At 48.1% G+C, this 144,179-nt stretch overlaps 3 protein-coding genes and 1 long non-coding RNA gene across 7 annotated transcripts in view; 3 read left to right on the top strand and 1 right to left on the bottom strand.

Annotated features, from left to right (window-relative positions):
• Positions 1-32,360, top strand: part of LOC149351984 (frequenin-1-like) — a 214,672-nt gene extending 182,312 nt beyond the window's left edge. Inside the window, exons 4-8 of the mRNA XM_089581216.1 lie at positions 8,768-8,857; positions 10,241-10,319; positions 12,629-12,717; positions 16,923-16,997; positions 25,973-32,360. Coding sequence (XP_089437342.1) covers positions 8,768-8,857; positions 10,241-10,319; positions 12,629-12,717; positions 16,923-16,997; positions 25,973-26,065 — 426 coding nt within the window. The 3' untranslated portion in view covers positions 26,066-32,360. The remainder of the gene's footprint in view (positions 1-8,767; positions 8,858-10,240; positions 10,320-12,628; positions 12,718-16,922; positions 16,998-25,972) is intronic.
• A 37,882-nt stretch (positions 32,361-70,242) lies between these two features.
• LOC149351981 (uncharacterized) lies at positions 70,243-143,967 on the top strand. 4 transcript variants are annotated; one of them, XM_089581213.1, is made up of 6 exons: positions 70,243-70,526; positions 82,633-82,709; positions 119,142-119,232; positions 130,085-130,183; positions 134,272-134,387; positions 141,463-143,967. In XM_089581213.1, the coding sequence occupies exons 5-6, from the start codon at positions 134,355-134,357 to the stop codon at positions 143,710-143,712; spliced, it is 2,283 nt and encodes a 760-aa protein (XP_089437339.1). In that variant the 5' UTR covers positions 70,243-70,526; positions 82,633-82,709; positions 119,142-119,232; positions 130,085-130,183; positions 134,272-134,354; the 3' UTR covers positions 143,713-143,967. The 4 variants fall into 4 exon arrangements, with proteins under 4 accessions (XP_089437339.1, XP_089437340.1, XP_089437341.1 ...); XM_089581214.1 differs by lacking the exon at positions 119,142-119,232; XM_089581212.1 differs by lacking the exon at positions 70,243-70,526 and having other exon boundaries at positions 73,513-82,709.
• On the top strand, positions 100,014-112,184 carry LOC149351982 (uncharacterized). The gene is made up of 4 exons (XR_016290671.1): positions 100,014-103,146; positions 107,236-107,343; positions 107,577-107,682; positions 107,974-112,184. It is a non-coding gene; the product is annotated as an uncharacterized LOC149351982 (long non-coding RNA).
• On the bottom strand, positions 103,846-105,156 carry LOC149351983 (uncharacterized). Its single transcript, XM_089581211.1, has one exon. The coding sequence runs from the start codon at positions 105,112-105,114 to the stop codon at positions 103,873-103,875; it is 1,242 nt and encodes a 413-aa protein (XP_089437337.1). The 5' UTR covers positions 105,115-105,156; the 3' UTR covers positions 103,846-103,872.
• Positions 143,968-144,179: the final 212 nt, after the last annotated feature.

Genomic DNA, 144,179 nt, shown 5'->3' with positions numbered 1-144,179 from the left:
TGCGACTAGCAGCGCACTGTACACAGGCCTCTAGCATTTCGCCTCCATCGATATGCTACCGCCGTGGCCGGGATCGAACCCGCGTCTTTCTGGTCAGCAGCCGAGTGCCATAACCACGGAGCCACCGTGGCGGCTATGTACGTCTGCGAGTATCTGCAGGCGACCTTGGATAGCTTCTACGTTCTACAAACCCGCAGTAGTTCGCCTATATATGCTATCGCATATAAAACGCAATAAAGCGCACCGAAACTTTAAAGTCGAGTTATGTAACCGGCCCAATACATTACAGTCATGTTATGTACAAAATAATTTATTCATCTGCATGGCTGCTTTAAACAGATGGATCAAATTAACTAAATGCTAAGGGTGACTCTAAAACATTGCTCTAGGCCTGCTCATTTTCTAATGGTTTGGTTTGGTTTATGGGGTTTAACGTCCCAAAGCGACTAAGGCTATGAGAGACGCCGTAGTGAAGGGCTCCGGAAATTTCGACCACCTGGGGTTCTTTAACGTGCACTGACATCGCACAGTACACGAGCCTCTAGAATTTCTCCTCCAAAGAAATTCAACCGGCGCGGCCGGGATCGAACCCGCGTCTTTCGGGTCAGCAGCCGAGCACCATAACCACTGAGCCACCGCCATTTTCTAATGATTCAATGCTCAACCGACACACCTGCTGCTTATGACAGCCATAACTGGCGTCGGATGCAGTTAAAACAAACACGTTGTATTGCAGTCCGAAGCTATTCGTGAGAAGCACGGGGTGTGAAATACCAATGCATATTATCTGCAAATCCGCTTTATAAAAGTTCTGCCTTTAAGGGTATGACGCGATAGTGTAAATGGCTCCTTTCAGCGGTTTCTCTTCACTGACTGTCACTGTTTTTTGCATACATTCACACATTACTCACATCTGCCACAACAGTTTCCGCATTGTTGTCTTTGAATCCTTCCACGCTGCAGTTTACACACATAATGTTACTCTAAGTATTTATCTAATTAGCACGTCTGTTGTTCATGCCACTTATCACCACATTACTAATCTTCAAATGAAGCCAACACCCCACACACATCACTACCCCCCCCCCCTCTCCTCCTCCTTTTGTACCTCTGCCATACCAACGTGCCTATGTTGGCTAGTCGGTAGCGTGCCTGACTGTGGGTTTGAATTCTTTCTATAGTTTACGGATTTTTTTTTCGTAAAGTACAGCCACTTCAGACATGCGCGGACCTTTCATTCACATTGGAAGTCCTCTTCTCAGTTATTTTCATTCCAGACATCCACCATTTCTCATTGTCAGGTGTTTCTAGTGGGCCCAAAGCCCTCGCGCAAGGTCGCAGCGAAAATAACTTTTTTCTTCTTCCGTCCGCGGTGTTGCGGCAACGAAACGCACATCAGCCCGGCATAGTAATAGTGTGTCACGCTACAAAAGCTGAATTCCGACACATTATTCCTTCGTCCGCATAGACACTTCTTGACACTTCTTGCTTACGAAACGGCAACAGAGGCGCGTGAAGTATACTTTTTTTCTTGCCTAGTCGGCCAACTTGACGCTCGCAAGCGCAGACCTCTGTGTATTTTGCCGGTACAGTGAAACACCCTCTGGGCAGAGCGCGATGACGAAAGGGTCAGGTGCCGCCAACCAGCCTATCACCGGGCGCGGCGCCTGAATAAAAACTATTCGCTATTTTTGTAGGATCGAGGGGCTTTAACCCTTACTGCGCTTCCACGCCACTTACCTGCGCTTATAATCGCGAGCTTCAACGTTCTGCCAAAGCCACAGGTGGCGTGCTTCAGCCGAATGGGCAAGTCGAGAGCGCCTAAGGAAGGAATGCTATCAACCATGCCCTCTTCTGTAATCGTACAGCATGTAGTCTCCCGTTCGTCGCGACCCAAGCGGCTGATGAGAGCAGTTCTGAAGCGCGCAGTCGACCAATTTCAGCGCCTCCTGGCCATTGCGGGGTGCCGCTACTCGACGCCCCTGTAGCAGAAACAAGGTTAGATACATGTCGTCTCCGCCACAGCCACCCCATAGCCAGCATCAAGAGTCGTACTTTAGCAATGAGCAGTTCCTTTTTTCCTGACGCAATAAACCATTGGAATGCCCTGCCCAACGACATAGTATCATGCAACGATCGCAAATCATTTCGCGCGAAACTCACCAGTCATTTTCAGAACACGTGAATCATTTGCTGGCCTTTACTTTTTTTTTCTGTATTTTCCCTGAGTTTTTCTTGTATTTTTCTGTGCTTTCTTGGCTTCTCTTGTTTTTTTTTATATAACCACTTGATACTTTTTATCTTTATTTTTAGTGTTTGCAGTTGCAGTGTTTCTTTTATTGTCTATGTTTTCATCATGAGTGCGTCCACACAAAACAATTTGTAACCCCCTCCTTATGTAATGCCCTCGGGCCTTTAAGGACGAAATAAATGAAATGAAAATAAATTAAATGAAATGACCGTCTTAAGCAGGAGAGACCTGAGTGCCAAACTGGTCCGGCACGTCGCGCGGCGCATCGCTTGTGATTAATCGCCCACAGCGAACCCAGAATAGTGCCTTGAAATATGCAACGATGCGTCACCGTGTATTGCTGATATGCTTTGCCGGTATTCAGCAATGCCTGCGCGCTCCGTATGGGGCTCGCACTAGAATGAAAATAACAACAGTTTTATCAGAACATCTTCATGCTACACCCGAGATGGAACAAAGCGCGCCGATATGTAAGGGACGAGGTTACCGCAACGATGCCGATCGCCGGCATGCTCAGTCGAGGCGGACTGGAAATTCGCTGATCGCTGGGTGACAAAGAATATCCCGACGGAAGCGACGTGTTCGAAATAAATTAGTCACCTGCCACATCAGGATTAGAAGAGCCCCAGGCGGCAAAAGTAAATGTCATCGGCTATAGCTGCGTTGGAATCGAGGGCTCCGTAATATTGGCTTCATATGCATGAAGCTACTACTTTCTACGAGAACTTGCGTCCACATAGGGCTTTTTATGAAGTCTCCGTGCATGCAAAGCATCACAGTACGCGTAGTCGGTATTGTGAAGACGCTATCAGCTTCAGGGGTGGAAACTGTGCAAAAAAAAAGTTTTATGTTATTTAGGACCCGCACAAAAACGGAGAGATCTGAAGAGCTCAATGTTTTTTAATACTGATGAGTAATTGTAGAGACGCTGACGGATTGTAGACATTGGTAACGCAGACGAATCTGCAAAGAGTACAGGACGAGTTACAAGTTTAAAGAAGAAGGAAAAAACTTGGCGGATAGCCATGAGAACTGATGCTTGATTTTAGGTTTTATGGGGTTCAACGTGCCAAATCAACAGAGGCGGGGACGCCGTAGTGGAGGGCTCCGGGTAATTTAGATCACCTGGGGTTGTTTAAAGTGCACTGACATCGCACATCACACGGGCCCCTAGCATTTAACCGCCATCGAAATGCGACCGATGCGGCCGGGATCGAACCCGCGTCTTTCGGATCAGCAGCCGAGCACCGTAACCACTGAAGCGCCGCGGCGGCTTTGGCGCGGTTGAGGTTGCCACCGAGAAGTTGCTGTGCCAGTTCCTTTCTTCAAAACAAAACCAATTCCACTTAGCCATCCATCGCTTCCCACCCTTTCTTCGTCTTCCCTCTATCACTTTCCCTTTCTCTACTCCCCTCCTCTGAACGTGGGAAAAAGGTATTTCTTTTTTCTATTTTGCGACCTGCCAACCGAGGCTTCAAATGGCTTTCCAACATGAGGGTTTAATGCCAACGCATCAAAGCAAAATGAAGGCGAAGAATGGCTTCACCACTAACGTCAATAGCTGGGAAAGTTTTCTCTGCCCAGTGTTGAGATTCGTCTTTTCTTGGGTTGGTTGGTTTTTCATGCTGTAGGTGTTAGCAGCGCACACGAAACAAAGACGGACAGAAAAGGGAACGGGAACAGCGCTGTGTTTCGTTCCCTTTTCTGTCCGTCCTTGTTTCGTGTGCGCTGCTAACACCTAAAGTGTTGCGATGTTTTGACTGAAACTGTTGCGAGATGGCGCCACAGAGTTATAAATTCGTCACACGCTGCGTTTGGTGCGGTCAACAAACACTGCCGTTGACAAAACGTTCGAGAGTGGGCCGCAAGGGGTTTGCATGCAGAAACGAAAGTGGACTCTATGCTACAGTAAACGTCTTGAACGTGGGTCATCATCATCAGCAGCCTCAGTGCGTGAACTGCAAAACACAGGTCTCTCCCATACCTCTCCAGTTAATCCTGTCCTGTCCAGATGCGACCATCCTGTTCCTGCAGTGTTCCTAATCTCATCCACGCACCTGACTTTCTGCCGCCCCCTGCTATGCTTGCCTTCTCTTGGAACCCACTCCATCTCCCGTTATGACCACTGGTTATCTTGTTTTCGGTCATCTTGCCTTATTCTCTGCCCCCGTCCAAATATTCTTATTACTAACTCATGTTTGTTCCCTACCCACTCTGCCCCTTCCTGTCTCCTAACGTTACGCCTTCCATTTTTCTTCCCGTGGCTTGTGGCGCTCACCCTAAATTAAACAAAAAATTTCTCTTTACCCTCAAAGTTCCTCACCACAGGTGATCATTGACAACACACAAAACTATTATTATACCTCTTGAGTAACACTGGCAACCTCTATTTATGACTTCAGAGTACCTGCCAAATGCACCCCACCACAGTCCTTATTCTTCCCTCTCCATGTCCGGCTATGCGGTGATTACCTGTCCTGAGTAAATGTATTTCCTTATGGCTTCCATTGCTTCGCTGCTTATTGTGAACTGTTGTTTCCTTCCCTGACTGGTAAACAATACTTTAGCTATCTTCACATTAATTTCTGGACCCACCATGATGTCAACACGCATGGCTTGCCCCCTTCGAAGAGACCGCTTACCAAAGTGGTCGAGCATTTTCGTCTGCCCCTTCCTGCAACGCGCTGACCACATCAAAATCTTGTGATGTTACACCGTTGCGGCGGGAGCCTGGTCAAAATCCGTGGATTTTATGGTTGGCCACTTCAGCTGCATCGGTGTCGTGTGGTTGCTGCTGTCGCTGAATTGTAAACTTGCTGAAAACTAACACCTAGTCACGTGCTCGTCATTGTACACTTCGTTGGCAAAAATGTTTACTTCATCATGAGCTGAGCTACGCTCGTTGCAGGAAAAAAAAAAAACCCTCTCCCACTGAGCTATAATTATCCAGGTCTTGGACCAGCTTCGGGAGCTATATCCCCGCAAACTGCTTCATTCCTTCTACCCGCCTGACTCTCTGCCGCCCCCTATAGCACTTGTCTTGGAATCCCCACCGTTACCCTAAGGTACCATCAATACATGTTTTCTGGGAGTGCTGCGCAATGCATGTCGCATTGCAGGCATTTAAATTGTGAACATAGACTTAGAGGGGCTCTGAAACATCTAGAGCAGAGAGTAAATAAACTCGCTCAATCACTATATTGTGTTTTCATGAACACCTGAGCCAAATAGTACACATCTACACGCCTCATAGAACCCGCAGTAGCCGGCGAAAGTTGGCGAGCCCTTTCCGGCGACCTTTTGACACTCGCGCCCTCCTCCTTCTCACGCGTCTGCATATATCGGTTAAAGGGCCACTGACCAGGGTCCGGACATTTTTGAAAAACAAGCCCACTGCATAGATGAGGCATCGAAGATAACCTCTGCAAAATACTAGAGCCATGCGCGCCCCGAAAAGCTGCGAAAATTCAAATCAAAGCCCGTTCGTTCTTTCCTTCCTTCAAAAATGGGCCCGGCCCACTACTCTGCACCCCGCTGACGTCAAGGGTGGCTACTTTCGCTAAAGGCACTCCATTGGTGCATCGTTCTGACTGACGGGAGAAGGTTGGGCGTAGCCTTGGCGTCGCGTCGTCTGCACAAGGCTTTCCGCAGCGCCTTCTGTTCTGGCTCATGCCTACAAACCCGCATGAAGGAACAAAAAAAAAAAAAACTGCGGAGGGAGCGTGCGGCGACAGCCTTGAACCCTAGCCATAAAAAGTAAAAAAAAACAGTAAAACTGAGGGAGTTGGCTCGCCCCCCCCCCCCCCCCCCCCCCCCCCCGCCGTGATCCCGTCACGAGACGCTCTGCGTGCGCACTCCCTTCTCAGTTTCTTTTCTTCTATGCGAGCCCCCCAAAACAAGGTTTTAATTAGTAGTGCAGCAGAGCCTTTCCCTCGCTCGCCCTCTTTACCGCTCCGCACACATACCGCTTATCTTTCGTGCATCTTGCGTACGCCTTGACTCCAATGAATGACATATGCTTTGGAGCGGAGAAAAGACACAAACACACAGAACACAAACAGGCATGGAGAAAAGCAAACGGGCGGTTGCCGGGTCCGCGCTTCGCCGTGTGTTTCGAACACAACCGACTTCCGCCCCTCCGCTCGTGAAACGGTGGGGAGGCCTAAAAGAAAATGAAAAGGTGGCTCGTTAACTGGGAATGACAAACAGATGTATGAAAGGATGCGCTCGCTAACAAGTCTAGGTGGTCGAGCCGATCGCGCCTCTCGATCGTTCAGTGTGCGGAGAAAATGCAAAAACCAAGAAAAGAATTCTATTGAAGGCGGGGCCATGACGTCGCCCTGTGACGCACTCCACAGACACCACGCCTCCGGCTTACACCGGAGAAGGAAGGGGTGATTTTGTCTTGCCGAGCCTACTCGACGAGGAGCGGGAGAGAAAAATTTCGAGGAGGGAATGGAAGGAGAGGAGGCTCGCTCAAAGTGAGGTAGAGAGTGTCTGCTGGCCGCGGGTGGGCAGGGGGCCTTTAAGAGATTGCTGTTGGTTCTCCCCTCCTCCTCCGGGGAATTCCCGCGCGCATAGGCAGGCGGCGGTTGGGCCGAGTGGGTAGGGCCGGCGGATAAGCGCTCACCTTTCAGCGTGCGAAAGATGACCATAAGGGAGGGAAAATCGTGAAGACGCCAAAAAGTTCAAGTTTTGACTACAGATAGCCCTTCTTACCCGCTCCCGCTACAAAGAGGATGGTAGATTATTTCTTGACACCTTGCCCCGGACTTCGTGCGGCTCGCAAGCTGCACCTCGGCAGCCGGGATTACCTCCCTAGCCTACCATCAGGCACAAGGTCCTGGACACATGGACCCGAACCCGGGGCCTGGTTGGCATTTATGACCGTTACAGGTCTGCATATGCGCATCTAACCTAATTATGCTGAACGACGTATTTGAAAAACAAAAGTACAGATTCTATGAAACTGTACCAGCTTCTATGAAACTGGTTAAAAAGTTGTTCCTGGAGCATATTCATGAAGCGGCGTCCTTTAACGTCTCAGGGATACCGCGACTTTAGTGAGAGCCCCCTTCAGAGCCCCTCTATATAAGTGAGCTAAAAAATTGGCACCTTAAACCTGGAGGATTGCGACAGCAACGAGGAGAGAGAGAGAGGCGATGGAGAGCGCACGGCAGCGGCGGCGGCCCCGACACGCTAGGTATGCGCCGCTACTGCGCATGCACAACAGGCGAGCGCGGCGGCAGCACCTCTGAGTCAACCGCGTAGCAACGGCGGCGGCACGTCAGCTGTGTGCCGTGTGACATCACTGCTCCTCGCGCATGCGCAGTATGGCCTTTCCTCGGCTCCGCGAAATGGCTCGGCGACCAGCGTAGTGTTGCTTTTGCTACAAAATTTATGCACGTTACTTCTTTGTGGCACAGCACCAATATTCGGGATTTCCGCCGTTATCTCAACGGAAACGCAGTACGACCTCAGAACTTAAGGACGTTGAATGACAATGGAATGCAACTCGTTAGTCACTGAGTTGCTGCTTTGGATGCCACCGCCATCTACGGAGGCAGAATTTTCTCACCATAAATTGCTATATTTTCGCGCTTAACATTGTCACAACAACCTGCCAAGCACGACTCGAGAGGCATACTATATTAACCCACGCTTCCCATTCATGACTTTAAACGGTGAAGTTAAATAAACATGAAATATTTAGTTATTTCAGATGAAACAAAGCTAAAACGATCCCTTCTTCGTTCTCGTGCACGTCCAGCGAAGCGCGCGGCATCTCATCCAGGCTCGTTCGCAAAAGTATATGACCGAGTAAACGAACGCCATTATGACGAATATGCCTTCCAGCGAATAACGTCCAGCGTGGCTGCCTTCGCCGCTCTCCGGAGTACAGAAGACCTAATTTTCCTCCACCGTCAGCATTAGGTTGGAAACGGCGCACAAACGAGAGGACGTTAGAGCGAAAATATTACGAGCGTCGCCATTTAGGGCCGTTATTCCAGCAGACGCGGAGCAGCGGCCCGGGGGTTACGCCTGCCAGCCGGTTGTTCGTAATGGCTAGGGACAGACTCACAGCGGGGCTCTAGAGAGCGTTAACTTTACTTGAAACAGTTTTTTTTTTTTTCGTCTCGTTCTTGGTCCGAAAACGTCGCCTGACAGCGTTCAGTGTGTGCACCGGGCATACCGGACTTTGGCGTGTCCAACCGTCACTCTCTATTGCGCCTTGCGCCGACTGGATTAGGTGTGACGAAACGTGCGCTGGTGCACTTGTTTTCATGTTGACGCGGGGCAGCAGAATAAGCCTCGCGGCTCTCCCATGGTGTTAGTATGCTCACGCATTGCACAAACCGCTGAAGCCCGCGTGTGTTGTAACGAAATACTTGTAAATAGATAAACTCTACGGTAGGAACACGGCTTTAGGCTGTCACTTTTCGCTTATTCCGCCCCTTTCTCTGGCCTGAGAATCTTAGCAACAATGACAACTGTATTCTTTCTCTTTTCTCGCAGGGTTTCCTGAGAATATACAAGCAGTTCTTTCCCCGGGGAGACCCTTCCAAGTTTGCATCACTTGTGTTCAGGGTATTTGACGAAAATAAGGTAATGTCGATCAGTAAGATCGCAGTTATTTGTCTTTATCCCTGCTCCCATTTTCCATCCCGCAGATGTAATTCGTGTTGCATGCGCACTGGAAGCGCTTGTTGCCTACAGTGACCGTCTACGAACATTCGGCGCATGCGTACAGCAGCGCCCAGCTAGCTGTCTTGTACCGTTCGCTCAGGTCTCGCATTAGTGCCAGTGATTCTAAAAACAGAGCTCGCAAAAATGTTTCAACTATCCGCATCTCCTCACTGATATCGTGAGGCGCTGCAGACACTGAGGATGGTGGATCAGGTTTAAGATGGTGCATCAGCCACTATAATCGCCAAAAAGGAAAGTATTCCTGCGTAGGTCTCGCATAATTATCTGCTACTCGCCATTGATGTAGCCTTATCCAAAGTCCATGACGACTTTTTTAGTTTGTTTACATAGCAGAAATTCTGAAATGTGCCACGGCAAGGTGGAGGAGAGCAGCGTAAAAAAAAAAAAGGAAGTAAGGGTTTAACCTCAATAATCCGAGTAGACGTGCGAAAGTACGTGTTTAGCCGGATTGGGTCATGTTTTTTTTTTTTTTTTGCTATGTCGTCGGCACGTCTGGCGGCGATATTAGTTCAATATTCGATAAAGACGACGATGTGCCATAAATGCACAGCGTGATAAATTGAAGGAGAACGGCGGTAGTGACAGCTAAAAGTACTTTTTTCTTCTTTTATTATAGTTTCTTTATTCTACTCATTAAGCTACACGAATTCAGTGGGACAAAGCACACATGAGAACTGGGCAAACCGAAATAAGCACGTCATGACTGAACAGAAGTCCGTATATCAAAAAGAGATTTTTCAATTTTCTCTGAGACACTTGGGTTTATAATGTAAAAAGTGGGAAATAATGTACGGGCCGCGAGAGTCGGAAAAAGTGATTTTTGTTTTCATAAAATGCTTACGCATTCCGTCTGAGAGATGAAGTGAACGCTCAAGGACGTGAGTGGAGACGTTACTTTTCAGTTCCTAGCGTCATATGGCTGGGCTGTGAGGAAATTGCGTGACGCATAAGAAAGCGAGTGCGCGCATCACTCATGTGGATAATTTTAAAAAAAGATGAGAAAGAAAACGATTAAAAAGCAGAGAAACCTAAAAGAAAAGAGAAACCAAAAGCGCTTCGTGGCTCGACTGGAGCAATTAGCGCATCGCACTCTGTTCGCACCGTATACGCATAAGGCGATGCTCATGTTGTGCTCTGGTCCTCTGCACTTTAACGCCCTTAATAGGTGTCCCGCTATGACCAAGCACTTGTCTAACATATCAAATGAGAAGGCCACGCACATGGCTGTCAGGGCCGAACTTTATTAATCGTCCAACCATTGGTTCCTTTCTTTTTTTCTAGGATGGCTCCATAGAGTTCGAAGAGTTCATCCGAGCGCTGTCAGTAACGTCAAGGGGAAACGTCGAAGAAAAGTTATTATGTGAGACACCTGCCTTTTCCTTCCTTCTCATTCTAATGAAATGCGGTTACATTGCCGACAATGACGTCACATATGTGACAGAAATCCTTAACATTGCGTCCCAATTTCTTGGCTACAGGAAATAAACTGAGGCAGCAGTTCGTAAATCAGACCATGTGGTGTAGAAATGCTGTGGTTGTGATGTTAGTATAGGTGTTGATACTTTTGCACTGTGCGTGCTAATAGGCATAGTAATGCAATTTAAGTACAGCTCTGACACCCACGACTGCAGCTGAAATGGCAGATTTTTTTTCAAGCTGTTGTTTCTGCCTATTCGTGTTCCTTAAGAAAGAAAGTGTACACAATCTACGCACGTTGATTATGGCCACTGCTCATGATCGAATGTCGTCAGCTGCACACCGCATATTTATACAAAGTGAATGTACAGGTTTCTGCGAGCCTTTTATTGTTCGAATTTCGCAGCCCGTTACTGTGACGTTTGTGGAGTGCACACCCTTAGTCAGAAGTTCGCGGAATGCAATATTACGATTATACCGAATTATGATTGTGCGAATTACAAACGGCACCAATAAATCTCGTCCAATGCCGCCCCTTCTGCCAAAAAAAATAATTAAAACTGTTCGCTTAAGCCGCGTTCTATTAACGTATGACGGATGTTGTGCATTATTGTTATTCTAGTTGTCTGTAATGTCCAACCTTTAGTGGCCATTAGCAGCATTTTTGCGTTCTTCGAACGTTTAGTTTTTTTTTCTTCCTTCGCTCTAAGACTGCTATTCTTATTCCTCGAGAATGGCGTGGAAAGTTCGCGCCAGAGGTTTTTTTTTTTTTTTTCGAAGTATCTGCAAAATCTGACGACACCAGCCACAAACCTGTTTTCCGAGACTTTTATGGAGAACAAAAATATGAAGCAAGCGTGAAAACGTGCAGTTTTGCTGACATAATTCCAGCCCGCATCCATGCTTCAAAAGAAAGTTTCTAGAACAACAAAACCGAGAAGAGGCCTTTACTGACGTCAGCTTTAGTTCCTCGGCGCGACGAGTACTGACTGACTTGGAGCCCAGATTGCGGCCCCCGTGTAAACAAGTCCCCGAAGCCTTTCACAAAAGCCTCACGCCGAATTAATCTCCTTTGGGGAAAGGGATACTACTGACGCAAGCTGGGGCAATTAATTGGGTCCCTGAGCGGCCTGTGTTTGTCTTTGCGCTTGGGGAAGTTGATTAACGAGGTAGTACCGCAGTGCAAGGGCGCGATATATGCAGATACGAGCAGGTGAAAACTTGAGTCGCGGGCGCGAAACAGCTCAGGCCAATCTGATTTTCCACAGCGCCAGTCTCTATTTTTTGCCGAAGAAAAGAAAGTGAGGCTTTTTCAAAGCCGCTAGATAGCATGTTTAGAGAGCTATGACATTGGCTTGTCTTAATTTGAGTGCGATAAATTTCGCCTGCGAAATGCGAGCAGGATGTAGAGCGTGCTGATCGAGTTTTCGCATCCTGCATGCACCCGATAGCTGCTCATGCTGATGACGCGGCTTATGCCTTGTGGAAGCTACGCGCACTCGCTCATTCACGAGAAACGAACTGAGCCATGCCGGTTGCAACGCGGCCGTCTCACTCAGTTTGAAACGAAACCAAAGAGGAAACGAGTGGCAACGAAAAGGCTTTGAAAGGCACTAACTGAAGCAAAAGGGCGAGAAAATACTTGCAGGTTTATATACTGGGCTAGTAGAAAGGGGCAGGAGGGTGTTTATAAAATATTTTATATTAGAAAGGATGCTATGCGGTGCCGGTCCGTTCACTCAGCATTGAATAAGGGGAAAAGGAGAGCTTAAGGAAGGATTATCAACGGCTCTGCAGTAAAAATTAACCGATATTAACCGATATTAACCGATTTCTGCGTGCTGAAGCTAACGCAGTGGGCCGTAAACGATGCCGTAGAATTGAGGGCTCCAGATATACTCCGACGAATTTCAGTTCTTAAACGCGCCTTGGCGTACGGAACCGCGAACATGAAAATCGCAAACATAAAGCGTCAAGTTCACCGTCTTCAGCATTTTCATTAATTCACCCGATCTTCTCGCTGTCAAAATTCAATGCACCCGCTGTAAGGTGACAAGCAGAAGGCTTTCTGCCCAACACGTCCCATTCTTTTCTTGGAAGACATCGCATGTTCTGAATTATTGTTTTTGTTCCTTTGCTGAAAATACAATCGGTAGCAGTCCACCCTTACAAGTTTATTCAGCTTCACAATTCAGTGCCTTATTCCACTTGTTCTCTTTCTGCTACCAACCTTCTGTTTCTTTTCTTTCACAGGGGCATTCAAGTTGTATGACGTCGATAATGATGGCTTCATCACACGAGAGGAGATGTACAACATTGTAGATGCTATATACGAAATGCTGGTGAGTATATGCCGAAAACTGAGTTTTTTGACGAGGCCCGTGGAAAAGCTTTTGCTGCTCACTGTTCGAATGCTCATAACTTGAATACTCTTTCGTTGACGGTGTCTTGTAGGAACCGATGCCTGTTGACTACCTTTAGTGATTTATGTGGAGACACACTCACTAAACTGCTGCTGTTCGAATGTAGCTGGCATATGGTAGCGCCTAGTTTCGAAGCGATCAAAGTAGTGAACAATACGATAGACAAATTGTGGGAGCCAACCGCGAACCGATCGCCGGCGCGAAAATCATGGTGAATTCATTTCGAGAAGTAAGCAGATTACGGTTTGCACTGGGCAATGCTGACACCGGTCTTGTCGCGAGCACAATACCAAGACCAAAGGAACAACAGCGCGGCTTGGGGCATTTACATCCTATTGAAGCCTCGGGGATCATTGCAGAGCGCAACTAAACATTTTACGCTTACCTATGATTACTTTTTAACAACATGGTCACGCCATCTTTTCTCGTCGCTGTCGTCCACCCTGTTTTTTCTGTGGCTCTCACTCAACTCTTCTTTGGATAATCAGGACTCAGTTTGCGGGAAAGCATGTGCGACGCTATGCTAACGTCGCTGGAATGCAAACCTACGGCAGAGTGAGACTATCAGAGAGGAGGAGTATATAGCTGAAGGTTGCTCTGACATGTGGGGATGTCACGCCTACGGTTATAGAGATTGCTTTTTCAGTGGTGCTGAGACGCACTTGCGAGCGACGAACTAGATATCACCGTCCTGCAGAGCCGGGAGAGCCAATCTGATTTCACAGCTCAAAACTCTACATTTTTGCTTCAATTAGGAGCCACAGGCTCCAAGGCGCTCAGTTAGGCAGAAAACTTCATTCAGAAGAAAGTCTTTATTTTCGCGAAGTAATGATTTTGTTCTTGCAAACTAAAACAAGACAACTAAAACAGCATGAGCACCTACAGTGCTAACGGTTTCGTTCGTTCGACTCAAGTACATCTATTGGATTCTTCCAAAAAGGCGCATACCTTTAGGCATGCAGTCGCTGCCAGAGAAACGCCTTCCTCAGTTTGACTCGGCAGTTCAGCGCAGCTTTTCGCGCCCATTCCTCGAGCGGCGCGCATTCCAAGCGAATAAAGTTTTCTTGGTTCTCAGTCGAAGAGCACCCACTTCGAGGGGAAAAACGCTTTAGGCGACGTGCTTCGGATCCGATTAACGGAAATCGGTCGCGCGGCTCCGCTGGGCGGTGATGAACAGCCTCCTCCGCTGGCGGCGGCTGCCTGGAATGCGGGCCCTCCCTCTCCGCTGCCTCCCATCGCCGTTGCGAGGAAAAAAAAAAAAAATGGAGCGGCGCAGTGTGAAAACGAAGGTCGACCGTGTTTTCCCCGCCCCGCGCATCGAACCGATGGGTCGTCATCAATTCTCGTCTAATCCGGGAGCGGGCGCGTTTCCCGCACAGCTCGGCGCGCGCCTCTCCTAACCGCGCTCTCCTCTCGTTGTTTCCTTTCACCTGTCGCCATGCGTCGCTCGGCTTCCTTAGTTTTCTTTGGAGAGGAAGAGGGAGGTTGAGCTCTGTTGTTTCCTCCGCTTGCTCATTGCCGCTGTCATAGCTCAGTGCATATGTGAGTGTGGGCAGCGGGCGGTGCTACTTTACGTATGCTGTTGATTTGCTTCACCTCAGTACCATTTTGCCTAGTCTGCTTTGGACACCTTTTTTGAAAGTGAAATTAATGTATTAATACATTTTTCTTCTCCCTGGAAATGCGCCATCTGGAACAAAGAAAAAGGGGATGGATTTTAAAGGAAATTAAATGGTTGCTACCCTCCGTAGGCCAGATTTACGCAAGTGAGGTCGCAAGCCGGAGACGCACAGGCGACATCGCAGGGCAGGTCTAAAAGAAGGGCCTATATGTCACCTTAGAAAGTGTCTTCAAAAAGAGCACTTCTTCCCCTTTGTTTAAAATATTGCACGCGTCATTTGTATTCGCTTTTCTATCTTTCTGTATGGCCCACGTACTTACTGCAGAGGAGTGGTCTCGAAGGCACCGTTCTCCGAGTCTCATGATCATCAAAACTTCCGAGACCCCATGAAGGGTAGAGCATTGCCCCTGGCGGTTTGAGCGCTCGGCATCTACTTTGTCCGACAAAAGCGAAGGAGCGGCACTGCTCTAATATGCAGCCCTTGTTAAATATATTTTCTCTTGCAACGTCTCCTCTGCTACTGCTTGCATTTAACGCAAACAAAAACCAAGCTTATTTACTGTGAGTTCATTTCGATTATTATATGCTAATAGCAACCGAGCACACGTAGCAGTGGTTGCCCGGCGTGATATCTTCCTGTCTAGCTTTTTTGTCTTTCCTTGACGGCGTCAATTCCTTTCCCTTGCAGAAAACGAGGCACAATTAACTACGCCATTGTTGCCCGAGTTATAAAAGCGCATTCGCGGCTTAAATTTTTAGTGGTTATGTAAATCTAGCGACCTGCTGAGCTGCCACTTTCCAATTCAGCAGGTTTGAGACAAGTATTAAATACAACATCGAGGCGTGATGAGGTGCCCTTCTGGGGTTAGTCCGTACGTCGGCATGAATGCGTACCAACGATTCATAGCGAAAGCGAGAAGGTTTTGCAATTCATTTGGTCTTTAAACATGTTGGTTACTAAAGGAGTACGTGCCTATTCAAGCGCTGTCCAACTAAAAGGCAAAAAAGAACTGCCGTGACCTTCTCAACAACGGTGTGCTATAATCGGGATAGATTCTGAGGTGAAACAAATAAACAGGAACGCACATTCTACTGTGCACGAAGTGAGCAAATCATGAGTTAAAACTAAGGAAGGGGCTAACGCTGGAGAACGCCCCTTTACTTACTTTGACCGGCTCGTGTGCATTTTCGACTTCACGGAATTTTGATGCCCCAACACCTTTCAGCATGCATCCTTTCTATTTTGCCTTGCCCCTGCCCTCTAATCTTTCATATCTGCTTCTTGTTTGTATATAATTAGTTTTTAACCCAGCGATCTCATTTTGGTGCAAGTCTGTAAGCATTACGCACACCCAGTGCTCTCAAATTGCAGCAGTGCTTTTCTTATTTTCTCATTTCGTGAAAAAAACTCGCGGCTTACCGCTCTACGGAACAAAGTCTTTCGTTTTCGTGATCTATCCGTTTAATGATTTTCTGACAGGCCTATTCCGTGAACTGTTGTGTGTGTGCGGAGCAAACATCGTAAACAGTCGCGTGAAAGTCTATTTCAAAGCGTAAAATAATAATTAAGGTCATTATGCCCCGATATGTGTTTCTTAGAACGTAGTTAAGCGAGCTGTGCTCATCCTCAAAAAGCGGCGTCGCGCACGGGAAATAATATGCCATATATCAATGAAAAGCAAACTTCCTGCTAAAGGAACCTAGAATAATTACAAATACAGTCGTTTCATAATAATTAAAACTCGAAGTGGACGAAATTTTGGTCGCATTAAGCGGCGTTCGAATTAAGGCAAGCCGCTTCGATATATTTGATGTTGACAGGGCAAAGGCACAGTTCAAATAAGCCGGATGATCGAATTATGCGAATTCGATTTAGCCAGAATCCACTGTATTATAATCTCATCGAAAGCGCATCGTTGCTGTCAAAGAAGGCCAGAAAACTGTTTCCTTTAGATCAAAAACGTGGGGAATGCTTCGCGAGAGGCGCGAGCAATTTCCAGGCTGTAATGTCAGACTCCTGTGACGCTGTCACCCTTCCGAAGCTCTAGATCTCCGCCTCAATTTCTCGCTGTCGCAACTCGCTGTCGCTACTGAGCCTCGCAGGATCCTGACAGAAAGGATCCAAAACTGTGGCTTGCGTCAGTCACGACGTGTTCTACGAGTTGTCGGCAAACAGCGGGCAAGCAGGCATTCGCGGCGCTAACAAAAATTTTGTGCTCTAATATCATTAGAGCAGATATGAATGCTTTGTGACAAATAGGAAGTGAATTTTTTGCTGTGGCAGAAGAAAAAAAAAGAGACGCACACAAAAAAGAACGATATCTCCCTGCATATGCTGCTGTCAGCAGGGGAATGAAAATACAGGTCATATTCTTCGACTCTTTACGTAACACTGCGCAGTGAACAAGAGGTTTTTCCTCTTTGGCGCTGTTGGCTGCGCCCCATACAGCGCTCTCTCCACACTGAGGTGAATAACGGACGTCGCTCCCTTTTCACCCCACAGGGTAGCCAAGAAAAAGAAGACGAGGAAGATGACCCAAGGGCCAGAGTGGATCGCATTTTCGAACAACTGGATAAGGTATGATTTGTATCGAAAGAGGGAGAGAGGGGTTTTTTTTTTGTTTTTGAAGATTTCAGTTGTTTTTTTTTTGTCCATGTTTCACGCTTCTTTGCACAGCACATTGGTATTAGCACGTTACATGCCTTGCGAAGAATAAAGACGGGGGGAGGAGTGGGAGGTTGGGGGGCACAAATTAAGTATGATGGAAAGTAATAAAATTGTCATCATGGAGCGCAGAGTTTGGAAATTTTGAATTTTGGATGGTGAAACGAACATGGTGCTAGGCTTCTCAAAGAGGCTATTGTTATGATGGTTTGCAAACAAAATGACCGAAGGTTGTTGCTGCTTCGAAGAGCAGCTCTTAATCTTGTTCATACTTTTCGCAGAGGGATGATGCGCGGCATCAGTTTGGGCTGTTTTCGGAACATTCACACAAGAAAAATTCGGCGGACCTTATTCGAACCTCCTGCCATTAGTTGAAAACTGTTTGAAAAGTTGAGAACATATTCGATTCGTTTAGAATAATTTCGAAAATACAGTATTCGATTCGTTCGAATAGTCGAATAAATTGCAATTCAATTCGCTATTCGAAATTTTCGAATATTCGCACACCCCTAGTAGTGCTTCGGATTTTAAGAACATTTCCTTGACTTCTGCGTAATGTAAACCTTGGCGGGCCACTTAATAAGCTCATTTTTTGAGAAACTGGCTTATCCTCCGCTATCTCGTTTGAACGGTACGTAGACTTGTAACTACCGAGCGAAAAAAAAGAAAAATCTTCGACGACGCATGCACGTTTACACCTTTACGTGTTACAACTTTCTCTTTTACATCTTACACTTTTGCAACTTACATCTCTAATGAGATGGCATTAGAGATTCCACCCCCACCAGCACTTCTTCTCGGTCGCCTAGATTCTGCCTGCACGCCCATGTATGCGGAATTGGTCGTTGTATACCTTATACTACCTGCCCCCCCCCCCCCCCCCCCCCCCCCCCCCGTGGCCGGTTGCCCCCAATCTGGTGGGCAGTTTTGGATGCCCCCGCTAGATTACGTGATCTCTCTCGACCACTTATTACCTTAATTGCCACCTGCCACGGTGGGTAGGTTGAGATAACGTCACAAGGTCACATGATCTCCCTTCACCAATCAGCTAGTTTTTTAACAGCGGAGGGCGGATTTTGTTCCTAACGTGAAACCTAAAGCTATCTCAGTAATACCCCCACTGTCACATGGGTACTCTTGCAAAACGCAAACCCGGAGACACCAGAAAAAACGAGCAAGCATCCCTTTATTTCGCCCGTAGTAACGGCTGAGTTTAGCGTGAGCAAGGCTGGCGAGTCTGAATTACGCAGACGTTTTCAGGAAGCAGCTTGTTAGGCAAGTTGCGAAGCACTGATGTAATGCTCCGCTGTTAAAAATTTGGTCATAAAATGTAGCTTGTACGTACAGTACTTCGAGAAGTCGATAACATTGGCAGGCCTATGATCTGGCGTGGCACGAATAAATTGCGGTTGCTTGGCTAGTATACCATGCACATGGTCAGTGACTGACACGAAAGCTTTTTTTGATGGAGTGGGGACAAGCCATTTGAAACACCTTCCCCTTTTATTTGTAGTTAATGTTTTCTTTAGTTCTGCCTCTGGAATTTTTCGCGGAGTGTTTGAGACCCTCATTTACGTTGTTTTTTGAGCTAGCTGGGTTCGCTTGGAGAGGTTGTCGTGCATTACGCCGCCAGAATAAAGCCCCTCTGTCCGCCGGGTGAATTTATTAATGTTAAGTAGAATTTCAGTTGAGGCAAAAAAACAAAACAAAGCGACATCAAAAGATGCCTCTTTACTCAGTAATTGGTTGTTGCAAGATGGAACCCACTATAAGGACTGTCTCGGGCGAATCTGGCGCGCAACTCATTAACGGAGTGCCAGTAAAGCAACGGCGGCTGTTTCTGCCAGCCATACGCTGTTCTCCTGGGCCCGCATTTTCCTTCCCGTCGGCTGAAGGACACTTGCACGCTTTCTTGTTATCGCATAATTGCGTGGAGCCATAGCAGTGAACGCATGCGTCGAGTGCGTCAAATTAAGTGCGGTGTCGCCATCTAGGAAGTGAGCCCAGGACCGCCACGCGGTGCCACGCTCCAAGGAAACGCACCATGGAGAGTTCGTATCGAGTCGTTTTTGCTACGCAAGTCCTCTGAACCCCTCAGCGAATCCTTTGCTGCATCGCCAAGCAGGTAATCATGCAGACAACGTTTAACCACGTCAGAACTAAGCAGTTTATAAAGAAGTAACTGACGTAAAGACGGAAATGTAGCTGTCCTTTGATGCCCCTGTAACAGCGTATGTTCTCATACGTCGTTTCAAACAAGTGAAACTTCTGTTATAGTCCTTGTAAAGAACAAGTTTCTGACTCACGGAAAAAAAGTAACTGGTCGTCTTACTATCGCTGCTTTTTTTGGCCTTGAACGATAGCTGGCGGTAACGGTAGGCTCTAGCGGTAGGTGCTAGTGGTGTACGAACACACTAAGCTAAAGCTCTGTGATATGCGGGCTTGTGTTCGTATCGCTTTTTGTGCAGCCTTTGTGTTATACCTACGGAGAACCCCACCTTGGGACGCAGAAAAAATCACTTATAAAGTGTAATAGAAATACTTACGCGTTGTGTCTACGTTGTTGTAACTATCAAGGTTGAAGTAAATTTCCCAGAGCAGCATCTCTTTTCACCCTCTTTCTTGGAGTCTTCAGTTCCACAGCAACTAAAGATAAGTGTTCAGGATGGCGGGAGCTATTATACCGTTTTCGAGCAGCGTCTTATAGCCTGCTTTTGGAGTGTGCGTTAGATAGCTGCACATTTCAATATGGAAAAGAAATGTAACCGACTAAATCCAGGTATAAGTCTGCGTAAGTCGTATTGAGGAACAGAGGGCATATTAATCGTGCCCGTCTATAGGATTCGTACCGTTTACGTATGCCAGTCTGTCGATAAATGCTACACCTTTTATTAGTAATAGTACCATTGAAAGTCCAGTTAATATGCCGAGGCGTGTCGTAATTTGCTACAGTGCACGCACTAATGATGAAAAAAGCTACGCAAACAGTTGACGAATGGAAGCTTTCCGGGCAGAACTGAATGGGGCGTACAACGGAGTAAACCAAAAGGAAACACAAAATAAGCATGGATTGAAACTCATGGTCAAATAAGACGGAGAAAGAAAACGATTGCACGAAAATTCTACGGGCAACCATATTAAAATTTCCTTCCTTCCTTCCTTCCTTCCTTCCTTCCTTCCTTCCTTCCTTCCTTCCGTCCTTCCTTTCTTCCTTCCTTCCTTTCTTCCTTCCTTTCTTCCTTCCTTTCTTCCTTTCTTCCTTCCTTCCTTCCTTCATTCCTTCCTTCCTTTCTTCCTTCCTTTCTTCCTTACTTCCTTCCTTCCTCATTTCTTCCTTCCTCATTTCTTCCTTCCTTCCTTTCTTCCTTCCATCCTTCCTTCCTTTCTTCCTTCCTTCCTCATTTCTTCCTTCCTTCCTTCCTTCCTTCTTTTCTTCCTTCCTTCCTCATTTCTTCCTTTCTTCCTTCCTTCCTTTCTTCCTTCCTTCCTTCCTTTCTTCCTTCCTTCCTCATTTCTTCCTATCTTCCTTCCTTCTTCATTTCTTCCTTTCTTCTTTCCTTGCTTCCTTCCTCATTTCTTCCTTCCATCCTTCCTTCCTTCCTTCCTTCCTCATTTCTTCTTTTCTTGCTTCCTTCCTCATTTCTTCCTTCCTTCCTTCCTTCCTTCCTAATTTCTTCCTTTCTTCCTTCCTTCCTTCCTTTCTTCCTTTCTTCTTTCCTTTCTTTTTTCCTTCCTTCCTTTCTTCATTCCTTCCTTTCTTCCTTCCTTCCTTCCTTCCTTCCTTTCTTTCTTTCTTTCTTTCTTCCTTCCTTCCATCCTTCCTTCCTTCCTTCCTCATTTCTTCCTTTCTTCCTTCCTTCCTTCCTTTCTTCCTTCCTCATTTCTTCCTTTTTCCTTCCTTACTTCCTTTCTTCCTTCCTTCCTTTCTTCCTTCCTTACTTTCTTTCTTCCTTCCTTCCTTCCTTTCTTTCTTTCTTCCTTTCTTCCTTCCTTCCTTTCTTCCTTTCTTCCTCATTTCTTCCTATCTTCCTTCCTTCTTCATTTCTTTCTTTCTTCTTTCCTTCCTTCCTTCCTCATTTCTTCCTTCCATCCTTCCTTCCTTCCTTCCTTCCTCATTTCTTCTTTTCTTCCTTCCTTCCTTCCTTCCTCATTTCTTCCTTCCTTCCTTCCTTCCTTCCTTTCTTCCTTCCTTCCTTTCTTCCTAATTTCTTCCTTTCTTCCTTTCTTCCTTTCTTCCTTTCTTCTTTCCTTTCTTTTTTCCTTCCTTCCTTTCTTCCTTCCTTTCTTCATTCCTTCCTTCCTTCCTTCCTTTCTTCCTTCCTTCCTTCCTTTCTTCCTTCCTTACTTTCTTTCTTCCTTCCTTCCTTCCTTCCTTCCTTTCTTTCTTTCTTTCTTCCTTCCTTCCTTTCTTCCTTTCCTCCTTTCTTCCTTCCTTTCTTCCTTCCTTCCTTCCTTTCTTCCTTCCTTCCTTCCTTCCTCATTTCTTCCTATCTTCCTTCCTTCTTCATTTCTTCCTTTCTTCTTTCCTTCCTTCCTTCCTCATTTCTTCCTTCCATCCTTCCTTCCTTCCTTCCTCATTTCTTCTTTTCTTCCTTCCTTCCTTCCTTCCTCATTTCTTCCTTCCTTCCTTCCTTCCTTTCTTCCTTCCTTCCTTCCTTCCTTCCTAATTTCTTCCTTTCTTCCTTCCTTTCTTCCTTTCTTCTTTCCTTTCTTTTTTCCTTCCTTCCTTTCTTCCTTCCTTTCTTCATTCCTTCCTTCCTTCCTTTCTTTCTTTCTTCCTTCCTTCCATCCTTCCTTCCTTCCTTCCTCATTTCTTCCTTTCTTCCTTCCTTTCTTCCTTCCTCATTTCTTCCTTTTTCCTTCCTTCCTCATTTCTTCCTTCCTTCCTTCCTCATTTCTTCCTTTTTCCTTCCTTCCTTCCTTTCTTCCTTCCTTCCTTCCTTTCTTCCTTCCTTTCTTCCTTCCTTACTTTCTTTCTTCCTTCCTTCCTTCCTTCCTTCCTTCCTTCCTTTCTTTCTTTCTTCCTTTCTTCCTTCCTTCCTTCCTCATTTCTTTCTTTATAAGTGCTTGTGTGGTTTGCGTCGTCGGAGATTGTCGTTAGGAGACGCGAACTATACAGCCGTGTGTGTCCGTACTTATAGGACTCACTCGCAACCTATAAAAGCGCGCTATGGGGTACCTTTAGAAATATGTGAAGCCCTCGACAACAACCCCTGTAAATTAGCCGCGCGACAAACGCGTCTGACGAAGACCTGACCCGGGTAGAGGAAAAAGATAGGCATGAAGAAAAAAAAAGAAATTAATATGCACCCACGAAGCTGCACGAAATGAAGCGAGGTCGCTCGCCGTACACAAGGCGGGGCGCTTGCACCATTGTCTCCTAGGTGAAGAGGACATTGGCGACTTTTGCGGAGTCGTATGTGCCTCGTAGCGAGAACGCGCTGTGGAATACGCCGCACTGCGTATCTGAATATCACTACACCTCGGTGGGCAGCGAGACAAGCACGACGTACGTGCTTTGTCTGAGGTCACCATTCAGCACGCGTTAGAAAGCACGTAAAAAAAAACAGTCCCAGGAGCGGCCAATCACAGCAGCGCAGGCATCCACTATCGGCATGAGATGGCCGTTCCGATTGCAGGCCCTCTTTGGATCAGCTCCCGTAGTCGCTGCACGCAATTAGCAGCCGCGCAGCTGACTTGAGCCGGGGCGTTCATTACATTAGGGCATAAACGGCACTCAGACGCAAGGGCGGATACCTGGTTCGCCGGTGCGTGAGTGGTGCCACATTTTGCTTATTGCTCTCGCAGGCAACATTCACCCCCTCCCTCCTTGCCCCCGTCTCCGCTGTGTAATGTATGCGGCCGGTGGAAACAACGTGGCGTCACCGTCGTACACAAAGGAAGAACAAATAAAGGCGGCACGTGCTTTGCCCGCGTCCATTACGCTCCTCCGGCACGGATCGAAAGAGGGCGTGTCCTGTCTGACGTGCACTGCAAATCCGATTACGACTGCACACCGAACGTCCGCGAAAGACGAGGTCCAAGGCGATATAGTGGAGTGCGCTATTTACCTGGAAAATGAAGTTTTTACTTACCGCTGCTGCTGTGCTCTCTCTCTCTCTCTTTATTTTTGTCTTCGCGCGCTAGCGCGAAAACAACGGGGCGAAGCGTTTGATCGGAGCGGGCACCCGTTTCTTGCCGCAGGCTTCACCGCAGCGCGCGCGAATGCGGCACAGTGCGAACCAACGAGCGAGCGCTGGAGCATCGAGAAAGCATGTCAGGCGCAGGTGTACCCGAATGCAGCAAAACAAACAAACAAACAAACAAACAAACAAACGAATAAATAAATAAATAAATAAAACAGGAAAGAAGGAGCATTGTAGTGAGCGGAGCGCGGGGCGTCATTTTCCTTGTTTCTGCCTCCGAATCAGTTCCAGCGCCCGCGGTGTGCGTTCGGTGGTTTCGCAGAGGAATGTGCCTCGTCGCGGGGACGACGAAATAACTGATGAAAGTTTTGAGCCGCGCTACCTTCACAACTGAGAAGGTGGAAAGGTTTTTTTTTTTTGGTGATTAATGCGGTAACGTTAATCCGCTAAATGTTTCGCAGAGCGCACATGAACAGAATTATGTGATACTGGCTGAAGTAGCTTCTACTGCTATTTTTTTTTACTCTAAAAACGCTCCTATGGCCTGCGCAGATGGGATGAACAAGCCGTGTATCTAGGATTTAATGTGGAGTGTGCTACTCCGCAGCGCAGATACTGCGAGATGATTCGCATAACTAATAACCATAAGGAAGTTAGTTATTAATACGTCAATTTTCTCAAGTGATTGTATTACATACTAAGTGTCAGAAAAATAGGCCCTTCCATGACAGTACTTTCCCTCTTGTTCTATTGGTTCCGAGTTGGTTCTGATGTGATTAGATGTTAGCAAAGAATGCTACAACGTATTAAAGCGAATGAATGCATTTCTGAGAGGTAGGCAACTGCAACTTACCAAGTGTCGCCCTCTGATACTGAATGTCCAGTTATGAAAACGCCTCCTTAATAACTCCTCCGCTGCCTGATCATATGACCCGAGGACGGTGAATCAAAGCCCCTTCCTGCCCCTCTGTCCTGCCCTTCCCCGCTCACCAGCTTTGCTGCCTAGCCCAGCCAAGGCTGGTGGCTTAGGGCGCCGCCGGACTGTGCCTCATCCCGGAGACTATGAGAAGCACCGCAAGTTGCCGCAGCCCTGATGAGTTAACCACTATACAGTAACTCTAAACTTAACGTAAACAGCGCGCCACATCGCGGATGACCGATGAACGAGGCGACCGCACTATTCGCAATGGAAAGCGTATGATCTGACAGGCACTGGCAACAGAGGAGGCACTGTTTAGGATAGCCTAGCTTTATTGCATTCCTTAGTGCAGTGGTCAGCTTAGCGTGTTGTGAAAAAATGAAAGTCGAGAAAAAGCTGCTGCCGCTCTTTTTTTTTGGGGGGGGGGGGGAGGGGGGGGGGGTTGGGGAGGGCCATGTAAAGACCATACCAAAATGGTACCCAGAGGACAAAGTCAATCCCAACTGCGTTTCAACTCGAATGTTGAAAGGTAAACGCTATCAACGCACCGCTAGCATCTCACGATGGTCGTGAGAAGATTAAGTTTCTGAGTAACGGCAGTCTCTCGCTGCTGCGCCCTGTGGAAGTTTAAAAAGATTAGTAAATCCTTTTACTAATTTGCAATAAGCTGCAAATGTTTATATTGTGGCTTTCTGGTGTGCGTTCGTCACAGGTGAATGAGAGTCGACGATGGACGCGAAAATACCCGAAAAAAAGTCTGTTCTCGCTGCAGTTTGTGTGCTACTTTAATCACCGTCAAGTGCATAAGCTGAGTAAGCGGTAGGTTACAAAGCGCTTACACATTGGAAGCCACCCCGTATCGGTACATATGCCAGGTCGGCAGTGTGACAGCTAGGTTTTGCAAGCTACGATATTTGCCGCTGGACCACGTTCTGGTGTGCTTACTCCGACTGTGGCACTTCACAGCTCTGAAGAGGGAGGGCTGTTAGTAAAACAGTCAAAAAACACGGATACAGAAAGAACAGAGAAAATGCTCTGTTTCTTGCCTGTTCTCTCCGAGTCTGTGATTTCGTGCCAGCTTATCAAGGTACGGCATGAGCCAACTAGCCCAAGGCCATGCCTTTTTAAACAGCGAGGACGAAAGTTTTTAATCACCCTACAGAGGTATCGAGCTCTGGAGTCGAATTCCAGGAACAATGCCACCACGCAGTGGACACCTACGTGGATGGAAATTTCGTGTTTGAGGTGCGTACGTCCGTTCACTTTAACTGGAAAACACCGTTTGCATTCAGCCTGAGGTTATCTCTCACCTGCTGACGCCGAGCTCTACTTAGCAGCTTTGTTGAACGAGAATGATCTTAACGACACCTGTGTATCTATCGACTCAGAAGTAAGGGCTGTCGATAGCTAGGAGGCTCGACGCACACGTCATCGCTTGCAGACGTGCAAACCGTAGGGCTTTGCTACCGGAAAACAATGTAAAAGCACGCCACAAAATTATACTGCAATCAAAAAGTTTCGTTCATTGACTGCATACACCAAAGAGGAGGTGGCGAGGAGGAAGCCATTAGCCGTCCTCCACTGCGGGCGTGAGCCCGAAGACACCCTGCAACCAACCAGAATTCACGGAGAGGAAGCAGTGCGCCAGTTTTGGTAGCGCGATGCCCACAGCTCAATCCTCTGTCAAGTTTTTGATAAAAAATGCGAGAGTTCCGTATACGAACGGCTGAGAAGTACTCCTAAAAAATTTTGATAATCGTTCATAGTCTCTGCTCTCCTGTCAATAACGCTCCTATTCTCTTTTCTTTTTTTTGCCTGCGCAGAACCAAGACAACAAGCTGTCTTTAGAAGAGTTCAAAGAAGGCTCAAAACACGACCCGAAGATCGTCCAAGCTCTGTCCCTCTACGCACCGTAGTAGGCACCCCCTGGTCCACGCCTTTCACCCCACCCGTACGGTCGGAGAGCCTCGTCAACGACCGAAGCTCCGCGGTGGGCGCTTGCAGCCAGCCCGGCGCTGCCGTTGGACAAGAACGATCCACCGGGGCCGGAACGGGAGCCCTTCCTCCCCGTTCTCTGCGCACACGCGCATTCCACGACCCATCGCCGCGCCCCCACCTTCCTCTCACACGCCAATCACACTCGCAAGCCACTGTGATGCTCTCCCCCACTCGCGTCTCCAACGGGCGCATCGGCGTCCTTTGGAAACTTTTCTTATCAGCCGTCGCTTATCGATCATACGGACGTGTCTCGAGAGACGACGTAGCAGGCAATTCCGGTGCATGTGCGAAAGATGCGACAAGCGCTTGGCTTCTCTATGTAATTTTTCATTCAGCTATCTTCAACACTGCGTCCAAAAAGAGCAGATTTTCATCGGGGTACCTAAATTTTCTCTTTACGGACAAAGCAGCAATACGGGAACGCGCGCAGTTCCCTCTTGTGTGCTTGAAATAAGCCGCGTGTCTCTGTCACCCAGATAAATTCAACGGCAGTTACGGGGGCCCGCATATTGTGTACATGCCGAGCGAGGTTTCAGAGGTCTTGTAGAACGCACGTTGAAAAGAAGTTCTTACAATTTCATATATAGATACATATATATGTAATTTGATGATATGCAGTGAATGCTGCGACTCAAGTACGAATACACCTATAACTTGTATCATTCTAGATTCGCCTGCATCTAGTTTTCATTCCTTGTCAAGCTCGTAAGAAAGGCGTCCTGAGCGAGGTATGAAATCTGCACATCTTCCCCCCATTGCTTTTCGAGTGCTCAGGCTGTCTGTCAAGTTTTAAATTGCTCGTGCCAGCGACTGATTCCTTTCTTTGCAAATGAGATCGAGCGCGGGATCAATATTGAACCTGCGATGCATCTTGCAGAAAAGAAAAAAAAACACGGAAGTTGAAGCTGAGAATCGTATATTTTTTCATTTCTTCAGAAAATTCTTCTCTTCCGGGGGTGCTTCACACTAAGGCCGTCACTTAAATGCCAATGCAGGCTTGTCATATCATTCTGAACACTTTGAAAGAAAACTAATCCATGTTCTTGCGGTCATTTGTTCCTTTGTTTTATTAGAATGGACGAAATGCGGAAAACTAACGCAGGATAGCAGAAAGAAGGAGCTGCATTCTCAAATTCTGATTTCATATCGCGTTTTCAGGCCATTTGGCGGCTCGTTTTATTCCGTCGTAATCTTGGTCGTATCCAAGAACCGGCTAGCAGTGCTCTCATTTTTTAACAGCGCTTCATAATTGCCGTTTTCGCAAGCCATCGAACTTATCTGGCTCAAAAGCTGATAATCTGTGTCAAACTCAAAGCATCACAACTACGCGATACAAGCCGGATTCAGAGCTCAGTTTCTTTTTTCGTGAGTTCATAATTAGGTAGTCATGGTCAGGCTTGCCTCTCGTCATCAAGTTGCAATCGCACCACGTTCGGACGCGAAAATTGGGATTTATTGCTGGCAACATCTAGACTTTTAATTCATAAAAGACTAGGTACTACACGCGTGGTGTACTAACTCTACTCTTGAATTAAGCGTTGGAGTTCAGAGCTCGACTTAAATGTCGATTACATTTCCACATGAGATCCCGAAGGTGTTTCATGTTGGCGAGGTCAGGTCAACACATACAGCAAATCGAATAAAATACATCTTCACTTTTCCAAGTCCAGCTCTTGCTCACAGGCGTGATTTTCCGAAAAAAAAAAAGAGGTTTCATAACAATGCCACCATGTGGCCTAAACTTTTAAAACTCGCTAAAACTTAATGGTACTTAATGAAAGTGCTCTCAGTGTCTGCGTGCTTCTGTTGCTGCGTCTCGCATATTCGCACTTAATGCTTGTAATTATTTCTTATTGGCTTAAACAAAGAAAGTAAGGCAAAAAAACTTGACTCGAACGCAGCATGTTACGCAAGTACTGAAAGAGTACATCGCAAAATTATGCGTTCTCTAGATTTGCGCCCATTTATTTATTATTGTGTCTTATTTCCTGGCACAAGCCACACTGTAAAAGGGCCGCTACTTTCATCTCGGGACAAGTAACTTTGCCTTTCGAAAGTGGAACCACGTCTGTCAGTCGAGAATTGCTCAGCCAAGAAGGCAGTGCTGTCAAAAAATAAATAATAAAGCGGTGAAGAAGCGCATGAAACCTAAACGTTTTGCACACCCCGCGTAGCCGTCTGGCAGTGGCGGTGCGACAATGGCCAGCGCACTGCGGCCCGATCCTTGACTCGCGCCGAATAGAGCACGCCCAGCGGCGCTGCGGGCGTCCTCGCAGGCAGCCAGTTTCCTCTCGAGATCCAGGCTACTTCTCAGCCGGCTGCTTCTTCGTATCTTCATTTTCATGATTCCTTTTCCGCGCAGAGCTGCAGCCACGGCGTCCAGCGCCCCATCCGCGATTTGTTTGCTTGTGCCGCGGGGTCCATTATTTTCTCGCGCTGACCTCAAGGGAAACACCCCAGGAGGATTCTTCTGCGCACTAGCGCCGCCCGAAAACTACACTCCGCAAGTTTTATTCCGCCCCACGAGACGTAGAGACGAAACAAAAACACGAATCGAATCGTCCTCCTTCTTTTCCCTCGATTACTGTTGGACTTGAACTATGGCGCATCTTAAGTTCTTGTTTCTGCCTTTGTTCCCCTCCACTCTTTGTTGTAAGCTTGATTGTCTAAAACAAGCCACCCAGTTAGTTAGGAGCAGAGTACGGAGAAGTCTGACACTAAGTCGCCGACTTTCCTTTGCCTTTGCTTTCCTTTGCTTTCTCTTTGCTATTCCGTTTCGCGCTACGTATACGAACCAAACGAAAAGTAACAGGATGGGGAGAGGGAAGAGGTAAGCCTGACTTCTATTTGTTGAGTCTCACTGGCGAGACAAGCAGTTGTATATATATAAAAAAAAGCTTTTGCGCCAGAATGTTCTGTCTGCTTAGGAGCCGCGAAAAATGATGGCGTTTTTATTGTTGTTGTTGCAAGAATGCTCAGAACTGAAGAACGACTTCATTAGGCACTTCAGGAGCCATTGCCGTTCTCAGTGCCTTTAGATTTCGTGCGATTACCAACTCCTTCTGTATCGTTACAATCGTTGCACAGGTCTTGAACAAAGGGTTGATTATGTGAAAGCCGGCGCTGTTTTGAAAGTGGCTGTATTTGGTTCTATTTACAGCGCTGCGTAAAAGCTTAGTCCCTGTCACATTTCTTGATCGCCCGTTTCGTGATAAAGACGTGGGAAAAATTCATTCCTGCATTCCCGTCGTGGAACCGCCGTGCAGCACAAGCTAGTGGGTGAATGTCGCAACCCCGGTGATTAGCTATAGAATGAAGAGACAACGACAGCGAAAGCGGTTAAACTGCGAACCTTAGCTCAAGGACTTCGCAGCTTCAGTGACAGACTGTGATAAGCGTGAGAAGCCACGCTTAGCTGCGTGCAGTTTTAGCACTTCGTATGAGTGGTACCCCGGAATCAGAAACACCATCCTCAGTAGCTTTATTTCTTGAATTTAGAGTAATTACCTTATTCAAAAATATAAACTTCAAATTATAGTTTACTGCATAGTATACACATAATCATTTTAATTGTTAGACTAGTAAAACTGACAGCAAGGGAATCATACGAATAAGACTGCTCATGTATGTGGGGATAGATGTACAAAGAACAGCCACTAGCGAATGGCGTAAGATTACTGATATCAAACTGACTGACTTTTTTTTTTTTGATGATCATCTGTCATTAATCCGGAAAGTCTAAATTGTCAGTTTGGAGCTTTTGTCTTTGTTTTATTTCTCCCCCTCTTGTGTGCCTTGCTCTGGTGTCTCTTTTAAGCTGCTTGAATATGTAATGACCTGCACAGATAAGGTGATAAGGTTCGTTATTATTCGATGCTGGAATTTTTGTTTCGTAACTTTTGTTCTTTGCGCGAACGGGATCAGTTCGTGCTTGTATATACACCCCTAAACGCAGATAAAAGAGGAGTCACGCAAGCAGCGTAAACGATAAGAGGCACCGTACCTGTTCCGGACGTGCTGTTTTTAGGGCAGAATCAGGTTATTCGGCTATGAGATAAGCAAAACGAACACCTAGCAGACATGAAAACAAAGTAATGAGTGTTCGGTGAACAGCTGGATCAAACCGCAGGTTATCCAAGGTATGCTTTCTTTCTGCGAACTTTCGAAGTTCTGGCGGCTTTGAGCAGACGCGAGAGTAAACTGCAGGGTGGCAACAGTATGACTTACAAACAGGGTTTCAAGGCACTTCGCCGGCTGCAGCGACTGGTTTGCGTCCGCTCAGTGTTTATCGCTTGCAACAATAGCCACAAAGTGCAGCCTCGCAGTGATAATCGACGTGAACATATTCTTCAACACATTTTCCACATTTATGTGCTTTCTTTACGCACACTTTTACATGGTACGCAAACACTTCTCTTGTGTGCCACTTTATTATAGTATGGAAATATAGCCCTAGATACTACTCCGTTCGCTCGGAAAACTTATCTCCTATCCTTGGAATCGCTCTCAAATAATGGCACCACACAAGACGTATCTACGCATGAATATGATATAGTCCACAGTAGCTAGAAGAGCCGATCAAGTGCTTAAAGGTAAATACGACAAGAAATTACATGAACGAAGCCGCCTTGTTCCGAACTGTACTCACATTGAGCGCGACCTATTTTCGTGGCATCCCTGTCTCATCGCGGTGCGGTTTATTTTATTTTTTTCCTGTATGGGAAGTGATGTACTCACAATATCATCGCATTAGAAAGAGCTTGCCCTCTTATTCCCAGAAATCAGTGGTTTCACAGCTGCTTTTCTATGCTGAAACCGTAAACATTTCATCGCTAGTTTGCAGCCTTCGTGAAAAAATGTTTCAGACATGGATAGGCTTGCGTTCACAGAAAAGGAGCGCGACCCTAAGGTTGTGGACCAACATTAACCGTTTTGCTCCCCTTTCTTGTACGACTGACGCACGAAGCGTGCACAGGTATATCTACGATCCGGCGACTAAATGCAGTCCGAGATAGATACCAGCATCCTTGCTCCGTCATCTCACATGTGGTAAAAAAAAAGGAAACAAAAAAAAAACGAGCCTTAGAGAACTCGCAGCACCAGGATTTTTTCTTCAGCCTGCTTCAAGCTTGCAAAATCATGAAAAAGAAAATACAAAATAGTGAACGAAACCTAAACTTCCGTATTACGCGTTACTCCGCTTCACGTGGCTTCGCATTAAAGTATTCGTGTAGTCTTATCTCGCACCGCATTCCACGTTTTCCCGTCCTGTCTCCTCTGCCAGTGTCTCTTTTCTGACGACGCGTGGTATGCGCGCACACAAAATATTCAAAGGTGCACGAACAGTCTCGTCCTCTACACAGCTCACACCCCTTCCCCTTCAGGCCCGCGTCGTTGTTTAAGGAAAGAGGGAGAAAAAAAAAACGCATCGTCATCTGCTTCAGCCGCGCTCACAGCGTCCGAGAGCACTTCCTTCGCGCGAAGCGACCCGGCATGCCCTGAAAAAGCGGCGCTCGTTGCCGCCACGGGTCGCGCCGCCATTATCTCAACACCGCGTCGTGAAACGCTGCTGCCAAACCGTGCCGAAATCCTGCCCAGCCCTGTCGCCCTGAAGGTTTCCTTTCGGAAACGTGGCAACTGTGCTAACGCGGCAAATGATTCTCTGTAGCACGCAAAAAACGCTGCCAAAAGAGAGCCAAAAGTTCGGCTTTTAAAATGGTTGGGCTTGAACAGCGAAACGAGAAGAACGCGAAAAACTGCGCTCAATCAGCGAAAGCGATCTCTCGCTTCAAGAGTGCATCTCACTCGCTCTCTCTTTTGTTAGTTTTTTTTTCTTCAGAATTACCTTCGCCTTCCAAAACCGCAGCCCACTTTGGGCCCACTGTCCGAACGCCCTGCACTCAACTCACACTAAACAGATAGCCGCTGGCGTTACGGGCCAGTATAGGAGAGGGTTGATTCCTCTTGTTTTTCATGTCAGACTAACGAAGGAGTCACAAATCGTCTTCTCTTCTGATTACCCACGAGTTCGATGCGGTAAATTGATCTCTGCGTTATCATTCACAACTCTTTCGACATTTGAAACAAGCTGCGAACAAACGTCGCAGCAACGTATCAACTCAAATCAACCCTACTCACATCTCACATATGCTGTTGTAACGCACTATTTTCTCTCCATCTTGATCCCATTATTTCGTTATCAATACTCTCTCTCTCAAAGGAAAGCTGCAGCTGTCGTGGCAGTGGGGTGTCGCAGGACAGGAAGTGATCGCTTAAAACTCGACCGTTTATTCCTGTCGCACTTTTATTGGCTATTGTCACACTGTTTAACGACTACAAACGCAGGCGGACAAGCGCGCTCTTCCAATTAGTTGAGAATTGTCGATTAGGCGATCGGCGTTTTTGAGTCATGATTAAAAAATTATCACTTCTTAGTAATCGACTTCACAAGATTTGCTTCGTGAAAACACGCGGAATTCGTGCAAGTGGTACGAGTTGTTATTCTTCTCTTCCACATTTACGATCCGATGAAAACTTGGCATTTTCTATCAACCGATTAGATCCAATGTGCTGCTTTGGTTTCCTCTCAAAACTTAATTCTATAGCTCGTACAATGGGAGTGATATAGCTCCGAAATGCGCAAGAGAGACGCCTGATTGAAGCTCTCGCTGCCCGTCAGCGATAGGCTGCCAGTGTTGGAGTGGCCGCGGGGAAAGGAGCTTCGCCCCACGCCTCACGAGGCTGCATTTCTTCCGAGAGTCACTTCTCCGCCACAGACGCGCCTCAGAGGTGCGCAGAGGAACTCTGCCGTCTCCGTCGGGCGCGCGCACGTTCTTCGCACGTCGTTCGCCTCCCCGAAACTTGCACTTCAAGGCTTAGCAAGGCTCATCTCTGGGTTTGTTTTAAGCCGACTTTTGCTCGACATCTGCCGCTACTCCTAACGGGCGTCTCGCATATGGGCATCACGAGACACAATGAAAGCCAACAAAACTTGCTTAATACGCTCGCGTTTACTCTCCGCGACTCTCTATGTAGGTCTCTCTCCCTCCCTCTCTCTGTTCCTCTTTGTTGTTCCCGAATCCCCTTCTGACCATCGCTACTCCGACGAAAGATGGAGAGGCGTAGGAGGAGGAGGTAATTTATGAATGCATCCACCCTAAGCGACAACACTGGTCAACGCATGACGCCAGCCCGTGGTGAGAAGGGAACGGCGGCCCGTTCCACGTTAACCGAATGAGAAAGCGCCACACACCGTACTTACGCCGCCTTCACGCAAACACCTTAGCGCAAAGAGAACGCTCGAGGAACCGCTTTTAAATGCTCGCTACGTTGCGCCGAGTATATCCTCGCAGGCGTCGACTTACCGTAGTGAGCCCTATTTTTCCCGACTAGTGGTCGACTGTCGTAGCGTAGCCAAACTCATTTACATGAGCCGCCGAGGGCATCAAGTTCGCGTCGACTACTCAAGCGTGGGTGCATTCGTTGGTCAGCAAGCCTCCCGTTAAAGGCTTCTGGGTCTTGTCGAGGAATTTCATTTCCACATCGGCCGCGTATCGGACGTGTATCAAATGGGGCTGTCAGGACTTGTCTAAAAATGAACGTGAGGGCGTTTTTCAGGCGCTGCTGGTCAGGATGATTAGCACAGGATTTAAAAAGAAAAACTATACACGCCAATGTGCAACAGCTACTCTTATTCCGTGGGTCTGAACCTTAATATTCATTTTTTTAATTATTTATACAAAGCCTTGGCGCGACAGTACCTCATCACCCATCCGATCCGCGACACTGCGTCAACCGCATCAGCCAGCGACAGTGCGACACTGCATGAGTGCGCGCACTGGCGTACTGACGCCCTCATAACACGGCATCGGTTTCGCCGAACTCCCAAGAAGCATATCTCGACCCGTTCGCTGCTTTCTCTTCCTCCACGTGCTCTCTCTTTCTCTCCCTCAGTTGTGCTCTGCTGTGTTTGTGCTCTCTTGTCGGTTGCTCCTAGAACGTGCCCCAACACCACACTGTTAAGTCGCCGCGTTTTACGCTTCTCGAGTCATGTGTCATTTTGCCACGCCTCCCCTTTCCTCGGTACCATTGCAGCCTCCTCAAAAGACTACTGCTAGTGCTACCACCACCACCACCACCACTATCAGCCCGAGCCGGTCGAAAGCTCTGTCATCTGTTAGTTTAGAGTGTCGTTTCTTGAAAGGTTGTGGTCCAATTTTTTCTCTACAGCGTACGGCGTTCGTCTGGCAGGCAGCCGGTACACGCTGGAGCCACTCATTCTTCTACCGGGCCCATTTGCGCGACTCAGAAGGAGCAGGGGACAGTTCTTGTTATAGTTATAACAAAGCAAATGTTTAAATCCTCTCGCAGTACGTGCTCTAATATTCAAACGTATCTTTGAACAAACAAGGATGAGCTTTTTCTTTTGTTTTCAAAGCTACGCGCAGTCGTAAGTCCTGGATTCTTAGGCATCAATTTTAACTTTAACGCAAATGTAGAATCTTGCAAGCTACTGTTATGGGAGTATTGAGGGCGATGGCACATTCTTCGTATGCGTAGCAAAAACTTTCCTTCAAAGTTTGTCCATCGCTCGCATCGAGTAGTTTAAGACTGTCATAGGAAGCCAAAGGAGAACGTCTTTGACGCTAGCAAAAACGTTAATGGAGAAAAAATTGCAAGACTCTGGAGGAGAGATCTGCTGATATATTGATTGTTACAGTGGAGTCTTACGATGTATGGAAAAAATTCGTTCTTAACAACTTCCCGTTGAAAAATGTGCCTGTCCAGATTGTCTGGGTATGACTGCTTCCGCTTGCTTCTTCGCACGTCGAACCATGCGAGTTAAGGAACACGTTTTAGCCTAAGCGTGCGGTGTGACTTGCTGGTTGCTCCGCACAGGCTCTTTTTCTCCCATTCGTTCTCTTTCTTTCGCCATCGCTTCGAGGTTTCTGAAGCGGCCTTGTATTCAAGCTCAGTATCGCTGAAAAACGTCGATGTTACCGGAGCGTATTGCACCTCGCTTCCGCCAGTCGGACGCCGTGCGCTGGTAATGTATCATTCCAGGCGTGCCGGGTGGACATTCCTCAACTGCCCAAGGGTGCTTCTTACTCTGAGGCGTAGGTGTATTTTCGGTGTTTTGCGCCGCACATTTTAAGTATGTGGAGGAGTGTTGGTGCCAATGATTCCAGTGATTGCTCACAGCTTTCCAGATTTTTTTTTCTTCGTAAAGAATAATATTTAACAGCTAGAGCTATCAACCAAGGCCGCCCGCTCTGGGCCTATACGGTGATCATGGAATGAATTCTAGTCACGATTGCCAGCGACGCTAGAAACGCGCACATTTCAGAAGTATCCGGAGGCCAATAGCATGAACGCATTAGCCCGGGTTTTTTTCCTTCGAACCATCCGTTCCGGACGACCTGCAGTAGCACTTATGCCCTGCGATGTACTGCGTGTACCGTTGAAGCGGAGCTATCTCTGGAACAGATCAGCGGACACTAAGCGGCGCTGTTTCCTTAAAAGTTGACCCCTCGCAATAAACGTCTGGCTGTTGTGATAATAACTGGCGAATAATTTCGACCGTGCACAAGCGTGATATAAAACCTCAGACTCCAAGACGCTTAATTCGACGCAAACGAGGCATGGAGCACACAGTGTCTTTCATAGTGATCGTGACAGGACTAGATTCGTTTAACTTAATGCGAAGAAGAGTTAATTACGAAGCCTGACAAAGGCATTGTCAGTAGCGATAAACAGAGTAACAATAGATTCTATCTTATTGTGAGAAAGGAGAAAAGAAAGCCTTCTTCGTGGTATAATGAAGAAAGGTACCTTTCATAGGATAAGAGATATGCGACGTCGCAGAAGATTTTCTCGGTCTTGAAAAACCTGCCCCAAGAGCCACAAGTTGTTGCACCTAAGCGGAGAAGTATAATAATGGAGCATGATTCATACAAGGGCAACGAACGCCTTAAGCAAGGCATAGTAAGTTTTAATGAAAATGGCGCGTTGAAAACATGTGCCAACATGTCCAGTCTTGATTATCCGGAAGTTGAAAAGTTATTACGTTCGGCAATATACAGGGTGTTTCACCTAAGACTTTCTGCAATTTTTAAAAATAAGCTATTTAAATTAGATGCACGCTTTTTCTTTCATAGCATTGTGAGTGGTGTTGTACATCATAATGCAGCTAAGACGTGCTAACTAGCAGGCTTGTTAACCATTATTTGATAGTTATCTTTTAAACTATTACCGTTGGGTTCCTTAATTATTAAGACGCATGTAGCCCCCCGTAAGTAATGTCCATATCCGTTTTTAAAATTTCGAAAACGCGATTATCCTCGGCGCTGTGGCCCAACAAATTTTGGCTTTCTCGACGAGTTAAGTTCACTGGAGAGGTTGCTTTGCCTGCAAGCTTCTCAAACCGCATGTATTTTGGCGCGATGTAGGCGAAATTTGTTGGGCCACAGCGCCAAGAGTAACCGCGTTTTCGAAATTCTAAAAACTGATATGGGTATTACTTACGGTGGGCTACATGCCTCTCAATAATTAAGGAGCCCAACGGTAATAGTTTAAAAGTTAACTATTAAATATTGGTTAACAAGCCTGCTAGTTAGCACGTCTTAGATGCATTATGATGTACTACGCCTCTGAAAATGCTATGCCAGAAAAAGCGCGCATCTAATTCAAATAGCTTATTTTTAAAAATTGGAGAAAGTCTTAGGTGAAACACCCTGTATAACGCAGTTCTTTCCAAGGATCATTCATTTCCTCTTCTGCCATTGGTCAGCACCGCCTTTCACAGCGCTACCGACGATGTACATTGTCGCTGGCTATCGACCTCAGCTGCCAAAGATAAAGGAGCAAAATAGTGGATCCGAGAAATAATGCTGACACAAAAAACGGCCGCAGCCGCGGCTTCATTTAAGTGGCGAAACGCTTTATGGCGTGCATTTGAGAAAACATGAACGTTTGCGCTCTACGACCGTTGAAAAAAAATTGAGTGTCGAAAGAAAGTCACGATAATCCCAGCCAATGAAATTTTCTTTGCTCCTTCAATAGAGAAGAATTTCCTCGACGCGGTCTCCGAACGGCGGTTTTCCACTCTGCCCTGTGACTGAGGTGCCCTTTCTTCGGCCCAATTTCGTTAAATCTTGAGTCCTGCGCGCAGAGGCACTTTGAGCTGAAAATACAGGTGTCCGCTAGATTAGAAACCCTGAGAATACTTTTACGCTTCAGTAGCAGCTGTTGTGACCCATGCACGAGTGCTTGGCTGCCTTGGCACCAACTCTCTCTTCCTTCGTCTAGCCGCCCTCTTCGTCGTCACTTATATTGCTCTCACCAAAATCTGCCGCGCAAACTTTAAACAACCACAAAAGAGAGAATAAGGCTTCTGCGAGGTGGCAGCCTGAACGTGAGCGAAGGAATGAGCTTGGGCCGCCGCGGTGGCTCAGCGGCTATGGTGCTCGGCTGCTGACCCAAAAGACGCGGGTTCGATCCCGGCCGCGGCGGCTAGAATTTCTTTGGAGGAGAAATTCTAGAGGCCCGTGTACTGTGCGATGTCAGTGCACGTTAAAGAACCCCAGGTGGTCGAAATTTCCGGAGCCCTCCACTACGGCGTCTCTCATAGCCTTAGTCGCTTTGGGACGTTAAAAACCCCATAAACCACAAACCAAACCGAATGAGCTTGGTATCATCCTGACGGCAATAATGGGTCATGTCCAGTTCGGCACGCCCGCATCTGTGTTTCTCTTGTGATTCTGGTGACGACGGTTACAGTGAAGTTTTCGAGAACACAATCATTGTTTACGGACTTTCACAGCCACTGTTGCATATTATATTGCCTGTTTACCCTCCCACGCCCCACAGACCAAACAGCGTTCACACGATACTTGACGACGCTATTTTGAACCTGTTTTGATGTTGATTGCTGTATTCATGGTATGTGTTTTTGTGGGTGTGGTTATCCCCCTCCCAATGAGAACATGTGACAAATTTGAAGCAATGACGGTGGAAAAAAAAAGGAAAGAAGATATTTGTACATATACAGCCTATTTACACCTATACATAATGTAGGCCAGTTATACACTCAAAACTCTATCACACACAAAAAAAATTGAATTCTGTGGTGATAAACCTTTTAAAAGCTGCAGTGTAAGAATGCGCGGAGTGATAAAAGAAAAACTTTATTCGAAGCACTTTTGATTCCTCCTACGCTGTTCATACCTAAGGCGCACATCTAGCCATTGCTGAACGTTTTGTAAAAACAAACCTTGGAAACAAAATAAATGTTACATGTTTCTCTGGGTGCGTGTTTACTTAAACCGGCTACCAGTGCCGCAACAGCAAATGCGGTGCTAAAATCTGAGCATTTTCACCTATATCTACTCACCTCTATTACCTGCTTTCGACGTTACCATCGTGATAGCTGCTACAAGCTACGAGGAGGCTACGCACTGCGCTTGCTGAACACGTGATGATGCAGGCGCTCGATGAAACGTGTAGCCTTATGCTGACAGAGTTTCTTTGCAGAAAATGTGTCCATGGAAGGGTTCTTGTCACTTCTTGAGGGAGTGAAGCCGCCTAATTATGATATTCTACATTTGTGACGCATCGGACGGCTATGGAGAGAGCTGAAGGAAAAGGATTTCGTACGTGTCCTGCTAAGAGGTGAACAAGTGGTAGAGGTAGTGGCATTGCCCCTCCCCCTCCCCTCCGCTTTCTGTCATCTAGTCTACAATCGCGGCCCATTCTAAGGACCAGCTATAACCACATGGGGCGCTTTCGCTCTTTCTCGCTCCGAGTGCAAGCATTTAATGAGGGAAGAGCAACTGGTCGACGTGGACGTAGAATGGATTGAATCGCCCCGGTATTCTTAGCCTGCACCCCAGTAATGTTACTGAGAATGTGCGCTAGCTTAGCTGGAACTTGTGAGGGTGCACAACTTCGATACAACTTCGTCAGCGGGAACCATGCGCATCTCAGCGGGGACACGTGGTTTCATGGCTGCGCGTGACGATCCACTGTAAGAAGACCACAGCGGCGGCGAGGAAGCCGGGGGGGATGTTTTTTTTTTTTTTTTTGTCTGGGACAGGGCGGGCTGAAGCGAAAGCTGCCTGTCTTAGCAGGGAGTCCTGGCGGTCCCTTTCGTAGTTGACTACGGATGAATCGCCGTCGAAGGGAACTGAAGCTTAAGAACCTGCTTCGTCGTTGGCCTGTCTGCAACCATCGAGTTGTACTCAATTCGCACAATGCCGTTTGTGCCACGTAAAGTGAGTAAAGGTTTAGATATACTCGGTGCATTCGTGAGAATAAAAAGTATCTTTACAAAAATGTCACGACATGAAGACATAAAAAAAAAGGCACGTGTGAACATTGCAAGCAACCATACAATTCGACCGTGCCTTGACACGATCTTCGTTTACACTGCAACACGCATAGAGCAAATGCTGTCGTTGTCTTGTGAAGCGCCAGTTTCCGATTCTGTAGCATCCTCGAAATTATTGCCGGTCTGGATGGGGTTGTGGCTGTCAACCCTCTAATCGGATGATGTTATAGTTCCCTTCATCTTTCTATTTCATTACGACTTGAACTCACTGCGCCCATCTTTGAGCACCTTCCCGACTAAGGGCATTAGAAACGAAAGGCTCTAAGTTCTAAGTTCTATCTAAGTTCTCTGTCTTGAATTTGGTGTTCCGGGATGCAATACGCTTTTGCGTCACTCACTCCCCCTCCCCACCGAAAAGAAAGCAAAGAAATAAAGCCTCGAAGGAATGTGGTGGAAGCTGGCAGCTCTGCGGCTTGCATCGGCTCCAGCAGTGTCAGTACGGTATACGTCCTTATTCGCTTTCTTTGAGTTGGCTAGCGTCATCAATACAGCTTTGCCCATGTCCACACTGCAAATCACACCTCCGTCAGACAGTAATATCTGCATGTCCTTCACCAAAGGCGTTTGCGACACTTTCTCACACCTTACAAGATGGTTTATAGTGTGTATAGCACGCGACAGAGATTCTACCAGGAGGTAGGTTCGACAGCAGTTTTTAGTGCGTCAGCGATTATAGTGGCGGTTTGCTGCACTTAGCCTTTGTGTGTTTGTTTTGTTTGTCTGATGCCGGCTTTGTTGCAGCTACCCACCTGCCCACTGGGTTGATGTTGCGTTTATCGGCAACCTAGCCCTAAGAACTTTTTATGTCCTATGTGCATACCAGGTATTTCAGGGAAGCCGACAACTAATTTAAAAAAAAAAAGGGTTGTTACGGTAAAGAAAAGCTTCTGGCAGGCAATACCAGTGCTGGCGGACGTCAGAAAACAGGCGAATCATGTTAACTATTAAAGTGATTAACTAAATTATAATAGTCAACTTTTGAACTATTATCGATAGGCACCGGATGGCAGTAAGAGAATGGTAGCCGTCCGTTAGTAATAGCCATATCAATTTTTACAGTTTCGAAAACGCAGTTATCCTCGCCGCTGTGGCTCAACTAATTTTGTCGACACCGTGCCAAAATACATGCTCTTTAGAAAAGCATGCAGACAAAGTAACCCCTTGAGTGTACCTAACTAGTCGAAATAGCAAAATTTGTCAAGGCACAGCGCCGAAGGTAATCGCGTTTTAGAAATTCTAAAAACTGATGTGGCTATTGCTAACCACCGCCTACAAATCTATAATTGTAGTCAGGTGCCTATCGGTAATGCTTAAAAAGGTAACCATTATAATTTAGTTAATCACTTTAATAGTTAATATGATTCGCCTCTTTTTTGAAGTCCGCTAACACTGGTACTACTGCAAGCGCGACGGTGCAAGTTGCACAGTCAGGCTTTCAGACTGGCTCGCGCGAGCGCCGCAACCACCGTCGACATATCGGCCTGCCGGAGCAATGAGGTCGCCGTGCCTTGCCAACGGGTAATTTCGTTCACTCAAGCCACGGTTGAGAGCAGCACAATGGTGGCGCGCGAATGCACTAGTCACGTGATTTTTTTTTTTTTGTATTTCGCGGGCTCTCTTTGGAGATCATGGTTAAAGAATGCAGCGCGAAAAGACAAGGACAAACGAAGAAGTGGACAGGACTGGACAGCGCCAGTCCTGTCCACTTCTTCGTTTGTCCTTCTTTTCGCGCTGCATTCTTGAACCAGGATCTTTGACCAACAAGCCCAAACAGCCGCTTTATTTCTTTGGAGCTCGGAAAAAGATACACGTGAGGCTTTATTTATCGCAAATAAATGGAATGGGGGTTTCTGAAGGTGCTTTTCAACTTTGCTATTCACGTCTGCTGTCTAAAGTCAATATTTAAGCATTTAAAAAAAAATATCTTTATTGCTAATTAATTAATCGCAAAAACAAAAAAAAAATTGTATATGATGCGCAAGCCGGTTGGTAGATGCATGTAAGTGGTTTCTCTGGCCTACCTCAAATATCTTATTTTTTAACCCTTGGCTAAAGTTAGCCTGGACACCCTGTATATGTGCATCTGGCATATTGCCTACTTGCCACTGCCCCCCGTCTTGCAGGTGGCAGTTCAACTAATGATTGGTTGCGAGAGGTTGCTCGGGAAGAGCAACCTGGGTCTCACACTGCCCCACCGGTGGCAGCACCTGCCATCGCAGGGCAGTGGCGCACCTCTTAACCGCTGAACCACGGCGCCAGGAGTGGTATGAGGACTCCCAGGGATCTATGAATGTAAGGTAGAGAATGACCAATTCTCCATATATGAGTACTAACCCATTATCGCTATCTTAAGAACTTCCATCCGTGAACAGTGGATCCGAGCCCCGGAACCGAAGTGAAAACCGAAGTGCTAGCGCACCTAATTCGCATTTGGCCCAACTACGCAAATCCATATTCAAGTGTTCTTTTTTTATTCTTGTACTATAAACATGCAATAAAGGAAACTTGAAGCTTGAACCGTCATTTTTCATAAATTTTTTCTTTAATGCGGCACCCATTTATTTACGCGGTGGTTATCATCGTTAGGCGAAGAGCCTGCTTGTTGGTGGCGATGAAGCCGTCTTTATTACGACAGTAAGGGCTTATTAGGATCTGCCCTCCGACGGCAGTGCTTTATATAAAGCCCAGTGGATAGGATGTATAACGCACCGCGCATGCCACACTAGTGACGCTTAGCAGGTAATAAAATCACGGTTTCGAGTTGTTGGGAACATGTTTCATCCACGTTAAATATGTGGCATAACTTTCGTCTAACTCTTGCATTCCTCTAAGCTACCTGGCCCACTCCCACACGACGCAAGAGTCTAATTCAACAGAAATGCGCTGGAATTTTTTGAACCTCAAGCCAGAGCATTACAAGTTTTATAGCAGGCGGTGGAAAGCCTCACACGGTGTGTTTGGAGCGAATAAAACATTTTAAGAGGGAAGCTGCAAAAGCGCAAATTTGCTATGGACAGTATTAAGAAGACTTGGTCTGCGCAGATTATTCGTCGTCCTTCCAAATATCTTTGAACCCAGAACTCCGCTTACATTTCTATATTGAGCGCATTGAAGACAGTGCTTTCCAGACTCGTTTTACTACCATGGCTCTGGCTGTCGCGAGATCTGTTTTGGCGTTATTATCACTGGCGCTGCCCTCTTCTGTTACTTATTTCGGAACGCTTGTCTGCGGGCTTTGGCGACGCTCGATCACGGCTTTTTGCGAGATTTCATTCGGGATCTGACCGGTTCCAGACAATGTCAACTTATCCAGCACACTCAGTGGTGTTTTTCATACGACGACCAAAAGAAAGAAGTAACGCGGCCGGAAGCAAGAGATTCGGTACGAGAAAAAAAAAAAACATTAGAACAGGAAACGGCGCTTTACCTCGCGACCTGATAGTGTCACGAGCGGGCGGATTCATTAGTAGCTGGCGACATCTGACAGCCAGAGAGCAGCTGCTGTTTCAGATTCCTAGTCAACCGGGCGCGGGCTTTCGTTCCGTGTTTCTGCCCCGTCATCGCCCGGAGGTCATCTCCTCAAAACAAAAATACGGCACTTTGTTGGTGCTTCGAAAGCAACGAGGAGGCAGGCGCCAAGCTTTTTAACGTTCATGATCATTATCTCCGGGCCCTGTTAAGTCTACTGCAGAACAAAGGCCTCCACTACTGATCTCCAAATAGACCTGTCTTGCCCCAGCCACGGCCACGTTATCGCCAACAAATTTTCGTACCTCACCTGCCGTACCAGACTACGCGACATTGCAAGGGTGGAAGAGCGGGCTAGTTGGTAGTTCATCTTGAGGAAAAACACAGCGCACTCCTAAGACACAGACAAAGAAAGGCAAGACGATACAGCGCTGACTCGGACCGAAGTATCTTCATGATTCTTGTGCCATGATGAAGGGACGGTTCCTGATGGGATAAATGCCCTTCTAGGAGGTTTTCAACCGTCCCTTCATCATGGCACAAGAATCTTGAAGATACTTCGGTCTGAGTCAGCTCTGTATCGTCTTGCCTTTCTTTCTCCGTGTCTTAGGAGTGCGCTGTGTTTTTCCTTAATACGTGACATTGTTCACACAATGGGCGCTCAAAAAACAAACAGTATGGACAAAGGGAAGATTTGAAACGGGCGTGTGCTACTCAGTTTCTTACCTCCAGACAAGTGCTTGGAAAACGAGGCTTCACCAATGAAATCAATGGCAGCGGAAACATTTCGTGTGGCACAAAGGCAAGACCACCTTCCTTGTTCACTGGCAATACGCGCAGGGACGGTTAAGCTAGAAACGCCTTACGGAGACCTTATGACGGTGCGGCTTACTCCAGCTATGGACGTCGGTGCCTAGCGAGCCGCGGCGACCAGCTCCATCCTTGGGAGAGCCAACTTCTGAGCTCGACGTTCATGGCTTAATTTCGTTTCAACTATGAATTTCGGTCCGAAGGCCCGAACTTGCTGGACGTCTTCGGACAGGTATATCTGTCCATGACTATTGTAAGGCTATATATCTGAGGTCTCAAACACCCGGACCACGTAGCTGTGGCATGCAGCCCGCCGGCCCCGAAATTCTCAGCCTATGGTTTGGTTTGGTTTGGTTTATGGGGTTTAACGTCCCAAAGCGACTAAGGCTATGAGAGACGCCGTAGTGGAGGGCTTCGGAAATTTCGACCACCTGGGGTTCTTTAACGTGCACTGACATCGCACAGTACACGGGCCTCTAGAATTTCTCCTCCAAAGAAATTCCAGCCGCCGCGGCCGGGATCGAACCTGCGTCTTTCGGGTCAGCAGCCGAGCACCATAGCCACTGAGCCACCGCGGCGGCTCTCAGCCTATGTTCCGAACGTGTCAGCTTCATGAGTCAGTTTCACCTAAGACTTGCTTTTTAAAATCAACCAAAAGGTTTCGTCTCCAGACGATACTGATTCTCCATGGAAATGAGAAGAGAGAGGGTTCGGACGGATGTCAAGTGCCTTCAAGAGCGCACAAGGAGTGAGGCGCCAGACAACCCTCCCTCTCTTTCATTGCGCACTTTTTTTTTTTGAGCGTAAGGGACGGTGCTATTAACCGTTACGCCCTTTCAATAGCAGTCTCCAACCCAACCTGAAGTGGCGACCGTCTGGAGTTTACACAGAAGGGGCACATGCCGCTTTTTTTTTATCATGAAGAATGGTGGAGTATGATGCGAGGACGACACCTTTTGGTTGGAAAAGGAAAATTGCGGAGAAGCTGACTTAAAGAATTTGCAAATGATCTGTTAAAGATGGCCGTTTTTAGTATTTGTTCACATCCTATCTCTTTCCAGACGTTGACGATCTCACAATAGCCGGTTCCTCACATTCAGCAGCTAGCCATACTTTGGTGTGAAACTTGGAGGGCAGTATTTTCCTATTTTGCTTTTATCCTTGACAGTGGGTCACTAATTGATTTTCTTTTCGTACGACGCGAAAGTATTGAGGTGGTAATAAAATACATGAAATATTCCCTTCCTAGTAGTCGAAGGCTCAGGTGATCTGTTAATTGACTCTTTCCCGCCTCCCAGAGCACTCCAGCAACAATGCAAAAGAAAAAGGTAGCCATAAAGCTGGTGAAATAAGGAATTAAAGAGGAAATCGAACAACGATGGGTAGTTCGAGAGAACACAAGAGGCAGAGAAGGCGCTGCTGTCTCTGGATGAAATCGAAAAAAAAAAAACGGGAACCTTCTGGGACAAAGAGACGGGAAATACAGCTCTGCGTTAAAAAAAAAAAATAAAGCAGTCCAATGATCGATGATGACTGAGGTTCGTAATACCACTAAAAGTGGGCCAATAAAATTCAGGAAACAAATAAGTTCTCTGGGTAAAACGAATCAAAGAAAGCTAGAGCTGATTCAAGATGATGAGGGAAACTGTTTAGAGAGGGGCGACGCTGTTAAATACATTAGATAAGTTATAGCTTAGTCATTTAGGAGCTTCGATAAGGCAATTCCCCCTTAGTGTGCATGCGCAGCACAGAACAGCATAACAGAAAAGAGTTGAGAATTGAACAAGCTTGACTAAAAAAAGCCTGAGGGAAAAATTCCAAACTGCAACACCACCGGGATAAAAGAAATTCCACTCAAGATTATTATTTAATGAACTTGGTCCAAGGAGCAAGGAAACGTGGTTAAAAGGATCGAAAACAGCAATATCAAATAAGCAAATTCCGGACAGCTGGCGACAGAGTAGAACCAATTTCAGCTGTAAAGTGAAGGGAGATAGGATGCACACAAAATCCTTCAGACTGATTGCGATAACATCGGTTATTTACAGTTTGGCAATGAAGGCAGTGAAATTAAACATGGTGACACAGCTGGAAAGTAAGACGATAGTGGAAAAACTTCAGAGCGGGTGCAGAAGCGATAGGCGCTTAGATGACAGCCTACTCGTGCTGACCCAATGTAAAGAAATAGACTAGGGCGGAAAACAGACCTCTGTATTTAGCCTTCCTGGACAAAGCGAGGCGTACGACAACGTAAGTAGCAAGCTCCTGTGGTGAGTACTCAAAGGGGAAGGTATCGGTCACGATATAATATAGTTGCGAAAAGAAATGTACCGAGATAATAAAATGCATTGGAGGAAAAGAGAAGTGCGACAACAGTAGAGGTACATAAGGGACTGAGGCAGGGTTATCCACTGTTGCCGCTGCTCTTCATGATTTATATGATAAATATGGAGAGAAGGTTAGAAGAAAGTAATTTACGTTATAATCTCTCGTACGAATTTAGCGTAGTGGTCGCAGAGCAGAGGCTCCCGGGTTGAATGTATGCGGACGATATTTTACTATCAGCAGATCGCCAGGGAGATTTGCAGACTCTGGTTAATACTTGTGGTAAAGAAGGAGACGTTCTCGGCCTTATTTTTAGCGCCATTAATTCAGGTTGGACGATGCTTAACGATTCCACTGATCGTGGGCTTACGGTAGAAGGACATGAGTTACCCAGTCTGGCAGAAAACAGATATCTCGTGGGATATCGTGTTTAATCTGCCTTCAGACTGTGCCTGCGCCGAAGGGGCACAGCGTGCAAAACATTAACTGGAAAGCTCCATTGCGGAAGAGTGGCTGAACTGAAAGAGTCGCTCGGGAAAGAGCAATACTTTTCGCAAAGGTCAGCCAAAACTGCGGAAGAAATGGTGAGAGCAAGCTTTATTATTGCCCATCTAATTTCAGAATCTTCAAAGCCATCATTCACTGATGGGCTGTTTGTGAAAAACTGCTTGCTTGAAGCCGCAGGCGCCATCGGTCCCTGCATGAAAAGGAATTCGAAAATATAAGCCTTTGACATAATACGGTTGCGGGGAGAATTATCAAGATAGGTCATGACATTGAAAACGCCTTAGTGAACCGTTGTTGGGACTAGGAAGTCTCTTCTCTCGCCAGTGTGCCATTTTCATTCAGGACGTGAACAAAAAACTCAACGCGACAAAACTACTGAGTTTGGCTCGGACAAAAGGTACCACTACAAGAGCGGACATCATTTCGGTGCTTGAATGAGTTGTTCAACGCACCTGTTTACAGTGGGAGCAGTTGGTGTGCGTATGGAAACCGACGACCCGCCACCACTATGATGGGATGCAGAAGCTCTCCTATAGAACGTTTTCGAGCGAAGATTTCAGGGGTCGGTGTCACCGAACAGTTTGCAGCAGTTACAAAAGGTAGAACGAAATCACAAGGCGACCCTACTCCACACGAACAAGCGTTGGTTGAGTCGCACCAAAGTGCTGGAGAGATTTTTTTCACCTCTTAAAGGAAATCGAGAGCTTCTTTAAGGAGAAAAATAAGCCAAACGCTGAGCTGACAGATTAGAAGCGGCTTGATTCGCTTGCGTTTCTCACATACGTATGTGATCACCTGAACATCTTGAAAACAAAAAATAATCAAAATGAGCCAGGACGTTCGTGCATTTGAGGTCAAATTGCAACTCTAGCAGTTCTAGGCAAGAGCGAATAAGTTGGAACACTTTCCAACTCTCAAGTCACTAGGGCATATTGTCCAACAATCTTCCGATGCTTTCGCAGACTTGCTCCGCAGTCGTGATGAATAATTTGAAACGCGGTTTCAAGATATCTGCAGCCTCTCGGAGCAGTTAAAAACTTTCTCCTTACCTTTTGCTGTGCGTGTGGACAATGTTGAACCCGAGTTGCAAAAATGGAGCTTATTGAACCTCAAGCAAGTGCCACATTAGGACAGATGTTTGAAGACGTAGCCTACGTGTCCCAGAGTTTTACACTGTTTCGGATAAGACGGCTTTTCCAACTCTGCGGTACCACGCGACAAGAATCATTTTCATGTTCGGGAGCACATACTTGTGCGAGCACTTATATATTTTGGTCAAAGTGAATAAGTCTGCTCTGCGTTCAAGGACAACAGAAGACTACCTCATAGTGACCACGAGAAACACCTCCCAACAAGATCTAAGCTGAGCTTCGTCAAAGTCTTTGTTCAGACAAGCTTGGTCTGAGGTGAAGGGAAAAAAGGCAATTCACTTTTTCCTCACGTGGCTCCGTCACCCATTATACGTATTGCTCACCAGGATGACAACAGAACACCATGAATCAACATAGGTATACAGTCAATACAAGGTAAACACTGGTCCATAAAGCAATAAAGCACACGACGCCACCGTATACTTATACATCGTTGGAAGAAGATGAAACGAAAAAAAATATAGCTAATAACATACAAAAAAGCAAGTGAAAAGGAAACGCATACTATACAAAGCAAAAGAACGAAAACTGCTTATGGGGGACATAGAGACAGGAGGTAAGTTTTTACATTGCTTTTGAAGTTATGACGCGAACGAGGCTATTCCCGAAGTTCCATAATGCGTGGGTGTTTATTTAATAATTCAGGAATTAAGTAATGAAGTTTCTGTGCGCCGTAGTTGGTTCTCAACAGAGGCGTTTGGAAATTACTATGCTCGAAATCGTACGGTTTGTTGCTGTTCGCATATAAAACATAAAAGTAAACCTCGTCACGGGCAATTTGATTGTAGATATTTAAATATTTTGTTTATCTTCAGTAAATTGTGGTTCAATAAAAATGGATATTGCCACCTAGCATTGCCAGGTGGCGCATAGCTGCTGACGACGAAGAAGTAGGGCTCGCGCCGTGTGGAGTCTGTCGCCGTGGCCTTGTCTGTCTTCGCACTTGTTATTAAAGCCCCCGTCGTCAACAAGTACGTTACAGTCTGGTGGAGGTGCGGGGTAACCGTCAGCCCATGCAAGAGACCCCTCCAGGAAGCCGTCGCGCCAGCCCTGTACCACTTGACACCCCGGTACATCGCTTCAGTCGGAGGCTCCAGGGACTACCTTCGGAGGTAGGACTAGTCGAGAGTGGCGCCATGGAGACAGCCACTCCTCCTCCTCTGCAAACTGCCGCTGCCGCGCCATCCCACTACACCTTGCAGACTCCGCGGATTCCCAAGACGTTCCGTGGGGAACTTTTTGAGGATGTGGAGGACTGGCTCCTTCATTTTGAGCGCGTAGCTGCGTTTAACCAATGGGACGACGCAGCCAAACTCCGGAACGTTTACTTCAGCCTCGAGGATGGCGCTCGCACCTGGTTTGAAAACCGAGAGGACGTTTTAATCACGTGGCATGAGTTCCGTCGTCGGGTGCTGGAGGCCTACACAAGCGTGGATCGTCGTGAACGAGCTGAGCGTGCACTACAAACTCGCATCCAGCTGCCGAACGAAAGTGTCCAGATGTACGTCGAGGACATGACGCACCTCTTCAGAAGAGCTGACCCTGCCATGCCGGAAGAAAAGAAACTCCGGCATTTGATGCGTGGCGTCAAAGAGCAGCTTTTCGCAAGCCTCGTGCGCAGCCCACCATCGACCGTTGCTGCATTCCTTACAGAGGCCACAACGATGGAAAATGTCCTGCAACAACGTTCTGCGACCTACGACCGGCCCGTGCATGCTGCTGCTGTCACCGCATCGTTTGCTACCTCCGGGAGCCACCCTGACGATCTGCGTGAACTGATTCGCACCATCGTGCGTGAAGAGGTCCTGAAATTTTGCAGCCCTTCGCAGCCAGCGCTAGGTTCGATTTCTGCTCTTGTTCGCGAGGAGGTGCAACAGGCGTTCAGGGCTCCTGCTGTCGAAACACCTCATCTACCAGGAGACTGCCACCGCACCACCTATGCTGAAATTGCGAGGCGCCCGGCTGCGGTTCCGCCGCCACCATTTCCGGTAACGCCTCCTGAGCCGCGGTCCTCAGTTCCACCAGTGCAGTATTTCGACGATCGCCGAGCGCCCTTGCGGAAGGCCGATGTCTGGCGCACACCTGATAACCGGCCACTCTGCTTTCACTGCGGAGAACCAGGACATCTCTACCGTAACTGCTCTTATCGGCGCCTCGGTCTGCAGGGCTTTCGAGCCGATTCGCCCAGACCCCGGTTTGGCCATCGGCCCCCTGCCATTGAAGACTTCCTAGCGGGACAGCGAATTTCAGCCTGCACGCCGCATCAGCCGCGCTCATCGTCTCCGAGGCGCTCTTCCCCGAACCCCCACAGCCCCTCGCGAGCAGCACAGGGCCGCTCGATCGCCCAGCCCTCGCCGGGAAAACTGAGACCAGCGACCTTCGGGGGCGAGGTCGCTGGGAGTCGCTGCGCTGAAGACCTCCCGTCGCCGCCGCTACGTTCCGACCGTGAACAGATGGCACCGTCATCCGACCTAGACAGCCCCGTTTCTTTGGACATACCTGTTCTTCTCGACGGTCACAGAGTCAGTGCATTAGTGGACACCGGGGCCGACTATTCAATTATGAGTGATAAATTGGCGACTCTTCTGAAAAAAGTGCTTACTCCATGTTCTGTGGTGCATCTTCGTACAGCCGGTGGTCATCTCGTTACCCCAAAGGGCATTTGCACGGCTCGCGTTCAGATTCACGGATCTACGTTCGTCATCAGTTGTGTAGTTCTGTGCAATTGCTCCCGCGATCTCATTATCGGCATTGACTTTCTGCGGGAGTATGGTGCTGTTATCGACCTCCGGCAACGAATCATCACCTTTTCGACCAGTCAAGCCACCCACCTCGCCGACTCTTGCCACCGCAGTGCCGCCCTTCGTGTTTCTGCTGACAGTGTCACGTTGCCGCCACGGAGCAGTGTTTTGGTTGAAGTCACCTGCAACGACTTACATGACGCAGAAGCAGTCGCCGAGGCTAACTGTTCACTCCTGCTTACTCAAGGCATCTGTGCCGCTCGCAGTCTACTGACGCTTCGTGGTGGCCGGTCTGCGGTCCTGGTCACTAATTTTTGTAATGAAACGACACCTTTTTCAAGGAACCGCTATTGCTTCTGCCGAACCTGTTATCGATACTCCTGTTTGTTTTGCGTCCGCGGCAGCCGGCACTGACGAGCCCTCCCTTGAAAACGTCGACATAAACTGCCACCTGCCTCGGGAACAACGACTGGCTTTGGAGCAGCTGCTGAAGGAATACAAGCCGTGCTTCGCTTCTTGCTCGAAGGTTCGTCAAACACCCATCACGCAGCACCGCATCATCACCTATGACGACGCTCGCCCTATACGACAGCAGCCTTACCGTGTTTCTGCTAAAGAACGGGCAGTTATTCAAACCCAGGTTCAGGAAATGCTTGATGATGGCGTTGTTCAACCTTCCCAAAGCCCGTGGTCTTCGCCTGTCGTCCTCGTTAGGAAGAAGGACGGCACTCTCCGGTTTTGTGTCGACTATCGCAAACTGAACAGTGTGACCAAAAAGGACGTCTACCCGTTGCCGCGCATTGACGATTCGCTGGATAGATTACGGCACGCTAAGTACTTTTCATCTATTGACTTGAAGAGCGGCTATTGGCAAATTGAAGTAGATGAACGGGACCGCGAAAAAAGCGCTTTTGTGACTCCAGATGGCCTCTATGAATTCAAAGTGCTTCCTTTCGGTTTGTGCTCCGCCCCGGCTACGTTTCAAAGGATGATGGACACCGTCCTCACAGGCCTCAAGTGGCAAAGCTGTCTTGTCTACTTGGACGACGTCGTCGTTTTTTCGGAAACGTTTGATCAACATCTCCAGCGCCTGCGGGCTGTCCTCGACGCTCTCCGCTCGGCTGACCTTACCCTGAAGCCCCAGAAGTGTCATTTCGGTTACGAAGAGCTCAAATTTCTGGGCCACGTTGTGAGCGCTGAGGGAGTGCGGCCGGACCTCGAAAAGACTGCCGCCGTCGCGCGGTTTCCCGTTCCAACCGACAAGAAAGCTGTCCAGCGCTTCCTGGGTCTCTGTGCGTACTATCGGCGCTTTATTGCGGACTTTTCCACGATCGCCGAGCCGTTCACGCGTCTCACCAGGAATACCACCTCCTTTGTCTGGACCTCTGAGCAACACACCGATTTCTCTACGCTCCGCCAGCGGCTTCAAACACCTCCCGTTCTTGCGCACTTCGACGAAGATGCCGATACCGAGGTCCACACCGACGCCAGTAACATCGGTCTTGGCGCTGTCCTTGTTCAATACCAAGAGGGCCTTGAGAGGGTTATCGCCTATGCTAGCCGTACTCTCTCCCGCGCCGAGAGCAATTACTCCACGTCTGAAAAAGAATGTCTTGCGGTCGTGTGGGCCACCATGAAGTTTCGCCCTTATCTATACGGCCGCCCATTCAAAGTCGTAACCGATCACCACTGCCTATGCTGGCTGGCAAATTTGCGAGACCCATCTGGACGCCTGGCACGCTGGAGCTTACGGCTCCAGGAATTTGACATCACTATTGTGTACAAGTCCGGCCGCAGACACGAAGACGCCGACACACTGTCGCGTGCACCAGTTGATACTGGCGACGCAGCGCCCGATGACGACAGCGGCTTCCTTGGTACGCTCACCGCCTCCGACCTACTGACCCGGCAGAGGGCGGACTCGGAACTTCGCCCTCTCATTGACGCCCTTGAAGGTAGCGATACGGCTATACCTCGCCACTTCTCTCGACGTCTTGGCTCCTTCTGTTTGCGGCAAGGCCTCTTGTAGAAGAAGAACTCGAGAGGCAACGATAGACCTTACCTTCTGGTCATTCCAGCTGATCTCCGAGCTGACGTTCTTTTCGCCTGCCACGATGAGCCCACATCTGGCCACTTGGGCTTTTCACGTACGCTCGCCAGAGTGCGGAACATGTACTACTGGCCTGGACTTCCTGCTGATGTCAAACGCTACGTTAAAAGCTGCCGAGAATGCCAGCGCCGGAAAACGCCACCACTTAAGCCGGCGGGTTTTCTCAAGCCCGTTACAGCCCCTCGCGCTCCGTTCGACCAGATCGGCATGGACCTCCTCGGCCCTTTCCCTTTGTCGCAGGCCGGCAATAAGTGGATCATAGTTGCTACCGACTATTTGACTCGCTACGCCGAGACCAAGGCGATCCCTCGTGGCACAGCTTCCGAAGTCGCGGAGTTTTTCATGCACAACATCGTCTTGCGACACGGCGCCCTATCGCACGTCATTACAAACAGAGGGACGGCGTTTACAGCGCAGCTAATCGACCACATCTTTCGGCTGAGCTGCACAACGCACCGCAAGAGCACGGCCTACCATCCGCAGAGCAATGGCTTGACCGAACGATTGAACAGGATCCTTTCGGACATGTTGTCCATGTACGTAGATGTCCAGCACAAAACTTGGGATGAGGTCCTGCCGTATGTCACCTTCGCCTATAACACCGCCCTGCAGGAAACTACGCGCTTTACACCGTTCCGCCTTGTGTACGGACGTGAAGTTCAGACCATGCTTGATGCCATGCTCCCGTGCCCAGAGGATGACCAACTCGACCCAGACGCTCAACAATTTGCCCAACGTGCTGAAGAAGCCCGTCAGCTGGCCCGCGTGCACATCGGGCAACAGCAGAGCACCGATGCGCGCCGTTACAACCTTCGCCACCGACAGGTTGACTACAAACCCGGTGACCAAGTCTGGGTATGGACTCCTGTCCGTCGCCAAGGCTTGTGCGAGAAACTGCTCTGCCGCTATTTTGGCCCTTACAGAGTGATCCGGCGTGTGAGTGACGTAAACTATGAAGTGGTTCCGGATGGTGTTGCGCAACCCCGACGCAGACAGCCCAGCTCTGACATTGTGCACGTTGTACGGCTTACACCGTACTATACTCGGTGACGCAGACGTGTTGATGTCTTGGAACGCTTCAGTTGCGGAACTTTGCTCGTGTTTTGTTTATTTTTTGTTACGGCGACAGCGCTCTTTTTTTTCCATAAGGGGGGAATAATGCCACCTAGCATTGCCAGGTGGCGCATAGCTGCTGATGACGAAGAAGTAGGGCTCGCGCCGTGTGGAGTCTGTCGCCGTGGCCTTGTCTGTCTTCGCACTTGTTATTAAAGCCCCCGTCGTCAACAAGTACGTTACAATATGCTTGTTTCAACGGCTGTAAGTTTTCTGTTCAACTCAGTGCTCTTTTTGGCAACAACTGAAGCCTGTATAACAGACTCAACAATGCTGGACAAAAGCATTTTTGAATGCGAAACCGTTTATGAACGCATTTTTTTTTTCATATAATGAAAGATTTCACTATTAATAACACTCAATACATCCGCAGATCACCCGACGCCAGTCTTGCATTTGTTTTTTCTATTAACGTTTTTCCTATCGTCCAAAAGCGTTCCCCAGTGCTTTTTATGCAAGTTTTAACTGTTCGATGCGATCGATGGAAACACTTTAAAAGAAAGATTTTGCACACATCAGATAAATGGACCATTAACTTCGATATTTCCATAACATTATCTTACAATTTTCTAATTTTAAAAATTTTTGTTCGAGAATTTCGGACATTAGTAGTAATACCCTAAATTAAGAGGCAGCAATGTAAATTAGAATAAATTAAAGCAATATACTTGACTTTTAAGCAAGCTGGGAACCAAATGTCTAATTTTATACAAAATTTTAATAGATCTAGAGATATCTGCGTGAACCTTCTTTACATGAGGAGTCCAACTTAGATTTTCCTCAAAAAAGACACCTAAAACTTGTAAACGGAAACGCGTTCAAGTGGCAAGTCTTGGTACTTGACCTGGAAATAAAAATTATCAGTCTTAGTTGGCGGTTTCAACGCTACATATTGAGTTTTCTTCACGTTCAGTTAGAGTTGTTTTCTCCGAGGAGAAAGCTATCGAACTCGATCAAAGAAATTAAAATGATTGACTACAATTCGTTATTCTTAGTGCCGATTACAGAATGTGCCAATCTCGCATGCAGTCCCACACAGAATGGCTTAAAGCGGAAATTGGGACGAATACAACAGATTTAAGAGCGTTTTATACCGGGTCAACTTTTTTATCTTTACAGATTTTTATTTTAAAACCGTGAGAAATACCATGGTATGGTCTGTGCATTTGGACTATACAACAAGGAGGACATTAGGTACGTGATAAAGCTCAGTAAGCAGTCGATTAATTAACTAATGAGATTGTCTACTTTTTTACGGCTGTGTATTCTTCGCAAAGACGTCAACACGTTCTACTTCTTACATTTGGCTAAAACGCAAGGCTATCAGCTTGTGTAATTCGTCTTCCGGCAGGTCGGTATCATATGCGACCAGAAGCATTTGCACGAAAACTTTCAAAGAGTAAGTGATTCTGCAGCACAAAATAGCTCCTGAAATTTCAATCGCAGCTGCATTAGTCATGTGCAACAGTGGCATTAGCAAGAATTAATCGTGGTCCGCACCAAAGCACATCATGTAATTCGCGAAAGGAACGGGTAAGGACAAAACCCAACCGTGAGAGCACGTTGTACGAACGTGACGTCGAAGAGACACAGATCTGCTCCTCTTGGAAAGGCGTTTTGAAGTTTGGCGGCGTCTCACGACCACCCGTCCCACCCGTTAAATTATCTCAGTTGTTGACAGTAACTTCCAGCACGAATTAACTCTCAGCGTGCCTGCAAGGCAAAGTTCGTCAGGAACTGCGCTCTGTCTGAACAAAATCGGGCTTCACTAGCGAACTAACTTATCTGAGAGGCGATGACTGCCAGTGATGCATAGCGTATTCTCCTGCATTTCTATAGCCTCCTCATCGCTTTCGATAAACCTCCCGAGAACATGAGATTACATTAAGGAAACGAAAAAATACCCAAAAAGAATCTTTTCCGCAGCCTAACGAAGCTCCTTTAAAACTCACAGCAATGCGTTACACCAGCTGGCTTAGCTTACGATGTAAGGAACCGATGATTAAGGTTTGTGATGCTTACATGTTAATAAAAGTGCCTGAATTTATAATAGAGGGCATTGGGCATTCAACTGCATGGATGATCATAATCTGAGCCTTTCTTTTACAAAAATATTGAAACCAAATATTTTATAGGTAGCTTCAGCACATGCCGCAGGTTGAATACACCCCTACTGTAAAAAAAAAAAAAAAGGCGCTCTTTCTGGTAGCTTAAGACACTCATTGGTGATAGCTTCTGAAACTGCAATTCTCAGTACGCTTCCGATATCTGCGCCAGAACACGCAGCTTGCACTGGTTGCTTCTATTAAGTTCTGGTGGGTGACGTTAGACAGGCCAGAATGACGACAAGCAAGCGTGTGCCCAACTCGAAAACTGCTCATTAGGCGACTCATACCCTGAAATACGAATCTGTTTGGAGGCGGCGATAACAGCAAATGCACTCAACAGTTAACTAAAGTCAGAATAGCGGTCACTTTCGGTCTTGCAAAATTTAAAGGTGACAACGAACTTGGAACGTAAGACGCCTGTTACGCCTACGACAATTTCGAACATCGAAGAGAGACTTGCGCGCGGGGTACAATCCTTCCAGAGAATTCAGGTGGCCTCTCGTATGAGAAACAAAAGCGGTAACAAGCAGAGAACAATACATTACAATCCTTCGAGACACTTCTGATTTTGAACTCTGCAAGTATCGTCTCAAGCCACCAGCTAATGACGGCGCTATCGGATTTATACCGTTCACCTGTCGTGGAGACTTTTGTCCCCGACTGCACATCTTTCTAGGACGAGCCCAGAACTTTCACTCTCTGAGTTTTCATTCTCTTCACCTTCGCACTTACTTGCCATTTACACATGGGCCATGAGGCGTACGCGAGGAATTGATCAGAGTACAAATGCGAATGCGAAGGCCGTAGGAAAGAGCACGCGTTCCCCTCGAGATGGGCTGTGCACAGAAATACATTTATTTCATCTCAGTGTGTTTTGCATGCTGTTACATTTACTGCTACTTTTATATCGAATTACACGTTATATAGAACACGTAGGCGTTTTTTTTTTTTTGCTAGTTCCATGCGAGTTTGCAAGTTTTTTTTTTTTTTTTGCGAGGACGCCCACGCGTCCTGGCTTGCGGTTCCACGCCGCACGCTTAACTCCAGTAGCCAACAGTTGGCAGCTCTCTGCACAGCACTGAGCAAATTGACGCACGCCTCATTTAAAAACTATTTCTTCTTTAGTTGTTGAAGTCTGCAACGATTAATTGAGTATCACTGCTAATCTTTTGTCACACCGTACGCAGGAGGCATATGCATATAGTTCCTTAAATAAGGAAAAAAACTGCGGTTCTTTTAATTGGCGTTAAATCACACTTCCAGCTACAATAGTGAAGGTTAAATTTTCGCTTAGTAATTATGTCTTCGAGCTATGCTGCATGGAAGCAGCGTGTGGATTGGGGATCGCTCGACCCATCCCACCTCGTCGAACAGTGGTGGACAACAAACACCAAAAGAAACCAGTGTTACGAAATATGAAGCACTTGTGCTATTGCACTAGTCTTACGGAAATATTAGCTGTGGGCTCTTTGGACATTCGTTTTAGAATCGGTCGACGCGTTCGTCAAGCGTCCGGACGCGGACCTATGTCACGCGTGGAGTTGCTACCGTTAACGCACTGGCTATGGTGCGTTCGACTTCCGAGCTCAAGGACGCGGGATTGAATGTCTGGCGCGAGGGCAGCGTTTCAATGAAGGCGAAACGCAAAACTGTCTGTGGGCTGTGCGATCTCAGCGCACGTTAAAGAATCTCAGATGGATGTAATCAATCGCAAGCGTACGGCGACTCTTTTTCTATCACCTATTTCCACCTCTCTACTCCCTTCTTCACGGCGTGGTCCAGGAGTCGTTAAAAGTGCACTGAAGAGGAATCTAAACTCGTATTTTTACCACTGAAACTCGATCTACACGTTCCGAGCGTTCTTGGAAACTTAGAATTATTGCCCTGTGCGGCCGATTTCCCTAATTTAAATCGGATTAACCTCGGCCTCCCGCCTTTTTTTTTTTAATTCTCCACAAACGGTAGGAAGAGTCGACCAACCTTTCACCCAGTCCCGTGGTGGCTTGCCGCTCTGTCGTCGGCGGAGTGATACGTAGTGATCGGGGAAAGCAAGGAGTCTACGAGTATTTTTATTTCCGTGGGCCTAATTTGCAGCTATGTAGTCTCTGACTAGACCTATTTATTCACGGAAACCTAAAAGAAACAAAATAGAAGCGAAAGAAAAGTTTTCACGCGACTCCTGACGGGCACTCCATGTGTTGGTCGACTCCTCCCACCGTATGCGGGGAATTAAAAAAAAAAAGGCGGGAGCCGGATTTTAATCCGATTTAATTAGGGCAGACGGCCGCACAGGGCAATAAATCGAAGTTTCTAAGAATGCTGGGAACGTGTAGGTGAAGTTCCCGCGGCAAAAAGACGAGTTCAGATTTCTCTTCAGTGCACCTTTAACAAAGTGTCCACCCTGTGTATAACAGATACTACGCCTTACCAACCCGATCAACAGCGCGTGTCACGTAACCATGGGGATGGCAGAAGTGGACGTAGAGTTCCTGAAGCGTCTGAACGGCGGCACAATGCACTTGCTGTTGCGCTCGTGTAATGGGCTGCGAACGGCCCCGAAGACCTTTTGTTACCGAAGGCGCCGCGGCATCCGGCGGCAATACTCCTGCAGCCGCCGTAAAACAGCAATTTACCAGCGCCGGTAAGACTGCAAGGGGAAAGGCCAAAGAGCGAGGGCGGGATGCATCGTCGGGCATGGACGGAAATCTTGATAGACGCACGAGATTTGCGGGGAAAGTGCCACGAACAGTTGTAAATGTAAAACCAACAGACTTCTCATATTTTTCAATAAGCGGAGTGACAGGGATAGCAGTACTGTTTCCTGACACTGGTGTTGCAGTGAAAGACTCGCCAATTCAAAAGCGCCAGTGAAAGAACCGTAAACAGGTGATATAACGCATGCGGCAATGAAAATTTCTGAAATGGGAGAAGGTTCCTTAATCGGGAACCGACGAGGCTAGTGATGGCGCTACCATGACTGACATGAACTTATAATCGGTTAAAAACGTGAAAACATATTGTTGCGAAAGCCACACCACGTGAGTCGCCGAGCCATTTCGCAGAGCTGAGGAAGGCCATACTGCGCATGCGCGAGGAGTAGTGACGTCACACGGCGCACAGCTGGCGAGCCGCCGCCGTCGCTGCGCGGGTGGGTGACTCAGAGGTGCCGCCTCCGCGCTCGCCAGTTGCGCATGCGCAGTAGCCGCCTCTCTCTCGCCTCGCCTTTCGGCCTCTCTCTCGCAGTAGCGCCTCTCTCTCTCTCCTCGTTGCTTTCGCAATCCTCCAGGTTTAACCAGAGCTAAACCACTGCCAGTTTTTTGGCTTTTGTGACTGTGCGCCCATCTCAAATGGACGCAGACGCCACAGCCCATATAAGCATCCTACATCGACACTTCTCATTGCCTCCACCGATTCGCAATATATAACAGTAGAAGGTTTGCGCCGAAGCAGCCTGGGGAGTTTCTCGGTAGACCGCAAGAAATTTAGGCAGAAGCTTCCCGGCTTTTGTATAGTTTCTTCATGACGCCGAACCGGACCTCTAATAAGGTCGGTAGCAATTATAAACGTCTCTACGTGCTCGTACGAGCGTATAAAGAGTGTATTTCAGACACAGAGCTGTGTCAGAAATGGGGATGCTTCACTTTAAAGCACTGTAGCTCTCCGACTTTGCTGTGCAGAGGTGGTGGTCACCCTAGTGTTCCCTCCTCGAGGAATTTCCACTGGCATCCTTACTCAAAGAAACCCATCGACGGTAGCGAAAGAGTCTTCACCAACCGGAAGACAAGCCGGAACACAGTCAGACGGACTCAGACCCCTGGTCACCGCCTTCGCAGCCGCAGGTCATGTCGCGGTGCACGCGAAACTGGTGACGATAGGTGAGGGCGAACGTAAAGTCAAACCGGCGAACCCGGGTGAGCTAGTGTTTCAGTATACGCCCCCTGCGGGACACAAGGCTAAGACACACCGTGGGCTAAGCTAAAGGCTAAGCATCCCCACGGTGCGATCTAGTGGCACGAACGACAACGTTGAAACACGCCGGTTAACACTGATGCCACGAGATGGTGCCACTGTAACCTCACTAGTCCTTTCAGCTTCTCGTTGTAGCACAGTAGCGACGCTTCTGTTCAGTTGCATGGAGGAAGCAAAATTCTCCATGTTCAGTTATTTGAGTAATGTCGGTGATGGCGCTTTTACCCATGAGGATGGGTAGCAGCTAGGCTGTACAGTTTTAGGCATTTTTGTTTCCCAAACGGTACAATTACGAAAGCGCATATTATAGCTTCCAGCAGTGCTTAAAGTCTCGCTCCTCCGAAGGAAAGTCTCGAGTGGTTCTAGCACAAGTGACGAGGGACATGAAGGGGCAGAGAGAGAGAAAGCGGCTGGCGGGTTGTTTCACATTGTTTCATGCGAAGGCGAGAAATCGTATTTAAAGGCTGTTCGTTGTTTGCTTAGTTCATGTCACGCACCTGAACAAACGATCCCGACGATCTGCCAGCTTGCTCGTTTTTGTGTAGCCTAGCTGGAGCTGAGCGGCGAGCTCTGGACTGACTCGTGTTGTGAGGACACGAGTTTCCCTTTTTCTTCCACCCTTTGCGTAGTGCTGCCAACTTTTGAAGCGAAAAGCTTCACTAGGCTCGTCAACACCGCGCTTCGCGTGGGCTACCCCTGGGCGCCGCCGCGGCGCGCCCTTCCTCCTCCTCGCCACCGGTTTACCCATCGCCGCTGCTAGCGGTTCTTATCGCGTTCTTATCGCGTTATCGCAAGGCGTCCGAGCGGCGGCGGCGGACATAAAAGAGGCCGCGCGCCGCGGCGTGCGCTCCATCGCCACTTCTCATCGCCACCGGTTTACCCCTTGCCGCTGCTGCGCGGTCTCCGCCGCAGTCCCAATAGAAGGTTCTTTCGCAAGGCGTTGCGAGAACGCACGTGTGAGCGGCGGCCGTAGAAGAGACGCAGACACTCCCCATGAAAGGAGGAAAAGAAGACCCAGAAGTGGTAGCGAGGGAGTTGGCTCATAATCTACACCGCTATCGTGGTTCTCCCAGTAGCTGCGACAGCCATGACGTAAAACAAAGCATAACTGCAGCTTTTCGCTTGTATATCCAGGCTTAACCAGAGCTAAGCCACTGCCAACTTTTTGTTATTTTTCTCCGTCTCGAGTTTTAAAAAACACGTTAATGATTCTTACTAAAAATCACAGCGAAATTTTCTAAACGAGAGAGCGGAAATGCTTCGACCACCACTGACAAGAGGAATAAAAATAGTTGCTTGCTTCGGATTCATGCAGTGTATACATTCTTGCACAGGGGTCTAGATCTCTTGCCACTATTGATGGAGGGGCCTGAGACCACCCACCAAGCACTGGTTCAAAGTGCAATGGCGTTTCCTGAACTGCGACGTCTGCTGGCGCACCGCAGTGTATCATGCGCGCATCAACCTCTAGTGGCAAAAGTGCAGATGCAAATGTTTTATGAAAAAAAAAGGAAAGCTGCAGTAACTGCGTCTCGGTAGGCACCTGGGCACCACCGCAAGGAAAAGAAGCAGGCGGTGCACAGAAGGTCGAAAGAAAGAAACATTGCAGTGGTAGGCTATGGAATGATTTAGACCGCTTTGATTTAGATCCCTTTGGCCTTCCAGAAGGATCATCTGCCTCGAGAACAGCAGCGGAAGCAGGATGCCTCCCACTAGATGCCATCGCTTCCCAGGAAGCTATGCGTACCCATCTCCGGCATCTACTACAAGGCAAGAAGCACTTCCTATCAGGTCCACATAATTAGCAGTAGCTCTGGCTTCGGCCAAGCCGCGCAGCTCCTGCAGCTTCCAACTATTACTCAGCCGCAGAAATTGCTGACTCCGGCATCTTCCTGGACACTCTCTCCTGTAAAGATCAAACAGTATATACCAGGTGGGAATGCGAAGAGCCGCATGGTGGTGGTGGTGGTAGTGGCGGTAAACTTTATTCAATAAAGAGCTTTGCGCTCCCTGAACAAGAATGAGCTCTTAGTCCAGGGCTCCTGCTGCCTTAGCTGTTTAAGGCCCCCGCTGAACCAGCTGTCTTTTGCTCCTAGGCGTGAGCTTGACAACACAGCCTCCCACTGTTCAGGTTATGTGCTTGGGATTTCCACAGGCGGCGCTGCTGCAAGATGCTCTAACCTGCTTAGGCGAGAAATATTCTCAGGACACCCACATCTTCATCGATTGATAAATTTCTCAACAGACCTCTTCCTGTGGCCTTTACGCGTCCTCAACAACCCAAATACTTTCCTATCGCCTGAAACGGAACACATCCTCTGTAACAGCAGAGCATCATGACGTTAAAGAAGCTGTCTCCTATATACTGCGCCGAAACCCTGGCCTTGGGGGATTTTAACGGATTCCAGAGCAGCGCTTCAAACTCACATCAACCTGTTGAAGAAAGCCGATCACCAGCCTGTTTCTCTTCGCATTGCATACCTACATCCCTTGGCAACTGCTGCAGGCCACTCTATAACATTTCAGTGGAGCCTTTCTTTCCAGCCTGTTTCTCTCCGCATTGCATACCTACATCCCTTGGCAACTCCTGCAGGCCGCTCTATGACATTTCCGTGCTGACTTTCTTGGCAAGTGCTTACGGTCCAGGAGATAGGGGAGTGCCGTGTACGATAAAAGGTCGTCTTCTGATTTCGTTTGAAAAAGGTGCGACGACTCGACTGTGATGTTAATGCGCAGAATGATTTTTTAGGTTTCAGTCTTCGGTCTTATGCTTTTTGGTTTCTTGGGTTGTTCACTGTGTCTTGCGCCTTTATATACTTTTCCGAGAATAAAATAACCAATGGTTAGTTAGCGCTCGTGTCGTCTTCTGCGCTGTTTAAGTATGAACGATGATAATGCGCGACACATGAACCGATGCCCAAGTGTGCGCATTAAAACGACGACGGCATAGAGCTGGACTTTTCGACTCACTTCCAGCGCCGATGCTTGTCATTTTGAGCGCCAAACAAGTGGAGGACGCAGTAGAAGTATGTTGGCGTTGACTAAATGACGAGAAAGGACTTACACTGGTTAAAAGATTCGCTGCACAACCACAGCAGCGGCTGAAGCACGGCTTTTGAAATTCTACTCGCGACATTCCTGAAAGCTCCACCAATATCAAGAGAGCACGCATAATAGACAATGACTTGGACCGAACCAAGATGACGACCGGAGGCTGCGGGCTCGCTATTGCCAGACCTCTAAGCATGTTCGCATATCGTCTATTTTTAGTACGTTTTCAGATGGTTTTCTGCGGAAGTTTTATCACCGAGGTACAAATGTATAGCGCCGGATATTTCTCAGTAATATTAGTTCTAATTAAAATGTTTTCATCATCACTTTCGGACAGAAAGTGGTACCGCTCCCTTTTATATTTTAAATGGTGATTACTAGAACAGAAGTGTTGAATAATACGACTGGGAAAAGGTTTGCTGAAGGAAGCGGTGAGGTGGTAACTGCGTACAAGCTGCCTATGACGCTGCACTGCCCCGTGGGAGACCAGTGTTCGCCAGGCGCCAGATCCTGGTTGATTTTTGTGCTACAGGCAGAACCACTGAAGGTGGTGGACGTCGGCTTCGACTTTTCAGGAGAGGTTCCTTTAGGTGAACAATCATTCTGCTTAAGTGGTTTTTTGCAGAAACAATAGCAGCCGAACACGCCTCATGTTAAAATGCAGCACACTCAAGCGCTGTGCACTTCGCATCGTCATCTTCATCAGCTTCAATCTGCGGTGCGAAAAGATCGATCAGAGCTTAACCTGAGTCTAATATCGTCGCCAGGCGTACCGACATCCCAGAAAAGCAAAACCATGAGCCAGTCACGCTAAACACACACTTTCGCACGTCTACTCGGCTTAACTACGTTAAACCCCTACCAATTTTTTTGAATGAACGTGATTTTGCGGGTTGAATTCATGGCCGCACTGGCCGCCTCTCAATAAAGACGAAAAGCAAAAGCGTTTGCGTATTTCGTGGTGTGTGTTTGAAGACCGTAAGTGTCCTAAAACAACATGTTCTTCCGCAGTGCATTTCTATACCCCATAATTGTGTTTTGGGAAGACAAAGAATCAACCGGTGAAAGAGACCGGCCGAATTTTACTCTAACTGGTGAAACAGAAGACAACGCATGAGCTTCGTGATAACTGACAAGGCAAAACATACGTTACGTGAACCGTGCTAGAGAAACGTGGAGAGATAGAAGCTAATATTGTCCCTGTCCCTGCATTAGTAAAAAATGGGTGATATCTCACAACAGCGTTTACATTCCCCGGATGTTCACGCATGCCAGGAAGCTGTTGAGCATGAAAGAGTTGATCGAAAGTGTTCCGGAACATAGTATTTGATATATCAGCACTATAATTCAGTCCCATGTAGGGTCCCAGTGCATTAATGACGTTCGCCCCTTGATCAGTAACAAATACCACTTAGCATGCTTTCATCGATTCAAAACCTGGCACACCTGCTCACAATGTTTTTGCCGATATTTCATCCGTTTCCAGCTGTGGGTGAAATCGCTGGTGAATAGCACTAAAAGCAAACGCAAAATTCGTAGTAAGCGACAGTAAGACTGCCACTGAATATTTTGGACGAGGCAGGATCTCGCCCGAAGCGGCCAAGATCCTTAGCTAACAACCGGTGAATAGGAAAATTGAGTTTATTTGGACACCCGCACACGCCGCCGTCCTCGGTAACGAGGCGGCTCACAAGCTAGCCCGAGTTCTCTACTTTCGGGTAGCCGTAGAGCATCCCGAGCACTGGGGGATAGGGGAGCGTCTGAAAATTATCGAGAATTATAAATTGGGACGTAGGCTGGTACCCCCGAGACCTAAAATTAAATAATAGAGAAGCTGTCGCGTGGAGGGGCTACAAACTAATACATTTATGAACACGGTATGGGCCTACCACGTGTACCCAGACCTGAGGTCGCATGAAAGATGCACACACTGAGGGGCATAGAGGAAGGAAATAACTCAGGAGGTTGCGTCACATTTTTTGAAGACGGCTCCCCCCCCCCCCACACCCCCTTACTTGGCCGCAGTCTCAGAGTGTTTGCGCACGCGCAGTAGACATTGCAGCAGACGACGCTACTGCGCCCTGTTGTGATCGGGGGCCCAGCCAGCGGAGAACGGCGAGCCGGGCTGGCGCCATCGGACTACGCTGATCAAAGGCGCTGTTTTATTTAATAGAAGACGAAAGGAAACGCTGGCCTGGGGGCGGCTTCTGGCGACGGCGTCGGCGTGAACAAAGGCTCTAATCCCCTTCGCCGGCGATGCTGAATGCGGCTCTGGTGCCGAACTGCGCTCTTGGGGACTAGAAGAGGAGACAGCGAGAGGCGCCAACCCATTGCCCGCGTGCGCCCTGAGCAGCCAACAAAGCGGGGGTGGTCACGGCTGATTTGTCCCTTCCACCGACCTGAAGAGGTCACCAGTGGGAGCCGTCAGCACTCGCGTCTCCCAAGATCAGGGTCGTCACTCAGCAGCGAACGACCTTTGGGCCTGGTCGGCCAGCGGCAAACCAAACAGTTCGCGACTGAGAGACGCCAAGGTCCTCCTTGCCAGTGTGTGTGTCTGTGCGGTGTGCGTGGTCACGTGGGGAGGGCGGAGCCTAAGAAGAGGCTCAATGCCCATTGGACCCTCGACCAGAGTCCGGATGCCTAGCTAGGGGCCTGGGGAATGTGAACGGTACTTAAGCCGCAATCTGTGCTGTGTCACAGACCTTCTTCCCTGACCTCTTGTCAGAGCTCCATCCCTTTGCTGACTTTTGGTCTCCTTGCTATACTGTAAATAATGTAAATAAACCCTCCAAGTTTACTTCTCCTCCTAAAGGCCTCCCTCCGTAGTCTGCCTGCTTCATCCTCATGCGGTGAAGCCCACGGTCCCGATCTCCCAAGCACATCAGCCCAGCGTTACTATTGGCTCCGCCGCCGGCCAAGTATACTCCCAGTAGTCCTTGCGAAAGCGCGTGACTTCCGGCACACTTTTTGGCGTGCAGCTCAGATGGCATGGGCCTCTCCTGAGTTTTCCTTCCTCCATGCTGTGGGGCGACAGGGTCCCTCGACCACATCATTTGGGAGTGCCCGAAGTAGAAAAGCCTTGGAGACCCTGCTAAGAAGCCCGGACCCTGAGCTCCAGTGCACCACCATCCATCTGGCAGAAGAGGTCGCTACCAGTCAAGGACTGCCAGCCAGCCTCTAACCGCGGATGCGCAACTCCCCGTCTGCCAGGCCTGCGTGCCGGGGGCGGGGATAAGCGTCTTTTGTGATGAAAATAAAAGTTGTTCAATCAATAAAAACTAGGTCATCTAATTCCCTCTTGTCGTTGATAATATCTACAGTTGCAGAAATGTAGGCTCCCTTCCAGTAGCCATCGGTCCTCATATTAACGGTCATATAGCAACGACCTTCATTAATTGCTCATCATTCAACGTCGAAGATTATCGCCTCTCGAGCTGCAGCAGGTGCTTCAGAAACTTTGCTTGACACAGTCGTGCAGTGTGGGAGCACGTTCTTGACGTGTACACTTCTATATCGGGCCCAGTGCAGATAATCTCATCGGCGACTTTCAAGAAACCGTCATCGCACACAATATCGAAGGGCCTCATATCCTTTGCGCACCACCCAACGCTCACTGTCGCTAAAACTTTCTTTGATATTCGACGGGTATATCTGGTTTCTTTTCGCTGAAAAAAAAAAACTAATGATGGTCATGCAACCTTCAGACATGCACTTAAGGGGGGTCAAGCGAGACGTTCCTGTCTTCCCACCATCGTATCTCAAAAAATTTTGCATTTCCTATCCATGCATCGCTCATAGCTTCTTTGGAAACCAGCTAGAGCTCTCCGGAAGCAAGGGCATCTTTTACTCGTACTGCACTCATTGTAGTCGAGCTTGTGAGGACAGCAAATGACACATGGGCATCCAAGTAAACTCATTCACACAGAACACTACAAGAGCCACGCAGCTAAAACACTACACGCCATAAGCAAACCCTGCGAGAATCCAAGGAATGAAGCTCTAATAAAGAGTCACCAGAAAGTTTCCATCATATATTCGCCGCCGCGGTGGCTCAGCGGTTATGGTGCTCGGCTGCTGACCCAAAAGACGCGGGTTCGATCCCGGCCGCGGCGGCTAGAATTTCTTTGGAGGAGAAATTCTAGAGGCCCGTGTACTGTGCGATGTCAGTGCACGTTAAAGAACCCCAGGTGGTCGAAATTTCCGGAGCCCTCCACTACGGCGTCTCTCATAGCCTTAGTCGCTTTGGGACGTTAAACCCCATAAACCAAACCAAACCATCATATATTCATCGTTACTTCAGTTGTCGACTTGAAAATGGCTGGGGTGGATTATTTTGTCGGTGACGACTACTGTCGAAGGTGAGGTTAGGGTGTCTCTAGATGAATCCTCCATCCAAGTCGTTTGCCGTTCATACCAGGCCAGGACTGCTGTTCGTCAAGACAAGGTGTCAAGAGAAAGCGGCGCTCCACTGCACCGCAAGCACTGTACGCCTCGCTGAGCGAAACTCCGTGGTCGTTCGTACCCGTCTTTCTGAGGGCCAAAAACGCTGAAACTCAAGACGTAAGTTGCACCTGGAGGGTAGAGGGGTAAAAGCGGGCACGGTGGATGGCCCAGCTCGATTGATGACGCCTCGAGCTAGAGCATGTGCCCGCTCTTTTCCCCTCTGTCCCTTGTGGCCAGGGGTCCAGGTGATTTGGCGGAGCTCAGTGAGGAATGTACTGCCCATTAGTCGGGGGACGTGCTCGGGAACTCGGCCGCGCAGGAAGTTTCCACAGGCGTGTTGGGAGTCAGGGATCACACGTGCTCTTCGGGCTTGGGATTCGTAATATTTAATGACAATGGCCACGGCAGGGGTTTCTGCGGCCGCTGGGGTTTCGGCTGCTACAGAGGCAGTGAAGTGTATGGAGAAGCGTGGTCCCCTGCCGCCACTGCGTACTTATCGGGGTCCGGATATGCTGCGGCGTCCACGTAAACCACATTCGTGGAATTGGCTAGGCGTCGGCGTGGGTAGGATACTTGCGCTCGTCGTCTGTCTGTGTGAACGTCTTTAAGCAAACATTTCAGTATCGCAGCCAGGCTGATGCTCTCCCTCTGTCGTTTTCTAGAGAGGATTGAGCATCCAGTGCGCGGATGCCAGCCACTGTGCCCACTCGGCGTAGGAGAGCTTGTCGGACTTGGGTGTTCTGAAGTCTAAGGGTATGAGATGCACGAATGGCTTCTGCTAGTTACATAAAGGTGTTGAGGATCCCTAGGACGGTCAGGCGCTTCGTCGAGGTATATTTAGGAAGGTCAAGGGCCACCATGTACGTATACTCCCTTATGAAGGTGTCAAGTTTCTGCTCTTCTCCCTTCGTTAACGTATAGAAGGGTAGTCGGTCTGTGATTCGGCGGAGTACCAGTGCTTGCACCAGCGCAGACACTCCCCCCTACCTCACAGGAGATTGCAGACCATAGAAGCCGTCCGCGGCAGATACAGAGAAAACCATTCCAAACCTACAAAGCGCGTTCCGTATCTATCTGTCCGGGTTGTAAAAAATTCTGCGCAAACTACTGGCTTAATTGGCCTCAAGCACAGACCACAGGGCAGCATGTGATAGTCTGCGTTTTCCTATAAGTAATTTAACTTCGGAACTTACTTGGATTATCTGGCGTCGGCGAAGAATCGTCTGCGCGTGGAGGCGAGCGGAATAGCCGATTTTGAGAGCCTGCGCCATCTAGCGAACTGCGAGACAACCAATGTGCCAGCTTGGAGCTCGGGCAGGTCTCGCAGTACCCCAGATGGCGCAAGCTCTCAAAATCGGCTATTCCGCTCGCTTCCGCAAAAATTCTCGGTGCAGACGATTGCACTTCTTCGCCGACTCCAGACAATCCAAGTAAGTTCCGATTTTAAATAATTTATTGGAAAACGCAGACTATCACATGCTGCCCTGTGGTCTGTGCTCGAGACGAAATAAACCACTAGTTTGCGCAGGAGAAATTTTTACAACTCGGACAGATAAATACGGAACACCCTGTACATCTCATACACGCAACAGTATACATCGACCTATGTCCCATGGTACCAGGCCCGCCCTACACTCTTCCACATTTCGCGGATTTCGCGGGGATGTGTGGCAAACCGAACAATGTACAGACGCAAAACACGTCTTTTTTTGCGGTGGGGCTCCGCTAACCAGCGACCACCTGGAGCACCAACCGGTCCTCATTCATAGGTTCGCAAGGCAGCTCAAGCCAGTGGACACCTGGAATAAGGACCCCACCCATAAGCTCAAGCAACTTCCCTTTTGTTTTATAAAGTTTTCCTCCTCCTCCTCCCCGGGCCACACGCAGCCGACGCGCATTCGGAGGATCGTCGCTCGCTGGAGGCGCGACAATGAGCGTGGGCCGACGACGGAGATTGCGCGATTCGTGGGTTCGGGTGTTCTTGACGGAGGTTATCGTGGATAATCGGACGTGCTTCAGGGCGGACGTACCAGGGGCCCTCAGCGCACAAATACTGCATCCACGCTCTGTGAGGCGCGCAATTTCGCAATTTTGGACTAGCGGTCGTGGCTGCACCGGTTGTGCTGCAGGCCACGCGCTCCGTGCTGGCATTTCTTTCCATCTAGATAGTATCCTTGCTTGACGGTAACTTGATATGTTCTAAGCTGTTCGTGATCCACGCCGTATCCTTATTTTAGCGGGTATACTTTAGAAGGTGACTCGACGACGCAAGCACAGTGTGAAGAGGTATGCAGCCGTGAAAGTTATGTTCATGGAGGCGGGGCCCCGTTGAAGGTCCGCAAACGCCTTGCGAGATGCTGCATATCCTGCTCACATGTTAAATTTCTTTGCTTCTCTAAATCCAACAGATGTCTTCTAATAATTTATTCTTAAGGTGCCGTGCAGAACGCCCGCCATGTCGAGGCGCTGGTAACGAACGAAGTTTGCTGTGCCGCCCACAAATTTGGCGTGAATGCTCAAGCATGTGACTTCAACTTGCACCGCGCGCTAGCACAGCGAACTATTAATGGTTTTTGAGGAAAGTAAATGGCGAACTAACTGTCTCACTTCTCGGTGGAAACCTCAGATTTGTCCTAAGAGAAGGGAGGAAGGTGGGAGTGAAAGAAGAAAGAGAAAAATGGGTGCCGTAGTGGAGGGCTCTGGAATAATCTCTACCATCTGGGAATCTTGAACGTGCATTGACATATAGCATAACACACGGGCGCCTTTCGCGGTTCTTCTCCATCGAAACGCGGCTGCCGCGAACAGCTTTGCGGCCGCGGCGCCGTAGGAAGCAGACGACCCGCGCAACGTCGCTCTTGCGCCGAGAGATAGGGGTGAGATTTAGCGATAAAAACGTCCCATTGGCGTCGTCGCTTCGGCGGGCGCGGTTGTGCAACGCGCGTCTGTTCTTTCAATCTTTCCTCTTATATCTTTCAACTCTCCTCTGTCTGCACGTGACAGCAATTGTGGCTCAGCTCAAGCAAGTGGGAAGGCCCGTGCAATTTCCTTTCCATTCTTCCTTCAGTCACAACAACAACATGCAACTAACGTTTGTTGCAGCGTCGTCGGTGCAGCCGTGCAACGACACCATCGGCGGCCCCTCCTTTCTTCAGCGAGCAAACTTCAGTAACCAAACATGAGTGCCCTGCCAACCGTGCGTATTACGTCGTGATTTGGCTGTTTGGTGTTTTAGGTTTCGGGAATTCTGTCGTCTGAGCCTACTGCGAGATCAAGTCAACACTTGGGTGCGCCGACACCTGACGTGAGCCCGCCGCCGCCATGGAAATTAACGTGTGGCGAGAAATAGGTGGTGGCGTCGGATCTCTGGACAGTGCTAACGTCGTGATCGAATTTGCGCAGTTGCCTGTGTAGCCACGGCCAGGGGGCTTCCTGGTTAGGCGAATTTCTGCGTCGTGTGGTGACCCAGTTGTGTGCAGTTATTCGTGTAGTGCAGTTTACCAGCACCTGCAGTGGCAACGCAGTGGCAACACAGTGTAACGTGTCGTTTATGGTTGTGTACACAGCTAGTGTTTTGAGTCTGTGACGATCAACCTAGTTCCGAAATTTCTTCTGGTGGTCGTGGTATGCATTGCTGTGTATCGCTATAGGTTCTCAGTGATTGCTGTGCGCATGCCTGGTAAAGCAATCGTGCTGCATGTTGCGACGTACGATATGATGTTTGTGCTTCTCGCTTCTCGTTGTCCGCTGTATGTCATAGAGTTTCTTACTATTACCCAATCAACCAGTGTACATTCAGTGGACGTCCGAGGTATGTCCTTTACTGGATATACGGATATCCGTGGGAGATCCACCGACGTCCAACGGCTCTCGCACGGACCTCCGACGGAGGTACAAATATAATTATTTAGACTGCCGACAGATATCCATCTCGGATATCCGCCGGCGGATCTTTCGAGGATATTTGCAGGTAATGCATTCTTCACCATTATGAGGCAAGCCAGAACTACAACCACCAATCAGTGCACCTACCAGGGCCACTGGGCTTATTAAAAGCCCGCAGAGTGTCTGAAATCGGACATACACCTTGCTATATGTAATATGCATGAATCTGTAAAGCAATCGACCAAAATGGCAAAGCATATCAGTCGGGATGATTTTATTATGACATAAATGCAGTCTTCAGTCTTCTTGAGGAATTCATCAAGCCGGCCATACACAGCAGCAGGAAGGATACTGTACAGACCATGATGAATTTGTAGACAAGCCGGGGTCGTCTTCTGCAGAAAACAGTAAACATTAAGTTCAGAATATGTCATTAAAGCAAGCGAATTTGACAGACACCATTCAGTTGTATGCAGTAACTCCACCGTGCCAAGTAAGTTAGTCATCTGCAGCTCCGAAACCATGTTTACATCTTGAACAACTAGTAAGTTGTAAGCAACAGAGGTGAGAATATTTCTTGCAATACAAAATATCTTGCTTTTCCAAAAAAACTGCAAAAACAAATGCCCCACTGCAAAGCTTTGTACCAGTTCATGAAAAATGCGTTTACATTGCAAGCTTGAAGGAATTGGTGAGCGCTATAAAAAACACGGAAAAGGGATGAACACACAGGATGAAGCGCTTTCTATCAACTGTTTAATCTCAGAAGAAACATGACTATATACACACATTTGACGTCATATCATACACAGAAGAGGGAGGAACACACGCGCTGACAAGAATGAAGGAAAAACAGGTAAAAACTATGCGTGCTTACAACAGCCGAAGATTACTTACTATTCTTGAGGTAGGTTAATTCTGTTCCCCCTAACATCACTGAAGGGGAGCTGACGCATTGCTTATCTGGAGCAACGTGCATTGCAAAAGCTTCGATAATTTCTCGTTCCCGTCAGTTTCTAGCCCTGCCTATTACCTTGGTGTTTTTTAGCAAGGGTATGCATTTACAGTGTGCGAAATGAGGTGCCAGATTCCCGGATTTCACAAGTTGTTCACATGATCTTTTGTGTTCCCGGAGCCTCTTAAGGCATCTTCCTGTTTGCCCTACGTAAGTTAGTTGGCAGCTGAGCGGAATGCTGTAAATGACGTTTTCGTCACACTTTACATAGGTGTTTTCATGTTTGATGTTGCAGCTAGGTTTGTTTTTGTGGTCTTCATTCTCGTTGACCTATTTACACATTCCAATGAGCTTATTGGGAGCTGAAAAAACCACCTGTACTCCGTACTTGTTAGCTGTCCTCCTTATTCTGTGGGAGATATTGTGAACATACGGCATCACGGCAGGGCGTCCCTCGTAGCTCGTTTTCTTAGTTTTGTGGGACCCAGTAACTTCTCTTAGTAAGCTTTCAGCAGTACAGCAAAGTAACTGCTCCGGGTAACTGCTCTCCTTCAATCGGGAGACCTGTTGGTCTACGCTGTGAATTATCAGTCATTCCAGAATTGTAAAGCAAGCTGTAGCTACGTCTTGCCTGAAACCAGCTATAAAAAAATCTTGCCCCCACTCGATAACTCACAGCGTAGACCAACAGGTCTCCCAATTGAAGGAGAGCGGTTATCCGGAGCAGTTACTTTGCAGCATTGCTGAAAGCTTACTAAGAGAAGTTACTGGGTCCCATAAAACTAAGAACATGAGCTACGAGGGACGCCCTGCCGTGATGCCATATGTTCACAATATCTCCCACAGAATAAGGAGGACAGCTAACAAGTACGGAGTCCAGGTGGTTTTTTCAGCTGCCAATAAGCTCATTGGAATGTGTAAAAAGGTCAACGAGAATGAAGACCACAAAAAGAAACCTGGGTGCAACATCAAACACGAAAACACCTATGTAAAGTGTGACGAAAACGTCATTTACAGCACTCCGCTCAGCTGCCAACAAACTTACACACGGAAAACGGGAAGATGCCTTAACAAGAGGCTCCGGGAACACGAAAGATCATGTGAACAACTTGCAAAGTCCGGGAATCTGGCACCTCATTTCACACACTGTAAATGCATACCCTTGCTAAAAAACACCAAGGTAATAGGTAGGGCTAGAAACAGACGGGAACGAGAAATTATCAAAGCTTTTGCAATGCACATTGCTCCAAACCAAACCAAACCAGACAAGCAATGCGTCAGCTCCCCTTCAGTGATGTTAGGGGGAACAGAATTAACCTCCCTCAAGAACAGTAATCTTCGGCTGTTGTAAGCGCGCATAGTTTTTACCTCTTTTTCCTTCATTCTTGTCGTCAAATGTGTGTATATAGTCATGTTTCTTCTGAGATTAAACAGTAGTTAGAAAGCGCTTCGTCCTGTGCATTCATCCCTTTTCAGTGTTTTTATAACGCTCACCAATTCCTTCAAGTATGTATTTCCAACACGCCCCAGTAAGAGCTCTTTTGTATTTTACATTGCAAGACACCACAGCTACTCCCACAGGCAGTCACTTCCATACTGATGGTCAAAAAAATTCCAAGTGCAAGAGTAGGGATCCTTACCACATCGTTGCAAGCTAGCTAATGACTTAGGTTGGGCACAAGGTACACTCATAGAGAAAAGTTTGCTGGATGTCGATTTTCCGAAAATATTTATTTTTGCATTGCCTCGCCAGGCAGTCAGCTGAAATTTGTTCAATAAGATCGAGTATCCATGTCCCCTCCTGATTCTAGGCTTTTGATTAAATTGCTCTGGCTAACAGCACAGAGAAAATGTTTCACAAAGAACTCTCATCCCACAAATTTTTATCCATTATTGTACAAGTACACTGCAGTATAGCTAGATACCCTCCGCTGCACAGAGCAAACAGAAGGAAAGTATCCATTATGTGACAGGGTCAAACTTGCACTGTAGTTCAAACTTACCTGAAGGTTGCTGCTGTAAGCTGCAGGTACTATATAGCTGCTAGCTTAGGTCAGTCACATCCACACTGTATGGACAAGAAAATAAAGTACGAGAGAGCACCTTATACTGCACGTTGTCAACGATGCAGCAAAACACAATCTCTGTCGAAACTACAATGCCCACAGGGTTCACTGATGAACCACGCATCAGGGCACTGACAGCATATTTGATGATCCACAGCTGCACAAGAGTAAGGAAGAGAGGTCTGGTCACAATCCAGGAACATGTGGCTCTAGGGGTGTCATATATGGTCCTGCTATCTGGCTCAGCATTGAGCCCTGTGGGCATAACATGTTTGGCAAAGTTATACCAAAGCACTGCAAGAGCTCATTGCACTCAGTGACTGGGAAGTAAGTGAAAAATGTGACTGAAGCTCGCAAATTTAACACAAAAGTTAAGCTGTCCTAAACAATGCTACTGCACAGTGCAAAGTACTGTGTAGTGAGTGGATGGTTGGAGACTTCCATTTGGCAAGCCTAATAAATAAATTGATAAGCTGTGGAAGTATGCACAACTTTTATATGACATTTTCAACCTACCTGTGCTTTCCACGGCTTGGCATAATTAATGTAGGCACCAATACACTCGGTAGCCGGGCCACATCCACACTGCAAAGGCAACAGAAAAGTAAGAAAAACTAAGTCCCGAAGCACTGAAAAACTAACACCGTCCTGGCACTATGCTTTTCGTGCATTCTGTTTTATCGTAATTATGAACCTACGTTCAATTGCCTTAAGATTCACACCATGCAACTACACACCGTTTCAACTTTTTTTCACAAACACGAGAAACACGTTTGCGGCAGCTAATGCATAGTGCTTGCAATTTCCACTCCGTGGCAAACAAGTAGCGCAACAGAGTACAACTGCGTTAATGCGCTTTAGTCATCCCACAGCAACACCCTGAAAGTAATTTTCAAGCACAGTTACTTACCTCGCAAGTGTTAACACCATGGCCGCTTCTTTCATCCAAAGCAACAAAGCATGTCTCGGCAAGGGGTCAGCCGACACCGGAGCTTTTTCACGAGAGCTTCAGAATCAAACGAACGTCTTTTCGAGCGCGTAGATGACACATCACATTTGTAGCACAGCCAAGCAACCACAGAGCGAACAAACCGCACATTGCAGCAAAAGTAAAGGTCGAAAGGAGCACCACGCGACGAAAACCAACGAGACCATCGCGCCACAAATATTGGCTTGGCTGATAGATTGGATTGGGTTGACTTTTAGGCTTACCGCTCTGCCGCGGCACCGCGGCCCCTGGTAGGAGTTTATTCGGGTTTGTTTTCATGGAAGGCAGCATGCATGGCTACATGCCTCGGTTACCTCGAAGGAGTGCTGCAGGATAAACGGGCGTTAATTATGAGCACTGGCGCCAGAAAGCCAAGCGATTCGTTTAATTCTGGTTCTTTTACATCAACACCATAGTTGAGTGATCTTAATCAATCTGAATATTAAACTAGTTGGTGGTAGAAATGTGATTGTGTGAATTTTGGCATTGGCAAAATAGAATTTGTTTTAAAATGTTCGTCTCAGGGAAAACAAATTATATATGCCATGTAAGCTCACATCCCAAGAAGGATGTTTACGGATACTCCTCGGACATCCGCCGGCGGATGTCCGCCAGCCATCCAAAAACGAACGTCCCTCGTACATACACAGAATCTCCGATGCGTATATCCGAATATGGACATACGTAGGCATGCCCTATGGACATCCCAGCCTGGCACTGGAGATTCGGACCTTACTCGGACCTATCACGGATATCCGTGGTTGACTGGGTACCTAGAGGGAAAGCTGGCGGCGCTGCACTTCAGCCACCATGGACGCTCAAAGCATCATGGGGCCGTGAGCTACTTGTTGCGGGACAGTCGTATTTTTTCGGGAACACGGAGTTTCATTACTAAGATGTTTCATTCCGAAAACGCTGTTCGTGTGTGCGCAGATAGCGCAGACGACTTTCGCCCGAACGCAGTGTGCAAAAGCCATAGTAGTGAAACCTCAACGACGCACGACGCCAATAAAAGGTTTCACTTTTCCGAAATGCCATTAAAAAACCTCTTAAAGTATCTAAGCAACAAAATTTTTTTTGAAAACGTATTTACTTTCAAAAATGCGCCTGTTAATTACGAAATATTAGTTTTTGTAGTGGTCATTACTTGTTCAATAGGAAAGCTAGCCATCTCTTATTTTGGGAGAAGACGAAGAAGAAGAAGACGATGATTAGTGGGCCGGCTGTCTGACACCGGTCCGTAATTTTCGGCTTTATTTTCTCACTTCAAAGGTTTTCCAGTTTTTTTTGGAGTGTGTCCTCGACGTGCGACGACCTGGGGGTCCCTGGCCGCCGGCAAAAGCACGTCAAGCGACCTCCTCGGCGCTGTGCGCCGTATCAACGCCGACGCGGAACATCACCACCAGCTGAACTCCATGCTGCACTGATGGCAGCAACGGCAGCGGCGGGTCCAGCGGCCCCTGTAGTTGCGGCTACAGGCCAGGGCCCGGCAAACAAGAGACTGCGCGACGACCAAGCCAGCAACGAGCCTCTGACTGACCATCCAGAGGACATGGATCAAGCATCATTTACAGTTGTATCATACAAGAAAAAGAGAGCTACCGGTGTTCCTGTCGTCTTCAGGCCCACCGAGGAAGGAGGAAGCCTATGGAAAGCCAACCCCAACATTGTGGCTTCGGCGGTTGTAGCATCGGCTCAAGAAAAAGTCCTCAGCCATCGCATTCACAAGGATGGGAGCCTGATGGTTACAGTATCGACGCTGCCCGCCGCCAACCGTCTGCTCACGGTAACTAAGCTGGCTGGAGTGGCTGTAGAGGCCCGAGTCCCATACTCTTACATGGCAAGCTATGGCAAAATACAAGATGTACCTGTCACCTACACAGACGAAGATCTGCACGAATATCTACGCGACCTAGGTGTCCTGTCAGCGAGGAGGCTAACCGCCTACACTCCTGAGGATGGTGGAAAGATCAAAGAGGTACGCCGTTGCGCAGTTATATTGGAGTTCGCAAAAAATGCGCCGCTACCAAAACGAGTAACGCTTGGGTTCTGTAGTTACCCTGTAACTGAATACGTCGGAGCAGCAACTCAATGCTATAAATGTCAGAGGCATGGCCACATATCAAGACACTGTAACGGCCCCGTGCGCTGCAAAGTCTGTGCTGGCCCCCACTCGCACAAAGAATGCACTTCGAGAGCGCAACCTAAATGCGCTAACTGCGGTGGCCCACACCCTGCTTCCTATGGAGGGTGTTATAAAAAAAAAAGCAGCCACAGTTGCTCGCACGGCAGAGCAAACACAAGGGAAACCCCCTAAGCGCCATGAACCACCACCTAACCCCGACGTGGTTTTCACGCCTACGGCAGCTCTTTCCGAGAAGCAGTCAACACAGCGTGGCAGAGCAGCTGACAAGACCTACGCAGATGCGGTAAAAAAGAAGCGTGGGAAGTCTGTTGGTTCTCCTCCTTCATCAAAGCTGCTGCAACGCACTGCACAAGACCCGACAAACAGCGGCGCTCGCTCTGAGCCTAAGGCGCCACAACATGACAGGAAGATCAGCGGCAGGCAGCAAACCGGAAGCTCTGAACAAGATGTCACATGTCTACTGATTCCGATGCTGTTTGCAGCCATCAAAGCTCTTATCCGTGCAAACCCCTCGTCAGGAGGACTCCCAGAAGTAGAAGCTGTCCTTGCAATGGAGCCGTTGGTGTTGGTCTCCTACGCTCCGCAGGGGCGTAATACCACACTTCAGTAATCATGGCTTCCACAGCGAGAACTTCACCGCAGCTGACAATCAACAACATCTTTCGTACATGCACCATTTTCCAGTGGAACGCTCGCGGGCTACGCTCTAAACTCTCAGATTTCCGACAGCTCGTGCGAGCGTACCGCTTCCCCTTCATAGTCATCTGTGAATCACGCGTCGGGGAAACTTTCCGACCCCACGGATACTATTTCCATCATTCACAACGACCAGATAACGTCAGCAGATTGCTGATAGGCTTTCGCAAGGATATCCCGGCCTCACCGGTTGATGTCCCGCCTCACAGCGACAATGAATACGTGTGCGCTGTCACAGTTATTGCCGGACAACAGTACACTTTGATTGGAGTATATCTTGAGCCAGGCACGCCATTTGATGCTTTGAGACTTGAAAATTTGATATCAAGGACGCCCTCTCCGCATATTATTTGCGGAGACTTCAGTGCTCATAATGAAATTTGGGGCAGCTCACATACATGTGCCCGAGGTGCCAAGCTTGCAAAACTTCTCTCCAAGCATTCAGTTCAGCCATTAAATGACGGCAGCATCACCTACCTCCGAGGCCCGACGACTACCAGCAGCATCAACGTGACATTTGTCACAAGTTCATTCGCCCGCAACTTTGGCTGGTGCACTGATTTGGAGACACGCGGAAGCGACCATTACCCAATCCTCATATCGGCTTTCCATGCGCTGAGGAACCCAAAGAAATTCCTTATAAAATCTACAGACTGGGACGCATACAAGGACGCTGTAAGCAAAGGAGTTACTGCGGCAACTCGCAATGAGGAATTAGCATCGACAATGGCGTATTGCCTGAGAGCGAGTACACAAATTACAGCTAAAAATGATAACCTACCTTCAAATGATGACACATTCCAAAGGCTTTGCGCTATACGCAGGCGAGCTGAAAGGAAAGCTCTGCGCACAAAAAGCCTCGATGACCTACGTGCATGCCGACGGGCACAACGTCACATTCGACGCTACATGGATAAACTGAGTCGGCAAAAGTGGCGTGACTTTTGTTCTACGCTGGATGTGCGCCAACCAGTAACCAACATTTGGCGGATAGTTAGAGGTATGCGCACGCCACTTCAACAACTCCACCCCTTCGCTGCACTCTCCCTTCACGAGCAAAAATCTATAAAAGAAGTCTCAGAAGAATACTGCAGGCTACTGTCGACAGGGTCAGGGCATTCGACACTCTCCGCAGATGGTCAAACAGGCATCCCAAAGGCGGCAGTGCCAGCGTTAGACCTGCCTTTCACAATGGAAGAACTATCCACAGCTATCGCGGAGACGAACAGACACACGTCTCCGGGTCATGATGAGGTGACCTATGACGCCATTGCTAAGCTACCCCACACCTCCCGTCTTCGACTCCTGGAGTATTACAATTCTTCCTGGATGGCTGGTGAGGTGCCCACGGAATGGAAGCTGGCAAAAATTGTGCCCGTTTTGAAGCCCTGTAAGCAGCCAACAAGCTACGCATCATTCCGGCCCATTGCCCTACTGAGCTGCGTAGGTAAGCTCATGGAGCGCATGATCTCCAAGCGCATAATTTGGTTCCTAGAAAGCCGAAATGAGTTCCCCCAAGAAATGAATGAGTTCCGTCAAAACAGGTCGGCGACTGACAATATCATCGCCCTCGTCTCATCACTTGAGGAGTACCTTCATGCTGGGTACATCCCGACAGCCGTTTTCCTAGACATCAAGGCCGCCTTTGACTCTGTCTTTCACCATGCAATTCTCGCAGCCTTTGGCAGTCTTGGCCTTGGAGGAAGGCTATACAAGTGGATTGGGCATTATTTAAAAGAACGGCAAATTTTTATGTCCACTCCAGACGGTCCAACACGCTTTCACGCAGTGGAGAGGGGCGTACCACAGGGAGCGGTGCTCAGCCCTCTCTTGTTCAATATTGTCCTTATTCACATAACAAGAAACCTTCCGCGAGGGGTCCGCATAACAATTTATGCTGATGATATCTGCATCTGGACCGCATCACGTTCGCGCTATATTACCCAGCAACGTCTTCAGCGAGCGCTATTGCACGTTTCGATGTACCTGGCTTCCAGAGGTCTCCGTCTATCGCCAGAAAAGAGTGTTGCAATGGCATTTACAAGAAAAACAATGACCCGATATCCGCTGCTCCTAGGCGGACGATCGCTGCCATATGTACGATCTCAGCGATTCCTGGGTGTTGTAATCGACTACAATCTGTCATGGTCACCTCAGATCAAAAAACTCCGCCAGAGGATTACTGCAGCATCGCAAGTGTTCAGGTTCATGGCGGGAACAAGGTGGGGTAGCAACTGCCGATCAATGCTTCTGCTTGAAAAAGCCTACGTTGAAGGAACCTTGCGCTACTGTCTACCAGTGCTTCAAAGATTATCTACATCTAGCAATAAGACTCTCAATGCCGCACGGAACAACTGCCTGCGAATATGTCTTGGCCTCCCAAAAGGTTCCTCTGCGTCAGGAACAGTAGCGGAGGCAGGATGTCTCCCACTAGAGGTGATTTCCGCCCAGGAAACTATGCGTACCCATCTCCGCCATGTCCTGCAAGGGAAGAAACACTTCCTACACCGTGTCCATCTAACTCACAGCAACTCTAGCTTTGGCCAGGCAGTACATCTCCTGCCCCTTCCTACTATTAATCAGCCACAGAAGCTACTACCTCTGGCCTTTCCTCCATGGACACTCTCTCCTCTAAAGGTGAAGAAGTCTGTTCCAGGTGTGAATGCAAAGAGCCGCATGCCACAGGCAGCGCTTCTGCAAACTACTCTCGCCTACTTAACAGAGGAATATACGCAGCACATCCATATCTTCACCGATGGTTCAACTACTAAAGAAACCTCTTCTTGTGGCCTTTATGTGCCCTCAACAAACCATGCCCTTTCTTACCGGCTGCAGCGGAGGACATCCTCTACGACAGCTGAGCTTCACGGCATTAAGGAAGCTGTTTCTTACATCCTGCGCCGAACCGCCGGCCGTTGGGTTATCTTCACCGATTCAAAAGCATCTCTGCAGATCCTGGCCAACCTGCTGAAGAAAACGAATCACCAGCCAGTTTCCCTCGACATCGGGTATATACATCATTTAGCTATTGCCGCAGGCCACTGCATAACATTTCAGTGGGTACCTGCTCACTGTGGCATTCTGGCTAATGAAAAAGCAGATGAAGCGGCCCGTAAGGGCCATCAACATCGGAGATACATTCGAACTTTTTTCACGAAATCGGATGCGTCCCAAATGGCTAAAAGTTTTGCTTACGAAGAAACGTATCGGCTTTGGAGTTTGCCGACACATCAGTACCAATTTCTTCACTCAATCGACCCACATGTTAGATCAAGACTCTCAGCCAGAATTCCTCGACAACTGGAAACACTTTATCACCGACTTCGTCTGAATTCTGCATATACAAACGGCTTGCGATACCGTTTTGGACAAACGAACAGTCCGCATTGTGACAATTGTGCCTCTATAGAAACTGTGGAACATATCCTACTTGTGTGCCCTGTGTATGCTAACGAGCGTGCGTACTATGAACATTGCATGCAGAAGCTCTGCCCAGTGCCCCTAACAATGGACAAAGTTTTAGGTCCCTTAGCCTGCTTCAGGCAACAGAGACTTGCAATGCACTTTCTTTTTACATATTTAAAAGACATTGGACATTTTGATAAGCTCTAAATTCACTTGCACGTTACCTTCATGCATTCTTCATGCAGTGAACTTCGTCAGCCCATTTGTCGGACTATGCGCTCCATCATTCCATAGGTTACATCAATACTCGCCATTGCATCCTTAGTACCCATTTCATGGCCGCATTTTATCTTCGTGTTTTTTTGTTTTTTTTACCTGTTCCACGCTGCTCTCCTTCTGTCTTTTTCTCCCAAATTCCCCTTCCTACGCAGAGTAGCATGCCAGCGATTTTTAAACGCCGGCTATATTCTCTGCATTTCATTAAAGAGTCTCTCTCTCTCTCTCTCTTATTTTGGGCAAACTTTGCACTTAAATGCTTTTCTGCTCATTTGTTGCAATCATTAGACAAGATATTGAATGTTAGAACGTTTTTAGTTATCGAACAGCTTTATTTTTTTTATTATTTTTTCGCCAAAAGTTGTTCTGCAGTTGGTAGCTCACCGCCCCATGATGCTTTGAGCGCCCATGGTGGCTGAAGCGGTCTCGAGGGATCTCCATGCAAACTCCCATAGACGGGTTGCCAGCTTTCCCTCTAGGTAGTAGTAAGAAACTCTATGCTGTGTGTGATATTACAAACGAATCACTTTCAGGGGCTGCGTGACCCTATTCCTATACATTATTCCAAGCTGCTGGTGCACTGTTTGCAAATTTCTCTTGGGCATGTGGCCATAAATTGTGTTGCTGCAGGTGTGGTTGGTGCAGTTGGATTTCTGCATCCTTGTGGCAGGCACCACTTTGTCTTTTAGTTACATAAACAAAGCTGTAAAGTTATAGCAAAGGTTTGGTATACTTTCTCGGTGTGTTAAGAGAATTTGCAGTGCAGCAAGAGATTGCATGTACAAACAAATACGAAAACACCACTGCTGGTTCATTTTCAGTTAAACCTTATTACCTAATTATACATATATAATATATTACCCTTTGTTCTCTTGGTCATTGCAGTGCAAAAGAGGAAAAATATATATGCCTGACACTCAGAAAAACAATGACCAAAAACAAGGCAATCTTCATCCGTGCAGGTGTGATTGTGATTACCTTTCTTTTCATTTGCTTGTTGATGCATCTTTGTGAGTATGTATGAAAAGAGGCTCACTTACGGAGCAAAGTTCAAAGTTAAGCCATTGTGTAGTGTTTTTCTCCTCCTCTTTTTACAAAACCATGTTTCTTGGAGCCTAGAAGTTGCAACAAGTGCCACATGTAGCTCTTTTCTTATGTTAACAAAAGTCGTATCGGCTGGCTATCAACTTTGACACATTTGTAAACAGAGGCTATTTTAGGGGTCCAGGTGACCACTGCTCTCCATCCCCTCCCAGGCAGAAAATTTTATGGTAAAACTGTCTTGGCCTTAGCCATCACTTTTTGAGGTAAGAAAGCTAAAGCAATGCACTGTGAATATGAACTGCTTCTTCCAAGAGCTGCCTACAAATCTGCCCCTATTTGCCAACCGTGTCCATGAGACAACATAGCATCATAAGTGAAACACTACCAAGAGCACACTGATAAATGACTGTGGATACAAGGTGTATGTCACGATGTTGTACCGTTTTGTTTGAGTAATGAGTAACACTTGGGTGGCACAAGGTATAGTTGCTGCAAAACCATAAGCTAGGCACTCAAAATAGAGAGCAAGTCATGTAAAAATCAGGGGTGGGCTAACTGTCAGTCTTTACTGAGGAATGGAAATAAGAAAAGCATTAGCAGAGTCTCCCACTATAAAGCATTACGTTATACTCTTTATCGTAAGGTACTTTGTCAGGTGTGACCATCAGAAATGCAGTGGTGCTGCATTGATGGCTACATTATGAGCGTGGCTAGACAAACACAGCCAACCTTCAGTTTGCTGAAACAATCCTAAAACACCCTCATTCATTTGTCATAAGCAGGCATAGGTCTGGTGCATACCCACACAACATGCACACATTGCTGTGTTCCTTGCTGCAGGAGCCTTAGCAGTGTTTGGTTTTGCAGAGGACAGCATGAGGAGGTAAAAAAAATGGCATGAGGCATCACTTAAATTTAGACGACACATCCCTGATACCCATTTCAAGAGCATGTCGGATGTCAACCAGCTGCTCTTTAAAGAGCACTGCCATGCACTAGCTTAAATGAAATTGTGGAATTTCTTGGTGTAGGTCATGCGACTGTATTTTTGAGTGGGATAATGCGTAGAAAAACAGCTGCAAGTAATTAAGAACCAATCAGAACTACTTTGTGATGGCTGTCCTGTGATTGGTTCATTGTGTGCATGTTATGGAGGAAGACTTTTGTACTGATGAGTGCAGGTGATGCAAACTGTTGCTCGAGCTGAGCATTTTGATAGCATCTAGCAAATTGTGAAGTGAACTGTCAGAGGAAGTTGGGCATAAAATCAGCACCAGTGCTGCTGTGACCTGTTTTATGCGAAATGGCACTGTAATTAGTTTATTGTTGATTTCATGGTCTAATATGAACCTAATTGAAAAAAAGCACTTCAACACATTGCTATAAATGGTTGTACAAATATGTTTAATATGTTATATTAAAAGATTTTGTCTCTGGTGCAAATGAGGACACAAACTTCTTTAAAAAAGGACTTTATTTTGCACATGTGCATTGGGGCAGCAAACTGGTTTTCATACTTGTGTTTGATTGAAATCAGAGTGCTGGTATAGGTAAAAAAAATGTCAACAACACAGGGACAAGACATAAGTGCAACATGTCTCTGCAAAAACACATCTACCGTAGGGATACAAATGAATATGCACCCAACAACACACATTTGTGGGCAATAGAACAAAGGTTACATAAATTCAAACAATCTTAATGCAATGAAAAAAAAATAGGCCTCAATTTTCAAACATGCTCTCTCCTGACCTTGAAAGTGATGGAAGGATGGGTCATACAAGCAGAGACTACAGTCATATATCAAAAAGGTTTCCTATATGTCATATGAGGGCTGATCTTTTTGCATGAGTGCTACTTGTGCATGACCCAAGCCACGAGTGGATGTGCAACCAGTTCACTCTGCAGGTAAATGGAATGAAGTGGATGCACTCAGACTGCTTGCGTAGTCTAGCAATTAAGGCTGCTGAACCTAACTGTGCCAGATCTTTCCTGCAAGCATTTGGCACCGTTGATTTCATCATCAGATTCTTCATAACATGATTAAAGTTGATGTCACCATTGGTCTAATTTCCCATCCAAAGGAAAAATAAAATGTCATATGCATTAAGAGAAAAGAGAGTTACAAGGTGGTGTTATTTAATAAGGTTCTTGCGTTAAACGTTGCCAGGTTCAGTTTCCAATGGCGGCCTGTCCGGAGCCAGAGATTCTTAGCACCCTCCGCTGCGTCACAGATCTGACCGCCGCCTTGGTCAGTTGCTCCGCAGCCGCTGGGGACTGAGGGCCGAGGGTTAATTGGTTTGTTCATAGAAGGTTGTGGCCAAGTACTACACCAGGGTGGCCAAATCCTGTTCTGGTGAGGAAGTGCGTTGTCGGTTCTGGTCACCGAAATCAGGCCGCACTCCAAGCCTGGTTATGCAATTCCATCACACGCGGAGTTTTTTTTTTTTTTTAATCCGGTGGAGAATTGCGCGGCACCGGGATTCGAACCCCGGTCCTCTTGCACGCGAGGCGGATGCTCTACCTCTACGCCATCGCTGCATCGCTCAAGTGAGGCTATCAACTGAGGCTAGCTTAGCAGTGCTATTGGAGGAATTAGCAGGTATTAAATGGGATGTCATAGGGCTTAGTGAGGTTAGGAGGACAGATGAGGCGTATACAGTACTAAAGGGTGGGCATGTACTGTGCTATCGTGGATTAGCAGATAGGCGAGAACTAGGTGTGGGATTCCTCATTAATCAGGATATTGCTGGTAACATCGAGGAGTTTTACAGTATTAACGAGAGAGTGGCAGCTATCGTAATTAGGCTTAATAAGAGGTACAGGCTGAAGGTGGTGCAGGCCTACGCGCCTACATCAAGCCATGATGACCAAATAGTTGAAAGCTTCTATGAGGATGTGGAATCGGCAATGACCAAAGTAAAATCACAGTACACTGTACTGATGGGCGACTTTAATGCAAAAGTAGGTAAAAAACAGGCTGGAGACAAGGCGGTAGGTGACTATGGCATAGGTTCTAGGAACAGTAGGGGAGTTATTAGTAGAGTTCGCAGATAGAAATAATTTACGGATTATGAATACCTTCTTCCGCAAACGAGCAAACAGGAAGTGGACGTGGAAGAGCCCCAATGGTGAGACTAAAAATGAAATAGACTTCATACTGTGTGCACAACCTGGCATCATAGAGGATGTGTAGGTCCTCTGTAAGGTCCGTTGCAGCGACCACAGAATGGTAAGGTCTCGTGTTAGCTTAGATTTGAAGAGGGAACGGAGGAAACTGGTGAAGCGAAAGGCTATTAACGAGTTAGCATTAAGAGGGAAGGTAGAGGAATTCAGAATGTCGCTGCAAAACAGATTTTCCGCTTTAACTGAAGAAGACGAACGTAATGTTGAAACAATGAATGATAATCTTACAGCTATCGTTACAGAGTGCGCCGCAGAAGTAGGTGGTAGGATGGTTCGGCAGGATACCAGCAAGCTATCTCAGGAGACTAAAGATCTGATTAAGAAACGCCAAAGCATGAGGGCTTCTAACTCCACAGACAGGATAGAACTAGCAGAGCTATCGAAGTTAATAAATAAGCGCAAGGTAGCCGACATAAGAAAGTTTAACATGGAGAAAATCGAGCATGCTCTAAGGAACGGAGGTAGCCTAAAATCAGTGAGGAGAAAACTGGGCATTGGTAAAAACCAGATGTATACGCTAAAAGACAAACAGGGCAATGCCATCAGCAATATGGATAAGATAGTTGAATTAGCCGAAGAATTTTACACAAATCTATACAGGAGCGAATGTAATCATCAAGTTACTGAGAGAGGCAGTCGAGCACAGCAATGGGACATCCTGCCAGTAACGAAGGAGGAAGTAAAGAAAGCCTTGGGAGCAGTGCAAAGAGGGAAAGCAGCTGGTGAGGATCAGGTGACAGCGGATTTGTTGAAGGACGGAGGAGAGATTGTGCTACAAAAACTAGCCACCCTGTATACGCAATGCCTTGTGACCTCGAGAGTGCCGGAAGCTTGGAAGAACGCTAACATTATCTTAATTCATAAGAAAGGAGACGTCAAGGACTTGAAGAATTACAGACCAATCAGCTTATTGTCCGTTGCCTACAAGGTATTTACTAAGGTAATCGCTAATAGAGTCAGGACAACCTTGGACTTTAGTCAACCAAATGATCAGGCAGGCTTTCGTAAAGGATACTCGACAATAGACCACATTCACACTATCAATCAGGTGATAGAGAAATGCGCAGAATATAACCAACCCCTATATATAGCCTTCATTGATTACGAGAAAGCATTTGACTCAGTGGAAACCTCAGCTGTCATGCAGGCATTGCGGAATCAGGGTGTGGAAGAGTGTTATGTGAAAATATTGGAAGATATTTATAACGATTGCACAGCTACTATAGTTCTCCATAAAGTCAGCAATAAAATTCCAATACGGAAAGGTGTCAGGCAGGGAGACACGATCTCGCCAATGCTCTTCACTGCCTGCTTACAGGAGGTATTCCGGGGATTGGAATGGGAACAGTTAGGGATAAGAGTTAATGGAGAATACCTGAGTAATTTGCGATTCGCTGATGACATTGCCTTGCTAAGCCACTCAGGACAAGAACTGCAAAGCATGATCAACCAGTTAGACAGGCAGAGCAGAACGGTGGGGCTAAGAATTAACATGCAGAAAACCAAAGTAATGTTCAACAGCCTAGCAAGGGAACAGCAGTTCGCAATTGGTAGCGAGGTGCTGGAAGTAGTAAGAGAATATGTCTACTTAGGGCAGGTAGTGACCGCAGATCCGGATCATGAGAGGGAAATAACTAGAAGAATAAGAATGGGGTGGAGCGCATATGGCAGGTTCTCTCAGATCATGAATGGTAGCTTACCAATATCCCTGAAGAGAAAAGTATACAACAGCTGTATCCTACCGGTACTCACCTATGGGGCAGAAACGTGGAGGCTAACAAAGAGGGTTCAGCTTAAGTTAAGAACAACGCAGCGAGCTATGGAAAGGAAAATGATAGGTGTAACGTTAAGAGATCGGAAGAGGGCGGAGTGGGTGAGGGAACAAACGCGGGTTAATGACATCTTAGTTGAAATCAAGAAGAAGAAATGGACTTGGGCAGGGCATGTAATGCGAAGGCAAGATAACCGCTGGTCCTTAAGGGTAACGGAGTGGATTCCAAGACAAAGCAAACGTAGCAGGGGACGGCAGAAAGTTAGGTGGGCGGATGAGATTAAGAAGTTTGCGGGGATACAGTGGCGGCAACTGACAAAGGACAGGGTTAATTGGAGAGACATGGGAGAGGCCTTTGCCCTGCAGTGGGTGTAGTCAGGCTGATGATGATGATGATGTTATTTAATAAGATGTATTGGGTGCATTATGCATGCTTCCTTGAAGCTTACAGTATACTGGCAAACCCAGGTAGAGGCGAGGCCTCGCAGAAAGAAGCAGCAGACTTATGAGTCGTTCAGGAGCATTTTGTCGCAAGGTCCACTTTGGCCAATGTAGCTTCTGCTGCTCGTGAAAGCCATCTTGCAAATTACTGCCTGCTGTTAAGGCAACAGATGGAATGGTCTGTTTTTCATCTAAAGAACAAAGAGCTGATTTTCTCTACAGAATATAAATGCTGTAGCACATAAAAACGAATACCAGCAGGAAACACCCAGCGGATATAGCGCCTTTTGGGGGTATGTCCGGCTTCACAACACGCATTTATCACGGTGTTTCAAAAATAAATTGCTTTCGAGATTACCTTCGTACTTTGTCACAGTCTTAAAAGCACTCGCCATCTGTTTCGAACGGCCCGCCTCCATGAGGCTGCAGAACGAAAAAAAAGTTCTGAAAGTTTTATTTACATGTGTTTCTATGGGTCGCACTCCCGCCTGGTACCCCATCCGAGGGTGACCCACGGGCGCTCGTATCACGGTGTTTTCAAAATTCAACGCCTTTGAAATGATGTTTCAGACTTCCAGTATCTGTTCTATGGTGTACTGTGCTTTCCTTCGCTAAGGGACGACAACATAGATGCGCTGTGAAATCATAGCTGCTTTAAAAACGTTTTTGCCATGTACTCCTATGGGGCGCTCTCCCCACGGTGCGCTAAACTGGCCACTGGTGACGCTGAACGCAGCGCCGACGGCGGAGGTGCCCGCGTGCACGGTGTCTATACTAAATGATGCAAAAAACAAATTTTTTTCGATTCCTTTTGCTAGCACAAAGAATGCCAGGAGAGCTATTACAGCAGGCACATTAGCCTTATAATACCGACTGTTGCGTCACTCAGAAAAAAATCGGAAAAAAGATCACTCGCTTTACCGCTCACTTTTTTGAGCTCAAATTTGGCGTAAAGGTAGCATTTGGCGGTCAGTTTAATTTTAAACTTGGTCTGTGTGGAGTACTTGCCTTATTCGGTCAGACTTAAGCGAAAATCTCCATCGTCTGCGGCGACAGTGGGCCAAACCAGCAAGCTTTCACAAAAATTCGTTGGAGCCGTTTGCGACTCATTGCACTGATTTGAATTTGCCGCGCTTGAATTCATTTCACGACAGAGAGGAGAGCGTGGCGAGAGGAAGCATTGACGTCAAGCTGCGCATGCGCAGCGCGTCGGCAGTAGTTGCTTGGCGACGGATCGCACTGCTTCGACGTCCTTTCTTCTGTTGTGACGTCATCATCCACTTCCTCGTTTTTGAGCACCTTTTACCCCAATTTTAGATCTTTCGGTGATGTTTACTAATCATGCTTAATTACACATTTTACACAAAGTGGTTGCGTGGTTGGTTTGAAAGTGCATTCTCGACTACTGTACTAAAATTAGCGCAGAAAACATTGACGACTCTCCCTCTCCCCACAGCTTGCACGTTTCTCTGTAGCCTCCCTGCATGGTAGAGCTACAGTGAACTAGTAGAGCGCTAGTTCGTCCGGAGGGAGTGTGATGGCGCTACCGGCATCATTGCTGCGAAAGCTTGCTGTTTTGGTTCGCCGTCGCCAGAGACGATGGTTTTAAGCCGAGAGCCTTTAATGCCTCATCGTTGGAAGCAGGGGTTGTAGACAGAAATGTCACGCTTTTCAATTGATCGAAACGGTAGTGACATCACAGTGCGCGAATTTCAAACGGGGATAATTGTACTTTGGCTCGTAACCATGCAACCAATTAAAGGGATCGTATAGGGATGCTCCGAGCAAGTGGGAATGAGTTTACTTAACTGCTTAATTCCCTAATTAGCTGAATTAACCTTCCTAGTCAGGCCAGATAAATAAATAAAACCGAGTAGGAAATTCGTCGAGTTCGGAAATCGAACCCCGGACTCCGGAGTGCGAGTCGAGCATGCTAACCACTCCGCCATGCCAGCTCGATGGTTTGCAATGAACAAAGGCGCGTCTAGTGAATACGGTGTCTTCGTTCATTCCCATCTTCCTCCCTTCCCGTTACGGCGAGGTTCAGGTATCCACCTAGGTATGCGAAACAGATACATTTCCTTTCTTCAAAAACCCATTTACCAACGAGCAAGGCGTAGAACCGAACAGCCAATGGCGTTCTATGGACTCCCTGGCAGTGTTGCAAGACACTGTCGCGTTTCACTTTTATAGGCGAAGCTTAACATCTTAACAACACATCAGTGACACAAGCAGCAACACCGCGCTTAAGGCTTTCGCCTTACCGCACTTTAGGTCAACAAAGTCCACCATGAATTTTTTGGTTTGGTATATTGGGGTTTAATGTCCCGCAGCAACTCAGGCTATGAGGGGCGCCATAGTGAAGGGCTCCGGAAATTTCGACCACCTGGGGTTCTTAACTGAAATAGCACAGTACACGGGCCTCTAGAATTTCGCCTTCATCGAAATTCAGCCGCCGCGGCCGGGATCGAACCCGCGTCTTTCGGGTCAGCAGCCGTGCGCCGTAACCACTGAGCCACCGCGGCGGGGCCCGAAGACGATGGAGATTTCCGACTAAAATTGACTAAAATAGAACCCCCCCCCCCCTACACCAAGCCGGCATGCTTACGCGCTGTACCGTTTTTCAAAATTCTGTGTCATAGATTCCAAAACAGTCCTGTTCTATTTCTATTCTATTCCTTTCTAGTTGGACCAGTTGGATGTACTAGCACTGACTATTACTAGTTAACATTTTCTATTTTCCAGTATTCTATGGCGTCACACCGGTTCGACCGATCGCGAATTTTGTAACGCCGCTTTCTGGGCGGCACCAACTTTTCGAATCGATGAACCATCTAAAGCATTCGCATTAATAATTCCTCCATAATACAACCAACCTTCACGCGAAAATAAGCCGCTCCATTGTGGAAGTTCGTACGGAACAAACATCCCTCGCAATGGCAGCATTTTAATTCGAAACAGAAACGACGGGGCTTTATATACGCCATGAACATCACGCCAAATTGAAGTTGCGTTCACGAGGGGAGCTTGAACGGAATTACAGTGCCTCGATATAGTTTAAACAAAAAGGTTTCATTCAAGGCGCCACCTCCCATCGTATAACTAAAATGTTGAAATATGCTGCTTTGTGCGCCACCTGTCAATTTCAGTGGAATTTCTTCACGAGCGGCCCTCGGGCCAGCAGGCGCTTCGGCATTTCAGGTAAGCCCACCTTCTCGAACCCTTTTTCAAAATCCTTTTTTAGACATGCTCCGATATTAGAGAAAGTAAGAAATGATCGAACTGTCCTTCGAGTGTGCACAGAAACGCGCTGTTCGAAATCAAGCGATTGCTTCGACTGTGCAAAGAAACGCGCGGTTCGAAATCGAACGCGTTAACTACGCGCTTTGTGCATGCCCAGGTCTTTTTTAAAGCGTGATCTTGAAACAGCATGGTATGCTCCGAGTCAAAGCGGTGCGTCTTGCAGGATTTGAATGAGGCGGAGGTTGTCCGGGAAAATTAGGCAATACATACGGTTATTTGCAAGCTCGTCTACGCGAGTGGCGTGCGGTGATAAAACAGTGATGCAGCAGCTGCAGTAGTTTCGTACGAGTCCCGGCCAATAGGGTGATACTCCTGTGTGTGTGTGTGTGTGTGTGTGTGTGTGTGTGTGTGTGTGTGTGTGTGTGTGTGTGTGTGTGTGTGTGTGTGTGTGTGTGTGTGTGTGTGTGTGTGTGTGTGTGTGTGTGTGTGTGTGTGTGTGTGTGTGTGTGTGTGTGTGTGTGTGTGTGTGTGTGTGTGTGTGTGTGTGTGTGTGTGTGTGTGTGTGTGTGTGTGTGTGTGTGTGTGTGTGTGTGTGTGTGTGTGTGTGTGTGTGTGTGTGTGTGTGTGTGTGTGTGTGTGTGTGTGTGTGTGTGTGTGTGTGTGTGTGTGTGTGTGTGTGTGTGTGTGTGTGTGTGTGTGTGTGTGTGTGTGTGTGTGTGTGTGTGTGTGTGTGTGTGTGTGTGTGTGTGTGTGTGTGTGTGTGTGTGTGTGTGTGTGTGTGTGTGTGTGTGTGTGTGTGTGTGTGTGTGTGTGTGTGTGTGTGTGTGTGTGTGTGTGTGTGTGTGTGTGTGTGTGTGTTTGGTGCCTTTGATTTTAATGATGAATAACTACCAACTAGCCCAACAACAAGTTCTTCTAAGATACTACAGTACCTAAGATATACCTGCTAATGAGCCGACCGACAGCGCCGAGGTGGCACCAATGACTGCCAGCAGCTGCCGCATAGGGGCGTTACCGGCAGTGAGTGTGCTAAACCCCAGCGTGCTGCTGGTGGTGAAAAACTTTTTATTAGAAGGCCTAAAAAACAGTTATGCAGCAGCATTGCGGGCGGCCTTCAGGCTGCCGGTTGTGGCGTCCAGACTATGCCTAGTCGTGACGTCCTCTGCCCAGGCCACCAGCCGAAGTTGGAGATTCGGCTCGGTGCTGGACAATGCAGCCTCCCACTGCTGCGAACTGTTTAGGTGCTAAGAAGTAGGGGGAAAGTCTGCTGGGCAGGAGAATAGGATATGAGCGTAGTCGGCTCTTGGGCTGTCACATAAGCGGCAGGCCGGCGAGTATGCTCCCGGGTGGAGGAGGGCAAGACGTGCGGAGGTGAGGAGAGTGTGGGCCTGAAGGTGGCGCCATATGCGTTGGTGGTGCTGGGAAAGGGATTTGTGCGGAGGGGCCAAAGTGAGACGAGAGAGGTGGTAGTGCAAAGTAATATCATGGTACGTGAGGAGCGCGTCGCACGTATCCATTCCCGGCGGGGGCGGGCTTGCTCGGTCGGTGAAATCGCGAGCGATATAATTAGCCGCCTCGTTGCCGCGATGGGCCGCGTAAGCGGGCACCCAGATGATTTGGATGGGGCGAGTGGGGATGCTGTCTGAACGTAAGATGTCGATGGCCGGGGTGCCACCCGTACAACTGCACAGTTGTATACCGTAGGCTTGGACTCACTGAATATGTATTCCGCGGAGGTCTGCGTGATGGCAAGAGCAATAGCGGCCTCCTAGGCGTCTACAGAGGTCGAAGTGTAGACTGAGGCAGTAAGAGTGGGTTGGAGAGAGTTGTCAGTGACTGCAAAGGTGTGGGCTGGGTAGCGGCTTTACGAGGTTGCATCCACATGAGCCACGGCAGGTTTCCGTCCGTACTCACGCCAGAGCGCGGAAGCTCGCGCTGCTCTGCGGGAGAGGTGGTGCTCAGGATGCATATTCTTAGGGAGGGGATAAACGGTTGGGAGGGAGGAGACATGATAAGGGGTGGGCAGTGAGATGGGAAGGGGGATAAGAGGGGAGAGCTTAGGGGTGGATAGAAGTGCGCGACCCGGACGGGTGCGGGAGAGACGGAGGAGCTGTGCCGCACGATGGGCCTCCATCAGCTCCGTAAGGGAGTTGTGAACGCCCATGGACAATAGCCGAGCCGTCGAGGTAGATATGGGAAGGGACAGGGCCGACTTATATGCCTGGCGAATGAGGGTGTTGACTTTGACCTCCTCAGTGCGAGAAAGGAAGGGATAAGGAAGTGAATAGATGAAGCGGCTTAGAACAAAGGCCTGGACCAAGCGGCGCAGGTCATGTTCGCGCATTCCGTGGCGGCGGTTGGCAATGCGGCGTATGAGGCAGATGGCAAGTGTGTGTGAGTCTAGTCATGAGGGTGGTGTGCTTGCCATTGGACTGAATAGTCCTAGGATGCGGAGGGTAGAGACAAGAGGAATGGGTGTGCCGTCCAGATAGACGGTGAGAGAAGGCGACACGGAGGCCAGGCCTCCCCCCCCCCCCCCCTTTTCGAGGCAGAAGGAGCAAAAACTCCGATTTAGACGGGGAGCAGCTCAACCCGATAGCCCGAGCGTGAGTCACCACCGCGTCCACGCCCGCCTGGAGAGTGGCCTCTATACCGCCAAGATTGCCGGTGGTCACCCAGAAAGTGATGTCATCTGCGTAGAAAGCATGAGATAGAGCTGGATTAGTGCGCAGAGCACGTGCCAGTGGGAAGAGGGCTATGTTGACAAGAAGCAGGGACAAGACAGAACCTTGGGGTATCCTTGTTGCCAAGGGAGAAAGAAGGAGAAGAAAGTGGGCCGTATGAGATTTCGGCTGTGCGGTGGGCGAGAAAAACGGTGATGTAAGCATGGACACGGGGTCCGACATGGAGGGAGGAGAAAGCGTCCAAAATTACAGTGTGATCTACACTGTCGAAGGCTTTGGTAAGGTACAGCGCCATGATAGCTCGAGTGCGTTTGTGATGGGAGGGATGTAGGACATCCTCGGGAAGCTGGAGCATGGCATCCTGGGTGGACAATTGGGGACGAAAGCCGAACATGGAGTCCGGATACATGTCGTGGTCATCCAGATAAGTCTGCAGGCGGGCCAAGATACGTGCTCGAACAGCTTGCCGAGACAGGAGGTGAGAGAGGTGGAGCGGAGGTGTTCTAGGGCAATAGGTTTGCCGGGTTTGGGGATGAAGGAGACACGTGCATGGGTCCACGAGGAGGTAAGAGTGCCAGCCTGCCAATGTGTATTGATAAGGTTAGTAAGGGCTTCGATGGAGGGGGTAGGGGGTATCTGGGTTTCAGAATACTTTGTTAGTGATGCGGTCAGCCCCCGGAGCCGAGGTGGTGCGGAGATTGAGTAGCGCCGCACGAACCTCTCCCAGGGAGATGTCCGCATGAAGATCGGGGTTGGTGGAGCCGGAGTATGTGGGAAGAGGAGTAGGGGGTCGGTGCAGAGGTAGCGGTTTCGGAGGGCTGCTAGGAAGTGAGTATTGGAGAGTGGAAAGGAGTGAAGTATGTGGGAGATATCCTTGCGCTGCGAGGCTTTTGTGTGCGTAGGGTCTAGAAGCACCCTGAGAAGCGACCACGTGTCGCGGAGGCCCGGGTTGCCGGCCATGCTATCGCAGGTCTGGCCCCATTGTTGCCGAAGAAGAGAGGAGCAGTGCTTCTCAATGTCCGACGCCAGCTGAGCCAAACGAAGGCGCAGGCGGCGATTGTGTTTCTGGGCCTGCCAGCGGCAGTGGACAGCGTGATAATCGCCCCAAAGGTGCAGCAGATGGCTGTCTGCCGTAGCTGAGTGTGGCGCTGCAGGGAGTGTGGATGTGGCTCTGTGGACGTCCGCCAATAGGGTCTCAGTCCAGGCCGAGAGGTCGGTGATAGGAGCAGAAGAGGAAGTAGAGAGATGAGTGGAGCAGAAGCGGTCCCAGTCAACTATCTGGGTAAGACGAGCAGAGGTACGAGCAAGAGAGGGGAGAGGGAAAGTAGTGCAGGGGATGTAGTGATCGCTGCCGATGGAGACCCCTGTATTAACCCATGTGGGATCGGTAACATTTTTGGAGAGGGAAAGGTCTGGATTGGTGTCTCGTTAGACATTGGATCCGATCCAAGGTCTGGATTGGTGTCTCGTTAGACTTTGGATCCGATCCTGGTGTGGCAAGCGAAGTCATTAAGCACAGAAAGGCATTCGTTCTGGACGAAAGTCAAAAGTGAGTGGCCCTTGCGGGTGTTCTGGGAGTAGCCCCAGCTGGAATGGGGTGCATTGGAAGTCTCCCAGAATAACCAGGGTGTTGCAGCCAGCGCAGGCGAGCGCTTTGCGGAGGACGAGGAGGAGAATAGTTGAAGGGGCTTTGGGAGGGCTGTACACATTGAGAACGAAAAGGCTTGCCTCAGTGCGACGGCTGGGAAAGATTTCAAGGAGGAGATGGGCACATTCCGAAACGTCCAGCTGGTGCAGCACGGCAGTAAGGTTGCAGTGCACCAGCGTTGTAACGCTCGTTTGGGCCTCCGACCTCGGTTGGGCCGCGCTCAGCTTCACGGGAGCTAGGGGTTCCTGGAGTGCTAGGACTCTGGGGAGAGTGTCAGGAGGGATGTTCTTGAGGTAGAGCTGCAGGGTTCTCCACTTGCCGCGGAACCCCCGACAGTTCCACTTCCAGAGATTAAGGTGTGGGGGGTGTCTGGCCATGAGGGATGGCGAGGCCCTCAGACGGAGTTAAAGTAAGTGCAGGGATTGATGGGGCGGGTAGCGAGATGTGCGCGAGGGTGGCCTCAGTGGCGCTCTGGTGGGCTTCCAGGGCTGCGACCCTGGTGTCTAGGGTGGTGAGGTGAGATTCAATGGCGGCCACGCGGGTGTCGATACTGGCGACGCGCTCCTCAAGTTGCGCGAAGCGGGCCATGATGCGCTGCTCAAAAGCCTCCAAGGAGGCCGTTTGGCGAATGACGTCACGCTCGGGCGCGAAGGCGTCGGAGGAGGAAGATCGGCGTTTGTGCGGGGGCAGCCGGTGGGAGAGGAGGCACGCGATGACGCAGCCGAGGGTGCCGTGTTCATCGGCTCCTCAGCTAGTGCCGGTGGAGGGGGTGGTTGTAGGGGTGCGGAAGCTGGTGTAGAAGTAGGAGGAGGAGGAGCGGGGGAGGACAGACGTGCTAGCGCGGCTTGCAGCTCCCGCGACATCCTCCCCCGCGACAGCTCTTGAATTCGGAGCTGCTGGCCAGCGATAGCAGCCTCGAGGGCCGTGATTTTGGGGTCCGGCGTGTGGGGCTACGATTTCCAGCTAACCGGTGATTTTCTGGTGGTGGCGGGGGCGGTGGACGCCTCGGACTTTGGTAGAGGCGGGAAGGAGACGGAGTGGTGGCGGCTGGTAGACCGGGCATCAGGGAAGGCAGAGCGTTGGCGGGGGCGGGAAGGCCGGGAGTTCTTGAGGATGGGCCCGGTTGGAGTCGTTTTATTGCGAAAGCAATACTGTACTAGGTTTTGAGCCTTCACGTCGTCCCGGCGGATCCACGTTTGACCTTTAGCTTGACCTCTTTTGTGACGTCACGCCAGACGGAGAGAAAACTGGGGCCCAACTCAGCTCGTCGCTGCTGTCCCAGCGGATCCGCGCCGCTGCCGCGAAAAAAAAGAAATAAAAAGTCAAACAAAAAAGAAAAAAGAAATAAAACAAAAAATTAAAAGTAATTAAAAACAGTAAAGACAGAAAAGCTGAGCATGGTAGCAATTGGCACCACCTCGTTTCAAAGGGGGCGCTCCTATCCATGCATCCATCCGTCCGTCCGTCCGTCCCTCCATCCATCCATCCGTCCGTCCATCCGTCCATCCGTCCGTCCGTCCCTCTGGATTATCCGCAACCTCGGCCGCCGGCTTTGGCCGCGTAGCTCGGAGCTTCTAGACAATCATCCGTTAGCGTCAGCCGCTCGTTTTGGCGACCGAGGCTCGCATAAATCTCCCAGCACGTTTGGACCCTCGTGTGGTGAGTATAATGCCATGCAAAACAAATGGGCAAAACTTTGATAAACATAAGCTTTACTAAGAGCACTACCAAGACACACCACCAGCCAAACCAGGCGCAGCCAGGGCTATTGCTTTCGCAACTTACTGGGCTTCACCAAGCTAAGCCTCTGCCAAATTTTTTGGGGGAGGTTGAGGCTTAGAGGTGGCTGGGGGTAACGACGGGCCGTTCCGGTTGAATCGGTGCCTGCACGAGCGCGAGCCCGTGATGAGGGCCCCCTTGCACAAGATGCAGCAGGGGACGCAGGTCGGGGGTTCGACTGCCTTGTGGACCTGGCCGCAGCGGTGGCATAGGGCAGACTTGGGCTTCGTGCAGACGTCCGCGCGGTGGCCTGGAGCCCAGCAGTGCGTGCAGGCCTCAGCTTTAGGGCGGAACGGGTGGCATTGGTAGATCCCGGAGTTGAAGACGGTGGTGGTGGGAAGGGTGGTAGTACCGACGAAGGTGATGGGGATGGATTTAGAGCGCCCCATCTGACGCGCGTCGGAGATGGCGTAGGGGGTGTTGACATTCATGGCTTGGAGGCCTTGGACTATTTCTTCTTGAGTTTGGGAGTCCACGGCGTTGTATATGATGCCGCGGAGGGCGTTGTTGGGCGCGGCTATGTAGGCACGCAGGGGGTAAGAAATAGGACCCAAGTGGAGTTCCGAGACCCGGAGGTAGAGACGAGCGCGCGGCTCAGATGGCGTGCTGCCAGTGAGGGAGTTATCGTACGGATTGATCCGTACACGGTCGGCGATGCGGGCGGTGGGGTATTCTATGTTGGCAAGGTTACAGAGGACTTGCAGCAGGGCTCCGTTGGTGGTAGTGCTGAGGTCAAGCCCCCCTCCCGGTCTAAAGACGATTTTGAGGTCCTCCGCTGGGAGGCGAGGGCGGGGAGCATGACGACGTAGAGTGGCAGTACCGGAGGTGTCGGTGGTGGACGGTGGAGGAGAGGCAGTGGCTGCGTTCGAGGCAGGCGGTGGCGAGGTTCTTCCCTGCCCTTCGTTTTATTGCGAAAGCCACTACTTCACTAGCAATCCTGAAAGAGCCGATGGGTCTCTGAAGCCTCGATTTTTGACCCTTGAGATGAAATGACTTGGATACGGTGTGGCTGGGGGAAGGTCGTGTGGTACGAAAGTTTAAAAGAAATTGTCCCGGAGGACAATGTAAGGGAGTGTCTAGGCAAGATTCAAGTGAATTCGAAGGACAATGTAAGTCAGTGTTTAGGCAAAGGTCAAGCTAATTCGAAACCACCTTCGCACGTCATTCTCGGTTTAACGGCGTTGAAGATCTGTCATTTTTGTTTCAGTAAACCTGTAAGATGTACTTTTCGCTTAGAGCATATTAACCTGCATATTAACTCACAATGTGTGCATCACCGTAAAAGAAACTGCAATCCGCTCTGTGACGTGACACTGTGACGCCCACTGTGGCGTCACATGTGCGTTCTTTACACGGCCGCTTTACTTTAGCCGCTTTTCTTTCTATGCGACAATCCTTTCTGGTTAACATCCCTGCCTTTCCCCTCTCTCTGTATCTATCTATCGCTCCTTTGAGCGATGTGATCGGCATCCTCAATCAGCGACTGCTGGTGGCCATTAGAAACAGTGCGCCTCCTCTCCCCTTCACGTGATGATCAGCGGGAGGCTGGCTCCACTAGCCAATAAGACACCGTAGTGATATCGAGCGTCGTCTTCGTGAGCAGGGTTGTCGTGAGCAGGCGACAACCCCTTACCTTTTGGTGCATCGTGCTGTAATAAGAGACGAAAGAAAAACAAATCACTGAAAAATGGCGTTACGTGGCGTTTATTAAGGAAAGCAATGCAAGGCGCACTTTTCCCCCATGTGATGCGCACGATACATCTTGCATCGTCCGCTCAGCGCACACATGTAGTCATATCTACCGCATGTTCCGTATTTATCTGTCCGTGTTACGAAAAATTCTCCTGCGCAATCTACTGAACTATATGGGCCAAAACGCCGACTACAAGGTAGCTTATGGTGGTCTTCGTCTTTCGATAAGTAATTTAACATCTAACCTTGCCTGCATTTTTCAGGAATCGGTGGAAAAACTGCATTCGGCTGCGGCAGAACTTTTTCGTCCAGGTGAGCCAAGAAGCCAGTTTGACAGGCTGTGCCATCTGGCGAGCGGTGAGGCAACCGATGTCACGGCTTGGGGCGGGAATGCGCACCTCGCGCGGTTTCTTCGAATGTGCGTGTCGTCCGCTCCTTGAAATTAATACGATCAGAAATAGATATCATTGTTCTTTCTAAAAATAATCCAGAACATTGATATCTCTCTCCGATCGTATTAATTTCAAGGAGCAGACGACACGCACATTCGAAGAAACCGCGTGAGGTGCGCATTCCCGCCCCAAGCTGTGACATCGGTTGCCTCACCGCTCGCCAGACGGCGCAGCCTGTGAAACTGGCTTCTTGGCGCGCCTGGACGAAAAAGTTCTGTCGCAGCCGAATGCAGTTTTTCGCCGATTCCTGAAAATGCAGGCAAGTTTAGATGTTAAATTACTTATCGAAAGACGAAGACCATCATAAGCTACCTTGTAGTCGGCGTTTGAACCTATATAGTCCAGTAGTTTGCGCAGGAGAATTTTTTCTAACATGGACAGATAAATACGGAACAGGCGGCATGTTATTGGACTGTCGCTAAATTGCATAATATTTCGCGTCGAATAATAATTCCGGCTATGAGTTCCTCATGCTCATGGAGGAAGGAAAACTTAGGAAAGGCCCTCGCTATTCGAGCTGCACGCAAAAATGTGTGCTGCAAGTCACGTGCTTTTGCAAGGACTATTGGAAGTCTTTGGCCGCCGGCGCAAACAATATATAGTAACCCTGGGCGCAGCGACGTCGTCTGCTGCATTGTCTGCTGCCCGTGCGCAAGCGCGCTGAGACGGCAGCCAAGTAGGGGTGGCCCAGGGGGGAGCCGGCTTCAAAAAATGCGACGTAACCTCCTCTCCTGAGTTCTTTCCATCCTCCATGTTCATGCTGGGGCACGGAGCACTCCTCCTTTTGCGCAACGTGAGGAGCCACATTCTACTGTGCGTCGAAACCGTCGTTCCGCAGCACATGGGGTGCGACTTTTGGTGGTTACGGTACTCTCGCCAGGCAGCCCGTGGGCTCTTCGACTGCTTTGAGGCGTCACTGTACCACCCACTGATCAACGTTACTAGAACAAGCCAATATCGCAGCTCCATCAAAAACGTGGCCCCAGTGGTGGTCACGCGAAATAACGGCGCTGCAGTCGAGTCTTGTTCCAGGCCGAGCGCGTCGTCTGCTACACGCGGAGCGGACAGGCTGTGCGAATATGCGTTTTATTTGTGATAGCACTGTTCTTTGAAACGAAGCAGGCAAGTTTCAACTGCTTGTTCGTGCTGTCTGACACGATAATAATCTGCTGAGATTAACACAAATGCCGTGAATCTGCTTCATGAAGTCATAACTTCATTTTCGCTCTGAAACCAGACACCTGGCACGGGAAAGGAAAAACTGGATATTTAATTGTGGCGTACCATGCAGTTTCAGTTCGTGCGATCACTAACAGGGATTGACGCTCAGCAGCAATGGAGCTGGCCCATTAAAGATGACTTTTAAAGCAAGAACAGTGTAGAGAACGTAGTACAGCTAGGAGCTAGCGACGGCGGCGACTTGTTCCGATTTTACGCGGCCGTAACAGCTTCACCTCTTAAACTTCTGAGCATGCATTGAAACCGATATCGGATGCCTAGGTGGGATGAGAAAGAACAAAATTATGTATAGCGCAAATTTACGATGCACTTTTACTTGTGAAGTTTCAAAGAATTATTTTTACAGTTCATTTCATGCATTTAGAGAAACGGAATTAAGGTATCAGAATAGCTTTCGTCTTGTGCCAGAACGGTTTCAAAGTTGGCATGGAAGAAGTATATGTAGCCATGTGGGAATGCGTCCCAGAGGACGCAGCGAAAACAGTCAGTCGCGCAATGCCCTAAGGACGCTTGATCTGTGGCACCAGCTTACTTTGGGAATTGAGGAATTCCGATATTGCTCAATTGTTCGCGCAAACAAATTACCGAAGTTATCTCGGCAGCATACGCGTACGACCACCATTAGACTCGTTGCCCTGGGAGCTTTTGTGACAAATATGGTATCTTTGCAAAAGGCGAATCCGGTACGTGTTCCGCATAGAAGCACTACTCATACAGTTTTGTAAGGATTGCACAAAGAGCTATACGCGCCACGTGCTTACAATGAGCTCACGTTTTAAAACCACTATTGCGGCAGTTCTCTCATGCACACTTTCCATTTACACGAATTGCAGCTCTATGCATCTTTGTGATTTTCACGGTGGTCCACATTACCGGGCGGTATAGAGGAACCGATTAGCGCTAAGGCTCAATTAGCTCCTCCGTGCCATTGTTCCGTGGTTGATTTCGGGAGTTCCACCTTATATACGCTGAATTCACAACAAAATTTCTTTTAAGGACTCACCGTCACTCACGTACGACCGCCGCACATTTTTGTACCTGTTTCAAAGTCCAAACAACAAATCTTTGACCCTGAATGATAAGCAATGAAAACAGACATTAGACTCAAATTCAGAGCTGAGAGCAAATACTTACGGTTTAAACTCTTTGCTTCAATGTCGAATTGAGGTGAGCTAAATGGAAAACGAGGAAAGAAAGCGCCCCGCGAGCATTGTTATTCCACTTCTCATTCCTCTTTTGCTACCGCAGTAGCAGACGACAGCACTCGACCGGAAGCAATACTCGACTGCAGCGCTGTTAACTGCCACTGGGACCACCTTCCGCCGCTGGCCCGGATGGGAAGCTGCGAAACTGGTTCAATTCTAGTAGGGACCCTAGTTCTAGTAACGTTGGAGGGAGTACACAAAGTAAGAGGGAAAGAGGCGTCGTAGTGGAGGGCTCCGGGATAATTTAGGCCACATGAGGTTCTTTAACGTGCACTGACAGCGCACAGTAAAAACTTTGTTGATTGCATAAGCGGTGTATGGCTATCTTTACACGAGCTTGTCCGCACGATTACGTGTGAACGAAGGGGTTTACAAGGTCTATTGAAATAGGTCGCGAAGCCGGAGCCCGAATGCGGTCCAGAACCAAGTGCTAGCGACATCAAATTAGGGGTGGAACTAAAGCGCCAAAATGAAATGAGTGGACAAACAACTAGAAGAGGAAAATAATTAGGACATATTTTGTGTTTCAAAAGCATTCAAAAACAATTGCAATGATTCCGTTTTAAAATATTTTAGTTGTGTGCATTTTGTTAGAAAGTATAGCGCTTGCTTTGTAAAAATTTTTATGACAGCCCTCGCTCAGAGCAGCGGCAATGGCAGCGGGACGATTCCAAAATTGACGGTGCTCTGATGTCTTACCCTTTTCATATCTTTTGACCATTCTGCTTGCTTTTGTTTGAAACTCGATTCTGCTAGCCCTACTTTTTCCTCGTTGCTTGTTGCTCGAGTTCTTGGTGTGCATCGTTCGTGTACAGTTTCCGCTTTTCCCTTTTGCCAGCGCTTCTGTGTAGTTTCGTTCGTTTGGGTGCGGTTCTGTCGCTTTTGCCCCAAAAGGGCATCGTCTGTGGCCATGGGGCCCCCGTACGCAAAAAAAGAGGTGTGCGGTTGCACGATGTGCGAGCGATAACCTGTCTGGCGGCGTCACATTTCATCGCTTTCCCAAGGACGTGAGAAGGTAAGCTTTGTGTCTGCTGCCCCTGCATGTTTGTGCGGTCATGTCTTGTTTTGAGTGCTGTTAACTGCTTGAGTGCGCTTAGTGTATCGAAGTTGCATGTGCACGATACACAGCCGTGAGCCGGTGCGCACTTTGAATGCATGCCGCTGTGTCATTAGAAGTAATGAATGCTTAAAAGAATTCAATTGCATTTTCTGCGTTCTTGTCCTCTTTAAACTGCGCCCGGACTCTTGTGTGGCAGTTTCATCATTTGACGAATGCAATGCATGCCGCTATGTGACGAGTACTTAGTGCTGAAGACGATTGACATGCATTTTTTACGTCTATCGTGTTTACTTTTAAACTATGCCCGGACTTTTCTGTGGCAGCTGCAAGAGTTGACGATGGCGCAACTGTAATGCGTCTCGTCATAGCCTCCTATATTTTTTCATGCCCGCTCACTGAGGGGAGGAACAAAGCGCGCCGTCCGTACCGCCTAGTTCATGCGCCCTCCACCAGGTGGCGCTGCCAACCCATACCCTGTCCCATGCAGACGACTCGACGGCGCTGCTCGCGCGCGCACTCGTGCAGACACGTTTGGCGTTCGTATTTGACATGCAACTATGAAATAAAATCTCACGTTGAACTGGTGTTTGTACACCATGTGCATCGGAAGTAAGCAACACAAAACATGTTGTGGAGAGCCAGCCGTTCACCAAAAAGCGCCTGACTGTGAGATATCATAGCTCACAGTTTGAGGGTCTTTCGTGAGAGCGGTTTTATTTCAAACACTTTAGCCATGTCGTGTTTGTCTGTCGCCTTCATTGCGAAATTTGTGAATATTGGCCGAAAGAACTTTGTCAGCAACAGTTGCAGCAGGTTCTCCTGGTGTCCTGGCGTCGAGCACATCAACGTTTTGCGCTCGCGGAGTATTGCAGCGGCATTATTCACAGCCTCCTTCAAAGGGTGATTCATGTGCCGCCTTTCTGCGAGAAGAACGCAGATAAATTTCTCTAATGCGTAGAGAACCGCTAAAAGTTGTCCAGATGGGTAGATGAGTCCACCGCGGTCTTGGTGCTTTATCAGCGAGTCTGAAGGCGCCGAGGCCTTTGGCTTTGTTAACAGGCTGACGCACTCCTCACAGTCTATCTTTTCTTGTACAGCTCTTGCCAAGTAGCCGCCGACCATAGCCAATGCTGCGACATCTGGAGTAGGAAGCAGAGGCTGTCCTCGCTTGAGTCGCTCTGTGAGCTCTCTACATGCATCTGCAGGGAATTCCTCGCTGGTTCCTTCCCTTGTGTTCTTCTGTTGCGGTAGCGTTGAGAAGCAATCGCTGCCTTCTGCTGCCATTACATTGCTCGTACTAGACGCCGACGCGATGCCAGTCTTCAGAGTTTTCTCAATACCTGAGAGAACAGCTCGGGCATCCGTTTGGTCGTTTGAGCCTGCTGACTTCCTCAGCCAGCCAAAAAACGACTCGATTGGGTCAGAAGACATTTTCCTCGTTAAAACAAAGTGAAAGCACATCTCTTCAAGAAGATATCGAATGCACTCAACATTTGAACGAGTTGTCATCACCAGGCCTTCGTAAGTCTCCTTGGTTAAAAAGTTCTTCGCCAGGCACTGGCTTTTGAGATTGGCCAGGTAGTCGAGGAAGCTTGTTTCAAGCCATATTAGCCGTTCATCGCTCGAAGATTCGAACTGCTTGCAGTCGGGATTGTTCTGGTGTATGTGCTGGGTACAATTGCTCACGTCCATGAGCATGAACCAGCGGTGCACGGTGTCCATGAACTCAACCGTCGGTCCGACACCCGCGAAACTTGCGTCGCATGTGTGGCCCGCTTGCTCTTGCAGGAGCTTCAGTGCAGCTGTCACCGCAGGAGACAAAACTTGAATAGCCCTTTTCACGTTCATTTTTTCGATATTTGTGGGGAACACGTGCTTTCTCGTTAAAAATCGAACTGGCTTTACAAGGCTGCCTTGCTGCATTTTGTAGAGGCTCTTCAAGTGGCTCGCCGTTATTTTGCCGCCTTTTCCAATGTCACGCGACAAAAACTGCGATCGCACGTTTTTAACCAGGTGGCACTGATCGAATGCTAAGAAAAGCTTTCGATTCGGTGTTCCTGGGTGCTCAATGCAATGCGTGAGGCTTCCGTTGCATAGAAGTTGGAACGCTAAGACATTGATCTTGTGGTTGTCGGTGACAATGCGCACGACGAAAAATCCTACGTCTTCAACTTCCTTCAGGACGTGTCGCATGAGCGTGTACAGCTCGCGGCCAGTGCAATTTCTCGTGAAAAAGTAGGCCACGGGTATTTTGAACGAAACTGAAAGGCCGTTGAGGACGAAGCAGAGAAGTGAGTTGGCCAGCACAGGCTCATTTGTTGTTTCCTTGGGAAAGCTCCCACCATAGTCTACTTCGCCGATGAAGGCGTCCCTTTGTTTGTGGTAAAGTAGCCTCTGTTTCACGCGCATTTCATCTACAATTAACGAGCACGCTCTAGCTTGCGATGAGGGATGAGAGGCGAGCTCGGTTGAGAGCCTTTGCTTCACGAGTTCCGTCACGCCGACTTCTCCACGTGATGAGCCCATAAAACGCTCCAGAGTACTTCGACTGGGAAGCTGGAGAAAGCCTGTACTCCTTATATGCTCGTATGCGCGAGTCGAGAGGTTACGTAAAACCACAGCATGGCACACTGTCAGATCAGACCACGCTGGTTTCGTTTTGCCGAAATTCTTGATTTGTTCTACTAATACTGACGCAGCCAGGTCTTTCTCCTTCGATTTCTCGACAACTTCGAGGAATTCGTGAACAAAGCACTCTTCCTTGAGCTTTTGTAGTTCCTGTTTGTAATTGTCGACGGTATTCTTGAGCCGCTCAATATGCGCTTTTAAGTCGCGTTCTTTGCGTCTCCACTTTCGTTTCTCCACTGTCGAAACCGAGAATTGTGAGGAAACCTGCACTGCTCTGTCCATCCGCACAGTCGCGGTGATGCAGCGCTCGCTAGCGCCGTTTTTCACGGCTGGCAACGGTTCGGTAGCGGTGCAGTCCACAGGTGAGAAATCTTCAAAGGCGACAACCGGCAATTCGTCGAGGGGATGTGGACACGACTCCATTTGGTTGTCATCGACGACTGCTCGTCGCTTCGGCGGTGGTGGGTTGGCTAGCGCAGCAGCCTCGCGCTTTTTCACCGACGCGTCGCTTCTCTCTCTTTTTTTAGGAGGCTGCAAGTACACCGGATATTCTTCGAAAATGCTGGGGATAGCGTCTTTCTTAAGTTTCCGGATTTTGCAACCTTCCTTGAAGTCAGTCAGAGGAACTGAAGTGTCGGCTGCATACAGTCGAATAGCACGACGTCGTATTCGGTACCCAGTTTTCACGAGAAATGACTTTCAGCCATTTTGCGCACAGTTCCGGATCGCTTGGTATTTCGTGGAACGATATGCCCGGCGTCCGTTGTTTACTGGATGACTTGCAGCGTGGCACACAGCAGTACGGCATCTTGTCGGGCGCAGGACACCACAACCGATTCCACACCGCAGATAGACAACTGGTTGGGTATAAAAAAGAAAGTAACATAAACAAACGATAAGAACTATGCATCGCAAATCACCGATTTCATAGTAGCAAAGCAATATACGTTGCAACGACGCCAACAACTAACACGTGGTCGCGGAAAATCTAGTAAACAAACGGTCGCTTCATTTGTGTACACTGCTCACAAGTTCGGTCATGGATCCCTTATATTTCAAGAAAAAAATATAAACATGCTGCTGTCGCAAAACGCAAATGCTTACCTGCAATCAACACGACGGAAATCGCACAACTCTTGCTTGACGGATCGGTTTGGGTGCTTCGATGGGCCTCGACGCGTAGCCGTGTCTGGTATGCGAGAGCCGGTATGGGGTGCGAGCGCCTCTTGCGGAGAGCCGAGGCGTAAATCGAGGAGGAAAGGAGAGGGCAACGGACGGTCTCCGCGGCACCATTGCGCGGGCATGAAAAAATATAGGAGGCTATGGTCTCGTCTATAACGAACCCTGAAAGCATGTGTAAAGTTTACGTGTCCTGTGCGCTGTCCCTCATTGTCTTGTCACGTTTGTCTCTAACAGATATTGGTACCGGCAATCTTGTGTAAGCTTATGGATGGCATGGCAGTTTCGCCTTCTGCACAGCCTTGGTGGAGGTTTGCCCTGCTGCGTCTGCTGCTGCTTGTGGATGTAAGTGACATTACTCAGTAAGCAAAACAGTTACATTGCATATAGAAGTGCGAAATATGGAATCCGTTTGTGTCTGTATTCCAGTGACTTCTCTTCAGCATAGTACTGTCGGAAGTATGAAATATGTCAATCATTTCTGTTGGTGTGCCAAGCGATTTGTTTTCAACGTGATTTATTTGTTGTGGCTGTTCTGAAGATTGAAAGCCATCTTCCTTGTTGCTTTCTGTGTACAGGTGACCACACCCATGTGCTGCCTGGAAAGGATGAGAAATTGTTGGCGCCTGGGCAACTGCTAGTGGAGGCTTGCACCGGCCCCCTCCACTGTTTTTTGTGGTGAACGTAAGTACTGCTACCGATTCAAGGAAACTTTCGCGATGATGTTTTGCTCTTACAGTACTATTCCAAAAGTGAAATAATAATCATAGTATACAATTTTCCACAGCGCACTGGAGTAAGACGCTTAAAAAAACTGTGGAGATAGAACTTAGACATTGGGGTAGGGGCATGCAAACATAATTGTTTCGATCAGGCATGGTTATTGAAATTAAATATACTTTAGAGATGTGAATTTTATACCTGTATGTGGAAGATATGTGTTTCCTCTGATGGCTGTGATTTCTCATCTTGCAGCGTGCCATGACCACCGTTGCAAGCACAAGCTACGTGCGTTGAAAGTGAAGGCGCACCAGGACCAAAGCATGAGGCTGCAACGAAGGCTCCAGCGACAGCGTCAGATGAGGACCGTTGCCGAGATAGTGGAGGGCGTTCGTGCCCACGTTTTGCCAGCCTTCGCATCACTTGTTGAGGCTCAACTGAGAATGAGCCACATTAGCAGGTTTGCCCGCCGATGGTCCTCACAGAACAAGTCGTTTGCCATGGGCTTGTATTTCCATAGCCCAAAAGGGTACACATACTGTAGAAGGCTTCTTAAGCTCCCATCTGTCAGGTCACTGCAGCTCTGGCTTCAACGTGTTCCACTGATAGTTGGATTTTATCCGTAAGTTTTTGAGCAGCTAGAGCGGCTTGCAGGTTCTGCTGCGCATACTTTATGAAATACACATCATGAAAGAGCTGTCATACAACCTTTCAGCAGACAGGTTTCAATAGTAAAGATAAAGGTGCGAAAATTGCAAAGCCCTCGGCTCCATGATAAAACAGTGCATACTCGATGGAAGCAGCCACGTGTTTTGTTTTTTTTGCCCCTAGGGCTACAGTTGCTGATCCCGTTTAGAGTTCCGTTTTCCAATGCTTCGATTCCCGTTTACAAGCTGACATTGGGCCATGTGACCAAGGGAGTAGAAACACTTCCACTTTCTAGGGCCTTGTAAGCCCCAAGAAACCATTAATAGATGCGAACGGCAAGCCTTTTTTTTTTACTCTTTGATGCTCCTCACTTGTTGAAGTGCTTGAGGAATATGTATTTTTAAGTATGATTTCAATGTAGCATACCGCACCACATAACAGAAAGTTCATCCTTAAAAGAAGGTTGCGAAAAACATTCCCAGCAGCCTTCAAATGCTATTCGAGTCCAGTGTTTGTGGTAAAAATTTCAACCGAAATTTTACAACATGTCTGTTAAGCTTGCTGCGCTAGTATTCAGCAACCATTATGCAACTGCAATCTGCGCTGTTCACACATAAATAGCTCTTTCTCCATATTGACAGCTCGCATCTCCGGTGTTAGGTGGCGCATGAAAGACAAGGACGTCGAAATGTGTCTCGCGCTGGCTGACTGCGGAACGCTGTTTGCTTGAGATCTCGCCTTATGTTTCGTCACACTATATATGTTTCCATAATATGTTTTACACGCCGTCACGATCGTATGCAGGAAGGTTGTTTGTTATAACCTTCACATTTCCCACAAGTTGATAGCTCCTTTTTTCATAGCAATAAGCGCTCTGTTCGAAAAGCACTTGTGAAATAGCTGCTCCTTACCTATTAAGTGATTGAGGAATATGTTTTCCATGCCATCAGGGTCGTATGCATGAAGGTTTTCTTGTAACTTCCACATTTCTAACATGTTGCTAGCTCCTCTTTTCATAGAAATAAACAATCTGTCCTAATAGTGCTTGTGAAGTAGATGCTCCTGACCTAATAATAATCTCTTGCAGGAATGTTTCCCATGCCATGAGGGTCGTATGCAGGAATGTTCCTTGTAACCTTCACATTTCCCACATGTCGATAGCTCCTGTTTTCATAGAAATAAGCGCTCTGTTCGAATTGCGTTCGTGAAATAGATGCTGCTGACATATAACTGTTTCAGGAATGCTTTCCATGCCATCAGGGCACTATCCATGACCATTCCTTGTTGTGACCTTCACATTTTCCACATGTTGAAAGCTCCTGTTTACATTGAAATAAACAAGTTCTCTGTTCAAACAGTGCTTGCGAAATAGATGGTCATGACCTATTAAGTAATTGAGGGAAATGTTTTCCATGCCGTCAATATAGTAAGCATGAACACAAAGGTCTTTGTTTGTCTTCAGAAGGTATTATCAGCAAACAATTGCAAAGTTATTCTCGTCATTCCTTGTTCTGGCTGGTGGTGTGTGTACATATGTAGCACTGTAATAGCCTAATCCCTGACATTATTTTGGCGTCATCAGGATGCGGCGCATTTTGCGACAATGGTTCCAAGAGGCAAGCAAAGTGGTATGTGGGGTAACCTCTTGTTTGCAAGATGGTTAGGGCTTGTGCAGATGCGAACAGAAGCAAAACGGAGCCTGCAATGACATTGAAGCCATATCTGTTTTGCATGGTATAGGTTTACAGGCATGGCATGCTATAATGATTGCTGGTATTGTTTCTCATCTCATGAACACACACTGCTTTACAACGTTTACTACGGCGGGTAAGATTGCAGTCGGGCCACAATAGTGGGCTTCATTAACTGATGTTTGCATCTGTACATTTAGGGCAGTTGAAATAAGTTGTTGCAGTGGATCCTGCTTACTTTAGGACGCTTGCATCCCCTTTATTAGTACTTGTTATGCGCCCAATTTGCTCAATTTCTGGAGCTCTGCACTATTGTCTCTGTTATATCTTGTGTGCAGCTTGAACACCTGTAGTGCCATATACACGCTGTCATTACTGTGACTTATCTGCAACACAAGTGAATTATCGACTGTATGTGTGTGACGCGTGCTGAGGTGCTCGGCAATTTTGTTTGCAGTGATTATGTAATCTGAAATTTGGGAATGCATGAGTGGCCTTGCGGCTTTTTTGTGGTGGGGTGTTTTAGTGATCCACAAATTTTCCTTATCTTTATGTAAAAATATTTTACTTTCCTACCGCTCTGTATGTACCACTGCTTCATGAAAAATGTTTTCATCCATGCCTTGCCATCAACATCTGCTCTGCAACTGTCATATTGTGTGAGTCATGTTGAGTATCAGTTTGCAGTGCACATACCTTCTGGCAGTGATAATCTAGTGGCAGTACGCCTTTGCTACTGTTTTGCATTGTTCAGGCTGGTCTTATTTGTTACAAACTCATATATCGTGCTGCGATGCTACAATATTACTTTTGTCACTGCTGTGGCATTGTCACTAATTTCCCATGGAAGACAGAAAGTTTCCTCCTATATAATGGTCCGTATGGTGAGAGGTATCGAATGTGCCGTTCGGATGGTTAGATGGTAGTTTGTACAGAAGTGCATGCTGCAAAGGGAATTCTGCTGATTTCCTAGCGCTTCCAATAGGACAATGGTTGTGCTTGTTTGCTGACTGTTCTAGGGTAAATCGTGCATGAGCGTCAATGGTGTTTGTGGTACCAGTAGAAGCACTGGGATCAATATGCATTTGGCAGTGGGTTTAAGTAAGTGTGCTTTATATCCCTCAGAATGTTAGGCAGCACTTTAATAATGGGGAGTTTTTCTCGTAGCGTGAGTCGCTTTAGGACGTTAAACCCCATAAAACAAAGACATTAATAAGAAATCTGTAACCTTATCTTTTGCAAACATCAAGTGAATCCTGCTTTGAATGTCTACAGTGCTTACATGTTGCTGAGCACTGAAAACTGCGACTGAAAAGGATTTTGTACACCTTCAGTTTTGTAGACATGCCGACATGATACTGTGTAGTGATCATATATCAGGAAAAAGTGCCTTATATGTCACATGTTACGGTCTGGTCGCTATGCAAGATGTACAGTGCTCAGACAGATACTGTTTCTATTAGTGTGTTAAGCCTGGCCTGCATGGAGTGAATTTTCCTGGCGTAAACAAGCCGCATGTGAAATGCACGTAAACGTGAAGCAAAAAAATGCACCATTGCAGGTGCTATAACCTCCCATCACAATGCAAGTTGGTGGCATAGGTACGTGCATATCACACGGGACACATTTTTGCGTTCAAGAAAACTGCCACGCAGGCCAGGGTCCAGGCACACACCAGGCTTTAATGAGGTTAGTCGTTTCATATCGGAATCTTCCTCAGTAATATCCAGGAGCTAGTGCCAGCTTGAACGCTTCGTGCGACTACAAGCTCATTTTTTTTTAAAAAGAAAGGTGAATTGAATATTCTTAACTTTTTCATGATTCCCCATTGTGTATGAGTGCTCCTCGATTTTGTTTCATTTATGTGCATTGCGTTTGATTGTACTGATGAAGATGTCTGTCCTTTGCATGTTTTAAAGGAAGCCCTAATTTTGCTGGGAAAATGCAGTGCTGCTTGCAGAGCATTTATGGCATTTATGCACACCAGGCAAACTACCTTATCTTTATAGTTTATACTTCCCTCACGGATTACATCAGCACTGTATTTTTGTGTCACTAATTAGATTCTTGTGTACTGTGCCTTTCAACTCGTTAAATCATCACTTTTATTAAAAATACTTCACTGTCCTTTTCTGTGTGAGCACAACTCAACACAATTCTACCACAGCCCATTGCTTCCAAACTTGGGTGCTCAGAAACAGCACTCAAGCAAGGAGTCATTACACCTAAAACTAATGTGGCAGTAACATAAATAACTGCCCATGTTGCCACATTACAACCCTGACAATCAGCGCGACACCTGAGGCGAGGACGAAGGAAAAAGGCACAACGAGAACTGACTACCTAAAAATAGCGTTAGTAGTCGGCACTCGTGTCTTTCTTCGTTCTCGTGTCGGGTGTCGCGTTGAAGCGTCGCGGCGTTCAGCAGTTTATTTTTCCCGCCAAGCAGCACGTGACGCTGACGTCACGAATATGACGTCACTAAAACACGTGACTTTGACGTCGCGTTTTTGTTTTAATTATGACGTCACTTTTTAGTTCACTCATTTCGAAGACGGCGCTGGCTGCGCACCACAAGCCGCCATGTTTTGAACATATGGGCTTCTATGGAGCCTACGCTACCATAGTACATCTACCTTGGGGTTTATGCGAAAAAGAATTGTACCATCGGATAGAGCATAAAAAAATATCGTATGGGATATCGAGGGGTCGAGGTTTGTTAATTAGTTCATTAATTAGAGCCAAAATGCCCAAAAGGTGGGCGGGGAAGGAGCAAAAGTGGCGTCAGATTTGATAACGCCGGAAATGTGGCGCCACGTGACAGGAAGTGCGGGCTAGCAAACGCGTGGCGCCAAATTTGAAAATGAAGCGTGGCGCGAAGTTTGAAAATTCAGATGAGCAATCGATGGAACTTGATTAAGCGAAATAATTGTGGTATCGATAAGGTATCGATAAGTGATCGATAAGTGATCGACTTTTGGTTTGAGGGTCTCTCTCGACTTCCGGTCACGAGTCTCAGTTGACGTGAAAAGTGTGGAAGTGTTACGTCGACGTCTTGTGTGATGTCATAAGGTGTGACGTCATGCTTACGCATTTCTCCAGTGCGGGTGCCGCAGTGGTCTCTTACGTTTTTGTTTTTTGGACGAAAGAGTAGAATGGTGGTCAGTAGGTGATGTCCAGACCATGCAGGTCTCAGACCCCATAGGCCTATTCGACGGCCTTGACTAGAGCGTTTCGGTCGTCGCTGGCCTTTACTGAAAGCCACGCGTCAAGGCGAGGAAGCAGTCATGTTGGGAAGGCGTGTACGTCTGTCAGCTTTGAGAGGAAGGAAGCGTGATGGTAGGTGTGCATGTGGTTGGTTGGTCCGTCGGTCGGTCGGTCGGTCGGTCGGTCGGTCGGTCGGTCGGTTGGTTGGTTGGTTGGTTTTTGGTACGGTATTAGTAATAATAGGGTACAGGTTGAGAGATTGGACGACGCAATTTCAGGGAACCTGTTAACTAGGATATCGAACACGGGTCAAAGGCTTTATGCGCAAATTCGAATATAAAGCTTATAATGTTTCAAGTTTGCATTGACTGAGCGGGGAGTGCAACGAAAAAAAAAACTCATAATGGGAGTCGCTGCGTTTCAAGAGGGAAATTTTGCACAGCAGAGCGCATACTCCTGTCGCTTCGACCAAGCATAGAATCACCAATCGAAAGAACAACCGCTGTGGATGCAGGTAGACCTATCTGGTGAAACAGAATTTGTAATAAGCGCCTCCTCAAAGAGGAGAAGCGGCGGCAGAATAGCAGGTAGTGATCTATTGTCTCAGGTTCAGCACAAAATGGGCACAGTGGGGAGACCGCCGGACCAGATCTCTGAAGGTAGAAGCTTAGCAGAGGAAGATGATGTAAGAGCCGAGGGAGCAAATTCCTGGAATACTGTTTGGCTCCGAAACCTCACCGCAGCTGCGTATGCACAGGTTGGCAGGACAGCAAGGATTGGGCCGCAAGACTCATTTGGTGTGGATAAGGAAAAGCAAATAGACAGAGAGACCGTCATAACTATGACTTGGGGAATGGTAGCTTCTAATTTACGTAGGGCTAAGATTACTGCTAATAATTCATACAAATAAATTGAAGTGAAGTCAGGAAGACGGGAGGAAAAGTACCAACCCAATGAAGGTGAAAAAACACCCACACCTGCTTTTTCGCGATACTGCGAGGCATCTGTATCAATAAGAATATGAGAGGGAAATGACATTAGGTGGTCCTGCAACAAACCTTGAAAGAGAGGAAATGGTTGTAGCTTTGCATTCGATGGGAAAATGTCATCGAATACAAGCTGGACAGAAGGAAAGATGTCATACATTGGGCAGACGTCTGTGAAACGAATATTTAGGGGATCAAGGAGAGACTGTACGAAACATACCTGCGGAGTATGCAGACGAGACCATGCGGGATTAAAAAAGGCTGCAGGTTGACTAACAAATATTATACTGGAGGTGTGAAGAGGTGAGCCCTATAATTTTAAAAAAGTTTGCACTGTTAAAAGGCAAAACATAGCTGTTAAAGATGGTATTCGCGCATTAAGGTGCAGAACAGCATTGGCGACATATTTCGGAATCCCCGGACAGAGGCGCGACGCCTCACGCTCCAAGAGCACAAGAGGACGAAGTTTATAGGCAGGAGCTCCTGAGAATAACTCACAGCCGAACTCCAAAATTAGGTGGACGTACATTTTATTAATCAGCAGAAGTGTGTGCCTTCTCATGCCTGACCTAGCGCTGCAAAGCCTACGCAGGATGGCAACGGCCCGAACTCCGTTTTGCAGAAACTTGCTTAATGTGGGCCCACCAGGATAGAGTAGTGTCGTATATTACTCCGAAATACTTCACCGTCTGAACTTGAGGAATGATGCGATTTCTATCGACCTCGCCGATATTTACAGGACGAGAAACCAGGAAGGCTAGCGATGCGCATTTCTTCACATTGAGGGACAGATGAATTCCTCCTAACCAGCTCTCTGGAACATTGAGGTAATTATGCAAGGTTCGATAAAGATTGTGATTATCACTCGCGGAGGCAACACATGATGTATCATCGGCATACACATACGCTCTCACATCATGAAAGCATGAAATTGAGCATATATAGAAAGATGTTATAGAGAACAGGGGGGAGAATTGACCCTAGCGGTACACCTCTTGCCTGTCGAAATCTCCTAGAGGAAACACTTTATTGGCAACAATAAAATTCTCTGTTTTCCAAGAAAGTCGAGGTCCAGGCTACACATTAGTTTGGCAAATTAAGGTCCTGTAATCTGTGCAACGTTGTCGCAGGCTTTACTGACATCCAGAGTGAAAAGAGCGGCAAACTGTTTACTGTTGCGAGCTAACTTGATATGACTCTCGAGGTCAGTATGTGCACACCAAATCTAGCAGCTCGGCCTGAAACCAATTTTATACGGATTGGAGCGATCATTAGCAGAAATGAAAGACACGACACGACTGAGCAGGACCCTTTCCACTAATAGGTACTAAAAAGAGCTAAGAACCAAATAACCACAGATATACTTGAAGCTTTGGAAATTAGGAATCGTGGTGAATCCTGTATCAGCAGCCTCTTAGTGTCCTTATCGGCAAATGAGCTAGCGTTTCTGGGATCCAGTGCATGAACGGTGCGTGATATCACGAGACGTGCACGACGTCAATTTTCTGCATGTTTATCGCTTGACCGCAGGAATATAATCTGTGTTAGAGGAAATAAACTTCCAGTTGTTAGCGCGCCTTACGTGTGTCGTCCAAAAATTGTTTCGTCCCTGCCTCGGCGCCGTATTCTAGACTTATGAAATTAACCAAAGCTCGTCTATCTCCTGATTGTGAAAGAAAATCATGTCCTGTTTTCTTTCAGACAGTGGCAAATATCCCCATATGTGAATAAGTAATTTGAAAACATATCTGTATTATGCTTCTCATCTGCACAGGACACAGCGTGCTTAATTGCTGGTGCAACAAAATTACAATCCAACTAATTTTTGGGGCATTGATTTAAGCTTCTTCCAGGCTGTTTTGCATCGTCTATAGGCCCACGTGCACTCAGCATTTCACCAATTACTAGTGATTGCATCCTTGTTTCCCTTGACAAAAAATTCGGACTTTTGCCTTGCACTTTAATAATTGAGCACAGATATATAGCCTTTCATTCGGCACTTGTCTAGGCACTTGGGTCGGGAGCAACTGAGAGAGCTGATTTTAGGGTGCCTTTAAAGTGACTATAATGAAGAAGCGCTATTGTCGTTCGGAAATGATTCATTTGCACGCAAACTTGAAACTTATCGGTAGATGTTCACTGTTTGTTGCACAGTCAACAGGCGCCCGAGAAGTTACAAACACTCCTGGGGAGGGAAAAGTTAAATCTAAGGCAGAGCGGCATTGAACACGTATAAATGTAGCGAATCCTTAATTGTAGCAGACAATGCTGTTGTCACAAACCCAGTTAAATAGTTTAGAGCTGAAGCTATCTGTTTTACCCCCCCCCCCCCCCTTTCCCCCGTCAGGTGGTGCGAATTTAAGACCCCAAGCAGTAAAGCCTGAGATCGGCTACTAGGCCTGAGTTAGTCAAGGGGCCTAGTATTGTGCACACCTGATGGAAAATATGTAGTAACTATAGTAAAGGGTTGTTCACCTTGGATATGCAGATCAACAGCAAGGAGTTCACATTGTCCGCATACTGAAAATACATGCATGCCCTGTGACAAAACTTTATCGAAATTAGCAATAACAACCCTCTCCCTCCTGATGACGGGTCAAGCCGGAACGAACGGTTATGTTTAAGATGATGATTGAAATCAGTAGTAGGCCATGTTTCCTTTAAGCAATAAAATCCGGAAGAAGCTGATTGCATAGACAATTTAAATCTGTAGAAGATGGCAATAAACAACGGCAATTCCACTCCAATACACTTAACGACCATATCTTGGCGAGAGTGCAGCAGCGACGACCGCCTTCTCTAGACTACTGGTCTTGAGATTTTGACTAGAGTGATTTTTCGTTGTCTTAGACTGGGGACAAAGTGGACCTGCAATGCTGAAATGAGACCCACTTCGTTTTTGGGCGCGGATATTCGATTCCATCTCAATACAGTCACAGAGGATGCGTCCATAACGCTGCTAGGTAGAGGTAATTCAGCAGTCGGTGGTCGCTAATATTGACTTTGGCCTTGTGCAGCGAATTTGATGACTACAGAAAATGGAGGAGCTTCCGAAGCCAAAGGAGACAAGAACAGAGCGGTGGGAATCTGCAGCAGATTTGACATTTAGGTATCTGTGGCCTGGGAAATGCACGTGGATAAGGTTTCCATAACGCATTCCATTGCATTCGTCGTAGCTTTTTCAACTGCCGCTGTGATTGCCTTCCACCAACTAGTATCCATTACGGGTGGTCACCGGGTGCCCACACTAGAGTAGCCTGAGGCTCTCTCTTTGACAGCGGCAAAAGCTTCTCGCCGCGTGCACCGGCGTTTGTACATTAGTTCCGAGTACCTGAACTTCTTGAGCTCGCAGGCGAGTTAGCAGGGTGGGCACCACCACACGAACAACATTTCTCTTGTTGTTCGGCACATCCCCCCCCCCTCCCCCGTAACATGACTTTCCCCACATGCACAGCAACGCAAGAACAATTTGCAGGCTTTGCCGCAGTGGCCAAATATGCAGCAATTCTGATGCTCACGGGGCCGATAGTTAAATGCATCCATTCGAAAGACCAACGGCCGCACTTTTATCTCTGAAGGGCACGATGTTCCTGCAAATGTGGCTATGACGGACTCTATAGAAATTTTTACTTCTTCTGCCATTCTGCTGCTTCGATGGACAGAAATTTCGCCTGCAGACACGAGGTTCTCAAGCGTTACCATTGGGCTTAATCAAGAGTCGACCCCCCCGGACTAAGCCTTTGGAACACGCTAGATGAGGCGGCGTGAATGCGCTCACTGGGTGGTTGGCGAAGGAGATACACTTCAGCAGACCTTCTACGCAATCCTTGTCTGGAGACTTGGACACGATTCCACCCCTGCCGAACTGCCGCACATCAGTGATCCGCATGTAGTGCGGCGATGTAGTTTGAAGGGCTGCCTTTACTGCCTCTGGGTTGTTCAACCGGATCGCGTCTCCATCGGAAGGCACCAAAGTGACAGGAATGCTGGTAACACCGCTGCGAAAAAAGACGTCAATTGGGAGCTGGTCATGAGGAAGAGAGGCCGACCAAGGGGAAAACTCCTGGCCAGGAGGAGAGTTAGACATTGAGCCTTCGTTCCGCGCACAATCACCCTGGAACAGGAGCAGGCACTATCAAGAAAAAGAGAAATTGGGCAAGGTAGCGCAACACCGCCATGTACTTAACCACTGCCCCGCAGCAGGAGAAGACACATATATATGCTCAGTCTTAAGGCTATGACGCGATAGCGTAATGGGCTAATTCCCATAAATGCCCCTAGGTCATTCTCTACTTTACATTCATAGATACCTGGGAGTGCTCATACTCCTCCTGGCGCAGTGGTGCAGCGGTTAAACGATGCGCCACTGCCCGGTGATGGAGGCCCAGGTTGCTGTTTCCGAGCGACCAATCATGCCACGGTGGGTAGTTTGCTCACTGTCCAGTGGGCAGGTTGTGGGGACGCCGCAGGGTCACGTGACCCAGGTGGCACACCTGCCTCCTATAGGCTGCTCTCTGGAGATCACCTGCCAGAGCCATGACCGTGATTTTTCGCTCACAACGCCGACAACGCCGACACAAGATTTTCTGGTGAATGGGCCTTTAACGCTATCGTGTTAAAATTAAAGTTCATTGTTAAGTTGGTTTAGGGGAGAGAGAGATTTTAATGTATACAGGGGAGGTGTGCCTGTTTGTTTATCTGACATGCTACTCCAGATGAGGGTGGAGGAAGAGGGTGAAGTAGAGAGGAAAAAAGGAATAAAAGAAAAAGTGAAAGGTGCATTCAAGGATACACAACACTCGCGCACTCACAAACACGCAGGATCATAAAAGGATGCCTATCAAACCCGTTTCCTAAAGATAAAGTAGTGAGGCTGTTGTCTCACGTGCAGCCGAAGCCCCATCACTCCAGGGCCCAAGGGCATGCTCCAGGCACCGGGTGCCGTCCTGGCGGAGTCCTAAAGTACTTAGCAATGCCTTGAGGTGAGTATTGAAAATGTGGCATCAGCAGACCAAATATTGAAGATCTTCGCGAACACCACATGTTGGGCATAGAGTGCTACTTGATGCACCAATTTGGTGAAGAAAGTATTTTGTGTAAGAAACGTCCAAGCGAATTCGTGCAGGTAATTACGGTCACGCCTATCTAAACTGCGTGGCATGCGAAAGTCACAACGGCGGCCGATACGAAGTAGGGGTCTGTATTAATGCGGCGGATCACACCACAGTGAGCGTTGCGTCCGGCAGTATTCAGCAGCCATAAATCTGGCGCGATCACTACGGGAAAAGGGAAAGCACGGAGGTGCCGCCATGAGCCGATTTCGCTGCGCCGTCAGCGTGATAGTTGCGTGCGGGGCCGCAGTGAGCGGGCAACCACTGCAGCATAACACGGTGACGTAGCCCACAGATCTCCGTGTACAGCCTATTCAAGTCGACGACGAGCTGCTCCTGAATGTGCGATGTATTTAACGATTGTAGTGCAGAGCTACAGTCGGTGAAGATAACCCACGCTGTTGGGGGCTTGTTTCAGAAAAAATTGCTGGCGTTTAGCATTGCTAAGCACGAAAAACTGTTCGAAAGCACAGTTTTTTGCAGGTGGACAGCACCGCCACGTACCTGAAAGCGCGATTGAGGTGTCCACTGACCCAGGGAGCAGTTTTGCGCGTCTTCAACTTCTTCATCGTCAATTCCAATTTATTTGATGTACGCTGGCGGCTAGTTCTTCAGTGCCGCGTTTGTTATTGTCAGCGCCAACGCGTTATTGCTCTGGTGCCGTGTTTTCGCCACAGTTGTCCACTCCCACGCATGCTGCGCACATCTCTCTGTCACTGCCGCCACATAGCTCAAAGCATGAGTATTAGTTTGATGGTAGTATTAGTTGATGAAGATGAAGATGTGCAATGTACAGCGCGAAAGTGTGTTGCAGTTTAGCACGAAAGGTGTTCGGGTGTACGAAGACATGAGAATGTGTGTCTGCATTGCGGAATGCTATGCGTGTCCGTAAAGGAAAGGAAAAAAAGAAACTATAAGGAAAAAAGAAACTGCAGCAATAGCCCAGTGCGCTCGCACAAATGAAAGCAAAAGGTGGCCGCAGAATAGCCAGCTAGGTAGCAGAAGTCCAAGTGCGGTGACTGAGTGTCGCCGAAATTGTGGTCTGCCTTGATAGAATCCAGGCGCCAACTGCTGATAGGACGGGCGTGACTGCGCCATCAGTGTAGATGTTTGGTTCAAAGCGACTAAGGCTATGAGGGACGCCGTAGTGGAGGGCTCCGGAAATTTCGACCACCTGGTGTTCTTTAACGTGCACTGACATTGCACAGTACACGGGCCTCTAGAATTTCTCCTCCAGTGTAGATGTGGTAGTGTCCACTGTAGCATCCAGAAATGTGTGCTGGTCCTGCGACCAGCGCGTTCGAACATTCAAACGACAAAATGCTACATTAACTGAGAAGGGAACTTGCCTGAGCGAGAAAAGGCCAGAAAAATAAATACATGTGCCGCCATCGCAATTGCGCTGCACCGACACAGTTTTTAGTGCGCGGTTTACACCACCGTTCATTAAAAGCGGTAATCATAGAGTGCTTTTCAGTGTATTGGTCACGAGTTTGGATCGAATAGTATAAATAACTTCAAATGAAATTTTCTCAGTGATAAATTTTGCCGTCCTAAAAAGATCAACAAAAAAGCCACATAATTGATTTTTACTTGCAACAAAAGTTGGGTGTATTTTCCGCAGTGTCTCTTTTACAGACTGTCATGCCAGTCGCGGTGCTCAGATGAACTTATCAGCGCTGTTCAAAATGGCAATCATAGGATTCGGCAGTATATTAACTCTATGGCTCAAAACACAGCTATACTAGGGAATTAAAAGCTCCAGGATGCCACCGATAGCTGACAGTCCGACTGATAGGCGGAGAGACCGTCTGCTAATCTCTGCATAGTGGCCACTGGGACTAGTCAGATTTCGAAGCGGAGTTTCCCAACTGACATGATCGTGTAGTTCTCATTTGTGCCGAGCACAAGATCGCGAACGAAAGCGCTGAGGCCGCGAAGACCTAGGTCGTCGTGCAGCTGAAGCCGGGAGAGAGGGAATGCGAATGTCAGCCCTGGGTGTCCATGCATGCAGCCCAGAGGCTGTGTTCGGGATTCTGCATGTCAGAGGGAGGCCAGAGCTCGCCAGCGGGGGCCGAGTGGAACAGAGGAGGAACCGTTCGGAACACTGGCTTGAAATACACTGCACAACAAGATCCCGCAGATCCGAAGATCTAAATTCATGTGCTGCCGACAGGGAGGCAAAACTGACTTTTGATTTTATTTTGGGAACTTGCCATGTCGCATTAAGATACGGCTGTCAATATGCTATATAAGGTAGTCGAAGATATTTTCTTCCGGAAACCTGAGCAGGTTGTGGCTTTAGTGTAGTCCTCAGGGTGAGGTCTACACAGGGTGAGGCGACAGGGTGAGGTCTACCTTCCTAGTAGCCGTTATGGCAACGCACCCACCGGTTACACCGGCTACTACGACATAGGACTACTACGACGCGAAAGCGAGGAATGGGCGCCTAACAGCTGTCGCTGCAATATAGAGTCATGCTACACTGGCCACGCTGGTATAGCGAGAGTATCCAAAAAGAATACAGCCCTACTTTCTCACTTTTCTTGGGCTTTTGAAGCGCGCCATCAGGGAAAAGATGACGAAGACGAAAAAGAGCCGCCCAATGCAAAGGGGGGACTTTACTTCCAAATGAGGCACTCTGTTTAATTTTTTTATTCTTGGCGCACTGCCTCTCGTTGTTCTTAACACGCCACAGAAGGTTTTCTGAGGTTAATTTGGGCAGCGTCAAGGAGTACCTTGAAGCATCCTGGATGGAAACTTGGGCGAAGACGAGGAAGGTGCTCCCAAATCCGGGCACGTGAAAGAGCGTGCAAGCGCCGCGTGCACCAGCTGGTCCAGGTGATCCCGCCTCCCAGGCCGTAAGTACTGTCCCTCGCTGGGCTCCGCTTTTCCGAGCGCTTTTCCTTTAGCGATTAGGTGTACTAGGCTACTAGGCATGGCAACGTGTTGCCTACCCAGGGCCTAGTCTGGCAGGCTGGTCCGACCGGCTGGTTTTTCAGCCTTTCCAGTACGTCTTGGGCCTCTGTTCGGGAAAGCGCGAGCGCAGTACCTCGGGCCCCCGTTCCGATGGTTGCTGGGTCGTTCATATGCTAGCGGACCTGAATATTTCTCGCGCAGCTAAACGCGATTATGAGTCGCAGTATTCGGAGGTGCTTGAGGTGTGGTTTTTACTGTTCAGAATTTCGGCTCTTAGCCCTAACTTCGCATACGCGGCGGGCCTCAATTGCATCGCTTTCGATTACCTCCCAGTAGAGCCTTTAGTCGCGTAGCAGCTGGGTTGTTGAGGTATGGCCTGCCTTAGTGTTTTTACGCGTTTTAGCCGAATAGGCCCGCTGAGAGCAACGGTTGCCATGTTCGGACTTTGAGCGTGTTGCGACTTCGTCGCGTACGTCTCGTCCATCGGAATTGAAGACGATACCGGTGGTCTGCAGTGAAAATTACTTATGCCGTTCGCGCCTTTACTGCAAAAATTGTTGGAGCATTGGCCACAGCACAACAGCCAGACTCTGTTGGGGCTGCGGAAAGGCAGCACGCGCCCCACCGGAGCTCGCGGCTTGTGCCCGGCCCGGTGTTTTCACGTACCAGGCTTCTGATTCTTGTGCAGTTGTGTGGGAGCGCGTTAGCTTTAGTTTTTTTATGCGAAGCATACTACTTTAGCTACCATTTCAGCCCTTCACCGTGGTTATGCGCCTCCAAATCACGTGATACATGACGTCACACCACGTGACACGATGACGTCACGACAGTAGAGAAACGGGGGCCCACCTCGCGCCGTCGCTGTGGTTGTGCGCCTCCAAATCACGTGATACATGACGTCACACCACGTGACACGATGACGTCACGACAGTGGAGAAACGGGGGCCCACCTCGCGCCGTCGCTGTGGTTGTGCGCCTCCAAATCACGTGACACGATGATGCCACACCACGTGACACGATGACGTCACGGCAGTGGAGAAACGGGGGCCCACCTCGCGCCGTCGCTGTGGTTGTGCGCCTCCAAATCACGTGATACATGACGTCACACCACGTGACACGATGACGTCACGACAGTGGAGAAACGGGGGCCCACCTCGCGCCATCGCTGTGGTTGTGCGCCTCCAAATCACGTGATACATGACGTCACATCACGTGACACGATGACGTCACGACAGTGGAGAAACGGGGGCCCACCTCGCGCCGTCGCTGTGGTTGTGCGCCTCCAAATTACGCGACACGATGATGCTTCGCATTCTCCAGGCTTAACCAAGTTGAGCCTCAGCCATTTTTTTTATGTTCTTGTAAACGCGCGGCAACGTTTTACTTGTGGTGCAATACAAGAGGCTCATAAAATTCTTGACAGATTAGGTCAAATCGTAACAAATGTAGAGAAGACGAGGCTTATTTACATATTCAACAGGAAAAGCGTGCTATAGGTTTCATAGGTTTCTCTTGGCGTTACACACGTTTGTTCGCGGGCTCATGGCTTCCCTGCTTGCACCTCACGTGGTGTCGCATTTGTAATGGAGTGAGGCTTCTGAGCACGACATTGCTAGATGGAACGCTGGCCGTTGTCTTATGAAGGCGAAATGAAAAGCTGCCCTGCTTTGCGATGTCAGCACCCGTTAAAGAACCCCAAGTGGTCGAAATTATGCGGAGTCCTCCACTCTGACCGCCGCCTCCTTACGCTGCCTTCTCTCGCTACTCCCTTCGTCCCTTCTCTCACTGCGTGGTTCAAGTGTCCAGCGAGAGTAAGACAATTACTGCGACATTCCTTTCCTCATGAGACATTTGCACTTGAATTTTTTTTTTGCTTTTTGCTTTTTTCTTCACTCCTTAAACACTCGATTGAATACGCTTTCAAAACAATGCGTGCTAATCACATGCAGGTCCACGCCTTTGGGCAGAGCGTAATGTCCCCTTTCAGTGCTCCCCCTCGCCTCTGGAATGGGCCACCAGTCACTCATTACACGCATTCTCTCGATGGTCAACGCGTTGCCACGCACAAATGTGGCGCCAGTTGCCGCCGTGTTGAAGGATGGCCTGACCGCAGGAAACCATTGTGGATCGTCCATTCTGTCTAAACCTATAATGAGGAGGAAACTCTCGGGGCCGTTCAGCAGCGAGGCGCGAAAGTTGCGCTGATGAGAGCCGGTGCGTTGACGGGTGAGCCAGCCTTGAAAAAGCTTGCTCTAGTATATGCAGTTGGTGAGATGTCCACAATAGGTAGCCTGAGCTTCTTATAATTTGCTCGCACTGAATGGGAGATGTTTCCACAACTTGCGCTGCATAAAACGACACTGGGGTGAAGACGACATGTGTGGTCTTCATTTCTTTGTCGACTTACGCTGCGCCAGTTGTTGAAGCATGTCTGATGAACACGGCCAAACGTATACGTTTTTGTATTGGAACCTATAGGCCAACACTTATCTGTGACGTGAGCAAGCTGCAATGCTGCTGCTGTCGCCGACTGAAACGACAGGGGGAAAACTTTGGGGGGGAGGGGGGGCGATATAAAGTTAGCGCCAATATGAATACAGAGTGTTCAGTATTTATCTGTCTCTGTTGTAAAAAATTATTCTGCGCAAACTACTTGCTTGTTTGGGCTCAAGCACAGACCATAGGGTAGCTTACGATGGTCCGCGTTTCGAAATAAATAATTTAAACATCGGAGCGGGTCTAAATTGTTCAGAATCGGCAAAAAACTGCAGTCGTCTGGGCGGAGAATTTTCGTCTAGGCGAGTGGAGCACCAGATTCGACAGGCTGCGCCATCTGGGGTAGTGCGATACCTATCCCAGCTCCAAGCAGGAATATTGGTTGCCTCACCGTTCGCCAGATAGCGCAGCCTCTGAAATGGGCTATCCCGCTCGCCTTGACGAAAATTCTGCGCGCAGACTACTCCAGTTTTTCAACGACTCCGGACAATTCACGCAAGTTCCGATGTTTAAATTATTTATTGAAAAACGCAGACTGTAATAGGCAACACTGCGGTCTGTGCTTGAGCAGAAATAGAGCAGTGGCTTGTTCAGGAAAATTTTTTATAACCCTGATGGATAAATACAAAACACCCTGTACATAGATTCAAAAGTTTTTTAAGCAGTCTTTTTTATTTCACAGTGCACCTATGATGTACTTCTTTCATAAAGAACAAGCAAATTCATCCTAGAACATGTTCTGAAAGTATGACGCTTCTTTCGAAGGCGATGCGTATTAAAAACACCTACGCATGGGAATGACTCCCTTTTGAGGATACAGAACGGGAGCGTGGCCTATACTGACTGCTGCATCAATCAGAGAAAATAAAAAAAAAATCTTAGCCTAACCGCTTGCTTGCTCGGGCATCAATTTCGCACAAAGGAGGTATTTGGCAGTCAGTTTTGTTATAAACTTCGTTTCGATGGGGTACTTGCCTTATTCGGTCATAAATAATCGAAAATTTTCATCGTCTGCGGTGATGGCTGATCGAAACGGCAAGCTTCCGCAGTAGTCGTACCAGTAGCGCCATCTGTGCCGGCCGAAGGAACGGGCACTCTACCGTTGAGGCCAACGTTTTTAGATCCCTTTCAGTTTGCAAGCTCCCCCGGGCCGAGCCCGAGAAAGCGGCCCCCGTCCGCTTCCACTCACCACGCGGCGCTGCTGTCGCTGTCGGCCCGGAGCCGCCGGAGCGCTCGCGCTTGGCAGTTGCTGTGACAGCCTGTTCTCATCCCCGGTAACATTGGGAGCGAACACGTCGAACTCAAATTTGCTGCACTTTTGTAGCTGTCACGTTGAAACTTCAGTCTCATGGTTAAATAGATGTTTCGCCTGGCTAGTAAGGGTGAGATAAAGCGCAGGGTGATGCCAGTTCGCAAAATACCAATCGTTTGCATTGCGCTTTATCGCATCGCGTTCGCGACTTTTAGCGCTATGCGTATGTTGGAGTAAAGCTATCAATATTTTTTCGGTAGAATGCACGACACATCAATGAAAGGTTAAAACTAGCGATGTTCCACTTCTAGATCAGTCACGAAATTCCGCGCTATATTATCAACGAAGCACCGCACATACCAGCAGCATTTTGCACGTTCTTTAGAATGCCAATTTCAGTGAACACAACTATAAATGCAGACACACTTAGCTGGATGCAGGGAGGGACTAACTATAGAAGAGCTTTTTATTTGCAATGATCGCACAGACGGGAGCAGCGTCATGCACTTTCATTTTTAGAATGTTAATTTCATTGAACACAGACAAGCATTAAATGCAGACACACTAAATCGGAAGCACGGAGGGAATGGCTACAGAAGGCGAGCTTTTTTATTTGCAATAACCTTTTCTCTGTTCTCCAGCCGACGGTTGTCTCTCGCATAAAAGTGCATGCGTTTCACTATGACAAAATGCAGCAGTTGGCATGTAAAAGTGGCCATATGCTCTGCACATCCAAGCCGAGCAAGGTTTTGCAATTGCAGCTCGTCTAGCACCTCCCAAAAAATGTCCCCAAAAACGGGACCTTCTTTCAAAGAATTCGAGATTGCTTAGTTTACAATGTTGGTAAACTCTAGCATCTTTTTGGTGGGATGCTTTAAGCACCCTTGCTTGAAGCTTTTGTATACTGTAAGATAAGCGTCACTGCCAACAACTGGCACAGGAGAGCTGATATCTTCCATGCTGATATCTGCTGGCTGCTCCAAATCAGGCGGCGGCGACGATGGCGTAGGCGCGAAGGGCCACGCTGGTCGGGCAAACAGCGTGGCGAGCGCCACCGCGCGGCAGGAAACGGGAAGGCGACAACCCGCGCACCGCAGCTTTCGAACTGAAAGGGATCTAAAAACGTTGGTTGAGGCTGCGGTGAAACACAAGAGGGGTGAAAGCGGCTGCGCGGTTTGTTTGAAAGTGCTTTGTCGGCTATTTTATCAGAACTTGGCGCAGAAAACGTTGTTGAACGCCACTGCACCCCTCCCCGCACATTGAGTTTCTCCCAAGAGTTTCTCCGCAACCTCCCCGCACGGTAGAGTTCTCGTTCTTCTTGAGGGTGCTTGATGGCGCCACTCGCATCGTTACTGAGAAAGCTGACAGTTTTGATTCGCCGTCGCCACAGACGATGAAGATTTCGGTTGGTTGGTTTATGGGGTTTAACGTCCCAAAGCGACTAAGGCTATGAGAGACGCCGTAGTGGAGGGCTCCGGAAATTTCGACCACCTGGGGTTCTTTAACGTGCACTGACATCGCACAGTACACGGGCCTCTAGAATTTCTCCTCCAAAGAAATTCCAGCCGCCGCGGCCGGGATCGAACCCGCGTCTTTTGGGTCAGCAGCCGAGCACCATAGCCACTGAGCCACCGCGGCGGCGATGAAGATTTCCGATTATTTTTGACCGAACCACGCAAGTACGCCACGCGAACGTTATAACAACAAAACTGACCGCCAAGTGCCACCCTTGTGCAAATTTTGAGCCCTAAAAAGCGGCCTACTTGTTAAAAAGGGCTACTTGTTAATAGTTGGCGAGCGCTTTTAAGAAGAGTGTGACAACGCATGGTACGCCGTTTTTAAGCAATCTTTGTAAAACGCCACGATAAATGAGTTTTGAAGCCGGACACACCCCAAAATGCGCTCTACAAGCTGGACGTTTCCCCGAATCGCGCAAGATTCTCCTGTTGTCCGACATACGCTGCCGCGTGCGTATACATTTACTCACTAATATAGTAGTTCGAACTAGATAGCCCAGACGGCATTACCTGAAAAAGCAGTTCTCAAACGCCGTTGTAAGTGCAATAAAGAGAACCCACTGCAGCAGACGGCGCGGCAGACGATAGACCGTCCGACTCCGGCTCCGGCGTAAACCTATTTACAGTCTCTAATTTGAACAACAGGTCATGCGAAGAAACGTAGCTCACGAGGCAACATGTCTGACTGCACAAGAAATTTGAGCGATTTGGGGAAAAAAACCAGGGGATAGAGCACCTTTTGAGGTATGTCCGTCTTCACAACACACATATATATCGTGGCGTTTTACAAAGATAGCTTCGAAATGAGGAAGCGTACTTTGTCACACTCTTCTTCAAAGCACTCTCCAACTGTTAACAAGCAGCCGCCTCCATGAGTGCTCTGTGAAACGAGAGAAATAGTTTTGCTTACATGAGTTTCTATGGGCCACGCTGCCGTTCCGTAACCTCAGCCGAGAGTCATTCCCATGCGTATGTGCTTTAAATATACATTGCCGTCGAAATGACGCTTCATACTTTCAGAACTTGTTTTATAATGAATTTAATTGCTCTTCACGAAGGGACGACATCGTAGGTGCACTGCGAAATCAGATAACTTTTGGGAACTATTGCTTCCATATATTACCATCGGCGCTTTGCATATTGCTTTGTTTGTAAACACGGTGTTAGTCTATAGGGAACCTGCGATGGAGCTTGCTGTATCGATTGTAGCGCCCTAGTAGAGAGCCCAGCAAGGCAGGGGGAATAATTTTTAGGCAGACCCGCCTGAGCATATTGGCACGAGTTTCTGCGTTGTGTCGAAGCCACACGTTGCGTGCGTCAGCAACTTGGCTACGTCGAGAGCACCTAGGCAAGGAATGTTATCAGCCTAATAGGCGCGCCTTTACGTTCAGAATATGGTCCCACGTTTATCGCTACCCAGCCGACTGAGGGCAAGTTTTTAGGCGCCCAGAGCATCAACTGCAGCGCCGCCTGGCCACTGCAGGTCGCCTGTAGCTAGTGCGTGCAAATCATGGACCGAATTTTCAAAGCCGCTCGCATGGAATAACGGGGCGTAGTTGGCCTGCTTTGTTGCGGTCGGATGCCGGAGTGTCACGATTTCCGTAGTCACTGCTGCGAGCTTTTCACGAACTGTTTTTATGTGTCAACGGTTCATCACCTGATTGGCCGGCGCCACACTCTACACAGAAAAGAGTAAAAAGAGAATACGCTGTCCACGAGCGCACTCTGTTATAAAAGACTGCGCAGGAGGACTCTTTTGTACACCCATTTCGGCGTATTGGTTTTTGGAGTGCAGTCGTGGCTGCCACTTCAGCGTTGATAAATTCTGACAGTACAAGCGTCACCGCGCAGAAGTAGCCGGGACACAATGCCTAGCATACGGGCCCTAGTCACAACCCCGCATAGACGTATGGACGAAATACTTGAAGGGCGAGTATTCCCCGAGTCTGTTCACTTTGCCTAAGGGCTGAATGCTATGTTCTGCGGTGTACTCTCTCGAAAAATACGAACAGATACTAGCGCAAGTCATGCCAGTTTTGTGAATCGCTATGATCGGGAAGAGCCGCATGCTCAGTAATGACTTCACAAAGGCGCGACATCAGAATGCTTTATCACTGCGCGACGTGCTGCCGCGAACCACTCGACGTAAATGCTAGCCTACTGCGTCTGCGCTTTGGCAGATGCGCGTGAAGCACCAAACGCTTGTGGGGGTGGCGAACTTCGATTACGCACCGCGCTCTTCCTTCGAGTAGCACTGCGAGCGGTTTCCGAACTGCACTGTGTGAACATGCACAAATAATAAAACGGGCGTGTCAGGCAGCACGGCTATGCTCCGCCAGAGCTTCCGAGCTGAACAATGTTTCAACGCACAGTATGCACGACTTCCGCCTGTGCAACGCCAGGCGCTAGTGATGCCTTCATTCTTGTGCCGTTTTCCTCGCGGATATCCAGAAGGGGACTACGCAGCGCATTTGCGGATACGTGTCGATATGTCGCGGAAACGCGTGCTTGCCTTGACTTTGCCTCCTTCTGGTTCCAGTCGCTGCCGTGTGCCCTGCGTTGAGCGCTTTCCGGACAGACCCAGGCCTCCCGGACCACAAAGTTCGGCACAGAACCTTTTACACCACGGGTACAAACGGTGAGTACGAGAAAGAAAGCTCTGGGATTCAGTGAATGTTCAGTGTCGATCCGGTCCAGTCAAGAGTTTCTACCCTGGCCCAAGACCTCAGGCGGCACCCATACCGAGCGCTGCGCTGCAACGCGCTACCCTATGTTGAGAGAGTCCTCGGATGAACGCAGAACTTAGCACCTAGCGCTAAGGACTGCAAATGAATGCGGTTCAACGATAGGCAAATTATTTTGAACCATGTTGTAGGAAGCGTTTGAAATTTTTTGCCGAGTCGAACTGGCAGTGCCGATTGCTTTTTGGTAACGTCGTGGATGTTGCAGCTTTCAATTTAAAATTTTCAAGCCAGAATTCCGCACATGTAGTACAGATGGCTGCTTATATGTGGGAAGAGTAGGCGAGCAGACGCCAAAAACAAGTACAAAATCGCGAGGCCTAAACATTCGCGCAAAAAGAAACTACAATTTGTGCCCTTCTATTTGCAGCAACGATTGTCACGTGCTGCTTAGTCTTAATGATTGAGGTTTTTGAACACAACGCACAACATTGCTTTGCCCTCTGTCACGGGATGCGGATATGACACGCTAACTCTCGTAGAGCTGAAAAATAAAGGCCAAATTTGTTTGCTGCGCAAGTTTTCGCCCCTCCCCCCAAATACCACAATTCAGGGGAAAAACAAGCAAACAAACCCTGTAGCTAGCGAGCACAATCGTCAATCAAATGGCCGACCGTTACGATGGGCACGAACTAAACAAACACAAAGCTTGTCCTACTTTGTAATGTATGCAAAGGGAATTCTCAAGCATGGGTGGCATACGAAGCCAAAATGACCTAGGACGTTCGTAAACTCCAGGCACGCATAACTTGTTTCGCTTCACCAATCATGCAGTACTAGTTTGAGGCCAACAACAACAGCCTCGTTAATGAATTAGCTTCGCCACTGCCACGAGCGCTCTGCGGAGGACGGTAACTCTGATCTTGACCTGCATATTGTGCGATTGCGTAGAAGTTCCCCAGGGGTATTGTACAATGCTTAAAGGGATACTGAAGCAAAATCTGAGAATTGAACAAAAAGGCTGAATATAGATTCTCGGAATGTGATTACACCCAAATCTAGTCGTCACTGCGCATATTTTTCAGCGGATGGTTTTGTTTTCGATGTTTCATGAGCGCGCGCCAAGCCCTCCCGGTCGGCGCGAGGTGGAAAGCGTGACGTCATGGCACCCTCCCGCGGCGACAAATATGGCGGCGCCCTTCGATGCATGAAACCTCGCTTCGGACTGGTTGCGTCGTTGTTACTGGCTTCTTCAGCGCGTTCACTGGCCATAAATGGGCCACCAGTCTTTCGCTTCATCTGCTGTTGCACATAAGAAAAGAGTAATAAATTTGCTTTATTTTTTATTTAGAGTGATGATTCTGCCCCCTTTAGGCTAAGAGGGGTGGCGGTTTGTTGACAACAATGCTTCCCCTCCTAACCACCAGATGGCGCCACTAGTGTGAACATCGTCGGGCTTCTGTTTTAAAAGCGAGAATGCTAGAAATGGCACAAGGTCCGGACAAAGTAGCTGCATTTAGCGGACGTAAGCGTGCATAATGTTATGGTATGTAGGCAGCATCGATTAACATTTTGACATATCTGTGTAATCCGTGAGCAGACGACAGACATAGAAAAGCCGCGAGTAGCGATGGCAATCGTGCTTCTGCGGGAACGGTGGGCGCGCGGGTGTTATGACGTCTAGTCGCAGCTTCCACAGGCGGCCACCAGGTGCAACGATACGGCAATAAATCGCGAAAAAAAGCATGTTATCCGCCTTTTTCGCTAAAATGCTTGCCATAATTATCAATTTTAGCAGTCAAGCTTTTGTTTACATGCAAAAGAGCAGCTCCAAAAGTTTGGTTCAGTATCCCTTTAAAGAACCACAGGTGGTTTAGCTGCCGTCCGCTACGGCGTCCCTCATATCCCAAGAGTCGCTTTGGGACGCTAAGCCACACAATTTACAATTTTAAGGGGTGATAAAGAAAATAAATGTCGCAAGACTGACTTCGGTAGCGTTGCACTCTCGCTCTACCCTGACCAGCATGAGGGTGAACATGGTAGCGACTTCCTTTCTGTGCTCGGATTTCATTTAAAGGGATACTGAACCAAACTTTTGGAGCTGCTCTTTTGCATGTAAACAAAAGCTTGACTGCTAAAATTGATAATTATGGCAAGCATTTTAGCGAAAAAGGCGGATAACATGCTTTTTTTCGCGATTTATTGCCGTATCGTTGCACCTGGTGGCCGCCTGTGGAAGCTGCGACTAGACGTCATAACACCCGCGCGCCCACCGTTCCCGCAGAAGCACGATTGCCATCGCTACTCGCGGCTTTTCTATGTCTGTCGTCTGCTCACGGCGTACACAGATATGTCAAAATGTTAATCGATGCTGCCTACATACCATAACATTATGCACGCTTACGTCCGCTAAATGCAGCTACTTTGTCCGGACCTTGTGCCATTTCTAGCATTCTCGCTTTTAAAACAAGCCCGACGATGTTCACACTAGTGGCGCCATCTGGTGGTTAGGAGGGGAAGCATTGTTGTCAACAAACCGCCACCCCTCTTAGCCTAAAGGGGGCAGAATCATCACTCTAAATAAAAAATAAAGCAAATTTATTACTCTTTTCTTATGTGCAACAGTAGATGAAGCGAAAGACTGGTGGCCCATTTATGGCCAGTGAACGCGCTGAAGAAGCCAGTAACAACGACGCAACCAGTCCGAAGCGAGGTTTCATGCATCGAAGGGCGCCGCCATATTTGTCGCCGCGGGAGGGTGTCATGACGTCACGCTTTCCACCTCGCGCCGACCGGAAGGGCTTGGCCCGCGCTCATGAAACATCGAAAACAAAACCATCCGCTGAAAAATATGCGCAGTGACGACTAGATTTGGGTGTAATCACATTCCGAGAATCTATATTCAGCCTTTTTGTTCAATTCTCAGATTTTGCTTCAGTATCCCTTTAACGTGCGCTGACATCGCACAGCACACGGTCTTGTTTTGCATTTCGCCTCCATCAAAATACGGCCTCCGCGGCCGGGATCGAACTCTTGACCTTGGGATCAGGAGCCGAACGCCAAAGCAACTGAGCCACCGGGGTGGGTACAATTGCCCCGAAACTAACTGGTGCCCCCAACGCACCAGCAGTATAGAGAATTTTGTGTAATTTTGTTTGTAGGTGGCTTTATGAGCGTTCAAGTCTGCCGTGTTTGCAATGTTATCATCTTGGATGTGAAAAAAAAAATGCTCTAAGTGCTTTGTGCGCATGCAGCCTTCTCTTCGAGTTCAAGCAGATACAAAAATATATTCGCTGCTTAACAGCCGCCGTGGCGGCTCAGTGGTTATGGAGCACGGCTGCTGACCCGAAAGACACGGGTTCAGCTCCGGCCGTGGCGGTCGAATTTCGATGGAGACGAAATTCCAGAGGCTTGTGTACTGTGCAATGCCAGTGGACGGTAAAGAACCTCAGGTGGTCGAAATTTCCGGAGCCCTTCACAACGGCGTCCCTCATAGCCTGAGTTGCTTTGGGATGTTAAACCCGCATAAACCAAACCAAACCAAACCAAACCTCGTTGCTAAAATTTTAACAAGTATGGTCCGCTCAAGGCACGTGCGAGCTGAATCTTGAGGCTGCGTTCATTATAATAATAAAAAAAAAGTGGTAGGATTTAGCGCAGTTAAACCGATTTGCTTTGCTGGGTCGTCGAACATCTGGAGACAATGCTAGACTCGCGTTAAACTGATCTGATCGCGGTTAAGCTGACTTGGTCTGTTCGCGCCACAGATGGAAGTTGATTAAGACGACGATGTTCGATGCACAGCGCGAGAGAGTGTTGCAGTTTAACGCGAGGCGTGATCGGCTGCGGCGATATCATAGTGCTCTCCTTTACAGGCCAGCGAAACTGATCTGTGAGCGCCGCCGCGGGTTCGAAAGCCAGTCGCAGCAATATTTATTTTATTTATGCACCCTCAAGGTCCTGCAAGCCAGAAGATTATAGGTTAAGTTTGGCCCCGTGAAGTAGCGCTTTAGCACTAAAGACTATTCCTTGCTTCTTCTTGCAGAGGCTACTCCAGGAACCATCTCGGACGGTCTGTAACTAGGCGCCATTTTAAGGTAGCCGCCGCAGCGGGGATTCCAGGAAAACATGGCTGAAGCAAGGGCTGCTGTAATCATCGCTGTATGTACTAAGGAGCTTACATATCTCTCCAAGGGCCACAGTCTTGGTTAAGTGCTTAATTTCAGGGTTGCTTCGGTATTCACGGACCTTTGCTGATTTTTCCTACTGCCTCAAGTGAAAGAATGAGCGTCGTAGCGCACTTGATATGTTGTCACTTGGTGTTGTCACGGACGTTGTCACTTAGTTCTCAAAGCACACCGGCGCGCAAGCGGAGGGAAGTCAGAGCATGCTTTTGACTACTCTGCGTCGCAGTACTTTCTTTGTATACTCTTGATAAATGCCTAACTACTCAACTCCCTGACTTCTGAATCTTTAAATGTAAGACAACAAAATTTTGAAAAACCTTGAGAGTGCCCCAGAAAACATTTATAAATGCATTGGGTTCAGTTAATAAATTGGGAATTGTTATCAACTACATAATAATAAATAATTGATAGGAAGTTGGAAATCATATAAATAAACGTTTTTAGAACGCTTACAACTCTAAAGCTGGAAGTCCCATCCGAAATTTAATATCTGAAAGGTCACCTAATTAACCTTAACGAGATTGGGTAGAATTAAACAATCAGGCAGTGTCCGGACACCGCCTGAAGGCACACTTCGCGTTTCAGTGCCAGTTGGCGTTTAAACGCGAAATTGGCACTACATCTGATTCTTCTGAGCAGCGGCCCGTATCGATTTTCTGCGACGGGGCGGGCTAAGCCTTGAATACCCGTTTTATCCCGATACGACATAGTTACGAGGAGGACTTGTCCTTGGCCTCTCAGAAATGTTCGCGGAGCCAGCTCATCGTCTCCTTCAGTGCCAGTCAGATGAGGCGGTTTCAGAAATAAAACTTGAGGGGACACTTAATCTACGCCCTAAGGGCATGACGCGATGTCGTTAATGGGTCCCCACAGCTTCATGGGGTCCTCGTGGTGTATCACTTCGCATACATGGTCAGTCTCTACTTCACTTTCACAGAGCCCTGGGTGTCCTCATACCACTCCCGGCGCAGTGGTGCTGCGGTTAAGCGATGCGCCACTGCCCTGCGATGGCAGGAGTTGCCAACGGTGGAGCTTGTGCTACCCAGGTTGCTCTCCCCAAGCAACCTTTCCCGACCAATCCTTAAAGGGGCACGGACGCAAAGATTCACCAGGGTGGAAATTTGGGCAAGTCGGTATTGATCCATAACGTAAGAGTAGCGCAAAACGAGGACGACGGACACAAGGGGAGAGAACACACACCAACAACACAGGCGCTAACTTCCGACTGACGAAGAAAACCAAACCCAACTAAGTGAACGGAACCTGAGTAAAAGTAGCGCATGCGCTGACCTAAGATAAAAAATCGAAAAAAGGTGCGAAAAATGCGATAAAAAAAAAATGTGAGATCACGGATGTTTTGAACCCAAGAAGGCCAGCTCTCGTTTAGACAAGGAAATGGACGGAGTACTAACGCAGTTATCTTGTAAGGCATTTATCGCATTTTTCGCACCTTTTTTCGATTTTTTATCTTAGGTCAGCGCATGCGCTACTTTTGCTCAGGTTCCGTTCACTTAGTTGGGTTTGGTTTTCTTCGTCAGTCGGAAGTTAGCGCCTGTGTTGTTGGTGTGTGTTCTCTCCCCTTGTGTCCGTCGTCCTCGTTTTGCGCTACTCTTACGTTATGGACGCAAAGAATTTGGTGTCTGCGCAGCTTTAATAATTGCGAACGATTTTGGGCCGGCAGTTTTGAGTCTCGGTCGGCGGCAGCGCTGAAGGACACCTTGACGTCGCGGTCGACCGAACAGCCTAAACTACCACAATACTCATGACGTCAGCAGGCGCTGGCTGTTCTCGAGAACAACCACTGGGTTAGGTGACGTCACAATTATTTGGGCAAGCGCACCTTGACATCAATCAATGTGTGTGGCAATTCCGAGCGGCTCCTCGGACAGCATTCAAAATCATATTGAATTATGTTCCACTGAACGCCCGCAGCTGAAACTTGCTAAAAGGAATCTTACGCCCATGAAACAAATCATATCTTTGTTTTCGTTATAAATTTTGCGTCTTTACTCCTTCATTTTAACTGCCACCTGCCACGGTGGGCAGTTTTCTCACAATTTGATGGACAGGTTGGGATGACGCCACAAGGTCACGTGACCTACGTGGCCCTCGTTCCACCTAGATTGATCCTCTGGGGATTTTTGTGTTGATTTTTCCCTCACGGCCGACGGAGCTGACTCCGACGCCGGCTTTTATGCGACACGAGTCAGTTAACGCCATCGCGTTATGAATTCCCCAGCCGTACCTAAAGCTTGCGCTGGGATGTAAGACACTGCTCCCCACAAGTGGTTCCATATCACGGTGAATAGACGTAGAGTAGCGTCCAGAGCGGTATACCATTGAGAAGCAAGTAACAGAGGAACCACTACAAGAGCTAATTTACCTGTCCTGCGCGTTTCTGCAAACACGTTGCTATAGATGAGCGACCGAGCAATGGCATGTTTAGTGGAACCAATAATGCACGTAAGCGATGAAGCAAAAGCATTCTTATGGTGTGCAGTTGGGACCGCGGCGATTTCGGCGTGAGGACAAACGGAATATATTATCCTAGCACACCTCGAGCGGAACCGTTCGCGTCCGTTTATCGTTAGGATTCGTTTTATTTCAATTTCACTGCTTTTCTGATGGCTAAAAAAAGGGAAACACTGCGCGAGATATAGTTTCGCAAACGCGTCTGTTCGGGGTTTCTTGACGTTGATTACACTTCCGAGTCAACCATTAGACCAAAAAGGTGGCTTGAAATATTTCATCCATTAATAAGCTATGCAGAGTGCAAGGAATGCTGACGAATAAGATACGCAGCTGCCACCAACTTCAGGTCTTTCCAGTCGTGATGGGGGTTCTGTTAAATTTTTAATCGCGCCCGCCTTCAGTTGAAGCAACCTGTTTAACGAACGCGATACCACGCTGCCGCAGATAGGAGTGGCACGCACCTTGCTTCATGAGAATATGCGTAGAAAGACGTGCTGTATACACGACCGTACTAGTGTCGCTCTTCCGCGATGCTTTGTCTGAGTTAAAATAGCATAGGGAACGTATTCGTGCTAGAGTTCTGGAAAGCCTCTCTCAACAGACACTAAAGTATCCACTTATGAAGTCACAACAGCCATCCAGCTATTCAGAAAGCTCATGTCTGTATTTTTTTTTTCAGCTGAGAAGAGAAGGGTGTGGGATTTAATGTTCTGATACTGCACGTTGGTTATGTGGGACGCCGTAGGGGAATGCTACGGATTAATATCGGCCTTCTGGGGTTCTTTAACTGACATCGCACAGCACCGAGAAGGGTTGGAAAATGACGCTACGGGCACCTCTTGGGTGCAGAGTCGTCTCCTATTTCTGAAGGAAATTCAAGGCCGCATTTCCAGGAGCAGAAAAAGTGTTGCGGCGCTCCATTTGGCAGTTTATTTCATCCATACTAAAGGAGCGTCTGCAAGATCGACATCGAGCCACTTCCATGCCCCTTGAGCTGAGAAAGGTAGCAGTGCACAACTAGGCTGTGGCTGAGGCCACAATTCTCACAGGGCGTGAAGCGGGATGCGCAGGTGTAGACACCAAATCAAGGCGCGTTCTTTGCAATTAAACCACCCGGCGCAGATGTAAAACGAGAACTTGCGACGGTTATGCTTTGTTCCTCTGTAATATTACAGGACGCATTGAATAGTACCACAGGAGAAGATTACTACCTAGTTCCATGCTACTCGTGCGATTCCGCTACTATACACACAGCTTTGTGTCTGCTTCCATATCTTGAGGACCTGACAACCTCCTATGGCTGCCCCAGTGCACCTCAGCCGACTTGACCAGCTTCTTACTCTTTGCATGCAAAGGGCGAACATTTCACGTGGCTTTTGAGATCAGTCATTTCTAAAAAAGAACAGCACCCATATTAAGAAACTGTCCATTTAAGAAATCTGAAATATATATTTTTTGGTGAGCAACAGTTTTTTTTTTTCACATGCTAGCATTACGAGTGCGATGAAGAGGGCGAAACTTGTCCGGTGTCTGCAGTGGCGTCGCCCTCTCTCCTCCCGCCCCCTGCTAACCGCCATCCTCTGTCCTCTCCACTTGTAGGGCAAAGCAGACAGTCGCCGAACTAAGAATGACTCAGCAATATTGAATAAATGAAGCGGTCACGAATAGAAATGGAATAAGAATAGAACCTGAATAGAATCAGAATAGATTAGCAAGTGAAAGATTTATTGGTTTATTGGTTTATTGGGGTTTAACATCCCAAAGCAACTCAGGCTATGAGGGACGCCGTAGTGGAGGGCTCCGGAAATATCGACCACCTGGGGTTCTTTAACGTGCACTGACAAAAGTGAAATAAAAATTTTGTCGTATTTCCGCCGCAACAACCCTTTTGATCGCCCTTAATTTTTTTTTTTTTTTCATCGACGCACCGTGTGTGGCAAAAGTTTAGTCGACCGTGCTTCATCCCAACGGCATGGTGGAGAGTAAACTTTTAACGCAACAGTGTTAAGGAGCTCGTAACGCAGAAAATCCGCCGTTGTCGACCGTGAGCGAAAAATCAACGAAAAATCCCCTAGGAGGCAGGTGAGCCACCTAGGTCACGTGTCACTGTGGCAGCACCAGCCATCGCAGGGCAGTGGCGCATCGCTTAACCGCTGCGCCAATGCGCAAGGAGTGGTATGAGGACTTCCGTTGATCTATGAATATAAATGTGTAAATGACCAATCCCGCATGTGTGGGAATTAACCCATCACTATCGCATCACACCCTCAAGCTGGAGCTTAAGTGTACCCTCCAATTTTTTGCAACAGATGGTACAGTCTTTATCAAAAGTAACCAGGCTACATGGTTTGCTTCTCATTCGTGTCAGAGCCCGCATGTCTTCCCTAAAGATTAAAAAAAAAGACAACAGCGGTTCTTCTTACCATACAGAGATTAAGAGCTTGAGGTCTGGCATAATAGCTTTAATATACGACTGAGAAGAAAAACGTGCAGCCTGGTTACTTTGTTCAAAGACTGTACATACTACTGACAATAGTTAGGTCCAAGCAGGAAATTTCGGAATGGGAAAATGTTCAGTGACTGAAAGTTCAAAGACTGTACATACTACTGACAATAGTTAGGTCCAAGCAGGAAATTTCTAAATGGGAACATGTTCAGTGACTGACAGTTCGCGGTTTAGAGACAGACAGAGAGAGATACAGGCTCTTTATTACGGAGCAGATGTTTCAGCCCACGTTTGAAAAGCGCCGACATGCTAGAGCGCGCTTTTCCAGTGTAGCCCGTTTTGTCTCGTCTAATTCCTAGTGTAGCGCGTTAGTGCTATCAAAAAGCTACTCGGTGTTGGGAGATGTTTTCGGAGAGAAAGGCGCTAAGGGAACGATGAAGCAAAAAGTTAAATAAAAGAATTACAAAAAATAAATAAAAATGCGTTCATTGATTGGGGTGAGTACACAGTTGGTAGAGTCCAGCGTCCTCCAGATAGGCGAATGAAACGTAGTGCACAGCGCTGCTTGCAAAGGGCAGGCTGATAGACTTTGTGAGTGTCTTAAATTTGTGCTCGTAGTGTGGTTGCTCCCCTGCATAAGTTGAGCATACTTACTAAATAGTGCTGCATAGTTTCAACTGAACCACAGTTGTCTCAACGGTGGCTGTTTGCTTGGCCTAAGCAGTGTTGGAAGCTGCTTGTGGAGGCGGACTTCGGTTGTCTAGGTTTTAGGCGCGCTAGTGAGCAGAATGAAGAGATGCATAATGATCAGATGACAAATTGCAAAGCCGGTCTCTTTATTTATAAGCATCATTTTTGCCATTAAAGACGCATTGCATTTGAAAATAAAACCTTCCTAAAGTCTCTCCTCACCCTACCAGCCAGATCACATGACTTTACGTTGCGTTCTCAATATTTTAGGTGTGAGACTTCTTAATCTGACATCTTTAACGGGTTCTTCGAGGCAGCGGAAACAATAACAAAGTGATCTCTTGCCTCGAATAGAGAGAAATCTGCCCTCACGCCGTTAAAGTCGAGACCTGTTACACGAGCTGCCGGCGTTTTTTAGAGCTGAAAGTTTTTTGTTATGAAAATATTTGGTACATAGAGGAAACCCTAGCTTTGAGATTTCCCAGTGGAAATAATTTGGGTTGCCTAAGGACATTGTTACCAATTAGAACTGCCTGAGTAAATTCGTGGAAAAAAAAATTTCGCAATGGCTGCCCAGTGCAGTGCATGAGTGTTGACTGATCCACAAGGAAGCTTGTAAACGAGAGGTTGGAACGTACATGAGCATTTCACTGCTGTGCTATATGTACAAACAATGCCATACGACACGGTTTTTCTGACCGAGGCGCTAAGAAGCATTCGTACCCATCAAATGGAATGAAGTCCTCAATAGAAGGCGTTTGTAAAACAAGCCAAGTTAATGGAATAATTTGTCAGGTAATAGCAGATGACGTTCACTGGTGTAGGCTATCGGTTATCGCAGGAACGTTTCCTGCCATAAGTTGCGGCTCAGGTTGAATTCGGTACAATTCGGTTTGGTCCCGGTTCACCTGGAGAATGTCTGTTCAGTTCCTGTCCGTTTCGACGTCTTCCTTGCTCGTTTGCTTGATACTTTGGATGATTACTTGACGGACTTAAATGGGGCGAAGTTTATGATCACAGCATTTTGTTCCTCAAAGCCACAATACGTGAAACTTTGCTTTCTTTACTGTCATTCTGATAAAAGGCATTACTAAGTTTGTGATCAAATGAGTGATTGAAAATTTGTTGTGCTACCGAGATCCATGCCTCCAATACTAGTTTGCTCAAGTGCAAGCTGCTTTCATGCGAATCGTATAGTAAAATAAGAACGGAAATTACCTCTTCAAATCTTTCAAACCGGTTCAGTAATCGCAACTGCTGATGTTTCCTACTATATTTTTCTTTCTTCCATTTTTTTTTCGTTTCAAACTTTCAAAACATTAAGCAGTGACCATAACCGAGTTATATTTCTGTCAACACATGACATGACTTTGAAGCTGGTACAATGTGCAGTGTACATGAAAATGTGTAACGCGAACACCCCTCTGTTCATTTCATACAGGGTCTGGCCGATGCTTCCCAGCGCATGGAAGATTTCGCGAACTTGCTGTACAGCCAAGGACCACAAACATTTCAAAATGTCCTTAGAGCGAGGCGATTTCTGGATCTCGCTGATCGCCGCTTTCGCAGCGGCACTGAATTGGTGCACTCCTTCTTCAGCCCATGTACTCATGGCCAGAAAGAGGGCGACTGCTGGGCGTTCGCCTACCACGATCGATTTAACGGAGTCCTGAACCCGCGTGGCATGGAAATGCTCGCAGCGCACGAGAGTTCTTTTGCCTTTATGACCATGGAAAATGCGCATGACATTCTCACGGGACCGGGAGACATGCTTTCAATGTGCATGTGCTTGTGGATGCTGCGAGAGCACCGTTGCATATCGAAAGTATTGGTGGATGCTTCCGTTGTCGCCCGCTACCACTCCAATCTGTTCTGGAAGCTCTTCTCCTTGAACCAAGCGCATCTAGATGCAGTTGAACTAAGAGGCTTGCCTAACTTTCACGTCAACTTCAAGATCTATCCGCTCTTCAAGAACGCCAATCGCCTCACGGCACTAACCCTGGTTTCTTTGCACTTGAATCGGGAAGAAGTAGTGAAGCTTTGCGATCTGATCGCTCAAAGCACAGGACTGAATCGTCTCGTTCTACGAGATCTAGGCATTGACCCGTTGGGTGTACGGCGGCTAGGCTATGCTATTCTGGAACACGAGCAGCCAAAGGTGCTTGTGCTGCGGGAAAAGCGTACGCGAATTCGAGGATTTGAAGACGCAGCGTCGGGACTTCTGGACACAAAGCTGCAAAATCTCAGCCTGAATCTTCCGTGCAGGTTGTCATGTCTCTTCGATCGCCTTGCCTGCAACAGCACTCTCACCGAGTTGGAAGTCGTCGATACCAGCCCTCGCCTACATTTGTCGCTACACGATCTGGCCACATCATTGATTATTAACACGACCCTGAAGCGCCTGACACTGCGGCTCTTCGTTCCCGAAGCGAACCTGGACATCATGAGCGGCTGGCAGCGCCTAGCTCGGTCGCTTACGTACAACCATAGCCTCAAGTGTCTGAGCTTCGCCACATCGAGGTTCGGTGTCAGGGAGAGCCTGGCCATGGCTGCACTCGGGGACGCGATGGCCTTGAACGATACCCTGGAGGAGCTTTCCGTTGAGCGCTGCCAGCTGAACTGTGCAAGCCTTTTGTTCCTCCTCGCAGGGCTTGCACAGAACAAGACACTGCAAGAGTTGGTGCTTGGTGACTTGGGAGCGGACGAACGAAAGAGCGCGCACCTCTTGCATCAGGTCTTCGTACTGGGCTTGGGCGAGCGTATCAATGCTGTCTTCACGTTGGGGCACAGTATGCTGCTGCAGAGGATTTGCGCATCCAAAAAAGCCGTGTCCATACGGGGCCTGAGGCTAGCATGTTCACGGGTCCAGCACAGGGACAGCATGCTGGCGTACTCGTTGCTCTTGCGCGACAACCTCACTACCCTGTGTGTCGAAGGCGTGCCCATGACTGCACCAGGCTCCCATTGCCTGGCCAAGCTGTTCGAGAAAAGCGAAGTCCTCAGGAATGTTACGCTGCTGTTTCCAGCCACAGCTGATCAGGTTGCAGTGATGATGTGCGGCTTGGCTGCTTCCCATATTGTGAACATTGTCACCGTCGGGGGTGGATGGGAACTGTACGGTGTCGCTGCGGAGGCATTCGAAGAGGTCGTGCGAGAGAACAGCAGCATTACGGAGCTGACACTCATTCAGGAAACCGCGTTGGGCTTCGAGGAGCTCAAGAGTTACCTCCAACGCGGCGTGACCAACAACTGCACCATTAAGAAGCTGAGGCTCCTGCACGGACCCAACCGGAGGGAATCACGCGACGTTGAATTGCTGCGGACGTTACACAAGAACAGGGTCGTCTCCAGGTTGGCAGCAGATGCTATCATTGGGAACGGAATGACGGTGGCAGCAGCATTGGCCCTGGCGCGCATGAGTGATAGCAACAGTGGCCGGGCTTTCCTGCGCGATGAAACGGGGGCGAACGAAGCGACGGTCCAGATGAAGACCATCGAGGCCTTGGAAACCATCAACGCGCAACTGGAGCGAGTTGCCTCGAACATTCCTGTGAACCCGACGCCAGCGAATGACGAAGCAGGGCCTAGCACGTCGCGCGATGCCAATTCCTCCGAAGAGGCTAAAGAGCCCGCTAAAGGCAAGGGGCGCCAGCCAAGGGCCGCCGGTCCGAAAAAGAGGAAGAGCAAGTGAAGACGGCCGAATGGCAGTACCTGCACGTGGCATGACAGTGCAGCGTCGGTTGCATTTTTTTTCTTTTAAGGCTTCCAGAACTTTTTAGTGTCACTTTTTGCATCTGTCAGTTGTACTGTGCATGAATTTCTTTTCTTCTTATGACCTCAAAAATTGAGCCGAAGAAACGCCGTTGTCATGTCAGACTTTCTACATTTTTGTGTAAACCTCGCATGACTATGTTTTATCGACTTTACTGTCGGCGGCATGACTACTTCCTCGCATTGGTTAATAAAGGTTACTCTCTGACCCTTCGTTTTGTGGTGTGCGTTTCTTATCCAGCTTTCTCGGAATTACCCTAAGCAGCGACCACTGGGTTCTTGTCTCTGCCTGACGCATCTGTTCTGGTGGAACTAGAACAAAGCTACGTGTCTTTGCACGGGGGGGCTCAAGATTAGATTTTCTGCATGTTTAAACAACGCGCGATT

This window comes from Amblyomma mixtum, chromosome 3 (assembly GCF_055824585.1).
Source record: "Amblyomma mixtum isolate Tamu chromosome 3, ASM5582458v1, whole genome shotgun sequence".
In the NCBI taxonomy this organism is placed as follows: Eukaryota; Metazoa; Arthropoda; class Arachnida; order Ixodida; family Ixodidae; genus Amblyomma; species Amblyomma mixtum.
The sequence above is the reverse complement of the archived record's forward strand: the minus strand, read 5'-3'. Positions and strand labels throughout refer to the sequence as shown.

Coding starts and splice junctions, on each gene's coding strand:
- LOC149351983 (XM_089581211.1), bottom strand. CDS start 105,114: ATGCAGCAAGGCAGCCTTGTAAAGCCAGTTCGATTTTTAACGAGAAAG.
- LOC149351981 (XM_089581215.1), top strand. CDS start 134,355: ATGGCTGAAGCAAGGGCTGCTGTAATCATCGCT. Junction 134,388..141,462: donor GGGCTGCTGTAATCATCGCT/GTATGTACTAAG, acceptor CATTTCATACAG/GGTCTGGCCGATGCTTCCCA.